This window comes from Bos mutus, chromosome 16, assembly GCF_027580195.1.
Source record: "Bos mutus isolate GX-2022 chromosome 16, NWIPB_WYAK_1.1, whole genome shotgun sequence".
In the NCBI taxonomy this organism is placed as follows: Eukaryota; Metazoa; Chordata; class Mammalia; order Artiodactyla; family Bovidae; genus Bos; species Bos mutus.
The window spans coordinates 34,839,344-34,947,626 of NC_091632.1; the positions used below are offsets into that span (position 1 = coordinate 34,839,344).

Sequence of the window (108,283 nt, forward strand, 5' to 3'; positions counted from 1 at the left end):
AGAGTCAAGATCACATCCAGTTGCTGCTTGATGCTTGCACTCTGGTCCAGGGGCGTGACGAGGGGTGTGGGCTGGTTTCCCTCCCTAGAAACACACTCTGGGCTGAGCCGACATCTCTCTCCCACTCTGAGTCCAAGAAGCAGGTGAAAAGCCGCCATCCACCCAGCCTCCTAGGCCTGGGTCTCCCCTGGGGGTCACTCTCCCAACAGCCCTGGGAGCTGGAAGACCACTCACCTATCACCTGGCCTCTGCGGGCACCCACCAAGGCCAGCCTGGGCCCCCTAGGCTGCACCCTCTGTTCTGCTCCCACAGAAAGTGCACATCAACCCCGCTCCACGCACTCCCAGCTCTCCCTGTCCCCTCCCCCCGGCCCCCAGCACCCTCCTCCATTTGTGGATGGCAGTATTGGCTCCCAGCCCTCCACTTCCCTCCCGCCCAGACCCTCCCACCCTTACAGAGCCTTACCCCCAGCAGAGGAGGCACTGCTCACCACTGCCACACTGCAGCCAGGAGACCCCTCCTCAGCCCTGACGCCGGCCACCCGCCGCCCCCCTCCCCGGGTCCCCGGGTTCCCTCCTCTGCCAGGGGTCCCTGGAACTTTCCCCACCCTTTCTGATGACCCTGAGCCTCCCCAGTCATGGAGCCCACCAGAAGGGTGACGGGAAGAGAGCGGGAGGCGAGGGGGAGACTGCCAGCCCAGGCCCCTGCTCGGGCCACAGTGACCAGTGAGACCCTGCTCATGGCCTCGTGCCCATCCCGTGAACTGTGGCTGCAGCACCAGCTCTGCCCAGGGCCCAGCTCTGGCGGGAATCAGCCAACAGCTGAATCTCCACTGATGCCCCTCCCAGCTGCTGGGGCCCCCGAACAGGACTCAGGGAATGAGTGAAATCAGGAAAGGTAAGCAGTTCCTGTGAGGCTGGGGCAGGGATCCCAAGTACCCTCCAACCTGGGCTAGGGCCAGACCCCGCCCTGAATGTCAGCCTTAGTCACCCAGGTCAGAAGACTGTGCATAGGTACACCCCCCAGTCCAAGCACTGGCAGGCATGGCCGGGTCCACCGAGCCCCACTGACTGACGAGATCTGCCCTCACTGCCCCCAGGAGAGCCAGCCTTGGCTGGGGCGGGGAAGGACCCTCCTTACCACACCGTGCCCTGGGCTCACAGCTGGTGCCTCATCGCCCCTGACCCCAGGTCCCGGCACTTCCCCTGCCCACAGCCCCTGGGGTTGGCAGTGTCCACCAGACAGGGCTCTGCTGGCCGCAGTGCTGGGCAATGCTCAAGGCTGGGGAGGAACCTGGAGCCATGGTGGCCATGGGAGCCTAGACAGGGGTTCACTCTGTCCCTTAAACACTGAACCTCTATGGCCCTGCCCACAGGACGGGCGCCAGGGCAGGTCTCGGTCCAGCGCCCACCTCCTGCTGACCCAGGGCCTGACCTGGCCTGGTGATCCAAGAAGAAAGAAACCTGAGCTCTGCCCCTCCCTCCAGTGGCGTCTGAGGGTCTCAGCAGCCCAATCCCTGAGGGGCTCCTGCACCCCTGCCGCAACTGCTCATGTGGTGCCTCGCAGAGTCCCAGGCAGATCCCAGGCTGCCCCTCCGGCCCCAGAGGAGGGACCCGCAGCCTCCAGAGTGAAGGCCAGGCTGATCCCGCTGCAGGGCCTGGAGCAGGGCCGCTTCGCTTCGGGTAACGCCCTTTCCTGTTGAGTTCTGATCTCACACACCCAGGCCCCTGGAGGGGTGTGGGCACAGGTGGCCATCTAGGCTGGCCTGGCCACCACCCCAGGTGTGTGTGACATGCCAGCTGTTGCAACACCAGTGTTATCACACCAGAGGAGCCTGTGAGTCACTGCCTTAGAGCAGGTTGCATCCAAATCCTCCAGAACAAAGGTCTTTTGTCCCCGTGCCCCCACCCTCCCATCCCCCACACACTGTGGGCGCCATCAGACGCACCCTCAGATGCCCCAGCCCCCCGACACCATTGGCGCTGTCTGACACACCCTCAGATGCACCGAGGGGCAGGCATGCTGATCAAGGTGGTGGGCATAGACATGGACACGGGTCATGGGGGAGGGTGTGCCTAGTAGCCAGCCAGGTGGGCTCCCCAGCCTATCTTGACCCAGCTCCAGGGGCTGAACTGGGGGAGACCCCAGGCTGCTGGAGGCCTCAGCTCCTGGATCAGCTCCTGGATCAGTCAGGTCGAGACTGAGCACCTCCAGGACCTAGGGCGGGGTTGGAGCGGCCTGAACATGGAGCCCAGAAGGCATGTGGCCAAGCCCAGTCAGTGAACACAGCCCCCCAGCACCCACTGAGCGAGGGCCCCTGGGCGCAGCCAGGTCCCAGGTCAGAACACCGAGTGCCGGCTGGGGGCCTCAGATGAGATAAGGCTCCCTACGGCCCCTGAAGAGCTTCTGCCCCAGGTTGGGGGTCTGGAACCCCTCTCCCTTCACCGAGAGTCCCTGTTCATCCGGGGAGTCCAGCTTCAGGTTTCAGGGAACTGATCCCTCCCCACCCAGGATCAGTGATGATGTGGTCACCAGCCCAAGTGTCAGAACAACAGCCTCCAGAGCTGGACAATGCCAGTAGTTCTCCCAGTGCCAAGAACCCTGACTGTACCAACCTGAGCCCAGGGACTGCCTGGCCAGGGGCTCAGGCCACCAGTGCCTGGATACCAATTCTGCATCCACCCTTGGGGGCCCAGTGATTCCAGCTCAGGCAAGAAAGCCTAAGCCCCAGGGCAGAGATGAGGGACACACAGAGACCCCCAGACACACCACACAGACACAACGGACTTTGGCGGGGCTCCACTTGGACCACAGAGTCACCGTCATGATCAGCACTGGAACATTTGGGGTCAACTTGGGAGGCCAAGATACACACAGGCCAGGAGGAGGGTCAGGGCCCCCCAGAGGACACATCCACCCAGGCCCCAAGAAGCCCCCCCACACCCCCACACCCTCAGGGCACTCTGGATCCTTGGTCGGGGTCACAGGAGTCAGCGGTCTAGTCTGGCTGAGGATGGGAGCTGTGGTGGGGAGAGGCAGTCCAAGAGGCCCTTGGAACAGGCCCCCCTCCCAGCCCAGGCCCAACCTGAGGGGAAGATGTTATACCCACGGTGAGTCTCTGGCCACAAAGAGCCCCAAAGGGCCAGTGTGTCCTGGCTGCACCCTAAGGGCCACACCCTCCCTGGAGCCCTGGCCCAGGCAGTTGGGTGGCTCTCGGACAGGCCTCACCCCTACCCTGGACCGTCTGCAGCCCCCAGAGGGACCATGAGGGTGGGGCCTGGAACACCCAGCCTGCCCACCCGTGTCCTCCCCAGTTCCTGCCACAACTATTCCCAGCCCCCAAGAGAACTTGCTACTTTACTAAGTCAGAGGCCCATTTCCTGTCTGCACTCCAGCCAGATAACAGCAGAGGGTGCTGGGAGCAGGCTCTGACTTGACTGGGAGACATACTGGCCCCCAGAACCTCAGGGACAGCCTCAGCCTCAGGGCCAGGAGGGATGGTCAAGGGAAGCTGGCTACAGCCCCAGGCCCAGGGCTCAGGGAGTGTCCTCCATCCCAGGAGCCCTGGCATGGCCAGTCCCCAGCTCTGGCTGCAGGCAGATCAGCGGAGATTGAAGGCAGTGAGCCCTAGAAAGGCCAGCAAGGTCAGCCCAGCACCTCCTGCAGCTCCAGATCAGGGCTCGATCAGGGCTCAAGCTAAGGCTGCCCAGTGCAGTGCTGGCCATCCCAAAGCCCAGCTTGGAAACCAGAGTCTGGGCCAGAAACGAGCCCTCTCCCCAGGCCCCCCACCCCAGACCCCAGTGAGCCCCCCTACCCCGAGCAGCAACAGCTCCTGCAACCCACCTGAGGAGCCCCTGCTCAGGCCAGGTGGGTGTGACCCAAAGGGCCCAGGGCCCAGGGTCCTGCAAACCCTTTCAAGGCTCGGAGGCTTAGCAAACACCCCAGTTTGGGTCTGGCTCCAGGAGATGGCGGAGCTGAGAGAAGATGATGCAGCTGGGTCTAGGGTGGAGTTTCGTGCAGGCTTTACCCTGCACTGGCCCCTTATCTGTACTGAGGGGTCAGCCTACGTCCTTAAGCGCCAGTGTGGGCCTGAACTCCCTGCCTCCGCACTCAGGTGCCTAGACCCGCCTATAACAGCCACTGCTGCCCACACAAGCCCCCTATTTCTTTGCTCCTGCACCCCCAGCACCATGCTGGGGGCTCAGTTGGAGACGGCATATTCCAGGGGAATTACAGTTAAGTGGTTAATGACCTCCCATTAGGGGCAGAAGCCGGGAGGAAGACGAGACAGACCGGGAGGTGGTGGAGTCGGGCGCCAGCCCTGGCCACCTGCCCAAGGGAGCCCGGGCAGCTGGCTCATCTGTCCTGTCTGTCTCTCTTCTCTTCATCTCCTGTCTCCCACCTGTCACCCCAGCAGAGCCTGGGCCGAACCCTGTCATCACAACTCCACGACAGGACCAAGTGAGGAGGCAATCCCTGCCCCCTCTCAGGCCAGGTCGGGTGAGGGATCTGAGAGGCTTCCTGAGCCAGAGGCCCATCTCCTGTCTGCACTCCAACCAGATAACAGCAGAGGGTGCAGGGAGCAGGCTCCGACCCGACTGGGAGACATGCCGGCCCCCAGAACCTCAGGGACAGCCTCAGCCTCAGGGTCAGGCGGGATGGTCAAGGGCAGCTTGGTACCAAAGGACTGTCAGCAGAGTCCTGGGAACAGGGAGGAGTCTGGCTGTGCGTCCTGCCAGGCACAGCCTCAGTGTCCCCCGTACGTGGGCAGCAACACTGACTGTACTTGCAGCCAAGCCGGACTCCGGATGGATGGCTGCCCCAGGAAGCCTGGGCTCCGGGGCCCACACAGGCCCTCAGTGATGTGGAGCAGTGACCCTGGCTTCCCCTCTTCTCCTCCCTCGCCCAGCAGAGAGACCCCAGCTTGGCACTCACGCATCCCCCTTGCAGGGGTGGATACACCTGTCTCAGATCATGCCGCTGTGAGGCTGAGAACCACCCCCCAGACCCCTGGCTCCTGTCGCCACTGGGTGGGAGGCGGGGGGGACAGGTCAGAGGCCAAGCCCGCAGCTACAGGGACTGGCGCCTGCCCGGCACCAGAGCTTTCTTGCCTCATTACCCAGCGGGCTGCAGGAGGGTCGGGGGAGCAGCTGGTAACCTGCCTGCTATCCCCCCACCCCCCACCCCTGCCCCTGAGCCCCTACTCTTCCCTGCAGCCTTGGAAATGGGTCTCTGGGCCCCACTACTACAGAGCTGAGCGCCCCCTCACCCCCACCCTCCAGGCTTATACAGAGGGGTCACGTGGGGCCACCCACTGCGGGCCCAGGGGCCAAGCAGAGATGGTATCTCGGCAGCTCTGTAGAGGCCTGAATGACCCACCACAATTTACATTCTTCAGTCTGAGTTTGCCGAGGCTGTGAGGGGTGGGGGCCAGACCTCAGGGTGGCAGCCGCCAAGAAGGTGGTGAGAAGTCAGCTCCCTTAGGGAATGAGGGGATTTGAGGACCCTGGGGTTCATACGGGGGGCTGGCGGCCCTGTTCACCCACAGGCCCAGGCCCCCCTGGGGCACCTTGCCTTGCCCTGCATGCCCCGACATGTACCATCCTGCACCCCAACCTCGAGTCCTCCATGGCCCTGCGAATGTCCACAGACTGCTGCCCTCTGGGGTGGGACTGGCCCGGGCTGGCTGAGGGGCAGCCCCAGGTCATGGGCAGGGCCAAGTGGCAGCTTGAATGGACAACTGTCCTTGTCCTCAGAGTAAATGTGGCTCTTAACAGAAGCAGGGGCTATTGGGGCCACACCCACGCTGCCAGGGTGATTAGCCAGAGCCTCCACCTCCCCGGCCAAGCCCTCACCCATACCCATGGCCACTCTGCACCACCCCCCGCCCCTTCCCCAGTGACCAGGCGACGGTGGGGGCTGGGGAACCTTTATTTATTGCTATGATCACAGGCCTACCAGCGGGCAGAGTGGTGGGGGCGGCAGGGTGACTACTCTGAGGCCCTTTCCATCCCTCACGGGCCCAGGAGCAGGCCGGAGAAGCTGGAGCTGCTCTGCACAGTGAGAGCTGCCCCGGAGCCATTGTCCACGAAGACGGAGGTGTACTGTCCAGCCTGCAGACACCCACAGTGGACGTCACCGCCCATGGGGCCCAGCTGCTCTCTGGTCGACACCCAGCCCCACGAGGTGGCCCCTCCCCAGGCCTTGCAATGCCCAGGCTGAGGCTTAGAGGTCCAGGACCCCACCCCCGGTGTTCCTCTGACCCCCGCACCAGTGGCTCTGCCTCACCTGCAGCTGCAGCAGCCCCTGCACGTGCATCGAGAAGACGCTGCCACTGCTCTCCAGGCTGGAGATGGCTTCCAGAGACCTGAACGTGAGGTCCAGGGATGAGGGGCCAGGGCACAGTGGCCGTGGGGGGAACACCCCTGTCAGTGCCCAGAGACCTGCGTGCTCCCACCTCAGGGCTCGCCACGGTACTCTGTGTTCGGGGCAGCCCCCCTCTGTGGGCAAGGCGGTAGGTGGTCCCCTGCCCCTCAGGACACCTCAGCGACCCCCAGGGGGCTCACTCACATGTGGCGATGGCACAGGGACTCAATGCAGACCAGCACCCGCACTGTGTCCCGGGCCCTTGGCCGGACCCTGCCCTGCAGCTCCCTGGGATCTGGGGAGACAGGCCAGGTCTGCAGTGCCCACAGGGAGGACGGAGCAGAGGGGGAGGGGCCTGGGGGCCTTCGGGGCACACTGTGGGCTGGGGAGGGTGGGCATGAGGGCTGTCCAGTCCCCAGTGGGTGCAGGGTTAAGGCAGGAGGTGTCTCTGCAATGGGACTGAGGCCTGAGGTCTGTGACATTGGGGCCCACCTGGAGGGCCAGCCCCTCCCCATCACCCACACCCTGGCCAGATCTGCTCACCCACATGCAGGCTGGCGGAAAACTGGAAGATGGCAGTCACCGGGGCTGTGAAGCGACCAGAGGCCAGGCTCAGGCCAGACCCCCGCAGGAAGGCACCCTGGGCCGCAGGCTGGAGTGGGACAGCAGGGGAACGCAGCTGCAGTCTGGAGCCCAACCTCCCACACCCAACCTGGTGCAGGAGGGTGCCTGCAACCAACAGCCCTCAGCTCAAGCAGACCCCAGGTGGGCAGGACAGAAGGGTGACCTGTGCATCCATCCCCACCAGGACTCTGGGCACCAAGAAGCCCCACAAGGGAAGGCATCTCTGCCCCGGCTTCCTCACACCCTACCCCAAGCCTCAGTGCTGTGTGGAGGCCCAGGGTTGGACGGGGGCCACTGTGGCCTGCTCTCCTGTGGGGCCCGCCCGCCACGTCCACTCACGGCCTGGAAGCCCTGCAGTTCCACCAGCGTCTTCTTGTCCACCAGCACCGGGCCCCTCAGCCGACAATGGAAGGCCTCAGCCACCAGCTGCCTGCCTATCCCCTCAGGCAGCACAGGGCCCAGCAGCCCCAAGGACCGATGCTCGGTGGCCTCTGTGGGGACAACGGTGCAGGTGTGGCTCGTGGCAGCATGGGGTTCTCTCCCACACCCAGGAGGAGAGGGGGTGGAGGGGGCCTACCCTTCAGCATGTCCTGGAACTCCCGCAGTGCAGACTCTTGGGGGGCCTCCACACTGGGGTGGCCGGGGGGGCCAGAGAGGCCTCGCTGGGGGAGGCAGGAGAAAATGAGGCTCCCAAGGGGGCACTCACAGCCACCCCGACCTGAGCTCAGATCCCGGGGCTCACCGATTTCTTGTCCTGACCTCGGCACCGCTTCTTTGAGGGCCCATGATCAGGGCGCCGGACAAAGTTCAGCCACGTCACATGGGCATCTGTGAACTCAGGCCCTGAGGCCTCGGGCAGCTGAAGGGTCAGAGGACAAGCCTGTAAACTGACCACCAGGCCCCGCTGGGTCCTGCCCCACTACCCCCGGCGAACAACAGGAATCTTAGGGCCCAGGCTGCTGGGGTGGGACTCGGTGCAGACACAGGAAATATGGCAACGGGGCACTGCAGGGCTCCCCTCGGGCTCAGGCTGGGAACCCGTGTCCAGAAGCCTGCGGTCTGCTGCTGTGTTGGGACCCACATGGCCCCTCCTGCTGCTTCCTGTTCCCAGGCAGACGGGCATGGCCATGTGCACATGGAGCCAGCCCTGCCTGTCCCAACAGAGGTCCGGCCTGGCTGAGGCAGGCAATGGACAGGAGTGCTTTCCAGAGTCATGGTGAGGCTGGGGAGAGTGGGCGCTGGGTGTGCAAGCTGGCGGCCCAGGATCAGACTCTCCAGACATCTCTCGTACACCCCATTTCTGCACCAGGGCAGTGGGAGGGATAGGAACACACCCAGCCCCAAAGTCAGGGCTGAGTGAAGGGGTGTGAGCTGGGGGTTGGTCCCTCTCTGTATCCAGGTCTCACACAGGAGGGCCACAAAGTGACCAGGAGCACAGCAGACACTGGTCTGGTGGGGGAGAGCTACTGCCACGAGGCCAGTGGAGCCCCGGCCACTCCTGGAGAGCCAGCTGTCCAGGAAGACAGGCCAAGAGGTCCTGACCAGGTCTGGGGGTCTGGGAGGGCCAGGGTTTCTCCCTTCTGCAGTCCACCTGTTCCTCCGGTCACCATAGACCTGAGCCATAGTGGGCGGACCCGGGGGGCAGGTGGAGCAGGAGCCCACTTTCAGCAGGAAGAGTGGGTCTCCTGACGCCTGCAGAGGGCTGTCCTGGGGTGGGGGTGCCATGGTCAGGGACAGCCCTTGTCTGCCCCCAGACTGCCTTGCCATGGCTCTGGAGGGGCAGCCCAGGCAGGTGGGGCCAGGCAGAGCAGGAACTGCCCCCAAGGATCCTCCCCCGAGCAGCTTTCCCAGAGCTTGCTGGCAGCCCACTCCCCTGGCAACAGGGCCAGAGGACTTGCTCTCCTCAGCCTGCCCAGCTGGAATATGGGGCCTCAGGCTCCAACGGGGCGCGTAGGCCGAGAGCAGCCGGGCTGGCCGCCATAGAGACGCCCGTGGGAGGTGAAGGCCAGGATCAAAGGCTCAAGGGCTGGCAGGGGGCCTGGCCCAGCAACCGCTGCCTCACTTCAAGTCCAGGAGCCACCAGGCCCTTGCTGACGGGGTCAGCTCCGAGACCCCCTCAGGGAGCCCCAGCCCAAGAGGGTGGAGACCGGAGGCTGAAGCAGGTGTGAGAGGCTCTCTTAGAGGGGATGCCAGGGGGTAGGCTGGAGCCAGGGGCCTCCCAGGACCTGGCCTCCTTCCCCATCCCAGAGGCCGTAAGGGATGCTGGCTACTCAGCAGTGGGTCAGGGCAGGGCTAGCCTTGGCCACCCCAGAAGCCAGAGTTGGAGCACCAGATTCCATCCAGGGGTCTGAGCCAGCTGCCCAAAGCACCTCCCCAGTTTGCAGTCTCACCTCAGGGCAGCAGGTTACTCAGGGCTTGATGGTCCTTAGGCTTCAGTGGGTTCAATGTAGCCCCCACAGAAGCCCCTCCACCCCCTACTCCCTCCCCAGGCCCAGAGAGGGTCCCCTGATCCACACTGTTATGGTTCCTGCCCAAAGTCCCACCCCACTCTGACAGGGGAGGCGGGCTGGAGAATGGCTCACGTGGGCCCGTAACAGATCATGCATACCTTGGGGAAGCCCAGTAGCCCCTCGCTGCCCAGTGTGGTGGTGCTGGGGGCCATGGGGTGCTGGCTGGACTGCCGAGGCCTCTTGGGCTCCCGCCGGGCCCCGTTGCCCCCGAGGAAGGAGATCTGTGGCCAGAGGAGGACTGTGGCGGCCACCCAGGCCCAGCGCATGTTGGCTGCGAGCTGCCGGGTCCGGAGCCCGCAGCGGCTCAATGCTGTTGAGCCCAGGCAACCGGAGGCACTCAGAGGCTGGGCGTGGGGGCGCAGCCCCGAGGGACGCCTGACTGCCACTGGTGCATGTCTGCACAGGATGAGCTGGGCTAGTGAGGGACGCGCCCCCAGTCCTGCAGACTCCCTTGTGAGCAGTGCCCTCCCCGCCCGCGCTCCCCTCCTCCCCAAGGCTGGCGGGCTCCAAGGGGGCGGGCCCACAAAGGAGGAACCTCAGCCTCCCAGGCTTCAGGGCCTGCGGCCGGGGGGGGGGGAGGGGGGGGGCGGAACCCCACTGACAGACCACCCACCTCCCACATAGCTGCTACCCAAGGGGAGAGGTTGTGCACTCCCCATCCCAGCCCCTTCAGGGCGAGCCCAGCGACCCCAGGCGGGGACACACTCCATGGGGGTTCACAGCCCCTTCCTGTGACCTCACAGCCTGTCCCTCTGGCCCTGCTGCCCGGGGCCGTGGCCCTGCTCCAGGGAGGGCTCCCAGTTGATCCCAGCCTAGGTAACCCTGGGGGTTCCTCACCAGGGGCCAGTGGGGCTAGCAGGGAAGAGACAGGTCAACCTATAAGCAAAGGCATGGCACGCATCTGCCCCTCCTCTTGGGCCTGCCCAACCCTCAGAGGGGTTGCCTTCACCCAGCTGTGCCCCTTGGGTCCTCCAGCCTCCAGGCCTATCCCCCCACTGGAGGCCAGCGGAAAGCTGAGCCCCCAGTGGCTGTGCCCTGCCAGACGAGCCACTCTGGCAATGGAGAGCGAGCGAGAGTGGGCAGGTCCCCAGGGAGAGCTGGGGCCCTCCCTTACCTTCCTACGAGCTGCAGGCAGCATGAAGCTGTGGCCCTGGTGGGGCCAACACCTAAACCACGACCCTCCCCCTTCATCAGCTGCCCCTTGGCTAGTGCCGCCTGGGGCTAAGGGTGGTCAGAGTTGTGGCTGACCTGCTGCTTGCAACCCAGACTTGAAAAGGGTGGGGTTCCCTGTCCCAGGGGCAGCACGGAAGACCCCTCCAGACCACCCCCACCCCTGACAGAAGTCCAGCACGAACAATGTGGGAAGGAGACAGCCAGCCTTGGGTCACGTGCAGGGTTGGCAGATTCAGGCAGAACCACCTCAGAGACAAGCTGGGTGGGGACGATGTGAGGAGTGTCTGCTCAAGGACACCTGTCCCGCTCCTTACTCAGGTAGAGGTGGTCACCTTCCAGGACAATAGCAGCCAGTCTCTGAATCCTGAGCTCGCCATTGGGTCCTCAGCTCTCTCAAGTGTCCAGCTGGCGAGCCCAGTCTCAAGGAGGTCACGCCACAGAAGCCCCTCTGCATCTGCCCAGTTAAAGCCTTCACGTGCCCTTGGCCAATGCCCAGCAGGAAGGGACTGGCAGACAGACGACTCCTCTCCAGGCTGAGCACCTGAGTCCTGCTGGCCCGGCACATGTGGATGCGCCAGCTGTGCCAGCCTCCGGCAGTCTCCACGAGCCCCAGCCCTCCTGGCTGATTGAGGCCAGACCAAAGGGAGCCTACTCTTTGAGTTGTCCACACCTCCTGGCCACAGCCACCAACTGCTCCCTTGAACAGGCTCAGGTCAGCTGACCTTGACCCGACAGTGGACACCCCAACTCCCCACAGGAGGACAGGACCTTGGGAGCCCCCATTACAGCCCCCATCGGGTTGTCCACCCACCGCCCAGGGGAGGTATCCCACCCTCTCAAACCAATGAGAGGACAAAGTCATCTTTTATTCAGGGTCACATCAGACAGCAAGCCGCCATGGGCGCCGGGGAGTCTCTGTACAGCACGGACCTGCTCCCAACGTTGGCTGAGGATTTTTGAAAGTCAAGATTTCATATACAGAAAAAATCCATCTGCTAAACGCTCTGCCTCCTGAGGCCCTCAGGCAACATGGCACACCTGGAAGAGGTAAAGGCCTCCACAGACACGCCCCCGTGCTGGCAGTGGGGGGAGGGAGGCCCAGCAGAGCCACTCCACCAGTGGCCAGGCCCTGCAGTGAGCCCAGGCAACAGGTCCACTGCTGGTCACAGGACGCCCAGCTCCTTGGCACATGCAGCAGCTCTGGCCCCACAGGCCACCTCAGCACTGGGTGGAGATGGGCTTGTGGTTCACACACACGAAGAGCACAGAATTTAGGAACAAAGACAAAAGGATTTTTTTCACAGGAGTGGGTCAAATACACAGAAGTGGTAAATCAAAGAGTACTTTTAAGTTGATCAAAAAACAAAGAATGCTGAAGGTGCATCAACGCCTGCCGGCACTCAGTGAAGTCACCACCCGCTGTCTGGTGGCCCCCAGGCACAGCACCTTCCAAACACTAAACACTGTGCAGGTGACATCATTAAGCAGAGACACAGAGGAGGAAGACATTGGCAATCCAGGGAGTCACAGATCCCAAGCCTGAGAGGGTGCACACTGGCCCTGCCCCTGAACCCAGCTGTCCATCCCTCTTTGCCAGGTAGCCAGCCTCTAGGAACTAGACACAGATCTGCTGTGAAATGATCTTTGGGAGCCTGTCTCCAGGGCAAACAAAGGTCTGGACCACAAGTGCGGAGCCTGTGGAGCAGGTGGGACCCAGGGAACCGCTGAGGGTCTCCTCCTGCCACCAGCGCAGCACATGGAAGGCTGCAGGTGTGAAGGGAAGCGGGCAGTGTGACCAGGCAAGAAACAGCTCAGCCTCAGTGAGAAAGCAGATTTTCAACTTCAGCACAACAGCCCGTGTGCTCCCCTAAGAGAAACCTGCTCGTTTCTAGTGAACACAAGCATGTCTTAAACACTAAGGCCAGACAGAGCCCACACCCTCTGACCCACCCTTGGCCACCTGCCAGGCCCCGCCCCTGCCTGCCAGGTCAGAGTTCTGCACTAAGAACACACGCAGAGTGTTGGATAGGCATCGAGTTTTATATTTTTAAGTGACCAAATCTAATAAAATGAAAAACAGGTTACTAAAACAGGTCCAAAAGACAATACGGGAGATAAGCTATAAAACCAAAGCGTGAGGCCTCCTCGTGGACATGGAGCCCCTCAGCCCCTGCCAGATGCCAGGGCGAGCATGGGGGCTGGGGATCTCACGTTTCCTCCAAATCCAAACTACACGCTTTGGTTCTTGTTTTCCTTTTAAAGGTTTTTAAAAAGCTAACCCCAGGAGTCAGCCAGGCCTGAGTGCTCAGCAGCACGTCCAGCCAGCCCACGTCGAGCTCGGGCCCAGCGTCCTGCGTGTCCGACCCCTCTGCTGGTCGTGGTGGCAGCTCACTCCTGCGCTATGCTCCTCAGCACGTACTTGACCGTGTAGGCGAAGGCCGCAAAACCAACTATAACAAACAAGTTCGCCAGGGCCCCGCCCAGAAGTCCATGGTGCCGGTTGGCCTGCTGGAGCCCCGCCAGGTGCGGCCCGGCCCCCGGCGCGTGCCCATTGAGGAGCGGGAGCCCGTGCTGGCCGTGGTGCGTCTCCCCGTCTGGAACCACGTCCGGTAAGGGGAGAGCCTGGGGTCTGCTACTGAGTTCGTCTTGTGCTTTCTGTTTTTGTTTAATTTCCTAAGAGAAAAACAGCAGGAAACAAGGGTTGGTTTAAACAAGCCACTTCCTTCAGGGCCTAGAAGGGGACTATGGTATACCACAGAGACCCTGCAGGGTCAGTGGTCACCAGCTGTACACATTTCATCCTAACAACTGCCTTTGAAGGTTGAGCTGCTGCTAATCCTGTCTAACAGACGCAAGGGCCTGTGGGAACAGTCAGAATCACCATGCCTGTGCCTCAGGGACTGGGACTGAGCCAGATCCGATCTGCTCTGACCCACCAGGGCCCCAACCCCCATGAGGCCCAGCCTCCCCTGCTCACAGCCACATTCTCTGCTCCAGCACCAAGACCAGGGAGTATGCCCGCCCCTCACTCCTGGCCACCCATGACCTCAGCAGGCCCACCACCCTTTCCCTGACCTGCCCCCATCTCCAACCCACCCTCCAGCCCCGAGGTGCCCCAAGGAGAGGGGCAGGTCTGCAACACCTGCCTGTTTGCACCTCAGTTCCCCTCTCCATGTTTGTAGCACAAGAACACATAGGAATACGTTCTCATGGAAAAAATAGAATCAAAGTGTTCCTGACTTGGGGAAAGCAAAACCGATGGCAAACTTTCACTTTCTTACCTCCACAACTTCAGGAAATAATTCACAGAACACTTTGTCTTTTAAATTAAACACTAAACTTTGTGCAGCCAGTTGTCTTTTCTAGGAAGAAAAAGAAGGAAAATGTCAGTCTGGTGGCTGCTTTCAGTTCCTTCATGTTCCAGAAACAGACTAAATGACAGTTGAGTGACTGGTGTCTTCATGTTGTGGAAAGCAGTCCACAAGCGTGCTCCTCAGGACAGATTGACATGGAGTCTCCCAAGGCCATTTACCTTTCTGTATCATCAACTGATCTTAGACCTGATGCCAACTAGTAATGGAGGAGTCCCTGTCCTAACTGGGCTGAGGAGACCAAGCATCCTCCTCACCACCCCCAAGCTCACCGTGAAGTCCGATGTCTCGATGCTGCCCAGGGTGGGGCCCTTCTCCACCATAAAGCTCAGGAGCCCCGTCAGGATGGTGGAGACGGACCAGGCCGGGTTCCACGTGTCTGGGTGGAAATCCGTGATAGAAAGACACAGCCTGGAAAAGGGACCCAGTCAACGGGGCACAGGTTCCTCAGGACCCCAGTCCCGCACCCAAGCATGCAGGGGCACCTTACCTTGTATTGCACTTAAATCTTCCATTGGGAGTTATCATATAAATACTAGGAGGTTTAAAAGGAAATTCTCTGGGAAAAATTAGTTTTCCGTGGTAATAGCCACCTGCAAAAGAAGAGAGAAGCAGCCTTGTCATCGCCACAGTGGGCGCAGCCCTCACAGTCCTCAGTCTCCCGCACACCCTACTCCTGCCCACGAGCCCTGGAACACACATGTAGTGCTGGCCATCTCGCTGTGGCTCACAACCACCAACCTAGAGAGGCCTTACCACCCATCTCACCCCATGCCGAGCGCAAGCCCCTCTTCCCTCATTGCGCACCTCTCTTCCCGAGAGCAGAGCATCAAGACAGAATCTGCACAGGCTCCTCACTGGCCCTACCCCCATATTCTGGTCCCCTCATTCCTGCACCTCTTGCCTCCCATTCTCCACCAAACCACACCCAGCAACAGGTGAATAGCTGTCATTCCCCCCTGAAAATGAGTCAACAACGCAACGTTGACCCCTACCCCCTCCAAGCCCTGTGAGCTACTCCCTCCCCTGGAGAACCTTGGGCCCACCCAGACTGGCAAGGCAGAAGAACGTCACTTGACAGGACTTCCAGCAACATGCACGTGTCTGTGTGAGTGTGTGCATGCACAATGAGGCTTGACAGAGCTGCCATCTTCCCACTGGGGCTCCCTGCTGGCCCCCAGCCCCACAAGTCTCTGCACAACTCTCCCAACTGTCTGGGGCAGTCTCCCATGGTGAAGGAATGATGGAGGCAGAAAAGTGGGGCGGTGACGGGCAAGTGCCACCTGAGGCCACCTCTGCACATAGACAAGCCAGTCAGAGAGGGATTAACTCTCGAGACGACGCTGGAGCACGCCCGCACCACGAGCACTGAGAAAAACCAAACTGGAAAAAGCGCAGGAGGTTGGAAACAGGGGCTCAGCCCAGAGGAGCAGGAACATTCACACACATTAGTGGAGACCACTTAGCGGGGGGGGCAGTGCAGGGTGTGTGCAGGGCGGCCAACCTGCCCGGGCAATCCAGAGGACTGTCAGCAGCACCCACAGCCACTGGTCCCCGGCAGGAAGGCCTCCGCATGCAGTCACACACTGAGGGGCTGGGGCAGAGCCACGAGCAGGGCCTGCAGTTCCCCCGGCACCCAGATGCCCGCTCTCACCGCAGAGCATCTGTCACAGGCCTGGGGGGTAGTGCATCTGAGGGTGTGAGAGGCTGGGGGTGGGGGGGCAGCAGGAGGGAGGGGTCTCTCCTCTGGCTTCATTCCAAGTGTCCCAGCCAAGCCCTAGGACAGACACCACTGAGAGTGCCCGGCTCTGGAGGAGGGAGGCCTAGGAGAAGCACACCGGGAGCCAGGGCAGTGCTGCCCCCGACCTACTGTCGGGGAGCTGAACCCGCACCTCCCTCCAGGGCCAGCACACCGTCCAGTCAACACGACACCACTAGGAGTCTCAGAACCAGGCACAGTGACTACTTCCGCTTTATGATTTTAAAAACCATTTTAGCTTCTCTGAGTCCCTCACTTTTCCATGTAAGTTTTAGAACCAATTTTTAGAATAAACCTGTGTGTGTCTACAGAACACTCTCCTAGGGTTTTAAAGGAATAATATAAAACCTCTAGACACAAATCAACACTCGTGTGTCAGGAAGCCCACTTGAACCGTGAGCCTCCCAGTTCTAGAGCAGCACTAGCAGAGCTCAGAGCAAAGATGGGGTCAGCAGGCAGCTGACATGGAACTAGACAGATGTGGACATGGGAGAGTGGCTAAGGAGACTGCGAGGGAAGGGTCAGAACACCCACAAGTCAGAGGAGCAAACGAGGAGGGAGCCAGAGTCTATGCATCAGAATCCACACAGGCCCAAACACTGAGACCCAAGAGCTGTCCACCAGGTGCGGCAGCTGAGGGTCCCTGGGAGACCCTGACGGAGCAGAGTCATTGGAGGGTGGCACTGTGGGCAGCGGGGCCCTGAGCTGAGGCAGGGACAGGCATCAGGAGGGGCACAGCAACAAGTGCGAAGGGGAAGGGGGAAGGTAGTGGCAAGGTGGGCAGCAGAAAAAGCCCTGGTCTCTGAAGGAACCCTCCTGAGGAGGAGGTGGACTGTCCCAGCCCGAGGACCAGGAACAGCAGGACACACAGGAGAGCAGACCAGACCTGGGCCAGCAGAGTGACGGGGCTGGGCCGGGGAAGAAGGGACTTTTATCATCAGTCAGAGCGGCTGGGCGATGGGGAAGTTCCTGCAGTCCAACCTCCCACCCCTCCTGTATGGAAAACACTAAATCCACAAAGAATAAAAAACCTTTAAAACCAGGCATAACCCTACTTGCGAAAGAACACTGCTCGTCCTTAGTGTCTCTTCAGGTTTGTTAAAAAAACAGCATGTATTTGGTAAGTACGATCCACACAGGCTGTCCTGCAGCCCATCTTCTGCCCTGTGGTCTGGAACCCCACGCAAAGCCATGACCAAGCCTGACACCCTGTGGCAAAAATGACATGCCACCCAAGTGCTTTCTGTACTATTTCCTCAAGACAGGGGATTCCCAAGCCAGCAGAGTCCCCTGAGGCTAGTGACGTTTCTGCCAGCCTACCCACAAGGCTCGTAAGTGGCTTGTAGGTCACCCCACCCTTCCTCCCAGCAGCACAAGCCCTCTAGGGAAATCGCACACAGAACCCCATGGCAAAGCAGCAAGCGGGCTGCTCCAGCAACCAGAAATCAGGACCCAGGCCTAGAGAGCGGCCTGTCTGGCCACAGCTCTCCCCTGGGCTCCAGCTTCACCTGGAGGCTGGCTCCAGGGCTCAACTTGAGCCCTGGAGACTCACTGACTGACAGCTCCAAGTTCTACTCACAAACACCAGAGGCCACTGGGTGGCAGCAGCCACCCTTGGCAAGCCCTGCGGGCCCCCACATTTTTGTGCCCCACCAACACAACGTGCCACGCCGGAGCTCAGAGGACACGGCGCAGAGCGAGCACTCGGGAAATGACTTCCTTTCCCTCAACAACACACACGCTGGTCTTCCTCTTCCCCGTCTGTTCTCCCAGCGCTGACTCCACTGAGAGAGGAGGCTGAGCAAACTTGATACTTTAGCAGTCCCTGAAGACAGAGAGGCGAAGTGAAGTGAAGTGAAAGTCGCTCATTCGTGTCTGACTCTTTGCAACCCCATGGACCATACAGTCCATAGAATTTTCCAGGCCAGAATACTGGAGTGCGTATCCTTTCCCTTCTCCAGGGGATCTTCCCAACCCAGGGATCGAACCTGAAGACGGAGACACATCAGCAAAACCAAACCCTGAGCAAACACCTCTAGGACTTGGAGGAAACCAGAACAAGCTCCAAATGTGCGCAGTCTACCTCTCGCACATCCAAACCAGAAAGAGCACTACTGACAAACAGACGGAGTTTCTCAGGTAAGGTCTCTTTGGAACACAGACGCTACCTCTTGTTCATCTAACTCAGAGCAAAAACTTACCTTCATAGGGAGTCATCTCAGGGCCTCGGACCACATAGTGCCTGAGGGACGAGAGAAAATGAGTTGGCTTTGGGGATGGCATCACTCCAAGGCTGGGGTTTTTGGGGCCCACCCGAAACTAATATACTCATAGACATCAGCAGGTGACTAAACTTGACCAGCTACACAGCTCCCTGCCTTGCCAACAGGATCAGAGAGGCTGTGCCCTCCAAGTTTTCCACAAAGTGCCTCTGAATCCACAACACAGTATGCAAAAAGCTAACCCTCTTTGACCATTAACATCAACTGACAATTTAAAAATTCACTTCACAGGACTTCCCTGGAGGTCCAGACGTTAAGACTTGGCACTTCCAATGCACGGGGTGCAGGTTTCAATCCCTGGTTAGGGAACTAAGATCCCACAGGCCGTGCAGTGTGGAGGAAAAAAACAAACAAAAAAACAAAAATTCACAATTTATAGTTGAGATGTACTTGAAATCTGATGCTTTTCAGTGTGCCCAAATATCATGCAGTAGCTCACCAGGAATAGCTGGAGACACGCAGAGACTGTGCCCCTGGCCCTGCTACCCTGGAAGACTCAGACGTGACCTCGAGAGCAGCTATCTTCCAGCAGGAGGAAGAGGGACAGTTCGTGGTGGTCACCAAAGGCCTCACACAGAGGGACCACAGCCCCATGGACTCTGCTCTCCACACAAATAAACAACACTTCATCTCTATGGCAAGAAGCATTGGAAATACTCAATTTTTTGGGGGGGCTGCTCTGTGTGGTTGATGGGATCTTAGTTCCCTGACCAGGGATGGATTCAAGGCCCTTGGCAGTGAGAGCTGAGTCCTAACCACTGGACCACCAGGGAAGCCCTGAACTTACAAATTTTCAAAGAAAACAGAAAAGCACAAAGAAGAATACAGAACCAACCAGAAACACAAGACCAGACACAACTGTGCACACACGCGTAACCACCTCGCCAAACACTACTTCCCACCAGGACACTTCGACAACCCCTGCTCTCTACTGGCTGATAGGTCAGATTCAAAAAATACCATCATCCTATGTCAGCAGACCAGGAATAAACTGGGAAAGGTGGCCTTAAAATGGGGAACGTGGCCTTAATTGGTCACTGCTCCCAATTCCTCTGTTCGATCTAAGGACATCAGGAAGGGCCGGGCAAGCAGTGCTCTGAGTGCCTGACAGCCCCAGGGCAGCAGAGTGAGGAAAGCCTAGAGTACAGCCCTCTCCAGGAGACTGCTCTCTTCTCCAGCGGCGGGGACAGACACCCCGGCTGGGAAGAGCCCACACAGCAGGCCCAACACGGCCGTCCTCAGCCGGTGTCTGGAACTGGATGCCAGGGGGTCTCATCACCTTAACGGCACCTCAACTAGGCAAATATGTGGTCAGTGCTGAAAGGAAGCCTGCAGTCCTTCTGGGAGTCTGGAATACTGGGGGGCTCCAGGCAGAGGTTCCTGTGACCCACTCCCCCTGAAATCTCTGGTGCTCAGTCCCAAAGGGGCTTCCCTGAGGACAACCCGCCAGCATACAGCTTGTCGCAGCTCGTGGCAAGGAGAGGAAGCCTGTGTCTGGTCTCCAATGGACTCCGTCTCGCGCCTCTCTAGGGAAGACCCTAGTTAACAGTAGAACCTGGGACCTGACCCCCACTCAGGAGGGTCCCCCACATGACGAGGATGTCCCCTAGACTGCCACAGAATCCATCTGTCCATCTGCTAGCTACATCCTGGGGGCAGGGCGGGTTGTTATACTGATGTCTCCCCCACACACCAAGGCTGGACTCCCTGAGACCTTCTGCCCACCTGCCAGCGCTGACCCTTCTCTGCAAGCCAAGGAATGTGGATCCAAAATCCTTGAACACCTGTCCAACCTGGAAAAGACTTTTCTTCAACTCAGATCTCTTTCTTCTAGATCTAAAAATTTTTTTTACAGCATTTAAGATCAAAACATAAAATATTAAATACCCTCCAAACAGAGAAAATGCTCCTTAATGTTTCAGCCCTACACTGTTTCTCACAAAATCACCAGCACACTTGATAAGGGCAGCGCTTCTGTGGCGTGGCAAGTTCCCATGAAACGCACGTCCACAGGCACAGAGCAGGGTTCAGGACCCATCATCCCCCATCACAAACTTGCCAACGTAGGACAGGCCACCTCACAGCATCAAGAAGCAAAGAGCAGAGAAGAAGAGTCAAGACAAGGAGCTTCTCCAACAGGCGTGAGTCTGCAGGCCCCAAAGTCACCCCTAGGAAGGACCCTCTCTCTGGCCCCAGCGTGCACAGCTCAAAGACAGCCTGCCACATCCCGGGTTGCTATCCATTGTGAAGACAACCAGAGAGCATCTGCAGGCCTTACGGTCCACTCACGCCCGATGAGGGTACAGGAACCCCCTTCCCATGCTAAGAGGGCCCCTCTGGCCCTAAGCCCATCAGGGAGAAGCCAGGTGGCAGGTGGTACAGGGAAGGAGGCGGCAGAGCCTTACCACTCAAGGATGTTGGAAGGGAGGGGCTCGGCACAGATGTAAGGCACGGGGTCTTTCTTAATCCGGAGATAGTCCTGCTTCAGGCGCTGGGTCGCTGTCGTCGGTGCTCTCTTACCGCTGTTGCTGCTCATCTGTGGAGACAAGTCTACACTGACACAGGACAGAGCAAGGCAACCCCCACTGCCCACACCTCTGCCACCCGGAATCAAGGCCCCTGGGCTGCTCCAACTTGCCCGCCCTCTCAGACACCCATGAGCCTTGCAGAGTCTTTACTGCCTGTCCCAGCAGGTCCTTCGCCAATGTGACTTTCCTCAGATACAAAGGTTAAGAGAGACCCTGCAGACTCACCTGTGTCCTTGAAGAAGCTTCAGAGGGAGAGAGCCCTTGAATTCGCCAGTCGTGAGTGGAAGCGAGCTAAAGCCAGCCCCAACCACCTGCCATGTGCATGTCTCCCCCAGCGCTGCACTGGGTTCCATGCCCCTCCCAGAGCTCCTTGTTAAACATTTTCCAGCATGTTTACCACTGACCACAGGTGGGTGGGAAGAACAAGGGAATAGAGGAATAGCCTCTTTCTGGGACTGGAGAGAGAGAGGGGGCCCCAGAGAGACCCAGACACACATGCAGCACAGAAGAGGAAGCAGGAGCAGCTGGACAGGCTAAGGTAAGGAAGTGTGCTGTGTCCAGGGCACAGCACTGGGCCGAAGCACTGTGAATGGCAGCTGACGAGGCCGACCAGGGACTCAAGGCCAGGCTGTCAGGTGGCACCCCACAAAGTTTTTAGGCCCAGGTCTTAAGTCAAATCAGGTCTTCCGTTAGAAAGGGCACTCTGGAGGCCCAGTAGAGGATGACTGGGACAGACTAAGACAGACAAGATGGCACGGGAGGGACAGGACAGCACAGGACAGTACTAAGGCTGGGATGGGAGGGAGGGAGCAGCCATCATTCGAGAGAAGAGACCTGGCCTGGATCAGGGGACCTGGGACGCCTCAGCTCTGCTCCAGAGGTAGGAGGGCAGGACGGGGAAGTAGAAGTCGGGCTCCCCACTCTCAGGGGCACCAGAACAGCTCCAGCTCCGTCTACTTAACAAACTAGAACGTCTCATAGATGGAAATTAGGTGCATAAATGAAAAAGTTCTGCTGCTAAAAATAAAGCAAGAAAGCCACTGGTGTAAAACAAGGTGGAGATGGAGGACACACAGGGTGTGCAGCACAGGATAGAAAGAAGACGGGGGAGGCTGACTAGACAGGGCAGCAAGTGAGCAATCACTCTGCCCAACCTGTGTTCCCAACCTGTCCACCATAGCACAGGACGTCAGCAGCCAAACCTCCACACAGACCTCCCAGCCAGTACCCACTTGGCACTGCTCCCCGCCCCAGGCTGGACCCTCCTCACCTCACTTGCACCCTTCCTCCCATCAGTTTCTGCACATAGTGCCTCATTAGAGGCTATGGACTCCTGCCCTGTGCCCATGGGATCCACCTCAGAGCACCCGCCCCGCCAGATGACGATCAGGGCTTGCTGTCTCACTCTGCACTCCCACGGTGCAGCAGTGGTCCCTCCACATGCTCAGCCCTGCTTCCTGCCCTGGGGTCTCTAAACCTCAGATACCCATATGCTTCCACTCTCTCCATCCCACCACACACCCCCGATGCAGGGCCCACTACACTGCCCATCAGTTATCACGAGACGTCCAACCAGCCTCTGGCTTCCAGTCTCCCCCCATTTCAGTCCATCTTGTTCACTGAAGTCAAGCTCTGGCTGGAGCTTAGGGGTGGTGCTGGGGGAGCGCTCCCCTCTCAGACCCTTCTCATCGCACAGTTCAGATCACAACCTTCGGGACTCACTCAAAACTGAACAAATATATGTCAACACCTCTGCCACCTGCCAAGTCCTCAGCCCCAGGCCGCCCTCTATCCCCTGATTTGGACTCCCACAGCCCCTGACACTCCTACAGCCTGAGCCAACCCCTCCTCACCCCAACCACGTGGCCATGTCCTCGCCCAGCCTCTACCAGTGGATGCCTTGCCAAGGCCCTGCCCAGTCCAGTGCCTGACTCCCCTGGTCAAGTGCCTCCACATTCTGCCCTTTGCTGGCCTTCCTGTTACCCAGCTGCATATCGCACAGGTGCCACCAGGCCCCAGCAGACACTGCTGGCTGGGGTGCCCACTGCGGGTAGTTAGGGTCTAGCCTGAGAGGGGAGTGCTCCCCCAGCACCACCCCTAAGCTCCAGCCAGAGACGGCAAGAGGGCCAGGTGGTTCGCCATGGGCAACATCTAGTAACAAACACCATGACAACTCAAAAGCAAGACCATCCATCACCCAGGACTTGTTTCCTTTAACTATTCAACTTAAGTCTGACATTCTGCCACACACAAACCAATTCACTGGATAATTCAAACACACTTGTGCTTGAACTGCATCGAAGTGGCCGACTTCGATGCTTCATGAAGGTTAGAGGACAGCCACACAAAACAAAATAGATCCTGCCTGGCTCCTCACAAATGAACTTTCCTCTCCCTCTTGCTTTTGAAATCATAATCTTTAGAAGCCCACTTACAATTCAACTGCTCCGTTTATTAAAGGAAAGGGATCTCTCCGCCTCGCTCAAAGCAGTGCCTTCAGGTCCCTCCAGATGACAGGCGAGCCAGTTTCTCTGTCTTCCCCAAGCACACAGGGTGCATATCGGGTGCCTCCACAGACCCCAAAGTGCATCTCAAGGTCCCTTCAGGCCAAGTCCCCACAGACAGAGCACAAGTGTTACAGGAGACATTAAAAAACAAAACAAGAAGCACAGTCCACAGAAAAAACTTCAGTGCAGACAGCTTGAAGGCCAGTAGCCTGAAACAACATCCCGGCAAGAGTCCCTTCAGTACCACGTGTACAAAGACTCGCCCCTCACCCAGCACTGCCCGCCCGGCTCCTCTGGCTCCTTTCTCTCCGCCCAGAGACCTTGGTCTGACCCACCAGAGCGCACGTGACACCCCCGTGCCCAAGACTTCCACGGAAGTCTCTTCCTTCACCAGTGGGACTGCTTCACAGGCTGGATGGAGGCCCGCGGCTGATGGAGGCCACTGCACCTGCCACTCACTCCCATACCTGCACAGAGGTCGGCTCACCTAAGGTGTGCTGATGACAGAGCACTAGTTCTAGGCACTGGCATCCAACCGTACCTGCAGAGAGCCTGGGCTTTTCAAGTAAGCAAGACCCTAAAGTTACACCGAGGGTCCCTCACCCAGAGAGAACAGAGCCCTGACCACTGCCCAGAAAACTCTCAGGCCCTCACTAACTCCCCAGGGGCTGCCCCGGGACCTCTCTAAGCATTTCCAAGCCGGGCCCGGCTTGAGTTTGAGAATGGATGTGAACTAAACATAGTCCAGATAAGTGGTGTTAACTGGGAAGGGGGCGAGAAGCGTACATCTGGCCAGGGGTGGACCCAGACAAGTAACTGGCAGACGGGGAGGGCAGGCAGGCACAGGTGAGAAGCCGGCCCAGGGTACTCTCCAGCCACCCAGCATGGAGCTTCCCAGTCTGACCGCCCGAATTTTGTTTCCACCCCAGACGTTCATTGCTCGGGGGACTTAAGAGGCGGTCTGGGGTCCTAACTGATCGAGATGAAGCGGCGGCGGCGGCGGGCTCAACGGCAGCCACCCCACCCCGATACCGATTCCCAAGATACGTTTACAAACCAAGCTCTACGCCGGCTCGTCCTGGCGGCGCCCGCAAGTGTGCCACTAACGGGAGCCTTTCCATGGGACGTCAACCGTGTGGCCACCCGAATCCCTAAGTTGGCCGGAGGAGGGACGACCCGGCCCGGAGCCCCGGGCGCCCCGCTATAACCGACCTCGGGTTCCGCGCACAGAAGCTCTGAGCCGGGCCCCGCGAGCGCGGACGCGACGAGGACGGGCAGTGCGGAGGCCCCGCGCTCCCCGCTCGGGCCGGCTCCGGCGGGGCGGACGCGCGGAAGAGGCCCCGGCGGGGGCCCGCGGCGCGCGCTCACCTCTCCCCGTCGCCGCGCGTGGGCCGCCGCCGCGCTCAGGCTCGCCGTGGTCGAGGCCGGAGCAGGGAGCGGAGAGTGGGGCCCGCGCCGCAGAGCTGCACCGCGCCGGGAGCGAGCCCACCCGACCGCAGCCGCTACCGCCGCCGCCGCCGCTTTTGCTGCCGCCTCAGCTTCCAAGATGGCCGCCCACGGGGCGGGGCAAGCCGCGCTTCCAGTTCCGGGGCGCGGTTAGTTGAGGCGGCCGCTCTAGACGGCCAGGCGGAGGTCGCCTGCATCTCGCTGTCGCCTTTAGTCCCGGGAGGCAGAAGCAGTCGGCGCATGCGCACTGACAGGCAGCTCCGAGGGGCGGAGAACGAGCTCAGGGCAGGTCTGGCCCAATCAGCCACGGCTGGCCCTCCTGTTGGTCCCTCGGCCACATCGCTGTCAGCGGCCGCCGGGCTCCGGGGCCCCCCGACCCTGCACGTTCCCCTTCTCATGATCCCCTGCCTTCCGCGGGAAAACAGGCCCAGTTAGAAGGTAACCCCCGAGATGCCGGGATGAGCCCCGCCCAAGTTCCCTGGTACCTCGACCCTCCCACCGCCCCCTTCCAAAGAATCGGCCCAGTCCCGCCTGGAGGACCCAGTTCTTGTGCCCACTTAACAGGGAAGCGCTGAAGGCAGTCCGCGTCCCTGGCGACTGAACCACCTGGGTCCCTGAGAATCGAATCCTGGGTGACCTTATGTGACCGCAGTGATTGTGGAGCCAGGAGCCCCACTGGAACCTGTGCCAGGTGGGGTCCAGCGTAGGAATCCTGCCCAGCCCCTGCCTAGGGGGAGAGCTGTCCTCATAAAAAGAGTTACACTGTTCTCCGACTGAATTTTCCGCCTAGCCCATGAATAGGGTCATTATTGCAGCAGTGGCCGCTGCACTGAGCCTCACTTTCTGCTCCCACGGTCCCCTCCCAGGCCCTGGGGGAGGGGGAGGCAGAGCAGGGAGGTGAGGAGTCCAGGGAAGTCCCTGGGGAGCAGAGAGTCTCTGGGATAGCACTGGGAAACACTTTGGAGCAGGTGAGGATGGCATTCGGGTGGGGGTTTGGATACAGGAGGGCTGGGCAGCAGGCGGGCCAGCACACTCCTCACCACCCTTCCTGGTGAGTGGGGGCTGGGGTGTGCCCCCACAGGGCTGTGCCAGGGCAGACGCTGCACTGACTGTGAGACAGGCCTTGGTCATCAGCTGGGACTAATCCAGAGAGGCTGTCGCTAGGCAGATCTGGGGTTCAAACCCCAAAGTCTCACCCTTGACCACAACCCTGACTGCCTTTCAGTATACAGCACCGGTCAGGGGTACTAACCACGTGACCATTGACAGTGGACTCCAAGCTCCAACGGGTCCAGCCATGGCCACTGGCAGAAGGCAGACGGGGCCATGATCGCCACTGAATCTGGCCCACCCGGGGCACCTCAGACAAGATATGAGCAGTCACTGCAGTGCTGGCCCAGGCCCAGGGGCAGAAACAGAAGTGCCCATCACCCCTCAGGCCAGCACCAGGCCAGCCAGCCGGGGGGAAGCAGCCTGCTACCTCCCCCTGCCGCGAGTGAGCTTCGCTGGCCCTGGCCCTCCTTCCTCATGGGGAGGCTGGCGGTCCCAGGCTCCACCTCCTGCTGCCACACTCAGAAAACATCTCAAGCTTCCTTCTCTCCCCTGCCTCCTCCGGGCTCTGCCATCCCCACGCAGGGCGGGCCCAGCTGTTTTTAGCTTGAGGAGAGTTATGTAAGGGAGGCTGCCCTGAGGCGCTGGGTGTTTCAAGCGCAGGTGTGAGAGACACAAGACCAGACCCTGAGCCCCACACGGGCAACATCACACACTCGGCCCATCTCTAGTGGCCAGTACCTCGAGGAGCCCCCTCCGTGGTGGCCGGAATCCCTGCTTGACACTGCAGTCAGGACCTGGGGGACAGGGAGGTGCTGCAGTAGCACCGAGGAGGCTTCCTACTTGCCAGTGGGCAGGGACTCCAGATGGTGCAGCCCCCCAGGCTGGGGCGGATGCCCCTGGCCCCCAGAATCTGGCACACATGCAGAGCCCATTGGCTCAGACTTCATAGCTGCTGCACCAGAATCCTTCCAGGACCAACTCTTAGCTGTATCTGAGGGTGGAGACACCCACAGGTGTGAAAGTGGAGCCCAGGGGTCCCATGAAGTGCTGGGTGTCCACAGTCTGGAAGGAGGCACATTGGTGTCCCTAGGTCCAGCTTCAGGGAAAGCCACCACTTGAAGGCTCAATGGGGCCATGCTCAGCAGGCTGGGGCCAGCTGTCCCTCTGGAGAGAGGGTGGGGGACATAGGGCCCTAAATAATTTCTCTAATTCTCTCAACACACAGCTGTCAAGGAGCAGTCACACAAGCCCCTGTTGTGTGAGAAGCTGGAGATGCCCTGTCTGGTCCCAGACAGCGCCTTCTGCTCCTCCAGGCACTGGAGGAGCCTGGGGAGGCAGGAGAGGGGTCAGGCAGGGAAGGGAGGAGGGGGCTGCTGGCCTCACTGCCACTGGCCACAGTCTCTGTGTCTCTGGCCTCCCAAAGGTGGGTTCTGGGGCAGCCTCCTCAGAAGCAGGAAGATGGGGCTCTGATGCGAGCTCCGTGACATCACTTGGTCTCACCTTTGAATCTCGAGCTTCAAGAGGAAACTCAGCCCCACTTTGTGCTTGAGGAAACGGGCTCAGAGAGGTTGAGTAATTTGTTCAACGTCACACAGCCGATGACTGAGGAAGCTGTGATTCGCACTCACACCTAGATGAGTCCAGGGCCAGCTCTTCCCTGAGCATGACTTCCCTCTCCCAGAGGTCCCCGGCTGCCATCTGCCCCTTCCAAAGGCAGGAGGCTGATGACCTCACCCCTCCTCAGAGCCAAACCCCCACCAGAAGGGCCTAGCGAAGGTGGGGGCTTCCTCCCTCATCTCAGCACCCATTTGGGGTGGGCCGTCAGGAACCCAGAGCCTGTGTGGGAGGGGCAGAGGGCCAAGCGGAGGGTCTGATTATTTGGGATGGTGAGGCCTCTGGCCTCATGGAACCCTGTTGGGTTCCCCGTGGGTCCTCCTGGGGGCTCTCCAGCCTTTCACACACTGTCTGGCCTCAGGCAATCACTCTGGGGCCGAAGATTTCAGCCGGGAGGTGGTGGACTTGGACCCTGAATGTGGTGTGTGGCTGGCGCAGGGACTCTGTGCCTCCTGGGAGGCTGAGCTATGGGCACCACCTGCCCACCCAGGCCCCAACTCACTCCCACAGTAGGTACCTGTCCCAGGGGCTGGGCAGCCAGCACCAAGGGACACCCATGTTCTGGGAGTGGAGGCCCCTGCCTGGGGACCCCTGGCCACAGACACCTGTGGTTAGAGCTGGGCAGGTGGAGGCAAGCAAGCATTCTCCCAGGCCAGGTGGGAGGAGAGTGGACAGGGGAGGGGGCCAGGCACCCCAGGGTCTACCGGAGTGGGGTCCCTCTTCACCCTCTAGAAACCTGGAGCCCCTCACCCACTGCCAGGGCCAGGCCCCCAGACCTCACTTCCAGGAACGTGGGCAAGAGAGCCTCACTGAGGTGAAGGACCCCCATCCCTACCCCAAAGGCTTCCCCTTCCGGGACCAGAGCAGATGTGGCTTTCCCTGCCAGGCTCCGCCCCACCACCGCTCCCCACGCCCAGCCTGTTATAAACAGGAGGCTGCTTGGCCAGCCTCGGGCCACAGCCCACTTTGTCACCTGCTAGAAGTGCCATCAGCACTGCTACAGTCACCGCTGTTGCAGCCGCCAGCACCAGAGGATGGATGCCCATGCACAGGGAGGGTGCAGCCTCGAGGTACCAGGGCATCAGGGCGGGCCGTCACTGGGGTCTCCCCGGCTTGAGGTGGAGGGGCCATGTCCCCCACATCGTCTGGAGCACAGGCACAGGCGGGGCAAGGGCAGAGGCTCCCATCCACGCCTTTGTCATGCACCCCTACTGACAGAGGGCTTGCTGTGTGTGAGAGGAGTGTGTGTGTGTGCACAGCTGTGTGCGTGCGTGTACTGTGTGGAGGGGTGGTGCACCCCCACTCCTGCCATGGCTGAGGTGTCGGGGACCCCACCCCCCATCTCAGGAAGCTACCTTCCTCCTGCCTGGCAGCCCCAGCCAGGGTGGGAGGTGGCCAGTCTGGAAACATGGTTACTGGAGTCGGAAAGAACCTTCTGGAGGCCCTTTTCCCTCGCCTATATCACGAAGCTAAAGGTCCTGCTGCCCTGTGAGGGCTCCATGTGGTCACGGGACACCCGTGTGGGCAGCGCTCTGTGCCACAGGGGGCCCACCAGCAGCACCCATGCTGGCACATTTTTCTGGCCTGGCCGCCTCCACAAACCTGAGGCCCGGGCTGACCACCCCCACCTCCTACCTGGGCCCCAGGCAGCTGGTGGGTGCTGGGTGTCCAGGCCAGCATGTGCTGGCTGAGACACACCAGGCCCTTCCTTGGCTCAGCCCCCTCCCAAGGCATCAGCCCAGGCCCAGTTGCCTAGAGGGGCCAGAACCCAGGAGGCTACACCCCAGCTGCGAGAGGCCTAATGATTCAGACCAAGATGGGGACACTCTGGAAAGTCCGTAGGAAGCCCAGGCAGTGACTCAGTGCGTGTCCCGGGCCAGCCAGCCTGACCTGGTCAGGCCCCATGGCCCTGTGCACTGAGGGACCAAGGTCCCAGGATGCTGGAGCCTCCGGGTGGGAGTGGGGCCAGGCAGGCCTCAGGTCAACCTCCCTGGAGCCCTCAGGTCCCCACCATGTCTGGCCAGACTGCTGCCTACTTTCTGGAAGCCCGAGGCCCACAAACAGAGCATCCCTGGACTCAGCTCGGCGGACAACACCCCCACACAGGCCCACAGTTCCCAACAGGCTACAGGCCTGACCCTTGGCCCAGATGTGGCTGGACTTGTGTGGCTCCATTGGCCCCAATCCAGCATGGCTATGCTGGCCACTGAGGTTTGTTGGAGGCTGTTGGGGCCCAGGGTTCAGTCAACCCCCAATGCTGGGCCCTAGGCCCACTCAGAGCAGGTCACCTGGCTGCCCCTCACCAGAGGCCCCTGCCCCACTTGGCAGATGGCAGCAGAGACCCACCCAAGCCTCCAGCCTTGAGCCACCTTCCAACAAGGCCTGGCACAGCCTAGAGCCTATGTCCCCTGCTGTCCCTGCTCCACCATCCAGGCTCAACTCTGGCCATAAGACACGCCTGTAGAGGCTGCTTGGTGCCCTGCTTGTCACCATGGGAGTAGGGGCAACAGAGTTGGTCCCATGTTATGGACCAGCTTCTGATGGGGTTTTTCTCAAGCATCAGCAAGCCGGGCTAGGCCACAGGTGGCTGAGGGATGTGACAATTCCGGGAATTCCCAGGCATGGAGAATGGAAGGCTGATGGCCCAGGTGGGGAGACCCGGGTGGGGTCAGGCCAAGTGGTGGGCTGGAGCCCTGCTGAGTCTCACTTCTCAGATGCAGGCTGAAGGCACGGGCCAAACAGTGGGTGGGGGGCCAGGAACCTGGACATGCCCCCAGGCATCCCCACCGACGCTGCCCGAGGAGGAACATGGAGAGAGGCTGGTAGAGCTGCACGCCTCCTTCAGGGAGCTGGTCACCTTCTTCTGCACCAACTCCACTATCCACGGCACCATCCGCCTTGTTTGCTCCAGCCAGAACCGCCTCAAGACGGCCTCCTGGGGGCTACTGCTGGCAGGAGCCCTGGGCGTGCTCTACTGGCAGTTCGCACTCCTCTTCGAGCAGTACTGGCGTTACCCGGTCATCATGACAGTGTCCGTGCACTCGGAGCGCAAGCTCTTCCCATCGGTCACTCTGTGCGACATGAACCCACACCGGTGAGGGCTGGTCCAGCCTGGGGGCCCCTCCCCTGGTGCGGTCACAGCAGGACAACCCACCTCTTCCTGCTCTGTGCCCCAGGGGCAGGGCTAAAGGACAAGAAGAATAAGCTGAGTGTTACTGTGACCAGTGCCAGGCTGGAGGGACCTTCAGGAGTTAGGCAGCCCAGGATGGGGAGGGGAGGAGAGCCGGAGGCTTTCCAGAAGAGCAGGTGCCCGGGAGAGGGGAGCAGGGTAACATTGCAGTGTGGAGTCAACAGAGCAAAGACAGGGAAGGGCTGTGAATGAGCCAGAGGAGGATGGGTTCCCGGGGGGTGGGAGGCAGGCCAGGCCGGGGGTCTGACTTCCCTCTGCAGCCCCGGCTCTGTATTCAGAACCACCTTCTAGGTTTCTGAGGATGGCACGGGGTGGGGGGCTCCTATCCTGTCTGCGACTTCGGGATCAGTGCCTGGGGGCCAGCTTGGCTCTCTCCAAAGTGCGCGTGCTAAGGGGCCCTGGCTCTGACTCTGACCCCCACCCCTGCCCTGCCCCCCAGGCCACACTTAGCCCGCCACCATCTGCGGGTTCTGGATGACTTTGCCCGGGAGAGCATCTACTCCCTGTATCGGTTCAACTTTAGCGACAGCATGGACGCCCTGGGGGCCGAGGTCCCAGGTCCAGAGCCCGCCTTCCATCTGGACCGTAGGATCCGCCTGCAGAGGCTGAGGCCCTTGGACGGCCAGAACAGAGTGGGCTTCAAACTGGTGAGTGTCCAGCCCGGGGGGTCTGCATGGGACTCGGGCAGGCCAGTCGCGCCCACACTGACCCCATGCCCCACAGTGTAACAGCACTGGCGGCGACTGTGTTGAGCGGGCCTACTCCTCCGGCGTGGTGGCCGCCCGGGAGTGGTACCGCTTCCACTACATAAACATCCTGGCCCTGCTGCCCGCTGCCCACGAGGACAGCCACGACAGCCACTTTGTCTTCTCCTGCCGCTACGATGACCGGGACTGCCATGCCCAGTGAGTACAGACCAGTGTCCGCTCCCCCCACCCCACCCAGTGGTCTGCCAGCCCCACGGCTCCCTCCAGAGACAAGGCACCTGTGCTCCCCTCCCCAGAACCCCAGGCCACACACAGCAGGGTGGTGGGTGGAGGGCGTGTGCTTGTCTGAGCATGGCCCCTGGTTCCAGGCACTTCCAGACATCCCACCACCCCACCTACGGCAGCTGCTACACTTTCAACGGTGTCTGGGCCGCACAACGACCGGGCGTCACCCACAGTGAGTGCCAGCCGGGACTGGGTGCGGGCGGGGTGTCCAGGCCGACCTGGCCTCACCCCTGGCCTCCCCCAGGGATCAGCCTGGTCCTCAGGGCTGAGCAGCTGGACCACCTCCCTCTACTGTCCACGAAGGCTGGCATCAAGGTCATGATCCACCCACAAGACCACACGCCCTTCCTGGAGCATCAGGGCTTCAGCATCCGGCCAGGGACAGAGACCACCATTGACATCCGTGAGGTGGGCCTCCCCTGCCTCCAGGCTCTCAGCCTGTTTCCAACCCTGGGGGGTGGGGGCAGGACCTCCAGCTCGAGGCAGCAGGACTGAGTAGCCCCCCTTCCCCCAGGACGAGGTGCACCGGCTCGGGAGCCCCTATGGGCAGTGCATGGACAGCACAGGCAGCGTGGACGTGCAGCTACTGTACAACACCTCCTACACCAGGCAGGTGAGTCTGGGCGTGGAGGATGGGGAGGCGGGGAAGGGGCCCAGGGAAGGGGCTGGGGAGTGGGTGGGGGAGCAGGCCAGTGGGAAGGAGGGGAGGCAGGCAGGCCAGGGAGAGGGGCAGCTGCTCCGGACCCCCAGCTTCAGCCCCCACTGTCCCCCTAGGCCTGTCTGGTCTCCTGCTTTCAGCATCTGATGGTGGAGACCTGCTCCTGCGGCTACTTCTTCTACCCTCTGCCGGCGGGGGCCGAGTACTGCAGCTACATGCGGCACCCAGCCTGGGGTGAGCTCCCCGCCCCACCCTACCAGCCTGTTTGGCCGACAGCAGACCTCCCCACCGCCCCTGGGTCGCTTCTCATAGGTTCACCCGTGACTGTCTCCCCAGGTCACTGCTTCCACCACCTCTACCAGAAACTGAAGACCCACCAGCTTCCCTGCACCACCCGATGCCCGCGGCCTTGCAGGTGAGGGGGTGTGCTGGGCTGTTTGGTCTGCCGGGGGCCAGCACACAGGGATGTGACGGGGCTGTCTCTCCCAGGGAGTCTTCGTACAAGCTCTCTGCCGGGACCTCCAGATGGCCTTCCTCCACATCAGCTGTGAGTCCCCAAAGTGGGGGTTGAGGGATGGACAAGTAGGGAGATCACGGGCAGAGAGCCCTCCCAGGACTGGCCTGTGTCCCCACAGTCCTGCCCTCACACCACCCTGCAGCGCCCAAGGGCCAGGAGGAGCCGCGGCCACAGCAAGTTTTTTGTGTGCAGGACTGGGTCCTGGCTGTGCTGGGTGAGCCAAGCCGACGGAACCCATGGCCATCTTCTGCCTCTATCAAGTCCTGGCCGCTGCCCCTGCCCTCCTCGCCCTCCAGGGCCCGCACAGAGGGCCCCACCAGCAGGTCTGGGGCTCAGCCCCTCTCACCTGAGCCCTGCCCCAGCATCAGCCTGGCCAAGGTGAACATTTTCTATCAGGAGCTCAACTACCGCACGGTGGACGAGACACCGGTCTACTCGGTGAGCTGCCTCCTGGGCCAGGGCCGGGAGAGGGGCGGGGCCAGCACCTGGGCCTCTGCTCACCACTGCCAACACCCGCAGGTGCCACAGCTGCTCTCAGCCATGGGCAGCCTCTGGAGCCTGTGGTTCGGTTCTTCCGTCCTCTCGGTTGTGGAGGTGCTAGAGCTGCTACTGGACGCCATAGCCCTCACCCTACTGCTGTGCTGCCGCTGGCTCTGTGGGTCTCGGGGCCAGCCCAGGGCGGCCACAAGGGTGCACCCTCCGAGCCAGAGGCCAGCCAGTGGACCAGTGGCTGCAGACACAACGTCGAATGCCCCGGGGCCTGGCTGCCTTCACCTACCAAGATGCTGCCGGGACTTCAGCAGGAGTCTCGGCTGAGTTCAGCCAAGCGTGGGCCCCAGAGACCCCTGACACCTGAACCAGTCTGAACCTGGCCTGATCCTAGGGGCAGTGGCAGCGGTGGGCTCTCCTGACTGCCCAGGGTGGGCCAGTCAAGCCCCATGGGGCTTCCTGGGCCAACCAACCCAAACCTGGGGCCCAGGAAGCAGCAGCACCAGAGCTGGGGGGTGGCTCGCCGCCAGGCAGAACACAGAAGGGCTTCTTGTTAGCCAATCCACCCTGCCCTGTCCAGTGGTGGCCTCACAGGTCTCAAGGAGGCCCAGGGCAGGCAGGGAATAAGGGAGCATCCCCACCACTCTGGATTCCCGTGTTCTGGTTGTGATGGAGCATCTGCCCAAGTGGAGTGTGTGCCCGTGTGTGGGGGGCGCTCCACGTGGGAGTGTGTCTGTTTGTTGCCAGTGACATATGTCCGCATGTTTCTGTGTCAACAGGTCTGTCTGTACCTACATGTAGGTGTGTGCAGGCATTGGGCAGAGCCTCACTCAGCTTGGGGCCAATGGGAGGAAGGGCAGGGCCAGGCCCAGGCACTCAGTGACCTGGGGACACTTTGCAATAAAATGATTTCACCTGGTGGCTAGGGTGTTTTCTCCTGCCCTCCTGGTTTCCTGAGTGAGCTGAAAACCTCCAACCAGATAGTACTGCCACATCCTCAGTCACAGATGCTGTGGGGGTTGTGGGGTAGGGGACATGGGGCAGAGTTTGCCTAGGGGACAAGGCTAGGACCAGACCATCCTCGCCAGTTAGTGTCTATCCTAGAAAAGGGCGGGGCAGCCAGAATGGAGTATCAGGAACTGATTTTAATCAATGGAGCCCAGGTTTCAGGCAGGCCCTCAGGTTCCAGCTTACTGCACCCTTTGAGGGCACCACTGGTGCTGTCCCACGCAGGGCCGCCCCTTGGGGAAGACAGGTGACCCCCCCACCCCAGTCGAGACAGAGCAGAGTGAGGCGGGTGAGGCGAGGAAGCGGGTGCAAGCGGCTGTTTATTAACTGTGATCTGGAGTGGAGGCGGGTCCCGCCAGCTGAGGCCCTAGCAAAGGCCCTGGCGCAGGCAGTGGGGTGGGAGGTGGGGGCAGAGCTCAAGCAGGGAGAAAGGAAGGAGTTAATTCTGCTCTCTGGGTGTCACAGCCAGCAGGCGAGGGAGTTGGGGGCCCACCTTGCTGCCCATGGGGCCTCCCTGGGCAGCCTTTGCATAGTGACCAGCCAACTGGCCTTGGACTGGCCGAGGGTAGAGATGGGGAGAGGCCCAGCCACTGCCCCAGGGCTCCAGGAAGGGGAATGCAGAAGGCATCAGAGGGCCCTGGGGGTGAGCTGAAGCCCCATGGGCTGAGCCAGGGTCAAGGCTGGTGAGGGGGCAGGGCTGAGCTGCAGAGCCCCCGCAGCAGCGGGCAGAGCTGGGGGTCAAGGTGGTCCTTGAGTCCAGAGAAAAGACGCGAGACAAAGTGAGAACGAGGTCATTGTAGAAAACCCCTCAGTCCATGACAAAGGACATCAGATGCAGGGGTGGGAAGAGCGACGCACTTGCCACTCGCTCTGGGAAAAGGCAGGGACAGATGGGGCTGCATGGCCAGCCACACGGCCTCAGGACGTCCGTGCCCAGTCAGGGCTGAGGCCCCAGGCCAGAGCCCCAAGCACCCAAGAAGCCCAGCCTGGATGCTGGGGTCGCTAAGTGAGGTACACGGGTTGATTCCCTGGATGGGCGGTCCCTTCTGCCCTCACAAGGTGCCGGTGGCCAGCCACCAGCCCCAGGGCCCAGCGGAGGGGCTAGGGGCATGGGAGGGACCCAACTAGCAGGTCAGTGTCCTTGGGCAGTAAAGTGGGGGCACGAGGTGACACAGGCCCTGAGGGCAGAGTGGGGCACCAAGTGGCATGGGCCCAGGGATAGAGGGGCAGGAGGTGACACGGGCCTGGGGGAGCAGAGAGGAGCACAAGGTGACATGGGGCCTTGAGAGTGGTTTGTGACACGAGCAACCCAGGCCCCCTAGGAAGGGGTCACCTGAAGACACAGGGTCCCTGGGCGGGGAGGGATGCAACACCTCCTGGGGAAGACTGGAGCTTCAGAAGACTCAGTGCTGGTCCTGCTCCGGCCCGGGGTGGGGGCCGCTGGAGGAGGAGGGCAGAGCCGGCAGCAGGGCCTCCAGGAGCTCCGGAACACCAGTGCTCTCCGGAAACAGGCCGGTGGGGGGGTCCCGCCCACCCCGCTGCCCTAGCTCTCGTCCAGGTGAAGGCTGATGAATTCCTGGATGCACCTGCGGTACTGGAGCTCAGTGGGGCTGCTGCCGGTCAGAGGGCCCGGCTGGCCAGAGGGCGCCTCGGCCTCACGCATCTCCTCGGCCATTCGCGCCAGACGGAGCCTGGAAGAGAGCGGGCCTTGGGAAGAGCCTAGCCCGCCCCCACCCCACCGCGTCCCAGACCTGAGGAGGGCGGGCCTTGTGAAGTGCTCCGCACCGCCCACAGGGTCCCCCACGCACACCGCCCTCCTGCTCACAGCGTGACGATGTCGGCGTTTGCTTCCTGCACCGCGATGCTCAATGGGTCCTGCTGAGCGTGGTCCAAGGCATGCTGGTCCGCCCCCCTCTTCAAGAACAGGCAGACCTGGCTGAGAGCGGAGGGGTCAAGTCAGGTCAGGCCTTGGGCAGGTACTGGTGGGCTGGCAACCCGGGCCCATGGGGCGGGGGGAAGTGAGGGTATGACCAGCCCACGACTCACCCAGTACGGCCAAGGAGCGTGGCGTGGTGGAGGGGAGCCCGGCCGTGGCTGTCTCTTTGGTTCACGTCCGCTCCGTTTTGCAGGAGGAATTCACAGACGATCAGGGAGCCCTGGGGAAGCGGGCGTGGGGAGGCGGTATGGTTCAGACGGAGCCAAGCCACGGAGACGGTTCCTTGCAGGCCCCCCACCTCCCACCACACCCCGACGCCCCTTCAAGCTGGCGCACCAAGGGAGAGCCGCTGTGAAGACGCTGCACCTGGGCCCAGGCGCAGCCGGGCGCCTACTTACCCCCAGTACAGCCTGCACCAGCGGCGTCTTTCCCTCGTCCTCCGCGTCAGCCCAGTTGACCTCCGCCCCGTGCGCCAGAGCCGCCGCCAGGGCGGGAAGGTCGCGGGTGCGCGCCGCGCGGTGCGCCAGCAGCCCCGGATGCAGCTCGCGCACGTCTGCCAGGCCCCAGGTCTCCGCCTCTCCGTCCGCCTCGCCGCTGGACTCCTCCGACTCTGCACCCTCTGCGAGGACAGGGCGATCAGGGCCGGTAAACCGGCCCGGAGCGGGGGAGGCGCAGGGCCGGAGATGGGGAGCCGCGCACTCACCCTCCTCAGCGACGCGGTCCACCACAGAGCCCACGCCGAAGGCCAGGACATCTGAGCTGCCGTCGGAGCTGCCCCCTAAGCCGCTGTCGCTGCTCAGACCTGCAAAGTCCACAGCCAGAGGGGGCCTGAGAGCGTCTGGGGGAAGGCTGGAGGGCCGCCCACACTCCCGGGGATGCTGCCTGGAGCAGGATCAGTCCCCACTAGCGGGCAGAGGACAGCCCTGCCCAGGATGGGAGGAAAGGTGAGGAAATCAAGTGACAGCTCAACAGAGTCAAGGATAAAGCGCCCCCTAGGAGCACAGCCGTGGGTGTGATCCCCACCCTCGCTCAGGCCGGCCCTAGCAGGACGGATGGGCGGAAGCGCCGCCATAATGCAAGCGGGGAGGTCTCCATCCAGACGCGGTTCCAGGCAGCAGTGAGCGGCACCCAAGAGCAGCCCTCACAGAAGAGCCCAGAGCTGAGGGACGGCGAGGCAGCGCCCTCTGCTGCCCGAGGGCACCCGCTCACCCCATCAGCCCTGCCAATTCTTGGCCCCCGTCTATGTCTTCTGTCCACACTGCCCAGAAAGGCGGCCCAGACGCCCCCGGCCAGTGGGTGCTGTTAGACACTTTACAGGCAGGCGACAGGGCGGGGAGGGCCCCAACCTGCAGCATGTGCCCCCTACCCCCACTCCAGGAGGAGCTGGAGAAGATGCACACAATTGTCTTTCAGGAGCTGGTCTGGCACACAGCTGTCCACGAACATACATGTATGTGCACACACCCATGTGTGTACACATGTACACACTCACATGTATGTACCCATGTGCACAGTCATGCCACACACACACTCCTGTGTGCACACTGCACACGGGTCTCCCTGAGGGTCATGGCTCCAGCCTCCAAGTCAGTGGCTGAATTACCCCCAGCCCCTGGAGATACTGTCCCAGCCTTAGCCCTGCTTGGCCCCCAGACTCTCCCCATCCCTACACTAGTCCCTCCTGCAAGGAATGCCCATCCTTCCGGTCCCTGGGTGAGTGGCCATAGCTGTCCCGTACTTGTCCACCCTCTGAGCAAGCATGCCTGGTCCCTGCTCTGAGCTGCCCTGGCTGAGCTGGGGGTGGTGGGCAGCAGGGGACTTACTGCGTGGGCCGGCTGCAGCAGCCCCTGCATCGAAGTAGGAGAAAAGGGAGTCCAGTTCGTCCGGGCAGAAGAGCGAGTCCCTGCGGAACCTGGGCTCCATGGAGCCTGCAGCAGGGCAGTAACCGGGCCAGGCTGGGAGGCAGGCAGAGCTTGGGGCTCTGCTCCTTCCTTCCCCCACCCCTGGCCTCCCTGGGGTCCATAGTCTGGAGGCTCACCCCCTGCCCAGGCCTGTGAACTGGGGTGCACCTGCCGGCCCCCTCCCACCTGAGCACAGGGCTGCCACAGAGGGCAGAACGGGCTCCATCCGGACTTTGCTGCGGCGGGGCGCAGGGGCTCGGGGGGAGCTGTGGTGACGCTGGCACTTCTGCACCCTCCAGCGCTGTGGGGCCTCCCGGGCTGGTGCTGAGGGCGGCCTCCGCACAAACTTCTTCTCCACATATTTGTCCTTGATCCAGGCCTCCTTGTCCTGTCTGGACCAGGACCAGACATGAAGCCGCACTTGTGGGTGGGGGCTCCCCAGGCCTGCCTAGGCTACCCCACACCTCACCTGGGGCTGCTGGCTGTAGGCTTCCTACTGCCCGGCCCCTCACACTGGGCCTCGTAGATCTGGTTCACGGTGCTGTTTCCAAGCTCACACATCAGCTGGCAGGAGAGGGTGAGGCCAGCATCAGCCCAGCCCACAGACCTCCCCTCAAGTGGGCAGACCCGGCTCCTGTCTCCCCACCCTGCTACCCCCCCAACCCCCGCCAGCTGCCTGAAATGGACCCCACACACCTTCAGTAGCTCCGGTTCCCATGAGTCCAGGGTCAGGGACCGCACCTTGGAGCAGTGGACGCCCAGGCTCCTGGATGATGAGGGAGGAGGAGTCAGGGCGCGGCTCCGCCCCCACCCCCTCCACACCGCCCAGGAGGCCCACCTGTGGATGCCTGAGCACTCGATGCAGAGCAGCACACCCAGGTTGATGCTGGCCCAGCGCGGGTCAGGCTGGCCGCAGTCACCACACTGGCTGTTGCCGGCCACGTTCTGCACCCGCTGCAGCACACTCTCACCCTTGACGCTGCGTTCCCGAGAGTCCGTGGCAGAGTCAATGCTGCTTGTGGACGGGGAGGCAGTGCGGTCCAGCCTCTGGGGACCGGGTGAGGGGTCACTCAACCCCATGGGAGCTCCAACCCCAGTCTCCCCAGCGGGGGCCCCCTCTTCCTCCCCAGATACAGGGGCCGACACAGGACAGGGTGCCTGAGGCACGAGCCTGCACCCCCATGTGGGCACACACACTGATGTGCACATGTGTGCTGGTGTGTGAATGCACATGTGTGCTGGTGTGTGGCCTGTGGGAGTTGTACATGCACATGCAGGGAGGGCCCACCTCACTGTAGCAGCTGTCAGGGCTCTCCCGATAGGCGGAGGCAATGCTGGCTTGCACCGCCTGAACCCAGGCCTGCCGCAGTTTCTCTGAGTCGGCTTGCAGCATGCAACTCCTGCAGGAAGGGGCCTGTCAGCCTGGGCAAGCAGGGGCTCTTGCCACATCACGCCCTGGGCAGGACCTGCTTACTTGGTGGGCGACACGACCTCAAAGCAGAACCTCCGCTCGACGTCCTCACAGGGCTTCACAGAGCAGAGCCGGAGGTCGTCCACTACCACAGTCAGCACGTCCTGTGGGCATGACCGCCTTGGTCCTCGTGCTCAGCACCCACCCCTGCCCCACCCTGACCACCCGTTCACTGCTCTACCCAGGACACAGATTGCCTGGGGTTCAAGTGGTCTCTGTCCCTGGCCACTCAGGCTATGGTGCCCATCCGTGTCCTCAGCCCTGTGATACCAACCCCCCCAACTGCCCACCCCCAGGCCAGGTGAGAAGGCCCAGGAGTTGCTGCCCTGGGCCCAGTGCACCTTGAGCTTCTTCTGGTAGACCAGCTGGCTGTTCTGGATGGAGAACCAGCGCCTGGGTAGGGAATGGGCCAGGAGGGGTCAAGCCAGGCTGGGCACCCTCCCCCACCTATCTGCCCTGCAGTCCCCTGAGGAAGGGCCTCCCTTACCGGTTCCATGTCTTGAAGGCGTTGCTGGCCCTCTTGAAGAGGTAGCCTTCCATCACTACCCCACTGGGTGCATCCACATCAAACTCCACCTTGGGCTCATCGTAGGAGAAGTCCTGGGAGCAGTCGGAGCCCAGCCCCCATGAGCACCCACCCACTGCTGTGCGGACACGGCTGCCCTCCCAGGCTCCCCCCAGCCAAGGTTGAGAGGGTGGGTCTTCACAGCCACTTCCTGACCAAAACCCCATGGGGGCAGATGCCTCCTGCCACAGCTGGGGGCCCGGAGCGCTCTGGCCCCACCCCCTAGCTCCCCCCCGCCCAGCACAGACAGCAGCCTCTGGGTAGGATCAGGAAGGAAGCCGCCTCCCTTGTCCTCAGTCCCCCATTCAAGTCGCCAGCTGGGCTGCTCCAGCCAGCCTGACAGAGCTCCATTCACACGGGCCAGGGAGACACTGAGCGTTGTCCTGTGTGTCCGGCAGTGGGAGAGGAGGCCCAGCCACCTGCTCCCCTGGCTGAGTGGGGGCGGGAAGGGACAGCTGCAGCTGCTCCCGAAGGGGACTCGGTCCCAGCTCAGCAGCCTCCGCTGGTGCTGGGCACACCCCGGGAGGTGTTCAGGGTCGGAGCGCCGGGGCTGCGGAGGTGTCCTTGGTGCTGAAACAGGGCGAGGCAGACAGAGGCCCCACCCACCTGTCCCCCCCCCCCCCCCCCGTGGGTGCCCACTCACCTGCAGCAGCGTCTGAGGGCGGGAGCGGGAGGAGCGGGAGCAGGGAGAGAGAGAGCCAGTGAGTGAAGCCCTGCTGCCTCCTCCTGGGAACTAGCAGCTCCCACCAGCAGTCATCTCCGCCCAGGGCAGCGCCATGACAGCCGTCTGGCCAGGAGCAGAGAGGCCCCAGTAGGACCCTCCACCCAGCCCCAGCCCTAGCGCCCGTGGGCTGAGGGGGCTGGTCCTGGCCTCTAAGTGACCTCTCACGGTGCTGAGACCCTGAGGGATGAGGACTCCCACCTCTGACTGCTCTTCCAAGGAGGATCAGAATCAGCCTGAGCATGGGCAGGCCTGGGGAGGGACGGGGAGTGTGTCTTTGCGGCAGGCTCCCAGGTCCACACTTGGAGAGGGCTGAGGGGCCCCTCCACAGGGAGGCCAGGGCTGCAGGGCCTCACCCGCTGTTGGATGGCGGCATGCTTGCGCTCCATCTCCCGCTTCTCCACTGCTGAGTCGATCACCAGCTGGTCCAGCTGTGGGGAGGGGTACAGAGAGGGAAGTGGACCCCCTCCCCTGACACGCTGGCCCTGGCTTCCCCTCCCCGCAGGCTCACCTCGGCTGCCAGCTTCTTCATGTAGGGGTCCAGCTGGTGCAGCAGGCTATAGCCCTGCTGGAAGAAGCTGTACTGGGCATGCATGAAGGACAGCATCTGGGGGGGTAGGGACACAGGTGAGGCCCGGCTGCCAGCCATGGTGCTCAGGGCCCCAACAGGTGCACCCAACCCCAGCACTCACAGAATCCAAAATCTCAAACTTCTTCTTAGCCTGGAGGACGTTGATCTGCCAAGGAAGGAGTGAACAGGTGAAGATATCAGGGCTGAGCCTGGACCTTGCTTGTGTCCACTCAGGGTGCTTGTGGCTCCCCGAGACCACCAGCTCATCTGATGCTCCCTACACTGGTACCCATCCCTCCTCTCATGGTTTCTCCATGGACAAAGCCATGAACTCTACCCCATGCTCCAAGCCGTCCTGCAGCCTCTGGCCCTGGCTTGTCCCAAGCACGGCCTCACCTCTGGGCCTTTGCCCGGGGCATTCCCCCCTCCAGGACCCTCCCCAAGCATCTGAAGTTTTCTCAGGTCAGAGGGGCCCCTCCAGACACCAGGTCCCTGTCTGCAGTGACACCCAAGGCCCAGCGACTCACCTGGAGCACATAGTCCAGCGCCAGGTGGCGGAAACACTTCCGGGCGAGGATCAGGGCACCCGTAGCTTCCTCTACCTCGTGGGGCCGGTGCCTCGGGGCCTGGGCATTCCTCACCAGCGACAGCTCCATGTCCTCCCGAACTTTGTCAAACTGCTTCTTGGTCTCCTTGAACTTCCGCACGTCCCTGGAGGCCGGCGGGTGTCAGGTCAGGGAGACTGAGGAGGGGTGCACTGGGGTCTCCCCCCTTCAAGAAAGGCCCTCTTTCTGCTCCTAGCCCCTCTGTGCTCCACAACCCTCTTCCCCACCTCCCTGTCCTGGCCTCCCACCCACTACAGCCAGCACTCCCTGCCGCCTCCTCCTCAGGTCCCTTCCCCAATCCAGGGCCCCCTTTCCCTTCACCACCTCACCCACAGGATTGGTCCAGCTTGGGGTGACCCCTAGCCTTACCCTGGACTCCAGATGCTCCACTTGGGGGATTCCCAACTATACACACAGCACTTAGCTGAGACCCCCGCCAAGTCCCCACCTCCTGCTCTATGACCCCGACCCTGACCCTTCCATGGTCCTGCCCTCACCTCTGCCTGAGGGCCCTCTTGCTGCCCTCTGTGGTCCCTGCCCTCCAGCACTGTTTCCTCAGCCCAGTCTTGGCCTACACTGAGCCCCCCACCCAGAGCCTGCAGACCTTGTGTCAGGGCCCCAGACTCCCTCAGCTCAAACACCCCAGCATGGGTGTGGCCTCGTGCCCTCCTGGGGCCTAGAGAGGCCAGGCCTCCCTTGGGGCCACTCACTCTTTGACGAAGTTGTGGAGCTGCTGCCGCACAGACCTCTGGGCCTGGTCAAACAGGATCTGGGAGCATAGGAAGGTGGAGGTATCAGGGACCTGCCCCCACATGACCCCAGAGGCCAGGCCCCATCCCCTCAGGTAAGAACCAGAGAATGCCCTGTCCAGCCCCACTTAGGCCCCAGCTGGTCACCCTCACAGAGCAAGCCTCTCAGGGTCCAAGGGACCAGGTGCAGCCCCCAGGCCTGGGTCGGCGCCCAGAGACAACAGCTGTGACCACCTGCCCATCTCCCCGACTTGGCTCTCAGACTCGAGGCCCAAGCTGTCCCCCTCCCATGGCCCAGACAGAGCAGGCACACCCAGGGTCCCTAGTGACAGCCAGTGCCCCAGCCTGGCGAGAGGCCACCTTAAGGATGACCAGCCCTGCAGTTGGAAGGGTCCGGCTGTGGCCGAAGCTCCTGAGTGATCTGGCCTGGGGGCAGGGTGAAGTGGTTGTCGGGGGCTGGAGGAGCTTCCCCCACAGTGCTAACTGGACCCAGAATCAGATCCGCTCAACATGGGGAGAGGGTTGGGCCCTAACCAGAAGCAGACAGACACATAGACAGACTGCTGAAGCCGGACGAGCTGTCCAGCACTGGTTTATTTCTGAACTTCCCCTGTGGGGGAGGGGCCCCTTGTTTAGTCTGGGGCTCTGGTTTCCAGGCCACGGTCTGACCACCCACATGGGCCTCATTCTGTTCTGTGTGACCATGCGGGGGGCCCCTGAGGGGCTCAAGGTCATACAGACCCATCCTGGGAAGCAGTGGGGTCAGCCTGGCCAATGACCCTTGTCTGATGGCCCTGGATAACCCTCTAAGGCACCTATGCCAAGCCCCCACCACCCTCAGCCCCAGACGGGCAGGTTCCAGGCACCTCCTTGCTGGCTATCCAGCCCTCACCTGGGACACAGTAGAGTTTCAGCAATGTGGGCCCCCCACACCCAGACTGCAGGAGCAGAAACGTGGCCTCCCCCACAGCCCGCCCCTGCCAGCTCAGCTCTCCCAGAGCCAGCCCAGAGCCTTCCAGGCTGGGTGGGGCCTGCAGGAAGCCCGAGGGGTGGCTGCCTGGGAAGGGATGACAGCGATTATAAGGAAGCGCAGTGCCCCCCTACTCCCCCAATCAGGGCTCACCATGTGGTAGGTGACCATCTCCTGCAGGCTGTCTCCAAACCTCTGCAGACATTCCTGGGGGTGGGTGGGGAGACCCTTGCTTAAATGGGACTGCCGTGCCCCCAGTGTCAGTACCTCCCACCCACTAGCCACAGAGTGGCCCCTGTGGCCCAGCACAAACGCCCACCTGCTCCCAGGGCAGGGGCACCCTCAAGGGGCTGCCTGCCTGTGCCTGCCCCTGCCTAGAGGTCAGAGGTCAGCTGCCCCTCACCGATATAACAGTGTCGCCCTGGCACTGCTGGGACAGGTCGCGGATGCCACTCACGAAGAGTCTGTTGGTGGTGACGTAGGCCTTGCCTGCCTCGATCATGCTGCTACATAACTTCACCAGCTGCAGACAGGAGAGGACGGATGGGGGACACTCATGCCACCTGTGCACCCAGCCCTCACCACCACCAAGGCCAGACCACATGGGCTGGGACCCTGCCAGGGCAGCCGGAATTCAGCTCAGGGCCCATCAGTGCCCAGGACACAGCTGGGCAGCCCTAGGCAGAGAAGGCCACTGCCCGCCACCTGTCCTAAGCCCACCTGGTGCTGGGCAACAGCTTGGCACTGCCCAGGCCTTGGCTCCAGTGTGGGAGGTGGGAGCAAGAGAGGGAAGCCAGGAGCAGGGACCCCAGGACTGGGGTGGGCATGCAGTCCTGGCCAAGGAACAGCAGGATCAGCCAGCAGGGGCTCATGGATGCCACCCCTCCTCCCCTCCTGCTTGTGCCCCAGGCCCCTAACCCAGCCACTCAGAGGCACAGCCCCCCAGCAGCTGCCCCTGCCTCCCCCAAGACTCCCCTCCTTGGCTTGGCGAGAGGAAACTACCCAGACACAGGTGTGTGTGCGGCAGGTATGAAGGCCAGTGACAGCCAGGCCCACGTGCTATGCATAAACACACACTTGTGCTCGTATTGGTGGCTGTGAGTGAGCTGGACCAAGCCCTCTGTGTGCCCCCAGGCCCTTCCCTCACCTTGTCCAGCTTGGCCTCGATCTCAACCACGTCCGTTTCCACCTCATCGATAGTTGCCCTGCGACGGGTACAGGGTGGCTGGAGACCCGCCTGCAGCGAGCCTCCCCCACCGACTTAGCTGGTCTTCGTCTCCCCAGGCACCTCCCCAAAGGGGTCTGCAGTGGGAAGGGGCTGCTCTGTCGATAGCCACTGGCTCCTGCAGGGCCACCTTCCTCCACGCCCCTTGGACAGACTAAGACATGAGGACTGGGGTGGGGGCACGGAAGAGGGAGGACGAGAGGGGGCAGGACCTGGACCGTGACTCCACGGCTGCAGAGCCTCCAGGGCCCACCACTATCTCAGGCAGATAGAGGCCTACTCAGCTGTGATGCCCCCAAATGGGGTCTGTGGACAGGAGAGGGGGTGGTCCCTAGCACAGAGGGAGGGGCCGGGGCCCTGTGGAGGGGGACATGCAGGGCCTCACTAGTCACTGCCCCCCGGCCCAGCCTATACACCTCTCCAAGGCTAGAGTTGACCCCAGACCCCATCTGGACCCCCCAATCCTTAGCTTCAGCTGTAGCCCACTCTGGCCTGGGGCTGGCGGACCCTGGCGCAGACCTGTGTCAGCAGAGCCTGCAAACCTGGGGCTGCTCCCTGGCACAGTGAGACATCCAGCAGAGGCATGCCCCTACCTCCCAACTACTCCCCCAACCTCAAATACCAAGTTGGCCCTGTCTGCCTGGAAGGAGCAGTGAGTCAGACCTTGGAAGAGCCCACTCCCACTGGGATGGCCTAACAATGGGGCTGCCTTGGGGAGGGAAGAGTTAACGATGACATCACCAGAGAAGCCAGTGGACAGAGAATCCCGGAAGGCAAGGCGAGAGGCAGATGGATCAGGCACGTGACTCCCCACCCCCCCGCCCCCAATGCTCTGGGAACAGGAAACAGGGAAAGAGGGCCAGGATCCCAGGGCCCCCCCAACCCACTCAGCTGGTGAGCTGGGCCCATCTGGCTTCCTGGGGACAAGGGACAACGTGGAATGGAGCTCCGGCCAGGGGCTGGAGGCAGCCTCCAGGGCCAGGGCCAGGGCAGAGGAGGCTGTTCAGGTCTAGTGGCCCTTTGCTGCCCTGTGGCTGGTAGAAGAGGGCCATGTTCCAGGGTTTCCCAGGCTTGGGGGAGAGGGACTTAGTCCCTCATGTGCGGGGCAGCTCAGTACTCCCTCAGTTAGGAGCTGTGGGGGAGGGGTGCCAGGCTGCCTTGTCAGGGCCCTTGGAAGATCCCCTGTCCTCCTCTACTCTGAGCAGCCCTCATCCCTGCCCCAGGGCTGAGGGGTCTCTGAATTCCAGAGCAGGAAGGGGTCAGAGGGGACGTCTGCTTAGATCAGTGTTGCCCCACCCCCAGCAGGATGCCCAGCCTGAGACTACAGGATCCTGACCATCGCTGTAGCCTCTCCCCTCCCCACAACCCAGGGGCCCAGGGTATGGAAGGACCACCCGCCCAGGAGAGGATACTGCAGAGCAGAGCAGAGACACGGCCCCTGGAGCCCCAGTCACCCCAACTGCCCTGGGCAGCTGCATGGAGGGCCATCTCCCCTGAGCCAGGAGGGCGGGGAGGGGGCAGCTGGTCCCTAGAGAGCTGGTGGGGGGCGCTGTACCAGATGGTGACAATGTGCTCATGGGGGTGAGGTGGGCACTCAGCAGAGAGCCCATCCTGGGGGCCCCATGCCCCTCATCTCTCTCCTCCCACCTCCATGGACCAAGGCCTCCTCTCCTGCCATCCCTCCAGGATTTCCTCAGCAGCTTGGATGGTGGGTAGGAGGGTGAGGCTGGCTTCCCCACCAGAGCCATGACTCAGCGCCTGAAGCCCCACCCAGGGGAGGGGGCACTATGAACAAGGGGTGGGCGGTGCCCCGGTGAGTCTGAGAGAGACTGGAGCCCTCCAGCCACAGGCACCCAGGGCTCTAGGGCTCTGCCCAGGCCACAAGCACACAGACAGGGTCCCTCTTCCCCCAGGGCTGGGGTCACTTGGCCCTATATGCTGACCACGTTCTCCCACCCAGCTCTACCCTAACCCTGGCCCCCAAGCTGGCCTCCAGGAAGTCCATGTTACATCCTCAGCAGCACCTGAGGGCACACGGACAAGGGAACCCCCCAAAGGCCTCAAAACCTGGTTAAATCTCAGCCCAACCCTGAAACCCACACAGTGCAGCTTCTGTGGCCCAAGGTCAGGGGCATCTCCCTGGCCCCCACCCTGGGGTCTTAGCCAGGTACTTTCAAAGAAAACCTAGCAAAGCCCAGGCATCAGCTGCATCCACTGCCCCACTGTGGGTGCCCCCTGGCAAGCAGGCTGGTGTGGGAGGGAGGGCCTGGAGCTGCCCCACTGTGGGTGCCCCCAGCCCAGGATCATAGGTACCTGAGTTGCTCACATTCCCCCCATCAACTGTCAGGAATGTAAGATGGGAGAGCAGAGGTGACCATTAGCCCTCTGCTCAGGGCCAGGGGCCACTCTCTGGTCCAGTCTCAACCCCTCATCCAGTCTTCCCTGGCCTTCATTGCTGACTCCCTGTGAAGCAGCTGGGCAAGGCGCTGGATCCAGGGACTCAGAGGTGAGAGCACCGATGCTGAGGCCCACCAGGCACCGCACACAGGCCCTCTTGCTAACACACCTCAAAGACTCAGCACACACACATACACATGCACACAACCCAGTGCAAGTGTGCCAAGGCCTGACAGGCACATGTGCCATCAAACATGGATGCACGCAGAAGCACAACACACACAAAGTGTGTACTCATGGATTTGCTGCATAAACATGTACCCTGTGCTGGGATACAGAGGAACAAACTAACATGCGCTTAGTGCCTAAACTCATCCTTGCATGATAAACACCCACTCTGTATCTAGCAGCAGTCCAGGGGCACAGCTCACCCACACATTCATGTCCAAGGGCTGGCACCTCAAGGGAGGGTGCAGAGGGGCAGAATTCATACGAGTGTACCCAAGCACAAGCATGAGCACCTGACACACAAGAGGTGCCCCGTTAGAGCAGATGCATGCACACCATGAACATGTCCACACAGATAAGCCCGCCTGCACTCCCAGGAAGGACTAAAAGCACAAACCCATGGCCAGGCACAGCCCAGAACCTCCACCAGTCTCTCGAATCCAGTCTGCTCAGATAGCCCCCACCCTGCCAGGCATCTAGGTCACCCTGCCAAGCAGCTTCCCCAAGCCCTAACTGTGGCTCCAGCTGCCCGCCCCCTTGACTACTCCGGGCACAGGAACCAAGACAGATTCCAGGGGCAGACACCCGACGCACCCAGACGACCCTAGCCAGAGTCGGGCTGCAGGGCCCGGCAAGGTCTCAGCTCTGTGCAGGTGGCCCGCAGAAGGTCTAGACACAAAGCGGACGGACACTCCCACGGAGAGGTGGCCGCGCCAGAGGCCGCCCCGCCCCACGCGCGCACCCTTCGCGCGCGGCGACCAGCACAAGGGGCATCTTTTGTTCCGGGCTCTAGGGCTGTGGTTGCTGAGGGCTTTGTCCAAGGCGAGTCCTCCTGCTCTGGCCTCCAGCCCGGGCGCCGGGTACAAAGGCGGCACCGGCTCCCCCTCCCGCGCCCCATCCCCCGGCGGTCCCGGGTACCCAGAGGGGCTGCGAACCGGCGGATCACAAAGGGCCGCGCCGCGCCCGGGGGGCGCACCTGAAGCGCGGCGAGTCCTTGATGCACTCCTCGAACTCCACCGTCATGGCTGCGGCGGCGCGCGGCGCTCACTGGCAGGAGGACCGCGGCGGCCCGAGCGGCATCCCCGACCGGCCCGCCCGCCCGCGCCGCGATCGGCGCCCGCCCGCCCCGGAACGAGGCCGCTGCGCCACCGCCCCGCCCCGCCTGTCACCGCCGGGGAGCGTCGCTAAAGTCCTCCGTCCGCGCGCGCCGCCCGCTGTCACCGCCGGGGAGCGTCGCCAAACGCTCCGACGTCCCGCCCCCTTCGTCCCGGCAGCGGGTCGGAAGAGTGGATGGGGCCAGTAGCAGTCTCAGGAGCCGCTGGGCCGCGCGCGCTCCTGCGATTCGGCCTTAGGCAACCTGGGGGATTGGCAACATGCGCTCATCCGGACCGCGGCGGGAGGATTGGGGTGGGTGCTAGTGGGGTGGGCGCGGGAGCTTGCGGGTCTGAGAGAGGCTGCGGCGGCGTTTCCCCTGGGTGGGGACTTTGCATCCGCTCCCTAAGTCTAGTCCCGCCTCGGCTCCCCAGCCCTGGGCAGCCTTGCTAGGCTGTCTGGGCGGGGCGAGAGCACAGGCGCAAGCGCCGGAGCGGCCAGGGGGCGTAGACAGACGGGGTGCGCGCGCGCGTAGCCCCACGTGCGGTCCCAATCTGCCTGGCTCTCCGCCTGTCCCGCTCAGCTCCTGCGGCTCCACCTTGTCCAGTCTGGCTATGGGCGCGGGCTCGGTGCCGGCGCGCTACCTCGTGTACTTCCAGTACTTGGGAACGGACTTTAAGTACGTCCTCTGAGCCTCCTACCCGTGCCCGCGACCCCCTCGTGGAGCCCGGCGCCGCGGGGAGCACCCAAGCTCGAGCCGGAAAGCAGCCGAGGACTGGCGCCCGAGGGGATGGCAGAGGCTGAGTTTAGGGTCCTCACCTCCGGCCTCCGGCCCGGGCAGCCAGGGCGGAACGGCCGCCTTTGATCACAGTGGGCGGGGCGGGCGGGGCCCCGGGCTAAGCAGCCTCCGCGCTCTAACTTCCACCTTCCCTGCCCGCAGCGGGGTCGCGGCCGTCAGGGGCGTCCAGCGCGCCGTCGGAGTCCAGAACTACCTAGAGGTGAGCTCCAGGCCCGTGCCCGGGAGGGAGGAGGGCGACCCCGGGGAGAGGCAGATGGGAGCCCGGCCCATCTGTATCTTATACACCCCTAGGAGGCCGCAGAGCGGCTGAACTCGGTGATGCCGGTAAAGTTCACCATTTCCAGCCGCACGGATGCTGGGGTCCACGCCCTAAGTAACGCGGCGCACCTGGACATCCAGCGCCGCTCAGACCTGCCACCCTTCTCCCCTGAGGTCCTGACGGAAGCCCTCAACACCCACCTGAAGCACCCTGCAATCAGGTGAGCACCGCTCTCCTGGGATCGTACACTATGGTAGAGGCGGGAGGTGAGGACAGAACTCCTTGGAGTGATGGGGGAGATGCCAAGGTGTCACATCGCTGCGGCAGGGGGTCATTCCTGGTCTCGCTCCCACAGGGTGCTACAGGCCTTCCGTGTACCCAGCCACTTCCATGCCCGCCATGCAGCCATATCCAGGACCTACCTGTACCGCCTAGCTACCGGCTGCCCCAGGCCTGACAGGCTGCCTGTATTTGAACGAAACCGGTGCTGGGCGCTTCAGGCACAGTGAGTGGTTTGAGTGAGCAGGGGCTTGCCAGGCCTGCCTGGCCAGCCATTCGCTCCTGACCACTCATTTGGCTCCCTGCAGCTGCTTGGATGTGGCTGCCATGCAGGAAGCCGCCCAGCACCTCCTGGGGACACATGACTTCAGTGCCTTCCAGTCGGCTGGCAGCCCAGCCTCCAGCCCGGTGCGCACCTTGCGCCGGGCCTCTGTGTCCCCCGACCCCACCAGCCCCTTTGTCCTCCCCGAGGAAAGCAGGTGAGAAGAGCAGCCTGCACTCCGGTCTGGAGGCTGCAAAGGCTAGATTTAGCTCCAGAACCTTCCCTAGTGCTGCACTTGGGGCTCCCTGGGTACCCACCCATCCAGCTTCTGGGAAGAAGAGGGTGGCTGTCAGCCATGGTGTGGGCCTGCTGGACCCATGAGCCTCCTGGACCCATGAGCCTCGGTCCGGAAGGCAGAGCTCACCAACTCAGACGAATCCTGGTGGTCAAGGACAAGGTTCTCCTGGGGGAGAAACACCAGGCCAGTGGTTCTGGTCTAGGCTGACAAGGGTTGTTTCTACTGCCCCCCACCTCACCCCACCCTCACTGTCCCAGGGCCTCCAGCCATCCAGCAGCTACTGGATTCCAGAGCCTTCCCAGTTAGGCCCAGCCTCCAGCTCCTGCTGAAGAGCCCAGGGCTGCCTTACAGTTGCCTCTGAGCTCACACCAGGACCTCAGCCCCGACAGCTCTACAGTCACCTCACAAGCACCAGTCATCTGACTTTAGTCTCCCTTTCACTGGGCTCAATTACAGTAAAGCAGGAGGGGGGTGGCATTTGGACCCCAGAGTGGGAAGCCATAGGTCACACTGTGAGGTGTCTGTGTCTGCAGGCAGTTGCAGTTCTGGAGCATGGAGTTTGAGAGCCAGTCCTTCCTGTACAAACAGGTGAGCTCCAGCCTGGGGTCTTCCCTGGGGGTGGGGCCTGGGGCTTGAGCAGCTGCAGCAGTGTTTGCTTTGGGTCACAGGTGCGGAGAATGACTGCTGTACTTGTAGCCGTGGGGCTGGGGGCTTTGATGCCTGCTCAGGTGAAAGCCATTCTGGAGAGCCGGGACCCCCTGGGGAAACACCAGTCCCGTGTGGCCCCTGCCCATGGCTTGTTCTTGAAGTCAGTGCTCTACGAAGGCCTTGGTAAGAGGAAGTGACCTGAGGAGGTCCCTGCTTGTACCCTGACTGGCTGACCCTGCCCAAGGTTGAGCCTTCACCAGAAGAAGGGTGCTTGGTGGCAGTGCCATACCCCAGGAAAGCCCAAAGGCAGGTAGCCTGGAGTGGGTGCCATAGCCCCTCAGCCAATCCCCATCCTGACCTGGCCCTGGGTGGTGGAGGCGGGGAGGGAAGCTGAGAGGATCCAGTCGGCAGCACTGGGTGGAGGGACTTGAACTCTGGGGCAAAGGCAGGGGCTCTGCAGTTCCATGGAAGGCTCTCGCCTGGCCCTTGTAGGGACCTTCTTGCCCCCAGGATGACCTGGGGTCTGTCCATAGGTCCCACCTCCATGCAGCCTCCTCGCAGGCCCTCAGAGACCCAGTACAGAAGTCACAGGTAACCCTCTGCTGCTCCGCTGCTTGACCCTGCCCTGCACTGTGCAGCAACCACAGCAAGCCTGTACCTGCCACAAGTCCCCACTTCCCTGGGCACCTGCCCAGGTGGGTTGCCACAGAGGAGTGGTGCAGGAGAAAGCATCAGAAAGGAAGACGCCCAGACAGCCTGTGGTGGTTTTTATTGGAGATCAACACCCCAAGAGCTCCCACCCATCTCCTGGGAGGCCAGGAGTAGAAATAAAAGGTGAAAAGCCTCCCAGATCCGTTTCTTTGGCCAAAAGCAGCCACTCGAGCAGGTACGTGGCCCTGTGTTCTCTACACAGATGAGCGATGGGATCTACACCCAAGGACACGGGGAAGACGGGGGCATAGACGGTCCTGGAGCACAAGCCAGGTCCCTCTACTGTCCACGGGGCTTCAGCTGGCCTGGGGCAGGCCCTTCTTGAGCAGAGATGTGAGGTAGCTTCCTAGCTCCTCGTCCTACAGCCACAGGCAAGAAGGGCTGTTGGTCTATCCCCCTGACCCGCCTGCCCCGGGTGATAGGGAGACCCAACCAGTCCTGCCCTCACCTGGTAGGTCCAGGAGACCAGTAGCACCTTGGTGCCTGGGTCCTCGGAGTGGGCAGCAGCCTGGACTAAGATGGACTCCACGGTCACGGAGCCGTCAGGAAGGTGCTGCACGCAGTGGTCCTTGAGGACACTGCAGGGAATCCCAGTGAGGCCCAGCCTGGCGCCCCCACGTGTGCCCTGCACCCATGGGGAAGGGCGGCCAGGACGCCTACCTCTTCAGGTGGTTGTACACGCGCATGGCCATCTCCTGCTCCTTGCGTGTGTCGTGCAGGTGTACACGGCAGGTGAAGCGCAGCTGGTGCTCGGCCAGGCCCAACTCCTTGAGGGCCTGCTCTGAGGACACGAGCCGGAAGTTCTGTGGGGGAAGAGTGGGTCAGAGCCGGCAGAGACAGCCCCCCAGCCCCATGGCGACTGCAGCACTCACACTGTCCTTCATGATGAGGGTGCCGTGCAAGAGCCGAGGCTTCTTGGCGTCAGGGAGCAGCCCTGTGGGGATGGGGCACTGGTTAGCACTGTGAATGGGGCCACCTGCCCAGCAGCTGCCCTGCCCCCCAACCCCCACAGCAGCTGGCCTTGCCACTCACCCTGTGCCATCTCCCGCTTCAGCAGCCCCAGTGAGATGCCCACAGGGATGCTGGGGCTTGTGGGCAGTGTCACCGTCTCGCCGTTGGCCGGCATGTAGCAGTTGACCCCTGGCCGGGAGATGGAGAGAGCCTCAGTCCAGGCTGGAGGGCCCCGCCTGCACCAGACCCCCCCACTCCCCTACCCTTGCCTGGACTGCCTACGGAATTCCTGCTCAATCTTCTGCTTCAGAAACTCCATCTTCTTGGCCTCGCCGTGCACCAGCAGCACATTCTCTGGCTCCGCCTGGCCCACCAGCTGCATGATGCCCTTGGCATCTGCGTGGGCACTGAAGGACATGTACTCCACCTGCATCTTGACCTCCAGCTGTAACATCGCAGTATGTGGGCCATCAGCACAGGTGGTGGTTCCGAGGGCCTCCACCCACCCAAGTGGGATCCACAGGGCTGGTAGAGAGAGGTGAGGACTCACCACCTGCCGCCCCTCCATCTCCAGCTTGCGCTGCCCACTGAGGATCTTGTGACCCACGGTGCCCTGCACGCAGTAGCCAGGCATGATGACCTGTGGGAGGGAGGGATAGACGAGTGGCTCCCCTGCACCTCCTGCCTCGGGGCTTCCTCCTGGGACATTCCCCCCACCCACCCTTCTGCCCACCTGAACCTGAACCCTTGATGGAGGGCCCTCCCCTTCAGGGCCCACTGCAGACCCTGCAGAAGCAGGCTCAGTGGTCTCAGCACAAGCCCACCCAGGCCTGACCCCCATGATGGCGCTCAGGAAGCCAGGGGCTTTCCTGCCTGGTGCAGATGGTCCAAGACACAGTGAGAGTCAGCCTGGGTCAGACCCCAGGCACCAGCATGCCCAGCCTGCTCCTCCTAATGGCAGCAAGCCCCCAGCCAGGGCAGCCCCTGCCCCCAAGGAGCCAGCCCTGGGGCCCAGACCCCTCACCATGTTCTTCTCGTTCCCTGCCCACTTCCGGAAGATCTGTAGTGACTGGCCAGCATGCAGCATCCCCGGGGTTGCAAACACGACCTTCGGGGCAAATGTGGGGACAGTCAGGGCAGCAGATGCTCCCCCTACCCTCAGAGCCTTCTGCCCTCCCATCTTCCCAGCACAGAGGCACACTGCACCCTGCAAGCGAGCCTGAGCCTGGTGGAACTCCCTGCCCCCCCCAGCTGCACCAGGGCACACCATGGGTCCTGGGCTGTCAGCAAATGCCCGGTCAAAGGCCTTGATGTGCTTGAACTCGAACATGTTCCTCTGTACAAAGGTCTTCCGTATCTTCTGGTTGGTCCAGGGGATGAAGAGTTTGTAGTAGTGATTGGCCTTCTCTGTCAGGCCCGTGGAGAAGTAGATGGGGGCTTTCAGGTCCATGCGCTCCCTGCAGCCAGAACAGGGCATGGTGGGGAGACTGTGGAGCAGGGCCAGCCAGTGGCCCCCATGTGCCCTCAGCCTGGGTCAAGTCCAGTGCCAGGAAGGGTGTTCCCCCACCCACAGCTTGCAGCACAAGGCTTAAAACAACCATCTTGGGCTGCACCTACCAGAAGGTCTCCAGCAGGATGCAGAGCTCCTGAGCACGGCCCAGTGCAAACACAGGGATCAGCACCTGTGGGGTGGGGCTGTGAGGCCAGCTTGGGCAGGAACCCCTGGCCATGCTGTCCCCCTCCAACTGTGTCAAGCCCAAACCACACGGGCAGGCAGTCACTCCCTATGGCTGCCTTCTCAGAAGACCAGCCCTGCTGGCAGCTCTGGGGGCTTGAGGCCCTGTGACAATTGTGTGTAGCTCCTATTTTGTCCCAGCAAAACTGACCAGTGGTCAGCAGACACTCTGGCCAGCCCTTCACTGGGGTCTGAGGTATGAGGGGTGAATAAGCCCTGGCGGAAGGGTCTTCCCAGGGCTGAGCAAACCTTCCTCCCTCTGTCCCTACCCTGACCACATGCCGGAAAGCCAAAAGACCTGTGCAGCATGGCCGGGGCACATGTGGCAAGTCCCACCCGGGGCCCCTGCGCCCTCACCAGCTACCTTCCCACCGCGCTCCACGGTCTCGTGGACCTTCTTCAGGAAGTCTCGCTCCCTGCAGCGCTTGGAGTCCCGGATGGTGGTGGCATAGGTGGACTCTGTGATGAGCAGGCTGGGCCGGCACTTATCAATCCAGGCGGCGCTAGAACACAGGTGGGGGTGGCCAGAGGGGGACAGTCCACACGGGAGCTAGGCTGTACACGGCCACGGCCCTCCTGTACCCTCTGGCGGGCAGCCTGCCTTCTCTGCACAGGCCCAGGCCGCAACGCTTGAAGGGAGATAGGAGGACACCCAGGGGACAGTGATACAGACCACTCAGGTACCCGACACACCCCGCTGAGGGTCACTATACCCTTGCAGGGACCTCCATGAATGAAACAAATGCACAGGCCTGCTTACCCCAAATGCCGGTCTGGGGTCATGTTGTAGTCCCCCTGGCAAAGAATGTGGTGATGAGGAGGGGCCTCCTCCCTCTCCTCAACCAGGCAGCCCTTCCTGTGCCCCAAGTTTCCACTGACCGTGTACACCACAGACTCTGAGCCCACTTTAATCTGGAACATGGCGGCCCCCAACACATGGCCCGCATAGTAAGCCTTGATTTCCAGCTCATCGTCCACCTGCAGAGAAGAGGGCTGACCTCAGGTCTGTGGGCTGCACCGGTCAGAGGGCTGGGAGGTGGAGTCTGGGACATCATTCCAGCCTTTCACTATGCCAGTTTTTTTTCCATATGCAACATCCAGTTCTGGTCAGAAGCAACTGGACACAGGAAATGGGACAATAGGGAAGGAAAGAGGAGAAACAACAGTCTACAGAAGCAGACTCGGGGCACCTGGGGTTTTCAAGCACAGGCTTTAAAAGGATTGCTTTTAACACATTCAGAGAAAGAATTAAGAATATTAGCAAAAGACTAGAAACTATTAAATACAGTGGAAATCTTAAAATGAGAAAACTATAACCCAAATTAAGAATTCAATAGAGCCATACTACCCAAAGCAATCTACATAGTCAGTGCAATCCCTATTAAAATACTGAGGCTTTCCCGATGGCTCAGTGGTAAAAAAAAATCTGCCTGCCAATGCAGGAAATGCAAGAGATGCAGGTTTGATCCCTGGGTTGGGAAGATCCCTGGGAGGAGGAAATGGCAACTCACTCCAGTATTCTTGCCTGGAGAATCCCATGGACACAGGAGCCTGGTGGGCTGCAGTCCATAGGATCACACAGAGTTGGACATGACTGAGCAGCTGAGTACATAGCACATCAACATAACCATTTTTCACAGAACAAGAACAAATTTTTCACAGAACAAGAACAAATAATTTTAAAATTTGTGTGGAAACACAAAAGACCCTAAAAAGCCAAAAGAATCTTGACAAAGAACATAGCTGAAGGAATCACACTCCTCAATTTTAGACTATGCTGAAAAGCTACAATCATCAAATCTACATGGTAAACGGAGAGAAAAATGAAGAAAAACAGAACTGGAGTTATCAGGCTCCCTGACTTCAGACTACTACAAAGCTACAGTAATCAAAGCAATCTGATACTGGCACAAAAACAGAAATATAGATAAGTGGAGCAGGATAGAAAGTCTAGAAATAAACCCACACACTTACGGTCAATTAATCTATGACAAAGGAGGCAAGACCATACAATGGAGAAAAGAGAGTCTCTTTAATAAATGGTGCTGTAAACACTGGACAGATACATGTAAAAGAATAAAATTAAAACTTTAGCACCACATACAAAAATAAAACAGATTAAAGGCCTAAATGTTAAAGAGCAGACACCATAAAAGCCTTAGAAGAAAACAAAGACAGGATACTTTGCAGCATAAATAGCAGCAGTATCTTTTTGGATCCGTCTCCTAGAGTAATGGAAATAACAAATGTAAACAAATGGGACCTAAATTAAACTCAGAAGCTTTTGCACAGCAAAGGAAACCATAAACAAAACAAAAAGACAACCTACAGAATGGGAGAAAATATTTGCTTATGATGCAATCGACAAGGTATTAATCTCCAAAATACACAAACAGCTCATACAGCTCAATTATCAGAAAAACAACTCGGGACTTCCCTGGTTATCCAGTGGTTAAGAATCTGCCTGCTACTGCAGGGCACATGAGTTCAATCCCTGGTCCAAGAAGATTCCACTCGCTGCAGGGCATCTAAGCCCGTGCACTACAACTCCTGAGCCATGGGCCACAACTACTGAAGCTCTTGTGCTTCGCAACAAGAGAAGCCACTGCAAGAAGAAGCCAACACACTGCAACTAGAGAGTAGTCCCTGCTCACCACAACTAGCGAAAAGTCTATGCACAGTAACAAAGACCAGTGCAGCCAAAAACAAAAATTATTAAAAAACAAACAAAAAAAAACCTCCAAAATCCAAAAATGGGCAGAAGATCTAAACAGACATTTCTCCAAAGAAGACATACAGCTGGCCAACATGCTCCTGAAAAGATACTTATCACTGCTAATTAACATAGAATTGCAACTTAAGACTACAATAAGGTACCACTTTACAAAAAAGTCTACAAATAATAAATAATACAGAGGATGTGGAGAAAAGGGAACCCTCCTATACTGTTGGTGGGAATGTAAATCGGTGCAGCCACTATGGAGAATGGTATGGAGGTTCCTCAAAAAGCCAGAATTAGAGTTGCCATATGATCCAGCAATCCTACTCCTGGGCATACATCCAGAGAAAACAGTAATTCGAAAAGATAACATGCACCCAAATGTTTACTGTTTACTATTTACAATAGCCAGGATATGGAATCAACCTAAATGCCCCTCAACAGATGAATGGATAAAGATGTGGTATACACAGACACACAGGACTACTACTCGTTTAAAAGATGAAATTTTGCCATTTATAGCAACATGGATGGACTTGGAAGGCATTATGCTAAGTGAGATAAGTCAGATGCAAAGACAAATACTGTATTGTATCACTTAATGTGTGATATATAAAAAAATACAACTAGTGAATGTAACAAAAACGAAACAAGGCTCACAGACATAGAGAACAAACTACTAGTAGGAAGAGGGAAGAGAGAAAAGGTGAGAAGCATGGGGGATTAAGAGGTACAGGCTCTTATGCATCAAATAAGTTACAAGGATACACTATACAGCACAGAGAAGAGCGCCAATATTTTACAATAACTATACATGAAGTGTAGCCTTTACTGATCTCCTAAAGGAAATCAGTCCTGAATATTCACTGGAAGGACTGATGCTGAAGCTGAAACTCCAATACTTTGGCCACCTGATGGGAAGAACTGCCTCACTGGAAAAGACCCTGATGCTGAGAAAGACTGAAGGCAGCAGGAGAAGGCGATGACAGAGGATGAGATGGTTGGATGGCATCACCGACTCAATGGACATGACTTTGAGCAAGCTCCAGGAGTTGGTGATGGACAGGGAAGCCTGGCATGCTGCAGTCCATGGGGTTGCAGAGAGTTGGACATGACTGAGCAACTGAAGTGAACTGACTGACACATGAAGTATAGCTTTTACAAACCATGAGTCACTGTACTGCAGTCCTGCAACATGTAATATTGTAATTCAATTATATTTCAACTTTAAAAAGAAAATTCAACAGATGAATTTAACAGCACATTATATACAACCAAGAAAAGAATTAATGAACTAAAATAAATAGAAAAGGCTATCCAGCATGAAATATAGACATGAGGACAATGGAGGGTCTGGAGGAGAAAGATCTCCATTCAGCCTGGAGGGAGCTGGGGGCAGCTCCAGGGCCTCACACCTGAGCAGGAAGGGAACAGGTGGAGCCAGCACAGCCACCTGCCAGTCTGCAGGAAAGGACAGAATCCCACAAGTCGCCCAAGAGAATTCTCCTACAAATAGCAGATGGAAGACTTGAGTCCTGGTAGTACCTGATGCCCTAGAATTCTGAACCTAAGGGAGAAAGTCTTTAATAATAAAGGCGAAATAAACCCATCTGCAGACAAATAAAGTTGAGAACATTCATCACCAGCAGATCCATACTGATGCTCTTCATTGCAAATATGAAGTGAAGAACATGGGAAGGAGCAGGGACACAGCTAGGGTAATGCAGATGGTACGTGGCAAATGGTGAGGGCCTTGGGGCCTCATAGGCTGACAGAATTAAAATCCTGCTATATGGAAACAAGAGCTGGTGAGTAGGAGAGGGGTAAGTGAATTTAAGATGCTCTGAGACGCTTTCATTGTCCAGGAAAGAGGCAAAAGTTCCAAGTACCTTAGAGCTGAGTTGTCATGGATGTGTTTTGTAATCTCTGCCACAAAAAGAATTACGAAAGAACATATAATTACTTACAAAATAAGAGGACAAATGGAGTTTTAAAGACTCAGTCCGGAAAAAGACAATAAAGGAAATAAAACATAGAACAGGATGAACAAACTGAAAGTAAACGGAAGAAGATACACCTAAATCCCAAATTATTACACGTGGAGTGCACACCTCTCCTACAGGACAGGCCATCAGGTTGCATTAAACCCAAGCCGTGGAAAAGAGTCACATTTAAAATATGATGCAGAGGGACTTCCCTACTGGTCCAGTGGTTAAGACTCTGCACTTCCACAGCAAGGGGAGCAGGTCTGATCCTTGGTCAAGAAACTAAGATCCCACATGCTACACAGTGCAGCCAAAAAACAAAAATAAAATATGCAGCAGAAAGGATAAAAGTACTAAGAAGGGCAAGGATTCAAGGTGTGGGAGGGGCGAGCTTTCGCCAGAAAGGTAGACTCGAAAATAAAGCATTATTGAGGATACACAGAATGATTCAACTCGACAAAGGGTTCAACCTGAAAAATAAGATGACCCCAAATGTCAGACTCATGAAAACAAGCAAAACCTAGACTCTTGAGAAGAAGACAAATCCATAATCCTTGTTATAAATTTTACATTTGATGTCACTCGCCTGCCTCAAGTCTTACCCCTCCACCCTGAGTCAGTCCACTGCAGTGAGCCCACACTCTGGTCTCTGACCCACCCGGCCTGCTCCTATGTACTCAGATGGCACAGTGGCCCTCTTTGGCCTCTTCCACGCACTCAGGCAGAGCCAGGGAGTGGCAGGGGCCCTGCTCAGTGCTGGATCTGAGCTGGGCCCCACGCTCACCTTCTGCCTCCAAGGGTCCCTGGGATGGCAGCAGAGTGAGTTGGGGGCGGGTAGTGGGGGGCTGACCTGCACTGTCTGGTGGAGGTGGACGGCCACCACTTTCTTCATGCAGTCCTTGATCATCTGGGACGTGAAGAAGTTGGCCTCGCCCTTCTTGTCCACGGCAATTTTGCGGTAGTCCTCCAGCAGGATGGGGCAGATGGCTTGGGTGGGCTGGGTCATGTAGATCGGCCCATCGTAGCCCACCATCTCACTGAAGTAGGGGAGTGCCCCGCAGTGGTCCAGGTGGAAGTGGCTGCGGGCGCAGCACCAGTCAGCTGGATGCCCCCCAACCCCCCATTCAGCAACCCTACCGCCATTCCTCTGCTCACTGAGGGCCCACTGTGTGTCAGACACAGCCCTGAACGTGGAAGAGGGAGAGGGCAAAAGGGACTCAGGCCCAGGTGTCCAGCGACGCCACCAGCAGGCAGTTACTGTGGGATCAGCTTCACGTTCCAGGAAGGAACAGGAAGGGGCTCAGGGCAACACGAACCAGGATGCCACTTGGGTGGGTGGTTGGGTCTGGGGTGGGGAGGGCGCCCACCTGATGATCACGCAGTCCAGAAAGTCGGTCAGTCGGCCGCTGCGGGTGATGTAGGAAAAGTCGGGGAAGCGCCTCTGTGGGGGGAGAAGCAGAAGTGTCAGGATGCCGCCCACCCAGGGTTCAGGTGACTGTCGGGCAGCCAGGGCTGTGGGGACGGCCCCTGGGTCAGGGTGCAGTTGAGCCTGACATCCACACCCTGCAGGCCCACTGAGGCCACCAACTGCTCAGAACCCCTGAGCATGTAGGGCAGAGGTCAGGCTGCTGAGCCAGTACCTGAGAGCTGAGACCCCCAGCTGTGCCCTGGCTCCAGTACAGTCTGGCCCATGCAAGTGCTCCACCTGTTGGGTGACCGTGGGGGCTGCCCTCCTACCAGTGTCCACTTGCCCCCCTGTTCCCCCTCTGTAGTCAGAGCCTGAGACTCTGAGGCCCAGGTCCCTTGGTGACGACGCCGAGGAGCAGGCTGGATGCCAGGCATCCCACCCTCGAGACTCACATCGTCGCTGAAGCCCATGTGCATCCCACAGTCCAGCATGACGTTCTTGCCCGCAATGGACACCAAAATGCAGCTTCGGCCCACATCCTGGCCAGCCCCTGTATGGGAGGACCAGTCAGAGGCACGGCCATGCCCCCCTCTCTCCCACTGCCCGGCGAGGATTTGGGGTAAAAGAAGCAGTAAGAAGACAGGACTGTTCAAAAGTGAGCGGTGAGAAAGATGCCATAGGGGAAAAGAGGCTGGAAGGAGAACCCTGCAGAAGCCCCTGGAGAGGAACCAGGTGCGAGGACAGCGTGGGGCTGAAGTGGCCAGAGGGGAACCGGAGCCAACAGGTAGGAGAGGCGTGAGGGCACCTATGGCGGGGCGGGATGCGTGCTGTGCCCTGGTAGGCCAGGGGCTAGGCCACTGCAGCGGGAGGCTGGGTGGGCTATTCTGAGAGTGCACCACAGAAGAGAGCATGTAGAGCTGCGGGGGACAACACTGCTAGAAGACGCTGCGGACATATAGCCGTGGCAGGGGGGCAGGTTCCTGAAAAGCCCCTGGCACCTGTGCACAGAAACCCCGGCTGTTCCGATTCTGAGTGACCTGCTGTACCTCCTTCGCACCAATGTACTGTTTGGGCCTTTAAACTATGCACTTACATCTTCCGCAAAAGGCAAGCTGGGGGGCGGGGGGCGACGTTGGTTTTTGTTTTTAACGCTGCGCCGGTCAAGCAAAACAAGGTCTGACTGACGTGGGGTGAACGGCTCACGGGTAAACGGAGGCTGCAGGGAAGCGGGGCTCGAGACATATGGAACAGGTGGAAGGCAGCGAGTGCGCGAACGCAGAGGCAGGAAGAAGGTGCACTGAGCACCGGCGCTGGGAGGGGGGCCGCGCGGCGAGGAGGACACGTCCCGGGGTCCCCGGACCTCGGAGCCCCCAACCAGCCTTCTTCGGGCGCTCCCCGCGCCGCCCAGCACTCACCCAAGGGCGTGACCCTGATCTCGGGCATCCTGCCGGGCAAGCCAAGCGAGCGGGCGGGACCACCACGGTCCCACGAGACCCCGGGGCCCGCGACCGGGTCCCGGCCACGCGCACCTGATTCGCGGCTGCGCACTGCGCAGGCGCAATCCCAACGGCGCCAGTTTCCGGCGCGCCGGACGGAAACGCTGGCCCGCGCAACGGGCTTTCTGATTGGGCGGCTGGCAGCCAGTCCCGGGCGACGGGGCGGTGGAGCTGTGGCTGAGGTCCCGGCCGCCGGCCCCGCGGCTGCAGCGGCGGCACAGGTGAGCAGCGGAGGCGCAGGTGAGTGTGGCGCGACGGGCTCAAGGCGGCGCCGAGGAATCCTAGCTCAACCGAGCTGGGCCTGGGTCTTGCCGAGGGGTCGGAGCGGGACCCCCAGGCGTGGGAGGAGGCGGCCGAGGACCTGGCCTGGACCCCGAGCCCCTGTCCCCTCCCTAGGGACTCAGCTGGAGCAGGACCCGCGCAGGACAGGGGCCCCACCCTACCCGAGTGGGTCCCAGCCGGGCGCCACCTGGAGCCCCCTTCTCAGGCGAGATTTCCAGGACTTCCCCGCTCCCACCCTCTGGGCCTGGGGTGCCGGAGGGCCGCCCTCTTTTCCTGGGGACCTTCAGCTTGCCGTCAGTCTCAGGACGAGCCCTGACCTTGGGGCCATGGGCTGCCCCTGGGGGAGCCTTCGCGATTCCCTGCATCACCTCCCCGGAGCTGGCAGCCTGCCCGACCCCGCTGCGCCGCCACTGCCCTTCCTGTTGTTTCCAAGCTCTGAAAGGCTGCTGGCACCTCCCGTTGGCTGCTGGCTCAGGTTCCGGGCAGGAAGGCTAGGCCCACAGGATGGCTGGTGACCAGGAAGGTAGTCCTGAGGACCTCAGAGGCCATCTGTTTGGTGGACAGGACACTGAGGCCCTGAGAGAGGGGAGGGTTATGCTGAAAGCCTCCCAGTGTCTTCTTCCTGAGGTCAGGCACTGCTGTCCCCCACACCTGAAGACGGGGTGAGCTCACCACCGGGCACTCCACCTAGTGCCAGGCGTGTGACAAAGGCATAGGGCCTGCAGGGCCTCAGCACCCACTGGGCCCCATCAGAGGCTCCCAGCAACCTGGGTGGTGGGTAGGGCAGGATGTGCTGGCCCATTTTCCCTAAACCTGTGGGACAAGATCTTAGGTCAGTGCATGACTTGCCCATGGTATGGAAGGGATCCACGTGTGCTCTCTTGGCTGGGCTCTCACCACAGCTCAAATGGCCGCCTCCCATGCAGGCTCTCACAAGACTTCCAGCACTGAGGGCCCAGGAACCCCTGTGCCCAAAGGGGTAAGATCTTGTCCTGGACAATGAGATGAGACACAGCCTAGTCTCCAGGGCCCATCAGAGCCACACCACATTGCAGCCCTGGGCACGCAGGGAGGCAGGGGCTGGGGTGTCCAGGAGCACCTGCTAACCTTGGGCACTTGAGTGGCATGACTATGGGAATGCCAGCAGAATCTAGAGGAGTTCTGTGGCCTGGGGCACTTCTGGAGTCCCTGGGAGCGGGGGAGGGCCTATGTCCAGCCTTCCTTCTGTGTGGGACATGACATCTCCTTGCCCTCTTCCTACATTCTCACCGGGCTCCAGTTACTGTAGGGGTGGAATATCTGGTGTCTGTCCTCTGGCAAACGCTGACCCCACAGCCTCTGTTCTGGGTTTTGGGATATAGCTGCAAGCATGGAAGGGCATGACGCCCCCCCTGCTTCCGCCCACAGTCTGTCTCTCCGTGGTTCTCATCCTTTTACTTGCTTCGTTGGACTTCCTGTCTTTGTTAAAAACCACACACGCACACACCCACCACGAGGATGTCATCCCAGTGGGCTGGGCTGTTGGTTGCACTCACAGTGCACCCAGGTGGCTGCCTGGCTGTGCGTGGGGACTCAGCAAATACTTCTCCAGTTAGTAGGAACAGACACACCCTGGAGAGACACAGACTGTAAACAAGCAAGAAAACCTGAGCACAGATGCTTTCCACAAGTGAGATGTATCAGGTTTGAGAAGGCTGAGTTATGGGGGGCCATGCTGAAAGCAAAGGGTCCTGCTGTGGCCCAAGCAGAGCAAGGTGGCTTCTGGGGAGGAGGGGCTGACCTGGGGGTGGGAGTCCTCATGGGTTTTCACTGGGGAGCCATGGGATCCCAGCTGTTTCTTTCCAACTGCCTCTACTCCCCCTCCCCAAAATAATGACCCAAAGAGGAGCCTTCTTACTGGGAGACAACCCACAGCCCAACCCCCTGTGTGTTCCAGCTCCTGTTGAAAATGGATGACTTGGAGTCAGAGTTCAATCTGAAAGTCGTCCTGGTCAGTTTCAAGCAGTGTCTCAATGAGAAGGAGGAGGTGCTACTGGAATACTACCTCGCTGGCTGGAGGGGGCTGGTCAGGTGCGCGAGGGGCTTCCCCGGCCACACGTCCTACCTGTATCCCGTCGGCCCAGTGCAGGTCGGCCATACTCACTTGCGGCCCAGGAGGTGGGAGTGGTCTCGCCCACACCCAGGCTGAGAGTGCCTGCTCTCTTCCTGCAGGTTCCTGAATAGTCTGGGCACCATCTTCTCATTCATCTCCAAGGATGTCGTGACAAAGCTGCAGATCATGGACCAGCTGCGAAGCGGCCCCCAACAGGAGCACTACAGCAGCCTGCAGGCCATGGTTGCCTACGAAGTGGGCAACCAACTGGTGGACCTGGAGCGGCGCTCACGCCACCCTGACTCAGGCTGCCGGACGGTGCTCCGGCTACACCGTGCGCTGCGCTGGCTGCAGCTCTTCCTGGAAGGTGTCCGCACAAGCCCTGAGGATGCACGCACCTCCGTACTCTGCACCGACTCCTACAACGCCTCGCTGGCCACCTACCACCCCTGGATCATCCGCCGGGCTGTCACTGTGGCCTTCTGTGCGCTGCCCACACGCAAGGTCTTCTTGGAGTCCATGAATGTTGGGTCCTCCGAACAGGCTGTGGAGATGCTAAATGAGGCCCTGCCCTTTATCGAGCATGTCTACAACATCTCCCAGAAGCTGTATGCCGAGCACGCCCTACTGGACCTGCCATAGGGGCTGGCGGACCCACGTGGGGTGGGCTTCCCCTGATCCAGAGGTGGGCAGGGCAGCCAGGACCCGTCAGTCCCACCATGGAACTTTCTGGGCTCCCCTGTGAGCTGAGCTTGTCAGGAGCCACTCAGATTGTGCACATGGGCCACAGACGGGCTTCAACAGAGAAGGCAGTCACTGGCCATCTGCTCTGTACCCGACCTCTCCCTTGCCCAGGCGTCTCATTTTTACCCTCTACCAAGTTACACCCATGTAGTTAGGCCTCTTCTGGGTGGGTGAAGTGCTGGAGGTGGGGGGCAGGAAGGATCAGTGTTCATGGAAAAGCTGCCCCTATTTGGGGGTCAAGTCTGTGGGCTGGGGAAGTCACAGGGCCCTGGATGTAGTGTTTGCCCACCTGGGCTGTCTTGAGCCTTCTATATCAGCTAGCTGACCCCAGAACAGGGAGAAAACCCCTGGGCAGGGGTCAGCTCTGCGGGATTTCTCCCTGCCTCTGGCCTCCTCCTTAGCTAGAGGTGCACATGTCCTTGGCTGTGATAGCAGGACCTGAAGCCCCGAGGGAAGGCCTGCTCTGCTTCCACTGCCCTGCAGGCACACACGGCCTCCTGCAGCCTCAAGTCTGCACAGCACAGTCCTGGATGAGAATCCCAGAAGCCCAGGACTCCTGGGCCAGCGCTCGCTTCTGCCTCCTCAGCGTCCACACATCCAGATGCTGTGTCCCCTCTTCCTGGCCCCATACTGCTCTGTCCCCATGTAGCTCAGGAGACCTAGAATGACATAACACGGGAGGGAGCCTGAGCCACTTCACCTTGGTGACAGGCTGACAGGTGACCACACCCAGCCTGGCCATCATCCAGTGATTGGGGGTCTGGTCCCACCCACTTCCTCTTTGCAAGCCCAGGATGTCAGGTGCCAAGGGGACAGTATCCACCAAGAGCAAATGTGTGTAAGTATGAGCTTTCAGGGACCCTAGGCGCTGTAATACAGGTGATGGCTTTTCCAAAATAAACAAATTGCACTTACAGAATGAAGTACTGCGCTCCAGGACAAGGGTGCTGCCAGGCCATCAGGGCATTGTCAACCACAGGGGCATGAGGCATGTCCTTGCCAGTGTTGGGGTCCTTCCCATCTCTGTGCAAGATTGGTCCCTCAACCAGTGCCAAGGTCTGAATTATCTTCGTTGGACAGGTGAGAAGACTGAGTCACAGAATCACCTGAGTGGCTGAGTTGGAAGTGCAGATCTGAGGTCAGCTACCTCCCCTGTAGAGAGAGGAAAATCTGCCGAGCTGCAGCCAGTGGAGAGGCTGCTCTGTGCAGGGCCGTGGTCTGGACAGAAAGAGGACGCGTGTCAGGCAGGGTCCTCACAGACGCTGCCTGATGGCCAGAGCTGAACAGCAGCGCCCAGCACAAGCCACTTCCTGGTCTGCTGCTGCACCCTGTCCAGCTCTGGCCATACCCATGGGGGCCAGAGCCTAGAAGGTTACTGACAAAGGCCAGAGAGTAAGGGCTGCACGTGTGCCTGTGTGCATACATGGGTGCTGGTGTAGGCACTGTGTGTGTGGTGTGCGTTCTGTGTGTGCTGTGCCTCGTGCGCCCTCCCTAAGGGTGTGTAGTGCGTGTGTGTGTGTGTGGTGAGCGTGCCGTCCATGTGTGCCCCCCCCAAGGCCATAGTTTCAGGCAAAGACCAGGTTCCTAGACCAATTCCGTGAACGTCTGCCAGACGCCACTGCACCCTGAAGGGCATCTCTAGCCTCCCCCAGCTCCCTTGGGTGCCTGTGGCCTGGTGTCAGTGAGGCCCCCAGACCCAGACTTGGGGAGACCAGTCCCCGGGCACCCAGTGGCTAAGCAGGAGCCACCAGCCTGGGCCTCAGGTCCATTGCCACACCTGGTGCTGGTATGACTGCTGCAGCCCATTTGGTTACAGCATTTCCTCCCTTGTTTGCATGCCTCCCCACCCAGGCCCAGCTGTGAGCTCTGTCCCTGAAGGAAGGCACCTGCCCTCTGAAACCTTGTGGCCTCCGAATCTTCTAGGCCACAGACCCTCAAGGTGCACTGTTCCCAGGCAGGCTGAGGCCATGACCCCCACCTCGGGACCCTCCCCACCCAGTCATGGGTGAGAGCCATGCTGGCCAGCCATCCACTGTACTTTTGGTTGCAGGGCTGTGCGATACCCCCCTCAGGCTGCCCCTGGGCTTGCAGTCCACCCTGCTCCACCCCGACTATAGACAGTGCCTCCCTGGGCTGGGGGGATGGTGTGCTGCCCCACTGGCACCTCCATGACTGTCTCACATCAGCTGGAGACTCCAGGGCAACCCCTGCAGAACAGGTGGGTACCAGGGGTTTGGACACAGGTAGCAACGTCATGGGCAGTAGCTTCCTAGAGCCTGCCTGCCCAGGTCACCATCATCCAGAGGGCCTGTTGGTGCCATCAGGATAAGCCCAACGTGAGTACACCTGAGAGGCCCAGGAGGTGGGGGCGACTCCAGGGCCCCAAGGAGGCAGGTGAGCAGGCAAGCACTTTGCTAAACAAATCCTGTGCCCCTCCCTGCCTGACTCCCCATATCTGGGGCCCCAGTCTGCCCGCCCACTTGCTACTGGAAGTTCAGGTGCAAGCAGTCTGTCCTGCTGCTGGAAGATGCCGCCTGCCATGCTAGGCCTGACCTTCCTGGGCCTTGTGGCTGCACTGGGTATCAGGCCAGGGGCCCCATTGTGCCTGTCCCAGCAGCTCAGCCTGCCGGGGGACTATATTCTGGGTGGGCTCTTCCCCCTGGGCTCGGCCGATGACACCGGGCTGGGTGACAGGACGCAGCCCAATGCCACCGTGTGCACCAGGTAGGGAGGCCGGGATTGTGTGCAGGGGTGGGGCTGGGGGAGGTTGGTCAGGGAGAGAGGGGTTGGCCACCCGCAGCCCCTGTGGCCCCAGGTTGTCGGCCCCCGGCCTGCTCTGGGCACTAGCTGTGATGATGGCTGTGGAGGAGATCAACAACGCATCCACCCTGCTCCCTGGGCTGCGTCTGGGCTATGACCTCTTCGACACATGCTCGGAACCCGTGGTTGCGATGAAGCCCAGCCTGGTGTTCATGGCCAAGGCAGGCAGCCGCAGCATCGGCGCCTACTGTGACTACACGCAGTACCAACCCCGTGTGCTGGCTGTCATTGGGCCCCACTCGTCCGAAGTTGCCCTGGTCACTGGCAAGTTCTTCAGCTTCTTCCTCATGCCCCAGGTGCGCCCCCTCCCCACATCCCATCCTCCCGCCCACCTCAGGAGCCCCCGTGTCAGGAGCTGCCTTCGCCTGCAGGTCAGCTACGGTGCCACCACCGACCGGCTGAGCAACCGCGAGACATTCCCATCCTTCTTCCGCACGGTGCCCAGCGACCGCGTGCAGGCAATAGCCATGGTGGAGCTGCTGCGGGGGCTGCACTGGAACTGGGTGGCCGCCGTGGGCAGTGACGACGAGTATGGCCGGCAGGGCCTGGGCCTCTTCTCCAGCCTGGCCAATGCCAAGGGCATCTGCATCGCTTACGAGGGCTTGATGCCGCTGCCCCGTGCTGGTGGCACGCGGCTAGGCTCCGTGCAGAGCCTGCTGCACCAGGTAAACCACAGCAGTGTGCAGGTGGTGGTGGTCTTCTCCTCCGCCCAAGCCACCTACAGCCTGTTCAGCTACAGCATCCACTACAGGCTCTCTCCCAAGGTATGGGTGGCCAGCGAGGCTTGGCTGACTTCAAGCCTGGTCATGACGCTACCAGGCATGGACCGGGTGGGCACGGTGCTCGGCTTCCTGCATCAGGGTGCTGAGATGCCCGAGTTCCGATCCTATGTGCAGACCCGCCTGGCCCGGGCTGCGGAGCCCGCCTACTGTGCCTCGCTAGAGGCAGGGCGGCTGGGTCTGGAGGAGCATGTGGTGGGGCCACGCTGCCCGCAGTGTGACCGCGCCTCCCCAGAGAACGTGACCGATGGGCTGCTGTATCACCAAACTTTTGCCGCCTACGCAGCTGTGTACAGCGTGGCCCATGCGCTTCACAAAGCACTGCTCTGCAACTCCTCCGGCTGCCTTGCACAGGAGCCCGTGCGGCCCTGGCAGGTGAGGTCACAGAAGCTGTGCCTCTTGGCTCGTTCCCCAATTCACTGGCACCCCTGAGGAGGAGATGGGGGACGGGGAGGGGGGTCTGGCCAGTGGCGACTCCCTGCCCAGCCCCACCATCCCGATTCCCCCACCACCCCCTGATCTCCCCACTGCCAGCTCCTGGACAACATGTACAACATGAGTTTCCACGCATACAACCGGACCCTGCAGTTCGACACCAGCGGAAATGTGGACCTTGCTTATGACCTGAAGCTGTGGGTCTGGAGGGACCGGATGCCCATGCTGCGCACTGTGGGCAGCTTCAACGGCAGCCTGGAGCTCCAGTTCTCCAGCATGATCTGGCACACCCCAGGAAACCAAGTGAGCACCAGTCCTGCCCGGGGAGCAGGGGCGGCCCCCAGGGCTTGGGCCAGTGTGGCCAGCCACGCAGAGCCTGAGCCCTGCCGCCCGCCAGGAGCCCGTGTCCCAGTGCTCACGGCAGTGCAGGGAAGGCCAGGTGCGCCGCGTGAAGGGCTTCCATTCCTGCTGCTACGACTGCGTGGACTGCAAGGCAGGCAGCTACCAGCGCCACCCAGGTGAGCCCTCAGGGTCCAGCCCACACTGAGGCGCAAGTGAGGGCGGGTACCATAGGGTCAGGTCTGGGGCAGAAGGAAGGCCAGGAAAGCCAGTGGTCCCCAGCATGCCCTCTCTCCTCCCTTGCCTTAGACGATGCCCTCTGCAGCAAGTGTGACCAGGACCAGTGGTCCCCAGACGGTAGTACCCGGTGCTTCCCCCGCAGGCCCAGGTTCCTGGCGTGGGGGGAGCCGGCTGTGCTTGGGCTGCTCCTGCTGCTGGGCATCGTTCTGGGTCTGGTGCTGGTGGCCCTGGGACTCTTCACCTGGCACCGGGACAGCCCACTAGTTCAGGCCGCAGGGGGACCCCGGGCCTGCTTCGGCCTGGCCTGCCTGGGCCTGGTCTGCCTCAGCGTCCTCCTGTTCCCTGGCCGGCCCAGCACTGCCAGCTGCATGGGCCAGCAGCTGCTGCTCCACCTCCCCCTCACCGGCTGCCTGAGCACACTATTCCTGCTGGCAGCCGAGATCTTTGTGGGCTCAGAGCTGCCACCCAGCTGGACAGACTGGCTCCATAGCTGCCTGCGGGGGCCCTGGGCCTGGCTGGTAGTGCTGCTTGCCATGCTGGCAGAGGCGGCGCTCTGCTCCTGGTACCTGGCAGTCTTCCCGCCAGTGGTTGTAACAAACTGGCATGCGCTGCCCACGGAGGCACTGGTGCACTGCCGTGTGAGCTCCTGGATCATGTTCGGAGTGGTGCATGCCACCAATGCCATGCTGGCCTTCCTCTGCTTCCTGGGCACCTTCCTGGTACAGAGCCGGCCTGGCCACTACAACAGCGCCCGTGGCCTGACCTTTGCCATGCTGGCCTACTTCATCACCTGGGTCTCCTACATCCCCCTCTTTGCCAATGTACATGTGGTCTCCCACCCCCCTGTGCAGATGGGCACCATTCTCTTCTGTGTGCTGGGCATCCTGACCACCTTCCACCTGCCTAAGTGCTACCTGCTGCTGTGGCGGCCAGACCTCAACACCCCCGAGTTCTTCTTGGGAGGGGGTCCCAGCGATGCCAGAGGGCAGGGCGGCAGTGGGCACGGGGAGGAGACTCAGGGGAAAAACAAGTGATCCTTGAGTCAGTGACCTCACCCCAGTGAATTCAGACCTCGTTGAGGTATCCCCAAACCAAGTCTCCATGCAGCAACCTGAAGACTGTGCTTTGACTCCACTGAGACTCACAGCCCTGGATTCTGCTCACGTTGACCCCAGAGTGACCTCCAGAGTGCATAAGCAGCCTCAGCCCAATGGGATCTCATCACCTGGGGCCCCAGAGTTAGGCTCTGTCTTGTCCTGGCCGAGCCCTGGCCTACACAGGTGACCCAGCCCCACTGTTCCAGTCAGAGGCCCATAGAGGATTCTCGAGGCTCCATGAATCCTACACTGAGCGCTCAGGGAAGACCCCAGGGACCACATGAAGGCAAAGCTGGGTGTCACTTGCCTGGCTGGGCCCAGTGGGAGGCCCCCACCCAGCATCCTCTCCAAGCATCACAAGAGTGGGATATTGGGAGGTGGGTGGGGCTTTCTTAACCCCTCTGCAGGGGTGTGTACCTGACCTGGGCCCCAGCACAAGGCAGAGGCCTCCTCAGAAGGGAGGGGGCACCCAGCTTCCTTCTCTCTCCCTGGCCGGTGAGCCAGCAGAATGGGGGCCAGTCACCTCCAGCACCAAGGACAGAGCCCAGGCAGGGTTGGGGGGTCAGCACTATGGCCAGCACCAGCCACAGGGACCCCTACCCCCCACCCCACCCCTGCCCCAGAGCCAGGAGCCAGCACCACAGACACAAGACTGCCTGCCAGGTCAGCTGTGGGCAGGGCCTTGGTGAGCTGGCACCCAGAGGACAGCACCAAGCCAGTCCTGGGTCAGTTCTCAACTGGACCCTGGGGAAGTTGACCCAGCCCCTGCATCCCAACCTCCTAAAGTGTGGAAGAGACACAGGTCACACATCAGTCCCATAAAATTAAACGATTTTTAGTGTTTAAAATAGCATTTACACAGAAGCAGCTCTATTAACTATCTGGATGATGCTCCCAACTAGATATAGTATCTACAGTGCAGACATGTGCAGGCCAGAGACGCCGGACGGAAGCGACATGTATGTGTGCGTGCGTGGGTGGGTGGGTGGGATGCCACCCCAAGATCGCGAGGAAGGCTGAGCTGGCCATGCCCTCTGCTCTAAACCCTGCCCCTGCAGCAGCTGTGCGCGTCTGTGGCCCTCCCCCCCTCAGGGTCCCCCATCCTGCCGCCTCCCCCTCACTGTCTTCCCGCACACCTCCAGACATGACCTGTGTCCCTGCAGGGGGGATACACGAAACTGTTCTGGTGGCTGGGGTAGGGGACAGCTGACTTGGCCGCCACCCCACAGAGCACACAGGCCAGACAATAAATAAATAAATTAGATCCCTACCTTGGGCAGCCACAGAGGGACCTTGGGGCTATGATTCTAACCCCGAGAGGAACCCCCCAATCCTGGCCTAGGCAAGATGGGTGGGGCCTGTGAACCTGGTGGGGCCCAGGCCTAGTGGCCACCTCTCAGCTCAGTTTGAGGCCCCATGTGCAGCTCTGTGGGCAAGCTGGGGTCCCTGAGGCATACGCCAAGAGGAGTGGGTCAGACTTGCCTGAGCACAGGGAGATGCCCCTCCTGCCCAGGGTCTGCACTGACAGCTCCAGCCAGGGATGGATGAGCCACCATCCAGATCACGGTGGTCTGGGCTGCCCTCAGCCCCTCCCCTCCAGCCTGCTGCCACTTTGTCCAGGCCCAGACTCCATGGCAGCAAGCACAGGTCTAACCTGGAATGGCCGCTAAGGCAAGCCCACACAAGCTCCAGGAGCAGAGCCCTCCTGCAAGAGCAGGACTCTGGGACTCCCCACAGCAGGGCTGGGCCGAAGGCACTCTCGCCTCAGTCACATGATATCCACGAAGAACTCACAGGGGTTCCCCATGGCCTTTTGGAAGGACTGGCGGCTGCCCGTCAGCTCTGGTGGGACAGCGGCCAGCTCCCGGACAGGTGGCCCCCCAGGTGGCCCACCCACCACTGAGTAGGCCTTTGTCAGGGGGTGCAGCGGGGGGAGCCCTGGGGCGGCGGCTGAGGCCTGGCTGCGTGGGCTGCTGCCACGGCTGAGCTGGCTAGGGGGACGCTCCCGCCAGCCACTGCCACCCGCCCCGCTTGGCGCTGTGTGGTCTGACTCGCTGCCACTGCCCCCAGCTCCAGCCGACCGGCTCTCCTTCTCGCGGCCCAAGGCCCGACGGCTGCTCCCGCCAGCACTCCGGGTGGACCCACTGCTTTTGCTTCCTGGGGTCAAGAACGGGGGAGAGGAATGGGATGGTCAGTACTAGACCTTGCCTCTTCCAAGACAGACGGCCATGGCCGGGACCACCAGGGGCAACACCAGCGGTCCTGAGCGGGTGCAGGTTGGGGTGGGCAGCCATGCAGATGTGAGGGCTGGACTGGCCCAGCCCAGGGAAGCAGGAGCAGCTGCAGCAGGCAGAGAAGAGATGCGGTTGTGGGGGGTGGGGGGGTGGGGGGCAGGGCGGGCAGTGGCAGACAGGCAGGGATGCTCCAGGGCCAGCTTGATCCCCACTCCTCACACCAGTGCCTGGATCGAGGGCCGTTTTGCAACTGAGAAACGGAGGCCCAGAGGAGGCCATGTGCCCGGGGCACTGCCAGCCATCGTGGGCTCCCCACCCAAGACCCGCCTTTCATCTGCCCCCAGAGCCCTGGCCGGCTACTCAGCTCAGCCCCTCCTGGGCACTCAGGACATGTCGGGAACCTGAAGATGCCCACTGGCTAGGGACGTGCGGAGGGGGACGCCGAGCAGGACCCTGGCTTACCGGCCCCGAGGGTCCGCTCCGCTAGTCCTTCAGTCTAAGGCTTGCTCAGCACAAAGCAAGGGATAGAGGAGTTACACACCAGCGGCCGGGCACCCACACCGCCAGCTGGGCCTATGCAAGGTCCACCGGCGCCCAACACGCTTCCCCTTGGACACTGCTGCCCCTGATCCACTGTTCTCTCTCCCCATCCCCTCCTGGGTCCACCAAGCCACCCACCAGACCTCTCCCCAGACACTGGGGGCATGTGCCCACTGGCCTTAGCACCCAACATGCTTCCCCTTGGAGACTGCTGCCCCTAATCCACTGTCCTCTCTCCCTATCCCCTTCTGGGTCTACTGAGTCACCTACCAGATCTCTCCCCAGGTGCTTTTAGGAGCATGTGCCCATGGGCCTCACTAACCCCCGACTCAGCCTCAGGACAGTGTCCCAACAGGTGCTCCTCTGTGACACCACAACCCCCCTGCTCAGCTTCCCTTCACGTCCCAGCAGCGGGCTGCAGCTATCTATGGAACTGTCACCTCTGCTCCCTGCTGTGCTGCAGGTGCTGGAGGGAGGGTCCCAGGACCCCTCTGCTGCTCCCCCACCCTGGGCCATCACATCCCATGCCCCCATTTCACACCATCTCTCTCTGCCTTTGCCACGTCTGGACCACCAGCACACCCACACAACCCCTTAAGACTCTAAGCTCTTCTCCCCAGCCTCTGACCACTCACCCCTTTCAGAAGAATCCACCCAGGGCCCGAGCACAGAGCAGATGGGAGTGCAGGGCAGGGGGCGGGCACGCAGGGCAGAGCCAGGCTGTGGGGGATGGGGCTGGGCTTGGAGGTAGGGGCCCTCACCTTCACTCTGCTGACTCCCAGCACTGCCGCTGCCGTAGCCGAAGCCAGGGTCCTGATATGCAGGCGGGAAGCAGGGCGGGGGCCCTGGGTACTGGTAGGGGTAGCCCTGACCCAGAGGCCAGGGGGCAGCCGGGTGGGGCAGTGGGGCCAGCGTGTCCTGATCAGAGGCCCCACTGGAGCCGCTGTTGAGGTTCAGGGCGGCAAGATCTGCGAGAGGGGAGGGCAGAGGGAGTGCGGGTGAGGGTGGGGAGGGCGGCCTTCCCTTCTGGGACTCCACTCCGCAGCCCCACTCACTGCTGCACAGGTCCCCGAAGACGTAGTAGCACTGCTCTGAGAAGGTGACCTTGTTGACTGTGTGCCGCAGGAAGCCACGCTTCAGCATGCTGCTGGCGTACTTGCGCGCCTCCCGCCGCTCGCGGAAGCCCTCCAGGTGCGCGTACAGCCAGTCCACCACATCTGCCCCTGGGTGGCAGCAGGCAGCAGTCAGGACAGGGACCCGGTCCCGCCCCCCTCACCCCCAACCACCCCCACCCACCCACCCACTGCTTGCGGAAGCCCTCCAGGTGCAGGCACAGCCAGTCCACCACATCTGTGCCTGCGTGGCAGCGGGCACGTCAGGCAGGGACCTGGCCCCAGCCCCGGGTACAGGACCCTCACCGATGACGGCATTGGCGATGGTGATCTTGAGCCACATGCGGTCCCGGATTTCCAGGCCCGAGTCCGGCAGCTGCATGACCCGGACAACAGCACCCATGTCGCTCTTCACCGTCAGCGGCGCCTCCTCCAGCTCTGCAAGGCATGGCCCCCTCCTCAGCCCGAGTGGCTGACGGGCGGCACAGGGTCAGAACAGACCCCAGGCCTGGCCTGCTTCCCCACTTCAGAGGCCAGGCTCTGCTGGCCAAGCAACTGTGGGGCTCAGTGCCAGCGCTCAATGGCCCTGCAGGGTCAGGGAACAGGCACTAGGCGGGAGGGGTTTGGACCTGCATCTCCCACCCTGTCCAGCTAGGGCAAGGCCCCCTGACCCTGCAGACCAGAGCCCCAGGGGCCAATATCAGGCATCTTCTACCCCCTCCCCTGCGGGCTGGGGCTATTAGTCATGTTAGTGGCAGGAAAGCAGGGTGAGGGCCCCACACAGGCACCTGCCTCTCCCTGCCCCCGCCACGCAGACCCCAGGGCTCACTGAGCCCCTCCAGGCATCTCCCACTCCCATTGCTGGGACAGAGAGCAGGGAGGAGGGCGGGACCAGGCAGCCCTACATCTAATCAGGAGGACCCGGCAGCACTGTGAATACTCAAGGCTGGTGTGGCCCTCAGGGGCGACCGCACCCAGTGAGTGCCTGGCCAGAGCCTCGGTTCCCAACCTTGTGAGCTGCCACTTACGCGGAGCGCCAGGCACAGAGCTGGTTAGTGAGGAGGAGCTGGTGCGCGTGACGGCGCTGGAGCAGGGGCTCGTACCATAGCGGGGCAGGGCTCCCGTCAATGCTGCCGTGTGGGACAGCCAGGCAGCTGGGTCGATGGGCCGAACTGGATCCGCTGGGCAGCCATAGCATGGCAACAGACGGACAGATGGATGGTGTTGGGGGGAAGTGGAACACAGGACAGAGAAGAAGCCCTTCAGGCTGGGCTAGGTGCCCCACTCCCACCCCACTGGCCCCAGGAGGTCACTCACCCCTCGGGATGGTGAAGTAGCTGCGGGGCGTTGGGTCCCAGCACTTGGCCACCGTGAGGCTGATGGGCCTGTGGGGTGGGCGGGTCACAAGGTGACCCAGGCGGCCCCCTCCCATCCACTGTCCCACCCCTACATGTGTCACCCCCACACGCCTCACCCCGTCTGGGACACGATCTCCCGCAGGACTCGCACAGCATCATCGTTGCTCATGTTCTCGAAGTTGACGTCGTTCACCTGGGGGCAAGAGGTCAGCATGGTGGGTGGGGGTGCTGCTCTTCCCCCCACCAGAAGCTCTCCCAGCCCGCACCTGCAGCAGCATGTCGCCTGGCTCGATGCGGCCATCAGCAGCAACAGCCCCACCCTTCATGATGGAGCCGATGTAGATGCCACCGTCGCCCCGGTCATTGCTCTGGCCCACGATGCTGATGCCCAGGAAGTGGTGCCTCTCTGCAGGGCAGGGTGGGTGGTGAGCAGGTGTGCCCCCAGCACCACTGTGCCCTGCCCAGCACCCCCCAGAGGCCTCACCCATGTTGAGTGTGACGGTGATGATGTTGAGGGACATGGTGGAGTCCGTGATGCTGCTGAAAGAGGAGGCCTGTAGGGGATGCCAGGTGAGGGGCTGTGAGTGGGACCCATCTGCCCGCCCCAGCCTACACCTGCTCAGTCCACACCTGACTGGTTCACACCTGCCAGCCCACACCTGCCCAGTCTGCACCTACCCGGTCTGTCTGCCGCAGGCGCTGTTTCCGCCGCCGGCGCTTGTGTTTCCGGATGAGCCTGGAGGAGGTGCTCTGCTCCGTGGAGCTACTCAGCCTGGGGGGGCCCAGAGTCAGGGTCTGGCCACCCCCATACAGTTGAACTCAAAGGGGCAGGGACAAGGCTGAACCTGGGGAAACCATCCCCACCCTGCAGACAGTGCGCAGCCAGCAGGGTGTCCTGCCCATGTGCACACGCACATGCATACATACATGTGTGGTCCAGGGCACACACCCTGCCCCAACTTACACCCCCACCCTCACCCACCGGCTTGTGTTGTCATCTTCATCCGAGTCGATGAAGCTGCTGGACTCAAGTTCACTGCTCAGCACGGTGGACGCACTGTCAGGGGGCAGCCCCAGGTCCCGCCGCCGGTCCCCCCTTGGGTGCCCGTTGGTCCGGGCTGCTGTGGGGACAGCAGGGACGGGGCCTGGCCATGGGATCCCCTGGAAGTCATGGGAAGCCCCTGCAACCTCATGCACGCTTTCACCTGGGAGCTGGCAGGGTGACTGCAGGGCTGCTGAGGGGTCACTAGGGTCCAGAGTATTTGGGTCTGGAACCTCTGCCAAGGGACCCCCAGGGGAAGAGGGGCCAGCAGGGGCTTGGGGTGCCCACGGGGGTCCCAGGGAGGTCAAGGGCATGGCCTCATTACCCTCTTCACGGTTCCGGCGTCGGGCTCGCTCCCGCCGGTGGCTGACCAGTGACTCCGTGCCAGTCTCGTTATCCATCCCATCGCGGCTGCCGGCCACATTCGGGCTGTGCCAAGGAGGGCTGGGCTGGGGCGGCCAGGCCACTCATGCCTCAAACACCCTCTCAGCTCCTCTCCTTCCAACATCCAGTGGGACCTCAACTCCAGCAGAGCCCCCATCTACCCGCCGGCCCACTCTGGGCCTCTCCACTTGCCCCTCCTCTGCTGACCAGCACCTACTGACCGTGGGTCCCTGCTCAGCTGCCCCTCCCCACTTCCAACAGGCTGGCAGGACGCAAGCCCCTCAGCTCCACTGGGCTCAGCACAGCCCCCCAGAATCCTTACTGGAAGGAGGGAGGCCGGGAGTCCCCGATGCCGCCTGTCCGCTCAAGAGGCGGGGGCAGGTCTGTGTGTCCATCAGTGCCCTGAGACCCTGCATCCGAGTGAGCACCCTCAGCCAGAACCAGCTGTAGACAAGAGCAGGGCTCAGGAACCAGCGTCCAGGTGACCCCAGCAGGGCACCGGCATGGGCAGTCACCTTCTTCCACTCCCACCAGCCCAGGGCCCTCTGCCAGCATCCCATGGACTCACCCAGGAGACCACACGGCCGTTGAAGCAGGGCAGCTTGGCATTATCGTCAGAGATCTCCTCCTTTACAACCCTGCAGGCAGACGCAGCTGTGAGGCAGCCACACTGGGGCCTGCTCCCATCACTGGGCTCTGGACTAAGGCCCCCAGCTTGTCCGGGGTGTGGGTCACATGGGGCATCTGGCCACACGGGGCATCCGGCCACACACCCATATGCCAGTCTGTGCGGATGCCCTCACCCAGCACCTCCGCTTCTGGGGACCATCACCATCCTTCCAAGGACTCCACCCAGGGCCCGTGGGGCCCAGATACAAATACAAGTATCCTCCTTGCTCTGTGTGACTCCCCCAGACTTCGTATTGTGACGGCAGGGCTCAGTTCACAGCAGGCTTCAGCACAAGTAGGGTGTGGGCAGAGCCCCCAGGAGATGCACGGCACACAGACCTGCAAGCTCACACTCCAGGAACGGGCCACCACCCTCCTGACCTGTTGGCCCAGCCAAGGAGACAGAAACAGATCCCCACTAACAACACTGGCCCAACTCGAAGGGCGGACAAGTGCAGGGCCAGCAGGGCCCATGGAGAAGCCTCAGGCCCTGAAGGTCACCAGCTCTACCCACTGCCCAACGGCTAGCCTGGCCTGTCCCTTCATGCTGCCCCCAGCAGGTGGGCCGGTGGGGACAGGAGAGGCAGGTGGCCAAGGCCCAGGGCAACTCTAACTGGGAAGGAAGCCAATGACCCTGGGGTCAGAAACAGGTTGGGGAGGTCCAGGAGTCCGGTTCAAAGGGGTGAGAAGGGTAGCAGAGAAGGGCCATGGGGCAGGGCAGACAGTGCTGTGGCCCAGACACATCCCACACTGTGGCCTCCCGGAGGCCCAGGGAGCAGAGTAGGCAGGGCGGGGCCGGCAGCAGGCCCCTGGAGCGCAGCCCTGCCCAACACTGCAGATTTCCACACCTGGGATGAAGGCCCAGTGTAGAAATAGGAGCTACAGACCAAGCAGGAAGTAGCCTCGTGGCCTCTGGGCCCAGACACCTCAACTCGGCATGTCCGAGGCAGCAGCAGGGGGCAGGAGGCCCCAGAGAGCAAGGCTCCAGTCCACCCCACCCACCAGGAGAGGCCCAAGACCTCAAGGCAGAGTGCACAGAGGAGACAGGGCAGCCTGGAGGGGGCACTCCGCCAGGGTCCTATGGTGATTCCATCAGATGCCTCCCAGGCCAGCCACACAGGCACAGATGAGGTGGACAAAACAATGGACAAGAGTCATTTCTCAGGAGCCCCTCTCCCCAGTGAGGAACAGACAAAGTGTCTGCAGCCTCCATCATGCACCACAGTCCGGCAGAGCTGAGCTCTGAGGAGGCCGAGACCCAGCCCAAGATGACAGAAGGTGTCACCACATGAAGACCTGTGGTGGCCTGGGGACACTTGGGGTTCTGCTGGCTGCAGCCAGGAGACAGGGGGTTGCAGCAAGCCCTCCAGGGGACCCAACAGGCCCCAAGCACCACCTCTGAGTGACTGCAGCAAGAGACCCAGGGGGACCTGGTTCTCACTTCACAGCCCAGGTGGCCTGGCCCGCAGCCTCCCCTCCCTCCCTGCACTCATGTTCCCGCCCTTTTGACTCACAGCACAAGGTCCATGGGGCTTCCCAGAGGTGGACACCTCAGGCGGCACCCTGAACCCCCACTGCCTGCACGGCCAGTGCCTCCAGACAATCGGTCACCCAGAGCTGCCTGAGGCCCCCATGCAGCCCACTCACACATGAATGCCCTTGACCAGAGCCCAGAGGCCCTGCTTCCCCAGTCCTCTCCAGCCTGAGAGATATACACCTTCTGGTCAGAACTAAAGGGCACCCAGCCTTCCCCCTGGGGGTCAGGGCATCGAGGAGCAGCTAGTCAGGATAGCAGGGAGGGAGAGGGAGGGCCTTGCCTTCCCCAGGGGCATGCCCAGCACCAGGGGCACGGTGCTGCCCATCCCTAGTGATGGCCAGGAACAGGGACGAGGTTGGGGGTGGGGTTTGGGGAGGCCTCAACCAACCCTGGGGAAATGCCCCCCAAACAACCAGAGCGCCTTCCCTGAACCTGAGAGTAGACCTCAGGAGCTGTGGTCAGCAAAGACACGAACCCTCAGGGTGGCCACCCAGGGGAACCTCCATTGGCATGTTGCCCCCAGCTCTGGGATTCCTGGTGAGATCCATGATAACCTGGAACTTGGGCTGTCCAGCCCCACCCGCCACCCCCGCAGACGCGCCCCAGCCAGGAATCTGCTCAGAGCAGGGCCCATACAGAGCAGGCTCCCTGCTCCGAGCCAGGAGCCCAGGGACCCTTGGGCTTCCAGAGACCCAGTGGGATGCCCCGCCTGTGTCCTCAGAGACACAGGGGTGCCCCAGGAGTCAGGATCCTCAGTTCCCACAGAGCCTTCATCTGTCCCCCTACTGCCTCCTGACCAGGCTTGGGCTCTGAAGGCTCCAGGGTGAATGGTCTAGACCCTAGACCCTCCACGCCTGACTGCAAGCTCCAGGGGGTGAGGCATCTAGAACCTCTCAACACCAGGGGCACTGGCTGCAGAGGGCAGAGCTGCAGAGGGCAGAGTGGGAGCTCAGGCAGCCTAGACCAGGCCAAGCACAGCCCCCACCACAGCCCCCAGGGCCCACAAACAGATGGCCCTGCAGACCAGAGCTCTGGCCCAGAGATGCAGGGCCCAGGGCCACTGCCAAGTCCAGGGAGGCCTGGAGTCCACAAGGCAGTGGAAGCCTGTGAGCATGGCTGCACACCAAGCCCAATGCTTAGCACCTCTGGGTCAGACCAGCACAGGCTCTGAGAGTCTCCCCAGCTTCACTGGGACACACAGCTATGACCTGGATGGGAAGAGTGGGAGGGAGGTGCAGGACTCTCTACCCACTTGCCAAAGATGCTCTACCCACTTGCCAAAGATGCTCATGGAGAGTGGGGCCTGGCCAGAGCAAGTGGCTATGGCCACACCTTAGACTTAGCAAGGTTTCCCTTCCTGGCCAGAGAGGCCAAGAACTGAGACTTTAGGAACAGAGGCCTCAGCAGGGTCAGGGACCTCACAGTCCCCAATCTGAGGCCACCCCTCTCATAAGGGGGCCACTTCCCCAGCCCAGCCAGGGCCTGACCCCTCTTTCTCCAATCTCCAGCTATATCCATTAGGTAGCCAAGGTGAGACTCTAGCTCTCATTTATACTAAAGTGTGGGTGACTAATCAGACACTCCCAGAGGAAATTTATTCCACTGAGTAAATGATTCTACAGAATAAACAGAACCTGGAACTCTGTAGGTAGATCTCAGGAGAGGGAAGGAAGGAAGCAGATCCCCTCCAAGGGTCCCTGAGGCCAACAGGCCACCAACCACAGGTCTGGGGGTGGGAGTGGAGGATAAGATGAGCCACCCCTGCTCTGTCTGCCCATGCCCACTGCACCTTCCAGAGTCACCCCAATCCCTCCCTCTGTCCCAGCCCAGCCTACCAGCCCGGTCTTGTTCCCTCCCTCACATCCCAGTCATGCTTAGACAACCTGAAGAACACCTACTCTTGCTTCAAGACCCATATCTTGCCTGCCCACCATGACCTCCTGGGCCAGGGCACCCATGGGTCTTGAAAATCCTCTAGCAGGCACAGCCTCTGCTGAGAGTGCACCTGGCGTGGGGCAGGGGTCTCTGCAGCTCAGTGGCTATTAGACACAGTAGGAGGGTCGGTCCCTCAGGCTGCACCCCAGATCATGGTCCCAGGGCAGCAACCTGGGGGGTTGGGCACACAGTTTGTCACACACTCCCTTCAGTGTGTGAAAGAGCATGTGTGATTTCAGTAATTTTTGTTAAAATGATAAACTAAGTTAAAAAACAAAAGCACCCTTTCATATACCTGATGCTCACAGCCAAAGCAGAGCAGGCTCAGAGAAGTGAGACTGTAGGCGATCAACCAGCTGAGGCGGGTAGGGGGCAGCCAGTGGCCAGGACCAGGCTCCCCAGTCTATGCCCTACCCTGTGAAGCCTGGCCTGGGGGCAGCTCCTAACCTGAGCCCAGCAGGGCTGGGGGCTGCCAAGGACCCATTCCTTGTTCTCTGCCTCTCCCTGGTATTTAGGGTATGAGACAGTCTAGTTGCCCCCATGTCCCTCAGGCCTCCCTGGGAGCCACAAAGTGGCCTCAGCTTAACCTGACCTGGGACTGCCCAGGGCCAGCGCAAACCACAGAATCCAGGAAATGGCCTCAATGTCAAAGTCCTAAGACGCAGCCACAGACAAGGACACGGGCTGCCTAAGGGCGCCCAAGCACACCTGCTCGACCCAGGCGGCCTCTGGGTGCCCCCCCAGCACTGCCGAGCGGGGGACTCAGGTTACCCGTGGTTGTGCTGGGTCAGGGCTCGAGCGTCCAGGCAGCCTCCAGTTCACCACTCACCATTCCAGAGGCCTGGCCCGGCACAAGCAGGAAGTCCCCTCAGCCGGGACAGCCACTCCTAAGGGCAGACGTGGGAACTATGACCCAGAGGCTGCCCGAGTCAGCAGCTGGCCTGCACTGCTCTCAGGAACCCAAGTGGCATGTAGTTCAGCAGGGACACAGGCCCTGTGGCCAGCAACCCCAAGGCTGGGGTGGGTGGAATAAAGCCCCATGTTGCCCAGTGACCCTTGGCCCCTGCCCTGTCCTGAGGACCCTGGAGAAGGCGGCCAGAAGAATGCTGTTTTAAGCCTCCAGAAACTTCTGCAGACCCCTGCAGACAGATCTGTGCCCTTGTCCCGGATCACCTCATTTCCCCCGTGCTAACTAGGAGACCCACTGGGTGGCTGGCACCCTGTCCCCTCCCTAACCCCTTCCCCCCAACGCTTGGAAACTCCTCTGACCCCAAGCCTCATGAATCCCACCTGCCCTCCACATAAGGGGGTCAGCAGACCCTGAGTCTGACAGGTGCCAAGATGGGATTTCGGAGGTCCACTTCGACTACAGACCTCCACCACAAGTAACACACACTCAGAACAGGGCCCAGGGTGAATGGAGAAGCCAGGACTGCTGTCCGCCCACCGTCCAGTGCTCTCAGACCCTGGGGCAGGCAGTCAGGGGCCCAGGCGTCCCATGCTCAGAGCACAGACAGGTGGGACACACGCACCAGGGCGCGCAGACACCGCCCAGGTCACAGCCCCAGGATCCCCTGCCCTGGCTGGCCGGACAGGTGCCTACCGCGCGCACCCGCGCACAGGCCCTACGTCCCACTGACCCGAAGTCCTGGTCCATAGACTTGAAGAAGAATTTGTAGGCGTGCACGGGCCGGTTGCTGAGCACGTTCTTGAAGTCGGCCAGCGTGACGCGCTCGGGCGCCACCGGCAGCTTGACCAGGTACGGCGTCTCCTCCTCATCCATGTGATAGATGATCTTGGTCTCCGCCATGGCGCGGCGCTCAGGCCCGGCCCGGGCCTCGGACGCGGGCGCCTCCCCGCTGCCGGCCCGCGCCCCGCCCGCGCGCCGCTCCCGGCCCGGCCGCGACCAGGCCCCCGCGTCCCCGCCCGGCCGCTCCGGCCCCGCCCGGCCTGCCGGCCTCAGCCCAGGCCCTGGCCCCGGTCCCGACTCCGCGAGCACCCCGGCTGCTGCCCCGCCGCCCACGGCCGCCCATGCGCCCCGGGCCCGGGACGCAGGCAGGGAGGGCGCGAGGCCCGCCGCGTCCGTGCGCCCCGCCGCCGCCCCCTCGGGCCGCGCGTTAAAGGGACCGCGGATCCGGCTACGAGCGGCCGCTGGGGGCGCCCGAGAGCGGCGTGCCTGACGTCACCGGGCGGCCAGCGGCGTGGGGGCGGGGCTGCGCACGCGCGCCTGGGGGGCGGGGCGCGCTAGGGGCGGGGCCTCCTGCCGTGTCCAGGCCTGGAGCCTAGGGCGCGCGCTCCCGGCCTTCGCCACGCGCATTGGTGGGCAGTCCACAGGGTCAGGCTCCGGGCCAGTGGGCGGCCGGGGGCGCGCTCGGCAGGAAGAAGGCGGGTGGGGGCCCTCAGGAAGCTCCGAGCCCGGCCTGGAGCCCTCGGAGGGGTTCTGCGCCGCCGGGCTCCGGTCCTCCACCTCTTCATAGTCCGGCGGCGCCTTGGTTACACCGACGTGCTGCAGCGGCTACGCGGGAAGCTGAGAATTCTTGTGTCCGGACCGGAACCGATGCCACTCTGTCACTTTGCCCCCCTACCCCCACCCCGCGTCAGCTCCGAGTTGGCGCGCCCTCTGCCAGGTCGCACGGGGGCTCCAAGAAACACGGGCCAAGCGTTTTGCGGGTCCCCGTGTGGACGCGACAGTAGGGTCAGCGCGAGCAGCTATGCGCACACAGGAGCACGGCCCTCTGGCAGCAGGTGTAGAGATTTTTTTTTTCCTGGCTGCTGTCCATCAAACCTGCGTGGGGTCCTCCGTGGGGCAAGGGATATGAGGAGCAGCGCCCCCCTAGCAGTGAAGGGTCCAGCCACTGGGGAGAGCGGCTCTCCCTCTCCGACCCCAGGAGGAAAACTTGAGGCCACTAGAAGGAGGCCCACGCTGGCGAGAGTGAGATGGGAGAGGACCTAGGGTGGAGCCTGAGAGTGATGGTGCTGCCCTCTTTGAAGTTGGCTTGGAGCCTGGACTCTCCCATCTGCCAGGTCAGGACCATCCTTGCTCAGTGGACCAGCACAAGAAAAGGCCACATTAGTCCATCACTGACTGGAGGAGCCAGTTTTTCCATAAGTCCCTGAGTCCAGGCCAGGGACCACCCTCAGGTGAGCCTCGGCAGGGGTGTTGACATCCGTTTCCCTAGGCTCTGAGGGCTCTATGAGGTTGGCCCACTCAACAAAGCCTGGGCCTTCTTCTCTTGGGTCTCAGCTTCCCCAGAGGTGATCTGAGGAAGTCAGGAAAGATGGCCTTGAAGGAAGGGTCACCATGGCTTTCTGCTGGGTGTTCGGGGGAGGGAGGAAGACAGTCCCTACCCTGAGAGCTCACCAGGGACCAGATCCCCCAGGTCAGATACAAATAGCTGCTGGTCACACTGATGCAGGGGCTCTGGGGTCCCAGATGCTCTCCTGCCCTTGAACTTCTCTCTCCTACCTGATCACCTAACTCTCAGCCCAAGTCACAGGACAGAGGCTGGTAGCCAGAAGCCAGTCCCAGGACCCATGTTCATGTGGTCGAGCTGGGGTTCTACAAGGGGCCTGAGTTTGTGGCCAGAGCCTGAGCTCTGACAGGAAGGGCCTTGTCCAGTGGCAGTGTGGCCACTGTGATTCGGGGGCCACTAGGCTGGGGGGAGTCACAACTCCCTGCCCCAGCCTCCCTCCCTGCTTTTGCCACTGGGGGGGTTCTTGAGGGGTGTGAAGAGAAAACAGCTATTTTGAATTGTCGCCCAGGCGTTTTACTGCATGTCAACCCTGCTCACGTACAGAATCTGGACAGGTAGGTGAGGACCCAAGCTCAGGATCCCCACCACAAGTTCCTGCCTTGCTTTTCCCCCAGCACCTTTTACAGTGACCACTCAGAGTCGAGCCCGTGACAGTCAGTGACCGCTGCCCCAAGTGCCTTATAAATTTTAGGTGCTTGCTACCCTGGGCTATCCATCTCCGGCCTGCAGCCCTTGCTCCAGAGAGCTGCCCTTCCCCTGGCTCACAGAGCATTCCCATCCCCCAACCAGGAACTGTAAGGAACAAATATTGTGGGTCTCCTTGTGTGACATCTTGAAACTGTGGCTTCAAAATGATAGGGTTTCACCTTCGGCAGGTGAGAGTTCCAGTGCTGGGAGAGCCACACGCGGACTCTGTGAGGGTGGCTGTGCTTCCTTGCTCAGCAGGTCATGATCTGTGAGTTGTCAGTCTACCACTCTGGGTTTTCCGACTTAGGGTGACAGTTGCCCCTCCTCCCCCCAAGGGCCTTGGAAGACAGGGTCAGCGCTGGAGAAACAGGCTTCTTTCTACCTCATACTCTTCCTGTTCTGTTCCTGTCCTGCTGGCACCCCTGAGGGCTCTCCCACTGACTGCTTCCTCCCTCTTTTTCCTCGTGAACTGAAGCCCATCCTGGCATCTGCTTCTCTTTTCAGAGGACTGAACTAGTACAGCCCTCTGTCCTCATATCCCCCATCATGCTCCCCTCCCCCATGTCCAATAAACCCTCTGAAGAGGACCTGAGGCCCCTCCCCAGGACACCCAGACCTTCCACCCAAAGGAAGTGGTGATGACAGTGCAACTTCAGATGAAAGAAAGCACTTTGGGGTCCCCAAGGCACAGACTCTGCCCCCGGGAGACGGAGTGGAACAGCAGAAGCATCCTTGGGCCCAGGTCTAAAATCGATGTGGTCTTTATTGAGACGATAGCAATTCCCCAGGATGAGCAAGTTAAGGGTGTCGGGAGTGGCAGCACTGGCCACTCTAAGACCATCTTGACACCATCCTCCGGTCCTCAGCCAAAACAGAGTCAATGAGGCCTCGTCCCTGGACTCCAGCCCAGGGAAAAGCCGAGAGAAGGGGGTCAGAGTCAGAAGTCACATGGAGCCCAGTGACTGTCAAGGCAACTTGTTGAAAACGGGGCTGGAGCAGGGTAAGCAGAGAGGCGGCCCCAGGTGGCCAGATGCAGTGCAGAGAAACACTAGCCCCAGGCCTGGAGTGCATAGGCTTTGGGTTGCCATGCAGAGCCCGCTACAGTCTGGCAGGGTAACATGGGGTGCAGTCGAGGGGAGCCAGCAGGCAGCTCTCCTGAGGACTGCCAGCCCTGAGGCTGACCCAGACGCCAAGAATCCCCACTGAGCCCTGTCCTGCCCCTGCAGAGGTGGGGCTCCTAGCCCCCATTGGGCAGAGGCCAAGAGAGCCTGAGGGACTGGTGGACATCAGCAGGGTCTTGGCCACGTGAGGAGGGAAGGGCACCTGGTGAGGGCTGCTGAAGGGGCCAGCTGCAGCGCTGGCAGATTCCAGGGAGCCCACGAGCGCGTCGGAAGACTAGGTGGTCCTGTGGGCCTGGAGGGCAGCCTCACTCTGCACCAGTCCGGGCCAAGTTCCTGGACAGCGGGACCAGCCGCTGGAAGGGGGGCCAGGTAAGCTGCGTGGGGGTCAGGAAGAGTCCTCCAAGGTGGACAGACAAGAGTTGGCAGAGCTGCTGGCCCAGCCAGGAGCCCAGAGTCGCCTTATTTGCAGTACTCCTTCCTGAACTCTGGAAGCCAAAGGGACAGGTGGTGTCTGCCCTCTGCCCCGGCAAAATGGGCCGACTTCTATCAGGACCATCCAGGGACTTCTGGAACCCCGAGGGGGCAGGGGACTCCTTGCAAGGCTGGCAGGTGTCTTGGGGTTCTGAGTGGATGGAAAGGGGGTACAGCCCAGCTCTGAGATGGGCAGGGGTCTCCCTCCCTCCCCTTCACTAACCTTTGTCCAAGTCGATGTTCTTGGCCGGTGGGAGGCTATGGGCCACCTCAGCCCTCTCCTTCAGGATGTTGTTTTTGTAATCTGGAGCAGGAAGAGAGCAAGGTGAGGGCCCCTCAAAGACGTGCCTCCCTCATCCCAGGCCTGGGAGCCACAGTCTGCCCCTTGGGTCTCCTCACCTAGTCGAATGTCCTCACTCCTGTAAAGAGACTGGTCCCCGGAGGCCACAGCAAACTCTGCCATGTTTATGTCTTTCCTGGAGGCAGGAGGGTGGTGGGAGGTCAGAAGGTGGGTGAGTCTGCTCGGTCCCCGGGGAACCCAGAAGGGATACTTACCCCTTTGACTTGGACTTCTTGTTGGAGTATTCGTAGCCTGAGGAGGAAGACTCGTGTTGGGGGCAGCCTTGCCCACTCCCCAGCTCCTCCAGCCCAGAGGAACCCTCGCAGCCCGGGCAGGAGGCTCCAGGCCCCTGCCCGTCTGCTTTGGTCACTGTGCCCTAAGTCCCGCCTCCGGCCGGGAAAGGCTTCCTGAAGCTGGCCCAAGCCAGGCAATCGGCTCACCTCCACGGCGGCGCTGCCGGGTGGCCAGAACGACCGTGATGAGCAGCAGGATGAAGAGCAGCAGGGTGGCCAGCACGTAGCCCAGCTGCTGGAAGAAGTGGGCTCGGCCCTCGGGGACGATGACGTTGATGACGCTGCGGCCTCGCGTCAGGGTGGGATCTACGGGGACCGTGCGCGGGACAACGTCAGGGAGCGCACCGTGCGCCCCGACCCAGCCGATCTCAGCCCGCGGAGGCCAACCCCCCAACACCGGGATCCCTGATTTGGGACGGGAGGGGGCCAGGTGGGTTGCTGCCCCGCAGACGTACCTCTTGCACCTGGGCCGGGCGCGCCGCTGTGGCTGGAGCCATTGCCCGGGGAGTCCCGCGGGGGCGGGGGCGGGGGCGGCCGGGCAGCTGGCTCGGTGACCCTCAGGTGGAAGACGCGGCGCTCGTGCAGGCCGCAGTAGTGGTGGTGCAGGTGGCAGGAGTAGGTGCCCTCGTCTGCAGGCTCCACCGGGTCGATAAGCAGCGAGAAGTCGCCGCGCGCGAACGCGTCCGCCTCCACGGCCACGCGGTCGCGCAGGAAGGGCGGCCCGTAGGCGCGGCGCTCGCCGGACGCGTAAAGGTCGAGCAGGCGGTCCGCACGGTCGTGCGGCACCCCGGGAGGCTGGCGGTCCCAGTGCACAACCTGCTGCGCTTCCTCCAAGTGTCTGTCAGTCCACACGTGCGCGCGGTTCACGCACGTCAGCAACGCAGGCGCGCCGCGCTCCACAGCCAGCACCTCTTTCTCGCCGTCCCAGTGCGCGCCGGCGGCCCGGGCTGGGGGAGCATGGTGGTCAGGGATCCCGGGCCGGGAGGGAGCCGGGACGGGGCGTCCAGGGTGGCAGGGGTGGGAGCGCAGGGGCGGGGTGTTGGGGGGGCACACTCACGGTCGTCGGTAACCTCGAGGCTCACGGCCAGGCTCTCGTAGAGGTGGCAGTAATGGTGGTGAAGATTACAGGTGTACAGCCCCTCGTCAGTCTCCTCCACCGCTACGTACCGGGGGATGGGCGGGGGGAACCCAGCCGTAAGCTCCGCGGCCCCGCCCGCGCCCCGGAGCCCCCGCCCCCCCGCCGCGGTACCCCGGCCAGTACCTCGGATGAACAGCGAGAAGTTGCCATCGTGGAAGGCGGAGGGAGGCAGCAGGAGGCGGCCGCGGTCGCGCGGCTCGTACACGCGCTGCTCGCCCACGCGCTGCTCGCCCAAACGCTGCTCGCCCACGCGCTGCTCGCCCGTCGAGTACATGTCCACCAGTCGGCGCGCGGGGCCGCCAGCCTTGCTGCCGCTGAGGTCCCAGTGGACGACGCGCTGGCGGTCATGCAGCCTGTCTTGGGTCCACACCATGCGCGGGCTCTGGCAGCGCAGCACCGCCCGGGCGCCTGCTGCCCAGCTTACTGTGGACTCGGACACCACGGACCTGTCAGAGGTCGCGGGCCCTGATGGCCCTGGTGGGAAAGGGGAGTCTCACCCTCTGGAGGGATGAGACTCCAGAGGACAGTACAGGATGGGGCTAGCAAGAAGGCAGGGAGACTGACAGGTTCTTAGGGGAGGGTGGTCACTAACCTGAAGACAGAAGGACGGCAGAACCTGGAATGAGAGGAAGTGAGGGTCAAACTGGGGAGGGGGTGACCTGAGCCTTCACATGTGGCTCACCTGCTGAAATTGGCTCCCCACTTGGCCCCTGGGTCCCTTCTTTAGTCCTATTTGAGGTGGGTGCTAAGGATACCCTGGTAACAGGTAGGGGTAGGTCCAGAGAAGCCAGGAGGGGACAGTGGGGGGTCTCCTATTCCCCCTACCTCTCCCAGGCCCCCACTTAATCCTCGTGGCCACCTCCCTGGGCTGCAGGGACAGCACCTGCATCTCTCGGGGTGAGTGGTGGGGCCAGCCCAGCTCTGGATATATGCTTGTCACCAAGGGCCACCTTCAGGAATGGTGGCTACCCAACCATCACTGCAGCAAGGCCACAAGAGCGCCAGTGCCTGACACCTCAGCTGGTTTGGGGGCTACATACATATCCAGTGTGGCACCTGCCCAGGGCCATGCTGCACTAACCCTCCAGGGTCCTCAGGCTGCTGGCACCCCACCCAGGAGGCCCTTGGCCTTCAGAAGGACAAGAAGGCTGGATGTGGAGAGTGACCCCACCATCTGCCACCCCACATGCTAAATTCCTGCTCCAGAGATGTGGCCTGGCGCCCCGGCTGGACAGAGGAATGTGCCGGGTCAGCAGGCCACCCCCGGGGAGCAGGCTCTGGGGGCCCGGGAACGGACCCTGTGATACCCATGCTTCCCGGGTCCCCCTCAATCCTTCACCCATCCCCTCCTGACAACAGATAAGCACAAGGCTAGAGGGGCGTCCCAGAGAAGTAGAGGGTGCAAGGGACCCCAGGAGGAACCCCCATGCTCAGCCTCCCTGCCCTGTCCAGCCCTGTCTCCAGCATACAGTGGGGGGAAGTTCTGTAGGGATCTAACATCAGACTTCAGCCCCTCCGTGTCCTGGGGGCCTTCTGGTGAGCGGCAGCCTCTGAGGTCCCCAGACCCATCCGCTTCCTGGTGGGGTGTCCCCTCACCCCAGAGTTCAGACAGGCTTAGCCCCAAACACAAACTGGCTCAGACTAGATGTGACTCCTGCCACCCCACCCCCCATGAACTCACTCTGCAGAAGCACAAGTCTCCAGAGCAGGACCCAGGCCCGCAGCTCCATGGCGCCCGCCTGGCCCGGAGGCGCTTTGTCTCCCTCAGTCTCAAACTCTGCAGAAAAACAGCCCGGCCCCCTCCTCCTCCCCCTCCTCAGCACCCGCCATGACATCACAGAGCCCTGGGCTGGCTGACAGTCTGCAGACCGCCCTCTCTGCTCCTGCCCGGCCCCTTGGCCTCCCCTAGTACTTGGCTGGCTTGGTGGGAGGCGTTAGGGCCTTGGCCACTGTGTCCCAGAGGGTGAGGGGAGTCACTCTGGCTTGGGTCCTGGAGAAGGGGGCAGCAGCCCAGCCCTGGAGGGGCAGGGGCCTAAGGGCATGGCCCCAGATGCCTTGTGGGTATTTGTGACAGACGGATCCCCACTAGGGCCACTGGAGGTCTAGGGTTCTGGGGGGAGCATCTCCTCACCTGCACCTCTATAGGGGGACCCCAGCCATTTCCCCTCCCAACCCCCTGCAGGCCAGCAGAAAGGCCCCCCAGCCACCAGCTCTTCCCGCTGGCTGTGTGGTGACCCCTGGGGCTCCATTTTTTCAGCTGTGAGGTGGGGACAAGAGTAGTGCAGGCCCTGGGGGTGCAGGGGCTCCCTCCTGGCAGCATGATGGACACCACGGTCTATCAGTCAGCTTCAGCACCCAGAAAGCTGCCAGGGAGATGAGTGGCAGGGACCAGGGTTCCCTGTCCTGGTGCCCCCACCCCATCTGCCTTCCACCCAGACCCAGGTCCACTATTCCCGGGAGCACCACCCTCCCCTCCTGGAGGAGAGGGAAGAAAGGGGGGTATGGAAGCCTTCCCAACAGAAGGCACAAATTTGAAGCTCTGGGAAAACTCACAAAGTCACGTAAACAAATGTGAAATAACAGAGCATGCACTGTGTACCAAACCCACTCTTTCTAGTTAAGCAAACCTCAAGAAAGGAAAAATCCACTGAACAACCACAAAACCCACGGTGCATTTTTGGACTGCCCATTTGGACTGAATTATGGTCACAGGTCCCAGGCCCTGGTGGGCTGGAGTCTAACTCTTGAACCCTGCCCTGGTCCCCAAGTTCTCAGACAAGCAAGGAGCCCAGCTCAGCCAGAGTCCTGGGCTCCAGGCAAGGGGAGGAGGCTGCTGATGCTGCAGCAAGAAGGAATGAGGGGTGACAGCAGGTAGGACCGGCTGAGGACACAGGACTGGGAGGACGCCCCACCCCCAGTCTAACGGACCGTTTCCTCAGCAGGATCCAGGCCCTGGTAGGCAGAGCCCTTTTTCCAAACTGGAACCAGGACTTGTCTCCACACCCCACCCCCAGCTCCTTCCGGGCCTTTCATTCTGGAAAAACAAGCCCAGCCTGGCTGGCCTTGAGGCCTGGCCTCTCCTGTTTTTCTAACTGGTTTATATTAGTGCTGGTGGCCTCCCTCCCAGTCCGCCTCCCTCCTCTGCACCGCCCCCCCCACCCCACCCCCACCCCAGCCCCTGCGATGTGTCTGTCTCTCTCCATGTGCCTCAGCCTCTGTCCTCCATCTCAGCCCTCTGTCCCCGCCTCTGGCTGCCGGGGCTGTCTTTCTTCCACAGAAGGAAGTTGTCCAAGCAGGGCGGCAAGAAGGCAGACACCCAGGTCTGGCCTCTCAATCTGGAAGAGGACAGGGTCAGCTCCCAGCACTGAGCTAGGAGGCTGGAGGTGCTGGGTCCACACCCTGAACTCCCTGCAGAGCCCCTCCACCCCCACACCCGACCAGGCCTGCATGGAGGTTGGTGGGTTTATGGCACCGCAGATCCAGCCCTTGGCTCAGCCCCAGTGCAGAAGCCTGAAGGAGGAAGCAAACCCTGTGGCACCACTGGGCAGGATGGACAGGGCAGTGGAAGGCGGCATCACCCTCCTCCCTGCTCCCTCCTGTTCTGCTTGAGCCCACCTCCCCCGTCCTTGGCAGGAAACACAAGTGAGAACAGAGGCCCAGAAGAGAACAGACCAGAACTAAATGACCGCATCCCCTCTCCCAAAAGGCGAGTCAGCCAGGCAGCCCCATGGAGACTGAGACTCAGCCTCTGGCTCCAGTCCTGGGGACCCGGACATTCCAGGCAGCCAGGCTCATTGGGAGGAAAAACCACAGGCACTCAGAGGCACAACCCGACACAGACACGTGTTAACACGTGCTGTTCCGTCATCCAGCAGAGCTGAGCACCTACTGCTCACCCGGCACAGAGCTGAGCACCTACTGCTCAGCCGGCACAGAGCTGAGCTGTGTGCCAGGCCCTGGGGTTCAGCACTGCACCCAGGCCAAGCTCCTGCCCTCTGGGAGTTGTTAGTGGGGAGGCAGCCGGCTCGCTGAGGAATGATGTCATTTTAAATGCAGCAAGATTAAAGCCGGGCAGGGGCTCCCTCCGTGAACTGACCTGGACAGCCTCCAAGGGACCCATTCCTCCGAGGATGGACCAGGACACCCTCTGAGGGACCCACACCCACAGCAAATGGCCAGGCAGGGGCTCAGGAAGCTGCCTGCCAGTAGGTGTTGGGGAGGGGGGTAGGCAAGCTGGGCAAGGAGGTCTGTGGGCCACGCCCAGGCTCTCACGTGAGCACAGGGAGGCCTGAAGAGGCCTGGTGGTCTGGTGACGCAAGAAAAGCCAAATGGTTAGTTTAGAGCCGTCAGGGTTTACAAGAGCACACCAGGAAAATGGACGTCCGAGGACCAGGTGGTGGACGGAATCTGAGATGCTCCCCAGGGCACCCAGCCCTGAAGGAGCCTGTGGCCGGACAGCCCTTTGTACCCACACAACAGGTGCCTGCCAGTCACTCCTGAGGCAGAGTCTGCATTGCTGCCAAGGAGCTTCAGCTTCTCCTGGAACACTGAAACTCCCTCCCCTAAGAAGAAAACGGACCGTCACACTGCTTTTCTGTTGGTCTGAGCAGTTCTCCTAAAAGCCATTTGTAGAACTTCACTGGTGGCCCAGTGCCTAAGACTGAACTTTCCCAATGCGAGGGGCTTAAGTTTGATCCCCGGTCAGGGAACTAGATCCCACAGGCCACAATGAAAATCCAACTAAGACCTGGTACAGCCAAATAAATAAATAAATACATTAAAAAAAAGTCACTTGAGACTGTGTAGGCCCTTCTTCTTGGTTCCTGGTGGCCTGCCTGGCCCCAAGAGGCAGGGGGACTCTGCAGCCCTCGTGTCTGAGGACCCATGAATCCCATGGAGGCTCTCTTTTCCTCTGACTGAGAAAACAGGGCTGTCCTCCACCATCTCCTGGAGTTTGCTGTAACTCATGTCCATTGAGATGGTTATGCTATCTAACCATTTCATCCTCTGCTGCTCCCTTCTCTTCCTGCCCTCAATCTTTCCCAGAATCAAGGACTTTTCCAAAGAGTCAGCTCTTCACATCAGGTGGCCAAAGTATTGGAGCTTCAGCTACAGCTTCAGCATCTGTCCTTCCAATGAATATTCAGGGTTGATTTCCTTTAGGATGGACTGGTTTGATATCCTTGCTATACAAGGGACTCTCAGTAGTCTTCTCCAGCACTACAATTCGAAAACATCAGTTCTTTAGCACTCAGCCTTCTTTATGGTCCAACTCATATCTGTACATGACTACTGGAAAAACCATAGCTTTGACTATACAGACCTTTGTTGACAAAGTGGTCTCTGTTTTTTATTGTCTAAGTTTGTCATAGCTTTCCTTCCAAGGATTCAGCATCTTTTAATTTTGTGGCTGCAATCATTGTCTGCAGTGATTTTGGAGGCCGAGAAAAATCTGTCACTGCTTCCACTTTTTCCACTTCTATTTGCCATGAAGTGATGGGACTGGGTGCCATGACCTTAGTTTTCTGAATGTTAAGTTTTAAGCCAACTTTTTCACTCTCATCAAGAGGCTCTTTAGTTTCTCTTCACTTTCTGTTATTAGAGTGGTATCATATGCGTATCTGAGGTTGTTGATATTTCTTCTGGCAGTCTTGATTCCAGCTTGTGATTCATCCTGCCTAGCATTTTGCATGATGTACTCTGCATATAAGTTAAATAAGCAGGTTGACAATATACAGCCTTGATGTATTCCTTCCCCAATTTTGAACCAGGCAGTTGTTTCATGTCTGGTTCTTCTAACCATTGCTTCTTGACCCTCATACAGGTTTCTCAGGAGACAGGTAAGGTGGTCTGGTACTCTCATCACTTCAAGAATTTTCCACAGCTTGTGATCCACACAAAGGCTTTAGCATAGTCAAAGAAGCAGATGTTTTTCTGAAACACCCTTGCTTTCTCCATGATCCAATAAATGTTGGCAACTTGATCTCTGGTTCCTCTGCCTCTTTGACACCCAGCTCGTACATCTGGAAGTTGTTTCAGGGACTGCTGAAGCACAGCTTGAAGGATTCTGAGCATAAGCTTGCTAGCATGTGAAATGAGCTCAATTGTATGGTAGTCTGAACATTCTTTGGCATTGCCGTTTTTGGGGATTGGAATGAAAACTAACATTTTCCAGCCCTGTGGCCACTGCTGAGTTTTCCAAATTTGCTGAAATGGGTGCAGCACTTTAACAGCACCATCGTTTAGGATTTTAAATAGCTGAGCTGGATTTTCATCACCTCCACTAGCTTTGTTCACAGTAATGCTTCCAAAGACCCATTTGACTTCATAGTCCAGGATGTCTGACTCTAGGTGAGTGACCACATCATTGTGGTTATCTGGGTCATTAAGACCTTTTTTGTACAGTTCTATGTATTCTTGCCATCCCTTCTTAATCTCTTCTGCTTCTGTTAGGTCCTTACTCTTTCTGTTTTTTATCATGCCCATCCTTGCATGAAATGTTTCCCTTGATATCTCCAATTTTCTTGAAGAGATCGCTCGTCTTTTCCATTTTATTTTTTCCCTCTACTTCTTTATATTGTTCACTTAAGAAGACCTTCCTATCTCTGTTATTCTCTGGAACTCTACATTCAATTGGATGTATCTTTCCCTTTCTCCCTTGCCTTTTGCTTCTCTTCTTTTCTCAGCTATTTGTAAAGCCTCCTCAGATGACCACTTTGCCTTCTTGCATTTCCTTTTCTTTGGGATGGTTTTGGTCACTGCTTCCTGAACAATGCTACAAACATCTATCCGTAGTTCTTCAGGCAGTCTGTCCACCAGATCTAATCCCGTAAATCTATTTGTCACCTCCACTGTATAATCATAAGGGATTTGATTTAGGTCATACCTTAATGGCCTAGTGGTTTCCCCTACTTTCTTCAATTTAAGCCTGAATTTTGCAATAAGGAGCTCATGATCTGAGCCACAGTCAGCTTCAAGTCTTGTTTTTACTGACTGTATAGAGTTTCTCCAACTTGGGCTGCAAAGAACATAATCAATCTGATTTCGGTATTGACCATTTGGTGACGTCCAGGTATAGAGTCATCTCTTGGGTTGTTGAAAAAGCGTGTTTGCTATGACCAGTGTGTTCTCTTGACAAAACTGTTAGCTTTTGCCCTGCTTCATTTTGTACTCCAAGGCCAAACTTGCCAAGTATCTCTTGACTTCCTACTTTAGCATTCCAATCCCCTATGATGAAAAGGGTATCTATTTTTGGTGTTAGTTCTAGAAGGTGTTGTAGATCTTCACAGAACCATTCAACTTCAGCTTCTTCAGCACCACTGGTTGGGGTACAGACTTAAAGTAATGTTGAACAGTTTGCCTTGGAAACGAACTGAGATCATTCTGTCATTTTTGAGAGTGCACCCAAGTAATGCATTTCAGACTCTTGTTGACTATGAGGGCTACTCCTCTTTTTCTAAGGGATTCTTGCCCACAGTAGTAGATATAATGGTCATCTGAATGGAATTCTCTCATTCCTATCCATTTTAGTTCACCAGTTCCTAAGATGTTGGTGTTCATTTTTGCTATTTTCTGCTTGACCATGTCCAATTAACCTTGATTCATGGAAAGGAGAGTGAGAAAGCTGGCTTAAAACTAAACATAAGGAAAAAAAAAAATCATGGCATCTGGCCCCATCACTTCATGGCAAATAGATGGGGAAGCAGTGGCAGATTTTATTTTCGTGGGCTCAAAATTCACTGCAGGTGATGACTGAAGCCATGAAATTAAAAGACACTTGCTCCTTGGAACAAAAGCCATGACAAACCTAGACAGCATATTAAAAAGCAGAGACATCACTTTCCTGACAAAGGTCTGTTTAGTCAAAGCTATGGCTTTTCCAGTAGTCTTGTATGGATATGAGAGTTGGACCATAAAGAAGGCTGATTGCCAAAGAACTGATGCTTTTGAACTGTGGTGCTGGAGAAGACTCTTGAGAGTCCCTTGGACTGCAAGGATATCAAACCAGCCCATCCTAAAGGAAATCAGACCTGCCAAATAAATAAATAAATGTATTTAAAAAAAGTCACTTGAATAATGACTGTGTGAATAGTGACAGTCACTATTCAACCCTGTGTTGAAGGGATAAAAGGGAGCTTCCAGACGATAGGGAGATCTGTGGGACACACGCTCATGCATAGCACTTAACAATTGTGAACATAGTGTTTAACTTTACCTCCTGTGTTAAAAATGTTTTTTTACTCAGGACCAGAGAGTGGTCTATACATAATTTCATGAGGGCTCTTATCCAAGGCTGCTTCTAGGGGACACCGGTGTATGGAGAGCAATTTGCAAGACCATGTCTTGTGTTAGATGAGTTTTCCGGCACAGCCTACAAGAGATGTCTTAATAATCTCAGTATCTTTAGAAAAGATCCACATATTTGCTGCATAAGCAACACAACCACAAGCTGGGGGAGGGATGAATGGTAGAGCACAGGGGGTTTCTCCAAGCAGGAGATCAGGGAACAGGGAACTGTTCTGCATGACCCACAATCAGGGCACACGTGGCACCATGCCTTTATTAAGATCCAATGAACTGCATGGAACATGGAGGGAACCTTAATGTGTGAAAAGTCTAAAAAACTCATGCAGGTGATCAGGAAACCAAAATGTGGCCAAGAAACCTGCTGAGTTACACATGGAGTAACAACACGTAAGGGGTGTGTGAGCGCCAGTCAGAGCAACCTCAGGAGTGAGCAGAGCCTGTGACTAAAGAAGAGGGGCCCGCACACAGCACTGAGGTTGAGCTGGCAAAGCTGTTTCCTGCTGGCTATGGTTTATCAGCTCCACTACTGCCTATAGGATGTGGGCTAAACAATTAGATGAGAGGTTATGGAAAAGCAAGAGAGGGGCTGGGATGAACCACAAGGTCTGGATCACAACTGGAGATGCTGCTATGAACTTGTGTTCAGCCTAACAGAAACACTGTGGATGCTTGTGGCAGCAGTTTCCTCTGTGTGAACACATGGTCAAGTGCCATCTGAGAAGGGCCCACAGCTGTGTGCATACCCAGCTCCAGATCTTGGTTTCTAAGATCATTTTCTAAGAACAGGAACCAGGGCTCCTTGGAGAAATGCCTGATTTTAGGGCTGTGTGAAGAAATACACAAAAGAAGTCTGTAGTGCCAAAAAGGAAGGATGTGCTAAAAAAAAAAAAAAAACCCAAAACTAATGATGGGGGTGTCAAAGGTCACAGGGCCCAAGGCTGGAACCAGAGGAGCAACAAAGTCCAGGGGTTCTGGACTGTGAGCCAGAGGAGGAAGTAACCATCCATGTTGATACCCACAGGAACAAGTGACTAGAAATAAACGCAGCTTTTCCAGGCAGGAGAACCCCAAGGTTGAGGTGGAGAGAGAACAGAATCGTGGCTCTCACCCACACCTAGCACAGGGGGGTACAGGGCTGATGTTGTTGTCCTCTACTGCCCACAATTCTGTGGGTCAGGAGTCCTAGCTCCACATGGCATTGCTGGGATGGCTTGATGGGGCCTGGACGATCCACGTGCTTCTCTCCAGAAACTGGGGTCTTGGTGTGGCCCCTTGTCACTCAGCAGTCTAAACCAGGCTTCCTTCCTGACAGAAACTGCTGGGAGCCTTAAGGCCGAAGCTCAAAAGCATCTGCCGCTTCCAACTGGTCAAAGCAAGTCACAGCCCAGACTCCTGGGAAGGGAGACAGCCCCTGGCTTTGGTGGGGGGACCAAAGCAGGACCACAAGGCCAAGGGGTTTGTGTACAGGGAGGGGTTCTGACATCCGTAGTGACCATATACCAGAGGTGAGAGGCAGGTAGCACAATAAAACGGGAGTAGTTCAGAGCATGTCTCAGGTTTACCTGAACAAATCCTTTATAAACGAGATCAGCTCGGACTTCCCTGGTGGTGCAGTGGATAAGAATCCACCTGTCAAATCAGGGGACATGGATTTGATCCCTGGTCTAAGGAAGATTCCACATGTGGTAGAGCAACTAAGCCCATGTGCCACAATTACTGTGCCTGTGTTCTAGAGCCCCCAGCCACAAATACAGAATCCACGTGCTGCAACTACTGAAGCCCGAGCACTCTAGGGCCTGTAAGCCACAACTACTGAGTGTGTGCCACAACTACAGCCCGGGAGCCCAGAGCCTATCCTCAGCAGCGAGAGAAGCACCGCAATGAAAAGCCCCAACACTGCAACAAAGAGTAGTCCCTGCTCGCCACACCTGGAAGTCCACACAAAGCAACAAAGACCCAGTGCAGTCAAAAGCAATAAGTAAAACAGATCAGCTGTTTTGTTTTGTTTTTTTCCGAAGAGGAAGGCGGGGTATAGAGACGTCAGTGCTTTTCTTTCAAAAAAAATATTTATTTATTTTTGGCTGTGCTGGGTCTTTGCTCCCTTGCGTGTGCTTTCTCTAGTTGTGGCAAGTGAGGGGTACTCTCTAGTCAGAATGCGAGCTTCTTATTGTGGCGGCTTCTCCTGTCGTGGAGCACAGGTTCTAGGGCAAGCGGGCTCAGTAGTTGTGGCACGTGGGCTCAGCTGCCCTGTGGTATGTAGGACCTTCCTGGACCAGGGACTGAACTTGTGACCCCTGCATTGTACGGTGGACTCTTAACCACTGAGCCACCAGGAAAGCCCAAGATCAGTTAATTTAATCAAATATAGTTAAACACAATACCAGACCACCTTACGTGCCTCCTGAGAAATCTGTATGCAGGCCACAGAGCAACAGTTAGAACCAGACATGGAACAATGGACTGGTTCCAAATTGGGAAAGGAGTACGTCAAAGCTGTATATTGTTACCGCGCTTATTTAACTTATATTCAGAGTACAACATGTGAAATGCCGGGCTGGATGAAGCACAAGCTGGAATCAAGATTGCCGGGAGAAATAGCAATAAGCTCAGACATGCAGATGACACCACCCTTATAGCAGAAAGTGAAGAACTAAAGAGCCTCTTGATAAAAGTGAAAGAGGAGAGTGAAAAAGTTGGCTTAAAACAACATTCAAAAAACTAAGATCATGGCATCTGGTCCCATCACTTCATGGTAAATAGATGGGGAAACAATGGAAACAGTGACAGACTATTTTCTTGGGCTCCAAAATCACTGCAGATGGTGACTACAGCCATGAAGTTAAAAGATGCTTGCTCCTTGGAAGAAAAGCTATGACCAACCTAGACAGCATATTAAAAAGCAGAGACATTACTTTGCCAACAAAGGTCCATCCAGTCAAAGTTATAGTTTTTCCAGTAGTCATGTGTGGATGTGAGAGTTGGACTATAAGGAAAATTGAGTGAAGAATTGATGCTTTCAAACCATGGTGTTGGAGAAGGCTCTTGAGAGTTCCTTGGACTGCAAGGAGAACAAACCAGTCCATCCTAAAGGAAATCAGTCCTGAATGTTCATTGGAAAGACTGATGCTGAAGCTGAAACTCCAATGCTTTGGCCACCTGATGTGAAGAACTGACTCTTTGGAAAAGATCCGGATGCTGGGAAAGATTGAAGGCGGGAGAAGGGGACGACAGAGGATGAGACGGTTGGATGACATCACCGACTTGATGGACATGAGTTTGAGCAAGCTCCGGAAGTTGGGGCTGGACAGGGAAGCTTGGCATCCTGCAGTCCATGGGGTCACAAAGAGTCAGACATGACTGAACTGAAACACATACGTTTACATTTTTATGACCTTAAATAGTTCTTGGAAAAAAATAACTTATCTGACCCATAAAACCAGACTAAGAAATGTAGGAAAGTTTAATTAAGCTTTGCATAAACCTAATTCTTCCACAATGCTACATTATCTTTTCAGTGTTATGTGTCAGGAGAAAGATATATAGTTGTTTTAAGTCAAAATTATGGAACCAGTCTAATGTGGGGCTTTTCCTGGTGGCTCATAGTAAAGAATCTGCCTGCCAATGAAGGAGACACAGGTTCAGTCCCTGGTCCAGATGATCCCTTGGAAAAGGAAATTGCAACCCATTCCAGTATTCTTGCCTGGAAAATCCCATGGACAAAGGAGCCAGGTGGACTACGGTCCATGGGGTCGCAAAGAGTCAGACACAACTTAGCCACTAAACAATAACAGTCTAATTTGTTCAAGGATTCATCCTGATTAAAAACACTACCTAACCTTTTTATAATATAGATTGTTAAACTCCACATTTTCCACCCTGACATTTTTTTTCTTTAGCCATGGACTTTATTGTTTGAATATTTGCAATTATTATTCTATACACAAATGTTAATTTCTTACAAAACTCTGTATTCCATATTGCTAGGTCACTTCACTCTTCATTTTATGTCACATTTCCATCAAGAACTATTTCCCCAAATCACCATCTGCCTGATTGTGTGTTGTTGTTGTTTAGTTGCTAAGTTGTGTATGACTCTGTGATGCCAGACACTAGTCCACCAGGCTCATCTGTCCATGAGATTTTCCAGGCAAGAATACTGGAGTGGGTTGCCATTTCCTTCTCCCACCCTGACATTTAAACAGTATTAATGTTTCTATGACACGAAGTCTTCTTGGCAATATTTGCTCTCTGCCAGAATTCACATCTCTCTGTTTCTTATCCAATGATCAACCACTGTCTCAGGTGTTTTGTTCTTTTTTAACTGTGGATTCTCCAAGAAAATGACTTTCTTTTAAAGGGTGAACACTTCTAAGGCATTGCTGTTTGCTCTTCAGTAGCTAGGTTGCATTCAACTCTGCAACCCCATGGATTGTAGACCACCAGGCTCCTCTGTCCATGAGACTTCCCAGCAAGAAAACTGGAGTGGGTTGCCATTTCCTTCTCTAGGGACTCTTTCCAACCCAGGGATCAAACCCACATCTCCTGCTTGGCACACAAATTCTTTACCACTGAGCCACCTGGAAAGCTCTAAGCTGTTGTTAGGAATTCAGTTTCTCTTTTCTTTCTGGAATTCTCACATTCTCTAGCTTTTTTTTTCTTTTAGCTTTTTAATCATACAGACTGCTTTGGTTTCCAGGAAGACAGGGAGTTACACTAAAACACTCAGAGAATGCCTCCAGTCAGGCATCTGGAGACCCTGGGACTTGGGCCTCATCCTCCATGGTTGCCCAGAGAACGGGCTTCAATACACATCATACGCTTCAGTTCAGTGTGGCTACCCGCCTCCTATGGTCCATCTTTGGCCAGCAAAGCCCTTTGTGCCCTCCAAACTCCTTCCATGGCCTCTGCCATGAAGAGACATGGTGGGCTCTCAAGAATTTCCTGCTACAGGTCTGGCATTAGGGCTGCCAGGTAAACACCACACGGGACATACTTGTACTAAGAAATTTGTTTATCTGATATTCAGATCTAACTGGGAGACCTGTAATTTTATTTGCTGAAGTTGGCAACCTTCCTGGAATCAGCCATAGTCCCAGAGTCCTGGCTTCCACCAGAAGTGGAGTGGAGGGCACTTAAGAGCCACTGCTGGGGGTCTCAGTTTGTAGACCCCACTCTCAAACATAAGCACACAGCTTATGTGCCACTAGAGGAAGCCCACTTTCATGGGAAGCAGAGGCTACAGTCCACAGACCGACGGATGAACTGGGAAGAAGTGGAAACAGGACTTGGTGGGGGAGGGAGGTGGAGGAAATCCACAGCATCAGTATCCTCACAGAAGTGACCTGACCACACCCACAAAACACACAGAAAACAAAGGGGTCTTAGAAATGAAGAACAAAGTAACAGAAATGAAAAAATGCATTACATGTGTTAGAAGAAAATGTTGAGGGTGCCAATGAGATAGAATATAGAAAGTGATCCAAAAAACAGGAGCTTCAGAAGAAAAGAAATACAGGGAAGGAAATAATGACAAAATGGTTCAAGAAAATGTCCTAGAACTGAAGGAGGGTTAGGCGTTTCCAGATAGAATTAGGCTCCCGCAGGGCAGAAAGAGACCCACACCAAAGCACACATCATGGGAGAGTTCACACCAGTGAGGAAAGAGGAGCTTTGAAAAAGGCACAGAGGCTCTGGAGCCAAAACAGATGCAGTTTTCTCAACAGTAACACTGAGAATGGGAACATGAGAGAGTGACATCTGCAGAGCTTGGCAGGAAATAATTTCCAGCCTAGAATCCCATATCCAGCCAAACTGTCAACCAAGAAACAGGATGCAATAAAGCCATGTGCAGATTTACAAAGTTTCAGAATTTCTCCTGTTTTTTTGTGTGTGTAGGAAACTATGGAGGATGTGGGCTTCCCTCATAGCTCAGTTGGTAAAGAATCTGCCTGCAGTGCAGGAGATCCGGGTTCGATTCCTGGGTTGGGAAGATCCCCTGGAGAAGGAAATGGCAACCCACTCCAGTATGCTTGCCTGGAGAATCCCATGGGCAGAGGAGCCTGGTGGTCTACAGTCCATGGAGTTGCAAGACTCAGACACAACTTAGCAACTAAATTACCACCCACCATGGAGGATATGCTCTTTCAAAGTGAAGGAAGGAAAAAGAATTTAAAAACATAAGTGAACACGAGGGGTCAGGGGAGCAGAGAGTTTGAGAGAATCCCCAAGGTGAAAGCCGGGCCCAGAGGTGATGGGCAAGCAGCCAGCTGGACAGGTGAGTGGTCCAGGAGAGACCTCACCTCAAGATGAGTGAAGCTCAGCTGCTCTAAGAGGTGGGCTGAGAACTTGGTGCTGACATTGTGATGAGGGCACAGAAAACTAAAGCAATAAAAAGAATAGAATAAAAATAAGACAATTAATGCTTCCAGGGAAAAGAAAAACAGGGAAGGAAGAGCAGTGAGTATCTCCTTTTTATGGTTCAGGGACATGAACACACTCACGGTCCCCAACTCACAAGTCAGAGGAGGGGTGGAAGGGGACAGCAGAGGACACCTCCAAAGAAAACAAACCACAGAGACAAGTATGTTCAGTGCCATATTTTCCAGAGTGAAATTTAGGTCCCATGAGCGAGTGTGAATTCAATTTAGTGGCTCACAAAAACCATTTCTTAATGAAGTTGATTAGAACAGAAAATGTCTGAGATTACTACGCTTCAGTTCAGTCACACAGTCGTCAGACTCTGCAACCCCATGGACTGCAGCACGCCAGGCCTCCCTGTCCATCACCAACTCCCGAAGTTTACTCAGATTCATGTCCATTCAGTCAGTGATGCCATCCAACCATCTCATCCTCTGTCATGCCCTTCTCCTCCCACCTTCAATCTTTCCCAGCATCAAGGTCTTTTCCAATGAGTCAGTTCTTCACATCAGGTGGCCAAAGCATTGGAGTTTCAGCTTCAGCATCAGTCTTTCCAATGAACATTCAGGACTGATTTCCTTTAGGATGAACTGGTTGGATCTCCTTGCTGTCCAAGGGATTCTCAAGGGTCTTCTCCAATACCACAGTTCAAAAAGCATCAATTCTTCAGCACTCAACTTTCCTTATAGTCCAACTCTCACATCCACACATGACTACTGGGAGAAAAACAGCTTTGATTAGACGGACCTTTGTTGGCAAAGTAATGTCTCTGCTTTTTAATATGCTGTCTAGGTTGGTCATAGCTTTTCTTCCAAGGAGCAAGCATCTTTTAATTTCATGGCTGCAGTCACCATTTGCAGTAATTTTGGAGCCCCCCAAAATAAAGTCTGTCACTGTTTCCATTGTTTCCCCATCTATTTACCATGAAGTGATGGGACCAGATGCCATGATCTTTGTTTTCTGAATGTTGAGTTTTAAGTGAACATTTTCATTCTCCTCTTTCACTTTTATCAAGAGGCTCTTTAGTTCTTCTCTTTCTGCCATAAGGGTGGTGTCATCTGCATATCTGAGGTTATTGATATTTCTCCCGGCAATCTTGATTCCAGCTTGTGCTTCATCCAGCCCAGCATTTTCCATGATGTACTCTGCATATAAGTTAAATAAGCAGGGTGGCAATATACAGCCTTGACGTACTCCTTTCCCAGTTTGGAACCAGGTCTGTTGTTCCAGTTCTAACTGTTGCTTCTTGACCCACATACTGATTTCTCAGAAGCATGTCAGTTGGTCTGGTATTCCCATCTCTTTAAGAATTTTCCAGTTTGTTATGATTCACACAGTCAAAAGCTTTGGAATAGCCAATAAAGCAGTAGATGTTTTTCTGGAACTCTCTTGCTTTTTTGATGATCCAACACATGTTGGCAATTTGATCTCTGGTTCCTCTGCTTTTTCTAAATCTAGCTTGAGCATCCATACTGTGCTTAGGAGGGCTAAGTATTTTTTTTTAATTTTGTAGATGTGGGTGTGTACCAGGTAGTGATATATAAAATATATTTGAGTTTTGCTCAAAAAAGTCCAAAACCCACCAAGTTAGAGAAATGACATTAAACACCAGAAGAATTATCTAAAAGGGCTGACTTGCTTCTGGGAAAGGTGGTGTGGGGAAAGGAACAGAGACTGCTGTTCTCTTAAGCAGCACTGTTGAACTATTAAACTATTTACATATGTAGATATGCACTGACGTGATTTTTATAAAAATTGTTGTTCAGTCACTCAATCATGTCTGACTCTCTGCGACCCCAAGGACTGAAGCATGCCAGGCTTCCCTGTCTTTCAACATCTCCCAAAGCTTGCTCAAACTCCTATCAAGTTGGTGATGCCATCCAACCATTTCATCATCTCTTGTCCCCTTCTCCTCCAGCCTTCAATCTTTCCCAGTATCAGGGTCTTTTCCAGTGAGTCAGTTCTTCACATCAGGTGGCCAAAGTATTGGAGCTTCAGCTTCAGCAACAGTCTTTCCATTGAATATTCAGGACTGATTTCCTTTAGGATGGACTGGTTTGATCTTTCATTCCATGGGACTCTCAATAGTCTTCTCCAATACCACAGTTCAAAAGCATCAATTCTTCAGCACTCAACTTTCTTTATAGTCCAACTCTCACATCCACACGACTACTGGAAAAACCATAGCTTTGACTGGATGGACCTTTGTTGGCAAAGTAATGTCTCTGCTTTTTAATACGCTGTCTAGGTTGGTCATAGCTTTTCTTTCAAGGAGCAAGTGTCTTTTAACTTCTTGGCTGCAGTCACCATCTGCAGTGATTTGGAGTCCAAAAAAATAAAGTCTGTAACTGTTTCCATTGTTTCCCCATCTATTTGCCATGAAGTAATGGGACCGGATGCCATGATCTTAGTTTTTTGAATGTTGTTTTAAGCCAACTTTTTCACTCTCCTCTTTCACTTTCATTAAGAGGCTCTTTAGTTCTTCTCTTTCTGGCATAGGGTGGTGTCATCTGCATATCTGAGGTTATTGGTATTTCTCCCAGCAATCTTGATTCCAGCTTGTGCTTCATCCAGCCCAGCATTTTGCATGATGTACTCTGCATATAAGCTAAATAAGCAGGATGATAATATACAGCCCTGATGTACTGCCTTCCCAATTTTGAACCAGTCCGTTGTTCCATGTCTGGTTCTAACTGTTGCTTCTTGACCTGCACACAGGCGTCTCAGGAGACAAGTAAGGTGGTTTGGTATTCCCATCTCTTTAAGAATTTTCCATAGTTTGTGGTGGTCCACACAGTCAAAGGCTTTAGCATTGTCAATGACGCAGATGTTTTTCTGCAACTCTCTTGCTTTTTCTGTGATTCACTTTTTAAAAAATAAGTTTGAGCTGATTCATGGCTTCTCAGTCATGTGACTGTGGGCAAGTTCATCTGTGTACTTAAGGGTCCTCCCTTATCAAACAAAGCTCATTATAGATTTGTTGTGAAATTAGATAGTCCTGTGAAGAACCTAGCACTCTGTCTGTAGTAGAAGGAATCACACCTACATCAATTATTGTTTAAAAACATAATTCTTAATCTGCCAACTGTCTCTCAGACACCTACTCTTGGTAAGCTACTCTAGGATGTGCTCCATGAAGAAAAGGAAATAAACCACTGGAATAAAACTGGAACACGCAGCATTCCAGAAACAGAGGCTCCAGCTTATGAGGCCAAGGGCATCCCAGGGAGACCTTACTGGTGCCACTGAGGACACAGGGCAGCCCAGACAGGGCTCAGGAGGGCGGTTGCATCTGAAGGCGGCACTTGAGGAGCTGGACTGGACTGAGAGTTTTCAAGTTCTGTCAGCATGTTTGGGGCTGAGTCAGTGACACATAGAAAAACTTGCAAAAGAAAAAGCAAAACAAGACCAAAAAGCTGAACAACAAAGGAAAAATAAGTTTTAAGGCCATTTACACTGCCATGATGACACTAGGAGGAGGCAGAGGCTGAGGCCAGCATGCAGAGGTGGTGAGGTTGGTGCCTCTGGGACAGGCTCAGGGTAGGCGAAGTGAGTTGGGTGAGCAGAAGCTGAGAATTCAAGGCTGCGCCACATACAGTCCTGCTGCTGCTGCTAAGTCACTTCAGTCGTGTCCGACTCATGTGCGACCCCACAGACGGCAGCCCACAAGGCCCCCCCGTCCCCGGGATTCTCCAGGCAAGAACACTGGAGTGGGTTGCCATTTTCTTCTCCAATGCATTAAAGTGAAAAGTGAAAGTGAAGACACTCAGTTGTGTCCTACTCTTAGCGACCCCATGGACTGCAGCCTACCAGGCTCCTCCGTCCATGGGATTTTCCAGGCAAGAGTACTGGAGTGGGGTGCCGTTGCCTTCTCTGACATACAGTCCTACCTGCCCCATAAAATTAAGAAATAAGAATTCAACTGTAAATACACAGTAACAAAACCAACACAAACAAAGCGAACAGGCTGCTCTTGGCAGGGTTCATGGGGAAGCCCAGGCCTGAGTTCCAGAGAACCATGGGGTGATGCACCCCCTCCCCATTCATGTGACGGCTTTGGTGTCCCAAGCCCTTGGGGACTCCAGGCCAGAGCCCCAGTTGTGGTAGTCTCTGGGGCTTCCTCCACCCACAGAGGGCCCAGAGGGAGGCCAGGTTCACTCAGCAGGAAGCCAGGCTGAATCAGTTCCCTACCGCACACTGCAGACCATCTACCCTAGGGCAAGGCCAGCCCACGTGGCAGCCCACGTGGGCGAGGGTGTGGGGAATCAGGTCACAGGGTGATCCCTGTCCTACTTTCCCAAATTCACTGGGTCCACCTACACTCCACATGGCACATGAATGATTCATGCCAGTGACCCGGTTCACCCTGATCTTGGGTCTTGGCCATTGCAAAGAGGCTCCTAAGGAAATGGCACAACTCCCCCCCACAACCAAGTGTTGTCTCCCCTTCTCTTGTCCTCAAGAGGTCCTGACAGTCCTGTCACTGCCACAGCTGAAATGAAGGGGCTGTAGGCCTGGTCCTACCCCACTGGGGTCTCCAGTGCTTCC

General features: G+C 59.1%; 10 protein-coding genes across 30 annotated transcripts; 4 read left to right on the forward strand and 6 right to left on the reverse strand.

Moving 5' to 3' along the window:
- Positions 1-5,938: 5,938 nt before the first annotated feature.
- On the reverse strand, positions 5,939-9,910 carry C1QTNF12 (C1q and TNF related 12). Its single transcript, XM_014482929.2, has 8 exons — positions 9,599-9,910; positions 7,733-7,849; positions 7,568-7,652; positions 7,330-7,481; positions 6,910-7,018; positions 6,571-6,661; positions 6,289-6,367; positions 5,939-6,113 (listed from the first exon to the last, which is right to left on the reverse strand). Exons 1-8 carry the CDS (start codon positions 9,764-9,766, stop codon positions 6,015-6,017), a joined length of 900 nt encoding a protein of 299 aa, XP_014338415.1. The 5' UTR covers positions 9,767-9,910; the 3' UTR covers positions 5,939-6,014.
- A 2,782-nt stretch (positions 9,911-12,692) lies between these two features.
- Positions 12,693-24,648, reverse strand: UBE2J2 (ubiquitin conjugating enzyme E2 J2). 3 transcript variants are annotated; one of them, XM_070385036.1, is made up of 8 exons: positions 24,489-24,648; positions 20,839-20,873; positions 20,491-20,621; positions 18,005-18,045; positions 14,535-14,637; positions 14,317-14,455; positions 13,955-14,035; positions 12,693-13,346 (listed from the first exon to the last, which is right to left on the reverse strand). In XM_070385036.1, exons 3-8 carry the CDS (start codon positions 20,619-20,621, stop codon positions 13,062-13,064), a joined length of 780 nt encoding a protein of 259 aa, XP_070241137.1. In that variant the 5' UTR covers positions 20,839-20,873; positions 24,489-24,648; the 3' UTR covers positions 12,693-13,061. The 3 variants fall into 3 exon arrangements, with proteins under 3 accessions (XP_070241137.1, XP_070241136.1, XP_070241138.1); XM_070385035.1 differs by lacking the exon at positions 20,839-20,873 and having other exon boundaries at positions 24,489-24,647; XM_070385037.1 differs by lacking the exons at positions 20,839-20,873; positions 24,489-24,648 and adding an exon at positions 24,333-24,472.
- Positions 24,649-24,778: 130 nt separating this feature from the next.
- SCNN1D (sodium channel epithelial 1 subunit delta) lies at positions 24,779-33,994 on the forward strand. 4 transcript variants are annotated; one of them, XM_070385028.1, is made up of 13 exons: positions 24,779-25,004; positions 25,131-28,303; positions 29,948-30,327; positions 30,863-31,070; positions 31,147-31,328; positions 31,499-31,587; positions 31,660-31,823; positions 31,930-32,028; positions 32,190-32,307; positions 32,410-32,488; positions 32,563-32,620; positions 32,783-33,028; positions 33,110-33,994. In XM_070385028.1, exons 2-13 carry the CDS (start codon positions 28,268-28,270, stop codon positions 33,404-33,406), a joined length of 1,956 nt encoding a protein of 651 aa, XP_070241129.1. In that variant the 5' UTR covers positions 24,779-25,004; positions 25,131-28,267; the 3' UTR covers positions 33,407-33,994. The 4 variants fall into 4 exon arrangements, with proteins under 4 accessions (XP_070241129.1, XP_070241131.1, XP_070241128.1 ...); XM_070385030.1 differs by having other exon boundaries at positions 25,131-25,257; XM_070385027.1 differs by having other exon boundaries at positions 25,131-30,327.
- Positions 33,995-34,192: 198 nt separating this feature from the next.
- ACAP3 (ArfGAP with coiled-coil, ankyrin repeat and PH domains 3) lies at positions 34,193-48,574 on the reverse strand. Of its 3 annotated transcripts, XM_070385017.1 has the most exons (24): positions 48,403-48,574; positions 44,724-44,781; positions 43,980-44,099; positions 43,730-43,783; positions 42,568-42,626; positions 41,780-41,963; positions 41,374-41,418; positions 41,193-41,288; positions 41,038-41,112; positions 40,604-40,615; positions 39,883-39,995; positions 39,737-39,788; positions 39,399-39,499; positions 39,213-39,324; positions 38,763-38,971; positions 38,621-38,690; positions 38,394-38,488; positions 38,111-38,316; positions 37,847-37,951; positions 36,727-36,825; positions 36,422-36,642; positions 36,134-36,243; positions 35,913-36,023; positions 34,193-35,778 (listed from the first exon to the last, which is right to left on the reverse strand). In XM_070385017.1, exons 1-24 carry the CDS (start codon positions 48,447-48,449, stop codon positions 35,631-35,633), a joined length of 2,502 nt encoding a protein of 833 aa, XP_070241118.1. In that variant the 5' UTR covers positions 48,450-48,574; the 3' UTR covers positions 34,193-35,630. The 3 variants fall into 3 exon arrangements, with proteins under 3 accessions (XP_070241118.1, XP_070241119.1, XP_070241117.1); XM_070385018.1 differs by lacking the exon at positions 40,604-40,615; XM_070385016.1 differs by lacking the exons at positions 40,604-40,615; positions 48,403-48,574 and adding an exon at positions 46,449-48,337.
- A 467-nt stretch (positions 48,575-49,041) lies between these two features.
- On the forward strand, positions 49,042-51,825 carry PUSL1 (pseudouridine synthase like 1). 4 transcript variants are annotated; one of them, XR_011467236.1, is made up of 8 exons: positions 49,042-49,197; positions 49,459-49,516; positions 49,609-49,796; positions 49,932-50,081; positions 50,164-50,334; positions 50,949-51,003; positions 51,084-51,369; positions 51,597-51,731. XR_011467236.1 is itself a non-coding variant. In XM_014482789.2 (8 exons), exons 1-8 carry the CDS (start codon positions 49,133-49,135, stop codon positions 51,656-51,658), a joined length of 912 nt encoding a protein of 303 aa, XP_014338275.1. In that variant the 5' UTR covers positions 49,042-49,132; the 3' UTR covers positions 51,659-51,804. The 4 variants fall into 4 exon arrangements, 3 of the variants coding, with proteins under 3 accessions (XP_014338275.1, XP_070241134.1, XP_070241135.1); XM_014482789.2 differs by having other exon boundaries at positions 51,084-51,246; positions 51,597-51,804; XM_070385033.1 differs by having other exon boundaries at positions 51,084-51,246; positions 51,574-51,713.
- On the reverse strand, positions 51,814-62,144 carry INTS11 (integrator complex subunit 11). Its single transcript, XM_005888862.3, has 17 exons — positions 61,988-62,144; positions 61,025-61,122; positions 60,532-60,605; positions 60,015-60,243; positions 55,340-55,438; positions 55,221-55,255; positions 54,825-54,963; positions 54,343-54,407; positions 53,993-54,182; positions 53,750-53,833; positions 53,276-53,365; positions 53,008-53,170; positions 52,807-52,914; positions 52,647-52,708; positions 52,435-52,577; positions 52,223-52,352; positions 51,814-52,133 (listed from the first exon to the last, which is right to left on the reverse strand). The coding sequence occupies exons 1-17, from the start codon at positions 62,013-62,015 to the stop codon at positions 52,071-52,073; spliced, it is 1,800 nt and encodes a 599-aa protein (XP_005888924.1). The 5' UTR covers positions 62,016-62,144; the 3' UTR covers positions 51,814-52,070.
- A 23-nt stretch (positions 62,145-62,167) lies between these two features.
- On the forward strand, positions 62,168-67,668 carry CPTP (ceramide-1-phosphate transfer protein). Of its 5 annotated transcripts, XR_011467237.1 has the most exons (4): positions 62,168-62,308; positions 64,287-64,420; positions 64,562-66,266; positions 67,237-67,668. XR_011467237.1 is itself a non-coding variant. In XM_014482863.2 (3 exons), exons 2-3 carry the CDS (start codon positions 64,363-64,365, stop codon positions 65,082-65,084), a joined length of 639 nt encoding a protein of 212 aa, XP_014338349.1. In that variant the 5' UTR covers positions 62,168-62,308; positions 64,287-64,362; the 3' UTR covers positions 65,085-66,888. The 5 variants fall into 5 exon arrangements, 4 of the variants coding, with proteins under 4 accessions (XP_014338349.1, XP_005888922.1, XP_014338348.1 ...); XM_014482863.2 differs by lacking the exon at positions 67,237-67,668 and having other exon boundaries at positions 64,287-64,478; positions 64,562-66,888; XM_005888860.3 differs by lacking the exon at positions 67,237-67,668 and having other exon boundaries at positions 64,562-66,885.
- Positions 67,669-67,714: 46 nt separating this feature from the next.
- TAS1R3 (taste 1 receptor member 3) lies at positions 67,715-70,833 on the forward strand. The gene is made up of 5 exons (XM_070385019.1): positions 67,715-68,302; positions 68,378-69,160; positions 69,320-69,523; positions 69,618-69,738; positions 69,869-70,833. The coding sequence occupies exons 1-5, from the start codon at positions 67,859-67,861 to the stop codon at positions 70,831-70,833; spliced, it is 2,517 nt and encodes an 838-aa protein (XP_070241120.1). The 5' UTR covers positions 67,715-67,858.
- An 882-nt stretch (positions 70,834-71,715) lies between these two features.
- On the reverse strand, positions 71,716-83,834 carry DVL1 (dishevelled segment polarity protein 1). 7 transcript variants are annotated; one of them, XM_070385023.1, is made up of 15 exons: positions 83,348-83,834; positions 78,135-78,204; positions 77,889-78,010; positions 77,508-77,593; positions 77,123-77,258; positions 76,819-76,912; positions 76,625-76,694; positions 76,407-76,546; positions 76,257-76,333; positions 76,100-76,167; positions 75,811-75,963; positions 75,089-75,220; positions 74,726-74,893; positions 74,432-74,638; positions 71,716-73,053 (listed from the first exon to the last, which is right to left on the reverse strand). In XM_070385023.1, the coding sequence occupies exons 1-15, from the start codon at positions 83,515-83,517 to the stop codon at positions 72,665-72,667; spliced, it is 2,082 nt and encodes a 693-aa protein (XP_070241124.1). In that variant the 5' UTR covers positions 83,518-83,834; the 3' UTR covers positions 71,716-72,664. The 7 variants fall into 7 exon arrangements, with proteins under 7 accessions (XP_070241124.1, XP_070241123.1, XP_070241122.1 ...); XM_070385022.1 differs by having other exon boundaries at positions 77,123-77,261; XM_070385021.1 differs by having other exon boundaries at positions 77,508-77,611; positions 83,348-83,833.
- A 2,552-nt stretch (positions 83,835-86,386) lies between these two features.
- Positions 86,387-90,823, reverse strand: MXRA8 (matrix remodeling associated 8). Its single transcript, XM_070385032.1, has 10 exons — positions 90,693-90,823; positions 89,604-89,627; positions 89,135-89,485; positions 88,931-89,032; positions 88,329-88,820; positions 88,021-88,179; positions 87,796-87,832; positions 87,640-87,716; positions 87,464-87,544; positions 86,387-87,254 (listed from the first exon to the last, which is right to left on the reverse strand). Exons 1-10 carry the CDS (start codon positions 90,739-90,741, stop codon positions 87,229-87,231), a joined length of 1,398 nt encoding a protein of 465 aa, XP_070241133.1. The 5' UTR covers positions 90,742-90,823; the 3' UTR covers positions 86,387-87,228.
- Between the last annotated feature and the right edge of the window lie 17,460 nt (positions 90,824-108,283).

Bases quoted from the DNA above. Each gene is read 5' to 3' on its own strand.
- C1QTNF12 (XM_014482929.2), bottom strand. From the start codon at position 9,766: ATGCGCTGGGCCTGGGTGGCCGCCACAGTCCTCCTCTGGCCACAGATC. The intron at 7,653-7,732 runs GTGAGCCCCGGG...TGCCTCCCCCAG, and splicing joins GAGGTCAGGACAAGAAATCG to CGAGGCCTCTCTGGCCCCCC. The intron at 7,019-7,329 runs GTGAGTGGACGT...GTCCCACTCCAG, and splicing joins AACTGCAGGGCTTCCAGGCC to CCTGCGGCCCAGGGTGCCTT.
- INTS11 (XM_005888862.3), bottom strand. From the start codon at position 62,015: ATGCCCGAGATCAGGGTCACGCCCTTGG. The intron at 54,408-54,824 runs GTAGCTGGTGAG...CCCACCCCACAG, and splicing joins CCGTGGAGCGCGGTGGGAAG to GTGCTGATCCCTGTGTTTGC. The intron at 52,578-52,646 runs GTGAGTGCTGCA...CTTCCCCCACAG, and splicing joins CCCTCATCATGAAGGACAGT to AACTTCCGGCTCGTGTCCTC.
- PUSL1 (XM_014482789.2), top strand. From the start codon at position 49,133: ATGGGCGCGGGCTCGGTGCCGGCGCGCTACCTCGTGTACTTCCAGTAC. The intron at 49,797-49,931 runs GTGAGCACCGCT...TCGCTCCCACAG, and splicing joins CTGAAGCACCCTGCAATCAG to GGTGCTACAGGCCTTCCGTG. The intron at 50,082-50,163 runs GTGAGTGGTTTG...GGCTCCCTGCAG, and splicing joins TGCTGGGCGCTTCAGGCACA to CTGCTTGGATGTGGCTGCCA.
- SCNN1D (XM_070385027.1), top strand. From the start codon at position 29,855: ATGGAGAATGGAAGGCTGATGGCCCAGGTGGGGAGACCCGGGTGGGGT. The intron at 32,308-32,409 runs GTGAGCTCCCCG...CTGTCTCCCCAG, and splicing joins CATGCGGCACCCAGCCTGGG to GTCACTGCTTCCACCACCTC. The intron at 32,489-32,562 runs GTGAGGGGGTGT...TGTCTCTCCCAG, and splicing joins CGATGCCCGCGGCCTTGCAG to GGAGTCTTCGTACAAGCTCT.
- MXRA8 (XM_070385032.1), bottom strand. From the start codon at position 90,741: ATGGAGCTGCGGGCCTGGGTCCTGCTCTGGAGACTTGTGCTTCTGCAG. The intron at 89,033-89,134 runs GTACTGGCCGGG...CCCGGTACGTAG, and splicing joins CTTCTCGCTGTTCATCCGAG to CGGTGGAGGAGACTGACGAG. The intron at 88,180-88,328 runs GTACGTCTGCGG...CGGTCCCCGTAG, and splicing joins GCCCGGCCCAGGTGCAAGAG to ATCCCACCCTGACGCGAGGC.
- UBE2J2 (XM_070385036.1), bottom strand. From the start codon at position 20,621: ATGAGCAGCAACAGCGGTAAGAGAGCACCGACGACAGCGACCCAGCGC. The intron at 14,638-18,004 runs GTAAGTTTTTGC...CTTCTTTTGCAG, and splicing joins TGAGATGACTCCCTATGAAG to GTGGCTATTACCACGGAAAA. The intron at 14,036-14,316 runs GTGAGCTTGGGG...TTTTCTTCCTAG, and splicing joins TCGAGACATCGGACTTCACG to AAAAGACAACTGGCTGCACA.
- DVL1 (XM_070385020.1), bottom strand. From the start codon at position 83,517: ATGGCGGAGACCAAGATCATCTATCACATGGATGAGGAGGAGACGCCG. The intron at 76,334-76,406 runs GTGCGGGCTGGG...TCTTGCCCCCAG, and splicing joins CAGGCGACATGCTGCTGCAG to GTGAACGACGTCAACTTCGA. The intron at 74,639-74,725 runs GTGAGTGGGGCT...CCCCTCTCGCAG, and splicing joins CTTCGGGGACCTGTGCAGCA to ATCTTGCCGCCCTGAACCTC.
- CPTP (XM_005888860.3), top strand. From the start codon at position 64,299: ATGGATGACTTGGAGTCAGAGTTCAATCTGAAAGTCGTCCTGGTCAGT. The intron at 64,421-64,561 runs GTGCGCGAGGGG...CTCTTCCTGCAG, and splicing joins GGCTGGAGGGGGCTGGTCAG to GTTCCTGAATAGTCTGGGCA.
- ACAP3 (XM_070385016.1), bottom strand. From the start codon at position 46,549: ATGGCTCTGGTGGGGAAGCCAGCCTCACCCTCCTACCCACCATCCAAG. The intron at 38,972-39,212 runs GTGGGCCCTCCC...CCCGGTCCCCAG, and splicing joins CTGACAGCTGCTACAGTGAG to AGGCTGGACCGCACTGCCTC. The intron at 38,317-38,393 runs GTGAGGTGTGGG...GTCCTGGTCCAG, and splicing joins CCTACAGCCAGCAGCCCCAG to ACAGGACAAGGAGGCCTGGA.
- TAS1R3 (XM_070385019.1), top strand. From the start codon at position 67,859: ATGACACCGGGCTGGGTGACAGGACGCAGCCCAATGCCACCGTGTGCA. The intron at 68,303-68,377 runs GTGCGCCCCCTC...CTTCGCCTGCAG, and splicing joins GCTTCTTCCTCATGCCCCAG to GTCAGCTACGGTGCCACCAC. The intron at 69,524-69,617 runs GTGAGCACCAGT...GCCGCCCGCCAG, and splicing joins GGCACACCCCAGGAAACCAA to GAGCCCGTGTCCCAGTGCTC.